This window comes from Ursus americanus, chromosome 12 (assembly GCF_024610735.1).
Source record: "Ursus americanus isolate L20-20 chromosome 12, mUrsAme1.1.p, whole genome shotgun sequence".
Lineage (NCBI taxonomy): Eukaryota > Metazoa > Chordata > Mammalia > Carnivora > Ursidae > Ursus > Ursus americanus.
The window spans coordinates 58,121,650-58,261,875 of NC_142138.1; the positions used below are offsets into that span (position 1 = coordinate 58,121,650).

Consider the following 140,226-nt stretch of genomic DNA (forward strand, 5'->3'; position numbering starts at 1 on the left):
ACTGGGCCTCTGAAGCCATCCTTGGCCAAGAGCACGAACCCTGTCCTTTGCCCCCCAGTGTACTTTCATGACAGTGAATGCTTGGTGACCCATCCTTCCTGGCTGGACATGCATTTCTTAGGGGCGGAGGGTTTAGGTTTAACCCCAGAGTTTAGCCTAAAGCCTGAAACACAGTCATTGCAAAAAGTGTTTCTAGAATGAATGAAATAAAGAGCAGGACAATGAATCAACTCAGATCACCTCCTGTGAAGCTTTTCCTGACACCATCACTGTTCCCTTCAACCCCACCTGGACTCTGAGGGCCCACTGTGCCCTTTTATTTAACTGCTGACTTCCCCACTTCTCCTTTATGCATCCCTCTTCCCCACAACAGCGTGAACTCTTGAGACACGTGAACTGTCTTAATCAATTTTATATCCCTAGCACCTAGTAAACACTCAATAAATGTTTGTGGAGTGAGTGAGTGAGTGAGTGAATGAATGAATGAATGAATGCACGGTCTGTAGGCAGACTATTAGAAAAGGCCTGAATGTTGGTAAGGGCTAGCTGGTGTCTCTGGTCTTCATGTCCAGAAAGGAGATTATCTTTCCAGAGGAGAAAATATGGTCGAGCAGGAAGAGTGTAGGCTTTGGACACAGAACACCTGAGTTCTGATTCCAGCTCGGCCACTTCCTTTGGACAAGTCAGCTTCTCTTTTCTGAGCTTACGGTCTTGCACGGTAGAGTAGATATAATGAGGATTGGAGCTGAGGTTTGCCAGTGCTCCCCTCCAACCCTCCCAGGGTATGGTATGTCCTAGGCCCTCTCTAACAGCCGTGCTGTTACTGCTGTTATTATTATTATCATTATTTACCACTATGGTTATTTAGAGGTGTGGGGGAAGTACGGAGGAAGCTGTTCCAGGTATAGTTTAGGTAGCTTTGGAGGAGAGAGTTTGGGGACAGGATGGAGTGTGGGGAGATCTCTGACAATTGCTATGGTGATAATAACCAGCGGATACAGAACACTGACTCTGGAAGGCATTCCGCACACATCCTTTCGTTAAATCCTCGTAACAACCCTTAACGTTGGTGGTATCGCTCCACTTGTCAAAACGAGGAAGCTGAACCACAAAGCGCTTCTCTGAGGTTCAAGGTCATAGAGGTTAATAGGTTGAGGTTGAGCTGGGTTCAACCCAAATCCGTTTCGAAAGCTTTAGGTTTGAGCTCCTACCCTATGCGGAGTAACCCAGGAGCTCAGAATATTCTGGGAACAAAACCTAGGTTAGAGACCTGCCAAGAACCTAGATACTGAGTTAACTTATGTAGAATTACAAGAACATAGACACCCCTTTTTTTTTCTTCATGAAACCGTGCTTGTCACTCCTGCTGTCATTAATGGTGTCTTAGTATTTACACAACTGAGCATGCCTGCACCAAGTGGACCGCACTGGGGGTGGGGAGGTGGACTTCAGGGAAAAACTTCTTCACCTGCACCTATGCCTTTAGCAGCGGCAAGTTACCAGTGGTTTGGGGACAGCTCCCTTTTAGGAAACTGCCCTGGGCCTGGCTCATCACCTAATGGAACATGTCATTGGTTTGCATTTCCCCAGCACACATGGGATGTTTGCCATAGCATACCATACATTCTCCAAACACGGGGGACCGTGAAGACTCACCCCAGGAATGGCCGTCACAAAGCTGCTTCTGGCTGTAGCCTCTTTAACCCCTTCTCTAGTGCACGAACTCCTCCTGGTGAGACTTCTCTGGGGCATCACAGAGTTTAGAACCGGATTCTGAATTCCCACGTGCTGTTGGCCATCACTGTGTCGGCCTTCCCTCCATCAGCCAGATGGTCTTAAATGGGCTCAGATCCCCCACCATCCCCAGTAAGTTGTACCTCGTAGGCACTCAATAAATACGCCCTGAATGGAGAGGTTAGCTAAGCAAGAGGAGTTGAGCAACACCACCTCTTAGCATTGGTTGTATGTGGCATCGGTATTCAGGAGGGGTTGAGGGGATGCAGAACGGGGTTGACTTGTTTAAAACCTCTTCGTTTGTATATATGTCTCTCCCACAGAGAGTCCTGCTGAAAATAAACATAGCCTGCCCTGTGTGTCTCCACCATGGGAGGGGCATAGGGCACGGGTTAGAACTGTCTTCTCGGGGGGGAGCTTTTCCAGAGGACACTATCTATTTACTCAGCAAATATTTACCAAGCAAGATGGGAGGAGGAAGGGCATTCCAGGGAGAGAGAACAGTTTGAACAAAGCCAAAGAGAGGGGAAAGCAGGGGTAGGCGTGGGGTCTAGTGAGTAGTGAAATTCAGCAAGGAACATTTGAAAGGTAGGAAGGAACAGATCAAGAGCTTTGCATGTTTGGCAGAAGAGTTTGGGTTTATTTCAACACGCAGGAGGGTCAAAGGAAGAGTCTAAGCAAGATGGACGTAATCAAAACTGCTCATTAGGAAAATTAATTTGACAGTAGTGCCTAAAATGGACCGAAATGAAGAATAATCATACAGAGCAGCCAGCAACGACTGGGTACTTACTCTGCACCCAGCACCATGCCAAGTCTTTCATACACATTGTCTCATTCAATAAAAGTAACAGATAATGCACGTAAGACTCCGTGGCTGGCTCCTAGTCTTTTCTAATCTTCACAATGAACCTGTGAGTTGAATATTATTCTTACCTCAATTTTACAGATGAGGCCTGAGGTGCAAAGAGGTTAAGTATATTATGCCCAAGGTCAGAAGTGTTATGTGGCAGGGGCGCCCGGGGGGCACAGTCCATTGAGCATCCGACTCTTGGTTTCAGCTCGGGTCGTGATCTCAGGCTCAGGTCGTGATCTCAGGCTCATGAGATGGACCCCTGCATCAGGCTCTGCGCTCAGCGGGGAGTTTGCTTGAGACTCCCTCTCCCTCTCCCTCTGTTCCTCCCTTTTTGTCCCCTGTGCCACGCCACCCCCCACCCTGTGCTCGCTCACTCTCTCTTAAATAAATATATATATTTTAAAAAATGATAAATATATATATTTATTATAAGTGGCAGAGCCAGGGTTTAAACTCAGATCAGGCTGACCCTAAAGTGAACTCTTAAGGGAGGGAGATGTTAGGAAGTAATTGCAAAATCCTGACCAGGGGTGATGAACTAGAAGAGGGGCAGGAGGGAAGGAAAAGAGAAGAGGGATGCACAACTGAATTGTGGATACATAACAGACATGGCGTAACAAGTGAGTGACTGTTGGAGAGACGGGGTGGTCAGAGATGGCCCAGGGTTTAGAGGATGGGTGGCCAACACAAAGGTGGCACTTTAATGAAAATGAAGAACAGAGGAAGAAAAGTAAGTTAAAGGAACTCAAACGATGTCAAGTTTGATGTGTTGATGGCGTTATCACGTAGAGATATCTTGCAAGCATTTGGAAAACCCACCTTATTCCTTACACCTTGTTCCTTATTTATAATGTCTCATTCTTAAATGTCTCATTCTTTTCTTTTTTTAAATGGTATTTTTTAAAAGATTTTATTTATTTATTCAACAGAGATAGAGACAGCCAGAGAGAGAGGGAACACAGGCAGGGGGAGTGGGAGAGGAAGAAGCAGGCTCCCAGCCGAGGAGCCTGATGTGGGGCTCGATCCCAGAACGCCGGGATCACGCCCTGAGCCGAAGGCTGATGCTTAACGACTGAGCCACCCAGGCGCCCCTTAAATGGTATTTTAAAAAAATTTTTATTGTGATAAAATATACCTCACATAAATTTACCTTTTAACCATTTTAAGAGTCTTATTTTTTAAACTAACAGGAAGTTGACTTCCGGTTTCCGTGCCAGCGTGGAAGGAGCTTGGAGGTCATCAGTCCATCCACCCAACAAGTAAAAAGCTGAACAAACCGAAAAATCAACTCTTCTTAGATCCATCAGAAAACTGAGGTCACGGAGCACAGTGCTGCCCCCCAGAATGGAGAGAGAGACAGGTACATACAAAGAATCGCAACTTCGTGTAGCAGAAACATCCGTGGGAATCAGTCCTGGGGGAGGAGAACTGAACTGCAGCTGACAAGTCTCTGGAGGCTCAGTGTGGACAAGTCTGAGAGTGAAAAACTCCAGGGGGGCCATCATGGGGGATGCCCAAGCTTTTGTAAGTTTTAGCTCTAGAAGCTGTACCAGGTTCTCTCAGAGACTATCAGAGAAAAATCCCCTTGTAGTTGCTTCCAGCACAGGAAGGGAAAAAGTGACCATTTTGAAATATGCCAGAGTGTTCCATTCTTCTTAATGAAGGCCTGCTCCCAAGAGAAACTATTTTACCACAGCCTAACCTATTGGGGTTTTCCCAGAGCTTAATCCTTAACTGGGGGAAGGGAAATACCCTACTCCAGTCCCTGTTCCACCTAAGAGAGAGAGAACGGAGAAGCCTGTGTCAAGTTCACAGCCCAGGAGCACAGCCCGACGAAAAGACCGAGACCTAATCATCAGACTACAGAATGCTTCCCCTCCGCCCACACCTGGCCAGCACACCACTAAAGGCCTGTTTCCCACAGTTCCTTTTACCCAGCACATCATGTCGCGCTTTCAACAACCAAAAACAAAAACAAAACCCCAAAAACAGAAAACAAAAAATCCTGCAAGTCATACTTAATGCAAAAACCACAGTTTGAAGAAGCAGTGCAAGCATCCAAACCAGGTTCAGATATGGCAGGGGTGTCCCATTATCAGCCTGGGAATTTAAAATAACTACAGTTAATACGCTAACAGCTCCAATGGAAAAAATAGACAACATGCAAGAACAGATGGGTAATGTAAACAGAGAGATGGAAAGTCTTAGAAAGAATCAAAAAGAAATGCTAGAAATGAAAACAACAACAACACAGTAACAGAAACAAAGAATGCCTTTGATGGGCTCATTAATAGACAGACTGGAGACAGCTGAGGAAAGAATCTCTGAGCTTGAGGATATGTCAATAGAAATTTCCAAAACTAAAAATCAAAGGGGAAAAAGAGTGAAGAAGTAGAAAAAGGAACAAAATACCCAAGAACTATGGGAAAGCTACAGAAGGGGTAACATTCATATAATGGGACTACCACAAGAAGAAAAAGAGAAAGCACAGAAGAAATATTTGAAGCAATTATGACTGAAAATGTCCCCCCAAGTTAATGTCCGATACCAAAATGCACATCCAGAAAGCTCAGAGAACATCGGGCAGGATAAATGCGAAAAATAAGCAAACAACAACAAAAAAATTACACCTAACCATATCATATTGAAACTGCATAAAGTTAAAGCAAAAATCTTGAAAGAAGCCAGAGGGGAGTGAAAAAACGCCCTACCTGCAGAGGAAGAATGATAAGAATGAATTTGGCTTCTCAGAAACCGTGCAAACAAGAAGAGAACAGAATGAAATATTTAATGTGTTGAGAGAAAAAAACCCACTGACCTAGAATTCTGTGCCCTGTGAAATTATCCTCCAAAAGTTCAGGAGAAATCAAGACTTTCTCAGACAAACAAAAATTGAGAGAACTGATTACCAGTAGGTCCTGACTTGCAAGAAATGTTAGAAGTCCTTCAGAGACAAGGAAAATGATACAGGTCAGAAGCCCAGATTTACATTAAAAAAAAAAAAAAAAGAGGAAGAGTATTAGAGCAGGTGAAAGCAAAACAAAAGCTTTTACTCTTCTTACTCTGAATTAATCCAACAGATCATTGTTTGGAGGGAGGAATCTGGAATATTTTGTTATGATAAGGCACTCGCACTACCCATGAAGCGGTACAGTGTTAGCTGATAATGGACTTGGATTGGTTGTAAATGTATATTGCAAACTCTAGGGCAACCACTATAAAAAGCTTAAAAAGGAAGTATAATTGACAGGCTAGGAAAAGAAAGAAAATGGAACCATATAAAATACTCAATTAAAACTTCCAAAGCCAGAAAGAGTGGAAGACAAAAGTAGGAACAAAGAACAAGGGTAATGAATGGAAAATAGCAACAAATATGGTAGACACGAAAACAGCTATAGCCATGATCACATTAAATGTCAAAAATCTATCATGCCAATTAAAAGACAGAGATCTCAGAGTGTATCAAAATATAAGACCCAATGAAACGTTGTCTACAAGAAACCCATTTTAAATATAATATAGATCATATATAAAAATAATATGATTAAAAGTAAAGGGATAGGGAAATATATACCATGCCAATACTAACCAAAAGAGAGTGAGAGTAGCTTCTTTCACTCAGCGTAACATTACTTTGGCGGTCATCAGAGTTGGTTTATGTATCAATAGTTTATTCCCTTTTAATCCATTGTATAGATGAACCACAGTTGTTGTTTTTTTATTCATCAACTTATTGAAGGACATTTGGATTATTTCAGGTTTTGGCAATTATGAATAGAGGTGCTATAAATATTTCTGTATATGTTTTTGTATAAACATAAATTTTCATTTCTCTAGGGTACCCACGAGCACAACTACTGGGTCATAAGGTCATTTATGTTTCATTTAATAAGAATTTTTTCCAATTGTTTCCCAGTGTGGCTGTACCCTTTTTCATTCCTACCAGAGACGTATAGGAACCATGTTCCAATGTATGACAGCATCCTCGTCAGCACTTGGTGTTGTCAGGAGTTTTATTTTAGCCATTCTAACATGTGTGCTGCTATCTCATTGAGGTTTTATTTTATTTTTCATATTTTATTTATTTATTTGGGAGAGAGGGATGAGCAGGGGGAGGGGCAGAGGGAGAGGGAGAAGCAGACTCCCTGATGAGCAGGGAGACAGCCTGACGAGGAGGAGCTCAGGATTCAGTCCCAGGACCCCGGGATCATGACCTGAGCTGAAGGGAGGCACTTCACAGACTGAGCCACCCAGGCGCCCCTCTTCTGAAAGTTTTTTTTTTTTAAACAGACCTGATCTTTTGTGTTTTGTTTTTGTTTTTGTTTTTTATTTATTTATTCGACAGAGATAGAGACAGCCAGCGAGAGAGGGAACACAAGCAGGGGGAGTGGGAGAGGAGGAAGCAGGCTCCTAGCGGAGAAGCCTGATGTGGGGCTCGATCCCAGAACGCCGGGATCGCGCCCTGGGCCGAAGGCAGACGCTTAACGACTGAGCCACCCAGGCGCCCCATGACTTCTATTTCTTCTTTCGGAAGTCATCAATAGACGTGAATTTTGTCAGGTGCTTTTTAAGCATCGATTGCTGTAATCATGGTTTTTTTTTCCCTTTAAATGGTAAATATGGGAATTACGTTGATTGGCTTTCAAATGATGAACAATCTCTTCACTCCTTGTATAAACCCCATTTGGGCGTGTTATATTATTCCCTTTTTATTATATTGTTGGATTTGATTTTCTAAGAATCTGTTGAGGATTTATACCTATGTTCATGAGAATTATTTGTTTTTAATTTTCTTTTTTTGTGATGTCTTTTTCTGGTTTGGGTGTAATGCTATTCTATTAATGGACCCACCCTTTATGTTAAAAAGGATTGAAGCTAGAAAATGACAAGGATTCTGCAAACATCCCGCAGAACACAATTCCTGGATTCAGAACCAGTGCCATTTGCTGTGCCGTGAATTAGATATAATTTCTTGTACGTTTTGCTCCTGGATTCAAAATACAGATGGTAGTCATGTTGGCTACAGTGATAACTGACTTCTGTAATCTCACTATTTCATTGCCAATCATTAAAACTTGTCTTCCCTGCTGTCACATTTTCAGTGATTGATGTAACGAATGTTTACATTTTCCTACAGCAGCACTGCCAACCTGATCTCTTTTTCCCTTCTGTTTGGCGGTCACATCTGGAACTATACCAAATCGACCAGCCAGGTAAGCCCAGGCCCCTGTGCGATTCACAACTACACGCAGTCCTTGACTGTATGGTTTGACTTACAATCCTTTCAGCTTTACGATGGTGTAAAAGTAACATATTCCATAGAAACTGTGCTCCAGATTTTGAGTTTTGATCTTTTCTAGGGCTATCTAAACACCTTCTGATCTTCTCTTGTGATGATGGGCCCTGGGAGCCTGCCGCAGCTCCTGGTCAGCCACGGGATAAGCAATCCCTCCACTTACCACCATTCTGGACCCATACAGCTATTCTGTCTCTCCCTTTCAGTCCAGTATTCAATAAATTACATGAGATCTTTGGCACTGTGCGATGAAATAGGCTCATGTTAGATGATTTTGCCCACCTCTAGGCTAATGTTAAACTTTCTGAGCACATTTAAGGCAAGCTACGCTACTCAGTGGTTTAGGTATATTAAATGCATTATCAACTTAAAGATATTTTCAACTTATTATGGGTTTATTGAGACGTAACCCCGTCATAAGCGGAAGAAGATCTGAATATTAATTCCCGGAGGGCTTATGGAGTTTCTGCTTCCTTCTCTCCAGAAAGGGACAAATAGTTCAGATAAGCCCGGACCTCTAGGTAGCATGCGTTTGGCTGAATGGATTGCCCATCTGGGGCTCATGTTCACTCAGGTGGAGGCCAGCTGGGTCATCAATGTAAAAGTAGAGAAAGGGAGAGCTTTCCACCAGGCAGCCCCTCTCCGAGTGATGAAAAGAATAGATCAGAAGTCAGCTATTCATTTGTTTAGTTTAATTTAACTTAATCTGTTAAATTTTATTTATTTGAGAGAGAGAGAGAGAGAGAGAGAAAAGCAAGAGCACGAGCTGTGGAGGGGCACTGGGGGGAGGAGGCAAAGGGAAAGGGAGAAGCAGACTCCCCACTGAGCAGGGAGCCCGACACAGAGCTCCATCTCAGGACCCCGAGATCATGACCTGAGCCAAAGACAGATGCTTAACCAACTGAACCACCCAGGCGCCCATGTTTTGTTTAACTTAAAAAAAAAAAAAAAAACCTGGGGCGCCTGGGTGGCACAGCGGTTAAGCGTCCGCCTTCGGCTCAGGGCGTGATCCTGGCGTTCTAGGATCGAGCCCCACATCAGGCTCCTCTGCTGTGAGCCTGCTTCTTCCTCTCCCACTCCCCCTGCTTGTGTTCCCTCTCTCGCTGGCTGTCTCTATCTCTGTCGAATGAATAAATAAAAAATCTTAAAAAAAAAAAAACCACAATTTTAAATGTTTTCCTAAGTATTAGGTTGATAGTCTTAATGTGGAGGGATGTCTATGAAATAGAATGGGAAATTAAATAATAAATACATCAAAATAGTTGAAATTCAGGTAGTGCTTTTTAAATGCCAGGCACAGCTCTAAGCCTTTTACATATGTGAACTCATTTAATTGTGACAAAACCCCCAACAAGGTAGGTATCATTGTAATCTCAATTTTACTAGGTAACTGTTGCAAGAGAAGTTGTAGAATAATATGGATAGCCTTATTTATGCAATAAAAAAATCCCACCTATGAAAATACAAAAAATATTATGTGGAGGTGAGGTCCCCCACTCTAAGCCCGGAGTGTGTGCGTGCCCAGGGAAAGAAGATTTTCACTTTTGTTGCACATACATCTGTTTGCTTAGATTTCTTTTAATGAGTATACATTTCTTTTATCATTTAAAATTTCTTTTTTTATTCAAATTGCTCACCAAAGGTGATTTGCACTTACTGTCAAATTTTTAGAAAATGAAAACACGCACAAATGAGAAAATAGAAATGACCTGTGATCTCACCTTGCAGAGGAAATAAGTGTTTTGGTGTTTATCTTTTCAGTTCTTTTTTCTTTGTATAAGTAAGTGATTTTATATTTATCAGAAAGTTCGTTCACACTTGGGAGATAACAGAAAACGTATATTGGCCTCTGTCCCCCATTCCTGGTTCCTAAAGAGCTCCTAAACCCTTGTAATTTCCCATATGATAAGAACCCCAGGAGCATTTCTCGTTCTAGTGAGGTGACTGTTGGTGGGCTCCTAGGTGGGGGTTGGGCACTGGAAAGAGCAAAGCATGATTTGAAGCTCAGAATTTTCAGGCTCTTCGAGAAGGAGTGGCTGAAAATGGAGTTTATGATCCATCATGCCTACGTGATAAAAAGTCCATCAATTCCCACAAGTACAGGCTCAGAAAGCTTTCAGATTGACGACCACATGGAGGTGGGGGAGAGTGGTCGCTCCATGTCCTTTCCCACATACTGGGCGTCCCTCCCATCTGGGTGTTCATCTGTATCCTTTATCATATCCTTTGTATAAGAACCAGGCAAATATAAGTCAGTGTTTGTGTTTCGCTGAGCTCCGTGAGCAGCTCTGGCAAAGTAATCAAGCCCAAGGAGGGGTCGTTGCAATCTCTGATCTACAGCTGGGTGTAGCATGAGTGACAGCACGAGTGGCAGCCTGAGCGCGCGACTGGCGTCTAAGGTGGGGCTGGGGGGTGGAGGTGTCAGTGTTGTGGGACCAAGCCCTTCACCTGTGACATTGGACACTGTCTCCTGATAGATGGTGTTGGCATGGGGTTGAATTGTGGGGACCCAGCTGGTGTCACAGAGAATTGCTTGTTCTGGGGAAAAACCGCTACACATTTGGAGACCAGAAGTGAGGTGTTCCGTCTAAAAGTAGAGAAGACACACGGGAGAGACACACAGTGGGCGGGAGCTGGGTTACCCCCATTCGTAGGTGGAAAACGGAGCCTTTCCATACACAGCACTGTAACGCTGTTTTTAAAGCTTCCTTTTTCAGCTAGCAATTTTATGATGAGCATCTTTCCGGGTCATTAAGCATTCTTGCATGGTATGGCCTTGACCATAGTTTTGGTGGCCTGCGGCTGTACTTTTCTTTTGCTATTGGAAGTGGGAGAGGGTGATTAATTGAACATTTAAAGTGGTGGAATAACATGATTGAGAAATCAGCTATATGTGGTTTTCTTGGCTGTGGACTCTCCAGGAAAGAATGTGAAGTATTTTCCCCACATCCTCCCAGGAGGGTGGCCAGAGCTTCCAGTCTTGGAGGTCAAAGGGGACTGGAGCTGGTTTTCCAAGGTGGGGGAGCCGGAGCCTTACCTGCGGGGCAGTGACTTCCAGTACCTAAGAAGAAGGTGCGAGATCACGAGTGTCCACGAGTGGCAGACGTTGAAATCCAGCTGGAACACACATCTTCTGACCCCGCCCCCTCCCCCCCCCAGGTGGCAGAACCTGGTAGGGGACATGCGACGGCTCTAAGGAGGAAGCAGTGCTCACAGACAGGAGGGACCAGCGCTCAGCACGTAGTACAAGGAGCAGATGTTACTGTGGCCATTTCCCCTGAAAAAGGACCAGCTGCCCCAGTTTTCCAAGATCAAACCCCTTGTGTGCTTGTTTGGGGATTTTTGTTTTTTGGGTTTGTTTGTTTGTTTAGATCTAATGGGCCAGGGGATTTAAGCTTCTCACGAACTGTGGATGGGGCTTGCAATCAGAGTTAAATAAACCTGGCAAAATAAAAAATACTGGCATTTCTTCCCCAACAAGTGTCCTGGAGCTGTTCGTTTCCTCACTTATGCACGACAATACAAGGAACAGTCGTGTGGCTAAAACTGTATTCATCCTTGATTGTTGGCTGTTTGTTTCAAACATCTCTTGGCCTGGAAAGCAGGGCAAGGTCAGCTGGGCCGGTCAACTCCAGGGACGAAGAGACCAGAACTGGGCAAAGACGGACAAGAGTTCACTACTGGTTCCAGTCATCGCTCTCACTATTGTGCTTTAGAACGCCGAGCAAGTTTCTTTAGCTTTATGGGCCTCCGTTTTCTGGTCTGTAAAGTTCTGTGGACCCATAAGTCCTTGCCTCTTGGAGCCCTCAGCCTGTAGGAAGTCGAGACAGCTTGCCAGTAAATTAAATGACATATTCATGGAAACCGTAAGCAGCTCAGTATCCTCCCATGTGCTCAAACCAGATTGTGGGCCGTGTTCCAGAACATGCTCTGAGTTTTGCACGTCTGTGGTTTTGCTCTTACTGTTCCCCTAGAACGAGTGGCCCTCGCTCCTGCCTGTGGAAATCCCACTAGCCCTTTGAAACTCGACAAAAACGACTCTCCACGAGGTCACCCCCTGAGGAAGCCCTCTTTCTTTCTTCTTCCTCTCGCATCTTATGCCTGAGACTCCAGTCATCAGGGTACATTTTGCAAGCTCCCTGAGGGCAGGGGCTGGGCCCCCACAGGATCCAGCCCAGGAGGCCATGTTATGGTGCAGCCAAATGTTTGTGGAACTAAAATTGGGACTTGGGCCTAGGCTTGGCTCAAGTTTCAGGCTATTTCAGGCCCTGGAATGGGTGGGGCGATGAAGGGAATGCTGGGGCTGTGAGATAAAAGGCCCGAGCGGGAATGTGGCCTGGGCTTCACTGCCTGGAAGGGTCTCTCTGCCTCCCTCCTCTCCCCCGCCACCCAAGAGGGCACGGGTAAACACTGCGTACTAGGGACTCTTCCATCAGACCCCCGTGGGCCCCTTAGGACCTTGCCCCGCCCACCCTTCCCTGGGTCCCTGGGGTGGGGGTGGGGTAGGCCAAGGCCCAAGCAGGTCTGCAGGAAATGGTTGGAGGGGCTGTGGGGAGAGGTTCATGTCCAAGCTCCTGGTCTCCGCTTGGGCCCCACTGTTGCTTTGGGTCTAAAACGTTGTGTTGACCCTTTGTCCGGGCTCTGTTTGGAGTGTGGAAGTGGCATGAGCTCATGCGAGAGGCCGAGGAGCCTTTCCTCACTGCTGCAGAATGGGACAAATGCTGAGGGTGGGGATAAGGGAGTTTAACTCTTTTCCTGGGGACGAGTCCAGGCTTGCCATGGCTAAGGCGGAGACTTCACCCCTCAGATGGCCGCCCAGGCAGAACTCCCGTACATCACAGGGCAGAAGGGAGATTTGCAAGATCAAGACGGACGGGTGTGAGGGGCCGCGCTGGGAATCCAGGTCAGCTACAGGAAGGCCTGGGAGGGTGAAATGGTTAATGGTTTGTTGAAAAACAGGGAGAGTCCCTCCTCCAGGGGCCCAGCTGGCTGCAAAGCCAGGAGCAGAGGCTCCAGGGGTGATGCAATGGGGCCCGCCCTGCACACCAGAGAGGGTGAGGAAGGCGGGCTCCCACCCAGCAGCAGCCTCCGCACCAACAGCTGACCATGTTTCTCCAGCTCCAACAAGCCAACCTTGTGTCAGGGCCTTTGGAGGGGGCAGGATCCCAGCTACCAGAGACTTAGAGAGTTGAAGCTTCTGGCTATCCCACTGCATCCGGCCCCAGTGCCCTTCCGGTCAAGGCAAATCCCACTCTGAGCCCTCAACGGCAGATCCAATCAACCTGGCCTACCTCTTGTCTCTTCCAAATCCAAGACCATTTCCAGCCCTAGGGACAGGTGGCTGGTGGCAGGTGGGGAGCAAAGGCCGGAGAGAGGCGGGGACAGGCAATGAAGTCCTGGATCCCAGCAAACTGGTACCTCCGCCTCACCAGCCCACTCTCCATTGTCTTGGGACAGGATATCTGCCAGGGAGACAGTATTCTAGAAACTTCTAAGACTCAGGATAAAGCCAAGGGTCGGTAAGTCGATGCAAACCCTGAAGATGGATGGCCGTCCTCCTCCCCACCCTGAGGTCTGGCATGATAAATGCAGTTTACTTCTCAGAAGGGCTCTGCAGGGTGCGGCACGTGGAGAGAGGAAGGAGGAGGGCCCCACTCTGAAAAGGTATGGGGGGGACAGATTTTGAGAACAAGTCCTGCTATTGATGCTAAGCCCCACGAGGACAGGAACAGTGTCTGTCTTGTTGACTGCAGGCTCCCTGGCATCCAGCCCATCCCCTGACAAAAAGCCTGTGCTTAGTAAATAACTGACACACAAAGTAGCACAAAGAACCATCAAAACATTCCTTGAACATTGTTTACAGTACTCGATGCTTGCTCAGCCATAACTTTTACCGGCTACAGCTTTGGAAAACGAAAACTGAAGAAAGATACATCAGGCTCTCTGGTCCAACCCAGAAGAAAGCATTTGAGGAAGTCTGGAGGGGCTGCTGGATACACAGTAGCCAGACCCCAGGCCAGGCTGGGCCAGGGAGGTGGCGGGTGGCTCACGGCTGGGACGGTTCCAGCCGCACCTCGCCCCTCGCCCCTCGCAAGGAAGCACAATCGCAGTGTAAACAAGGACTCAGCCCCAGCACTGACGAGCAGCTTGCTGCTGGGAAGCGGTGCACCGAGAGAATGCCAAATTCTCGACAATAACACCTTCCCCTCCAGATTTTTTAGCTGGAGCCACATTTTGGTAACTTACATTTGCACAATACTTGTAACTTATTCAAAGCTCTTTGATATTTATTATTTTATGAGATTGGATCATCACGGGCCCCAGATGGAGAGCTAGCCCCCTTGTTTTGCATGAAGAAACGGAGGCCCAGAAAGGGCCAGAAAGGCCCAGGATTCCAACAGCCAAGTTGGTAGCAGAGTCAACACTTGAGAGGCCGCATCACCGTCTATCCAGAGGCCCGGCTTCTCTCCACGCCACGCAGCCTCCCCGTGAGTCAGCCATCACGAGTTCCAAGCACTGGGCCTCACATCCCCTATGGCTGAAAGGTGCCGTCCCCCCAGTTCCTATTTATAGACGGGACCGTGGGCCCCACTGTTTACATTTTTGCTCCTTCTCTCTGGCAGGACCTGGATGCTGTGACCCAACCTTGTCTATTTTGCTTGAAAGCCTATCCCGCTCTGACTCCTACTCTCACGCACGCTTTATTCAGATGGTACCAAGTTGAAAACCAAGACCCAGCACTGGGAACACGGTGAAGCCGACTTTTATGGCAAGACGATGGAGCGCTTGGGAAACACTGACAAGGACAAGCATGTAAGCAATCTCTGTATGTGGTAATGTGTTTTCGAAATATTGTAATCTGATCAAAGCAGAACACAAAGCGACATGCATCTACTGATCGCAGGTATGTAAATGCCAGCTTCTGCAAATGGCCAAGGACTGGAAGTGAACTCAGAGAGATGTAAAGAGATTTTTATCTTCACAGGTCTTTCTTTCCTATAGTGTTCCAAACAATAATAAATAATAAATATGAAGCAGAGGAGGAGGCAGAGAAGGAGAAGGCCCCCAGGGGACTGTCCATCTTTTCAAAAGTGCTTGAGTTACAAAGCGGGGGGCAGAGACTGGACATGGGGACTGTAGGGGCTGGGCGGGAGGAGGGAGCCAGGCATGCCTGCGGAGCCAGTGCCCCCCCCCTCCCCGAGATGCAGAGGTGCAGCTGGGAGTCTCACCTCTGGGGGTCCCTCAGGGCCAGGAGGGCAGATTGGCAATCTGGAGTCCTGCTTCAGGGACCCCCTTCATGTCAGTGTTCATAGTGCCTCCCAGAGTTGTGCAACAGGGAGGCCCTGGGATAGAAAGAAGATGGGAGAGCCACTGAGCCTTGCTCCCTTGCTTTTGCGGTCATCCAAGATCTCTTGCAATTTTTCTGCACCTTTCATTGAGGAGGGCTAAAGGGAGGCCTGGCCCACAGAAGGCAAACGGCCTCCAGGGGGAGGCCAGCCTTGCTCTGTGGGGTGCCAGCCTGGCTGGGTATGAAAGGCATGAAAGGCACCAACCTAGGCTCCCCTGGCACTGGGGACAGTGCGCTCCACAGACACATCAAACTCAACATGTCTGAAGCTGACTCCTTATCTCAGCAGCCCCTCCACCCAGACTCGCTTCTCCTCCCATGCTCCCCATCCCGGTGGACGTCAGCTCCGCACACCCACGGCTTGCCAGGATCTGCAGGATCGGCTCCACCTTCAGCTCTCACTCTGCTCCATTTTGCACCCTAGGCCCCACCTGCACTGAGATATTTACAGCGCCCGTAATACACCAGGTTATTTCACCGCCCTGCCTTTTCTCATGGTATCCCTTTCCCTACCTTGTCCAGCTGCTTCTATGTCAAGAGTCAGCTCAAGGAGCAGCTGCCTCTACCAAGCCTTTCCTGCTCATCCCCACCCCCCCCACTCCCCCACCTTCTGTCCCCCAGTAGAGATCAGTACCTCTTTTGTCTCTGTAGCCCCAATATCTAGTGCTGTTCCTGGCACATCTTCAGCATTCAATGTATATTTTATGAATTAAAAAAAAATGAATGAATGAATGAATGTGGAAGGTACGTTTTGGGGTAGACAGAAGAGTGAGTTTGATGAACAAGACCAAGCCCAGGCAGGATACCCCAGGGCCAGCACCTTTCTGGTGATGGCATCTCCCAATTCATCTCTACCCTCAGGCTCCCCCTTTCTAGAGCAGGGTCACTTCAGGCCCCGAGGCTCGTTGGCACCTTCCCTCCACCACACACAACAGATGCACCTGTCCTTGGGGCTCTGCTCTTCTCAAATATGGGCCCCTGGTCATTGTTCTCATCTGCGTGTGGATTGTGCTGTTCAGGGGGGAGCAAGTCAGATAGGTGGGTGGGCAGGCCGAGGACAGGCCATTTCTTGCCATTCATGAAGGCAACTCCCTTAGCTGGGCCAAGTGGGACCATCTAGGAGGGAGAGGGGCGGCATGCAACAGTTCTCACCCATATTATGTCATCACATTCTCTGGCTGGATCAGTTCTTTGGGCTCCAGCCCACACATGGTGGGGGCAATAGCAGCCAGCCATGTCCTTGGCAGCAGGCTGATTTCCAGGAAGGCCTGGGCCCTGGCCCGATGTGAACCACATAGATCTGCCGCCTTTTCCAGGGCAGGGAGTACTGCCCCTCCTGCCTTCTAGTCTAAGTACCCAGTTCCCCTAGGTCGGCCTCCCCAACCTCCCCTTGGGCCAGGTGCTCAGGTAAGCAGAATCAGACCTGCCGGTCTCCTTCCTGGTTCAAACTGCAAAGGTACTGCTCCGTCGAGGCCTGGCTCTGTCTTCAGCATTCTCAGCCGCAGCCACGGCCAAGTCTGTGAGCAAGGTGTTAGGGAAAACCTGTTACTTTGATTGAGGAGGAGTCAGAGAGAGGGGATCTTCCAGCTCCAGGATCACAGTGATGGCTAAACGCGTGGCAGAACTTGGGCTCAGAGAGACAAAGCTCTCAGACAATGGGAGTTTTAAAAATCAGATTCAAAGGACAGACACATCTATGTTGTTTTTGTTTTGTTTTTGGGGGTTTTTTGGGTTTTTTTGTTTTGTTTTGTTTTTTGTTTTTTTGTTTTTGTTGTTGTTGCTGTTGTTTTTAATAAGCTATCCTAAGTCACATGTTTTCCTATTCTAGGGATGTGGAGTTTTCACCTCTGTTCCAACTGGCTCTGCCTCTGTTCTCTGAGCAGGCACCTCTGATCCCTGGACTCTGACAGCAGTTTGGGCAAACCCACAGGATACAAGCTACTTTAGGCTGTAGGTCCAAAGACTCCTGGGTGGGCAAGTCTGGCTCCTGGCCCCAGCTGAGAGATAAAGAGGAAGGTATCTGTCTGGCACCCTTGTGGATGAATCTGGTATTCTGGTCCCCCTGCTCTCAGTCCCTCCTGATACAGGAATACTGCTGAGAGGGAAGTTGGGGGCTTGAAAGAGTGGGCAGCTGAGAGAATTCGAACAGTTAAGATGAGGATCTGCAGAAGTATGTGGGCACTTTCACAGCCGGATTCAAACAGACAGGCCCCTGGGGCGGGGTGGTTGGAACATGGGCTTCTCTGACTAAGACTCTAAGGCCCCAGAGACATGTATTTCACACTCTCCCCAGTCTTGAACCCAAACCAGTGGAAAAAATGTCATTTCAAACGACAGCTTCTTTCTTGAAAGAGTTGAGCCTGTCAAAGACCTGGTGGGCTTCTGGGTATAAGGAGGTGGGCTTGGTGGGGCAGGGGGAACTTGAGAAAAGGGCACTGGGAGGACCTGAATTATTCATCGCGGTAGAGAGGAATCTGGCTTCGCAGAGTCAGTCAAGGAGGAGAGAGGGAGGTGGCGGGATGGGAAGGAAGGAACAGATGGAATAACTGGGTGACTGGGCATTAAGGAAGACATATGACATAATGAGCATTGGCTGTTACAAACAATTGATAAATCACCAAACTCTACCTCTGAAACGAATAATACACTAGATATTAATTAATTGAATTAAAATAAAATAAAATAAAAAGGGAGTAACAGGAGGAAGCCACATTAGACAGCAGTGGGCTAGAGGAACTTTGTGAGTTGGTGTGGCCAGTGAGAAACCCCAGGTGACAAGATAGCCAAAATAACTTTTCAGAACATTTCAGAAATGTGATTCTAAATTGTTTGCTGTGTGATGTAATCTCTCCCCTGTGGCCCACAAACCTTCATTAAAAGTTCTGCTACACGTTACAGCATTATTTTTGCAGTTGTTTTGGAATAGGGGTGGGGGTTGAAAGGAGAAGGGGCTGTGTTCCATATTTGAATTGACAGCAGGAACTAAGGAAACAGCCACACTGCCAGAATAGTGAATAAAACTTCAGATGAGGCAGAAAACTAGAGCCAGAGGTAACCATGAAATTCTAAGTCCCCCCCCCCCCCACATCCAGTAATCACAGAAATCCTGGGGAGGGCACTGGACTTTCCACAGGACATGGGCATCCAGCCAGTGTCATTTAAATCTCAAAGGACATGCTACCTCAGCTGACATCAGGGTCCAAATAGGCTTTGCCTCAGCAGCTGGACTAAACCTTGCAAAACATAAAATGCTTTGCACACACCTTTACTATCCAGGGCCTTAGCATAGAGCACATAGTAGGGGCCAGTAAAAGAATGCCCTGGGTGCCACCGGGAGCTAGCAGAGTCTATGCTTGGGAGGGGGAGCAGGAAAACCATTCATCCAGGATAGGACTTCTCTCTCCCACCCCCAAATCCCTTCCTTCTCTCCACTCTCTGCCCATTAGCCCTATCCCAATGGCCAGATAACATTAGCTCTGAGGCCTGAAGGTCTTGTAAACAAGCAAGACCCAGGGGAGACGGTGATGGAGGAGCTCAGAAAAGGTTGTGCGGAAACGAAACTGCTCTGAGTCTGTTCTGCTCACTCTTTTTTTTTTTTTTTTAAAGATTTTATTTATTTGACAGAGATAGAGACAGCCAGTGAGAGAGGGAACACAAGCAGGGGGAGTGGGAGAGGAAGAAGCAGGCTCACAGCAGAAGAGCCTGATGTGGGGCTCGATCCCAGATTGCCGGGATCACGCCCTGAGCCGAAGGCAGACGCTTAACCACTGTGCCACCCAGGCGCCCCTGTTCTGCTCACTCTTAATGGGGTGAGCAGGAGGGGAAGGGGCTGCTGGTCCAACCGGTCTGGGGCAGTGAATGGGTTGTCTGGGTCCCTGCCTATTTCCTGGTCCTGGCTGTAGAATGCGTCGCATAGGGCTCTGGTCTTTGCTTCCAAACAACCCCCTTACACCCTTCTGAGGCCTTGCGGGGAACCCCACAGCCCAAAGAAACCCCTTCTCCCCCCGCCAAGTTCCGAGGCGTCCTCGCGAAACCACGCGCCTCTCATAGGGCTGATGCCGCCACCTGGCGGCGGAAAGTGTCTGGCTCACTCGGGGAACAAGCGAGGCAGGAAGAAGGAGGCGTGGCTTCTGCAGCCCGGTCCGGCGTGATGACGTCATGACAGGCCGCCGTTTCTCCCCGCCTCTTCCCCTTACTCCGCCCCTCTCGGAGCTGCCAGTACTTGACGTGGCGTCACCCTCCTCTACCCTTACTTTGCGTGCGTGCTTGCGTGCGGCGGAGGTGGCGGCGCGGGCCGGTCGGAGCTCGGCGCTGCTGCTCTTGGTGCTCCTGTCGCCGCGGTCGCTGTCCGGCTGGTTTAGACTGCCGAGCGGACGAGACGCTGGCCACAGCACCTTAGCACCGGACGCAGCTCCGCGCGGGCCCGGCGGGAGGGTGGGCGAACGCGTGTCGGAGGGTGCCGCGCGGGCGGGCGGGCGGGCGCCGGTGAGGGAAAGAGGCGGGGGCGGCGGGTCAGCCGCGGGCCGGGCCGGCCGGGGGATGTCGATGCCTGACGCGATGCCGCTGCCCGGGGTCGGGGAGGAGCTGAAGCAGGCCAAGGAGATTGAGGACGCTGAGAAGTACTCCTTCATGGCCACCGTGACCAAGGCGCCCAAGAAGGTGCGGGGGCTCTGGGTGGCGGCGGGGGCCTGGGATGGGGCCTCGCGGAAGGGGCGCGAGCGAGCCCAGGGCCCGGGCTCCAGCTAGTTCGGGACTTCAGGGGCCGGGTTTGAGGTGGTCCGGGACGACGGAGGTGGTGTGAGGGGTGGCGGGTGAGTGACCCCAGGCCTATCCCGAGCTGGAAAGGCCGCCCCTGACCTCACTTTCCTTTGTCCCTCGGCCCTAGTCCTCCGGGATCTTTCTGAAATCCGAAAGGGCCGGGCCTTAAATTTGCGGCTGACTTTTCCTGGATGAAGGGCCTTTCGAAGACGGGAGGGGGGTGCGGGTGAGCCAAGTCAGTCGAGCCTTGTGACCGGTCCCAGGGGATGGCGCTGTACAGAAAATCTCCCCTCAGGTGAGTGGGTAAATCTGGCAGAGCTGCTTTGGGCAAATCTTTGGGAGCGGTGGCTGGTTTCTCCAACAACTGCGTGCTAGCTTGGAGGCAAGAGGGAAAAATACGTGGAACTAGCTCTTTTATGCAGGTGAAAGCAGCGAGGGCAGCGTGAGATTGAAAGGGAAAGTATGATTTTCACCTTCTGTGGTCATCCAGTTGCTTCAACATATGTAAGATATTAAGGCTTGGAGGTTGGTGACAGCAGACACTGTCATGGATACAGGTTGATCCTAGTCATGTGAATAGATCACTTAGGCATCCCTTGAGAAAAGAGCTTGGGTGGGTTGGAGGGGTGGGTGGTAAGGAAGGATTGCTCATTCTTTACCGCACTTAAGGGAGGCAGAACAAGTTTAGTCTATTGTGCTGCGGGTTGAGCTCAAAAGACACCCTTCTAATTCTCTTGTCGTGAAAGATTAAATAGCAACCTTCGGAGATTTTAGTCTAACTAGCTCTCTGACCGGTGGGATTGGGATCCCAAGTGCTTTGTGAGCATTTGCTGCCAACCACGTCTTGACTTTCCACATACCTGGCACCCAGTTAACAGTAGACCGGAGAACCTTTGCAGAGAGGTGACCTTTCTGAAACCAGTGAGAAGCTGGATAAATATTTCCCTCCTGTAAAGACAGTGTTTCAAGGCTGTCTCTGCCTGCAGTGTTTGATAGGATGCAGTGCTTGTGTAAGCTGAATACAAGGTTTGCAGGAATAGTTACAGTCCTTGAGGCCCCTACACCTGAATTAGTTAAGCTGTCATAGTGGGAGGGATGACTTTGTTTTTAAAGGGGATTAATCTGCCACTCCAGAAATCATTTGATTGGGATTGAAAAGACAGGTCGCCATTGTGTGCTGTAGCTCTGTTTTCCTACAAAATTAAGAAACTTACCAATAGAATGCCTTTAAAAGGTAGTAGGAGATCCTTTGATTCTGTGGAGCCTGATTAACCTTATTTTTAGTGCTCTCAGTTCAGTTGACTGCTTTATTGGGGCAGTAACTGTAATCTGCACTATTTGGAGACACAGTCATAGCCTTTCTAAGAATGCTTAAGGGTAATACCTACGATAAGTTAGGAGAAAGCCCTGGTACCCTAATTCCCTGAACTCTTCCTCTCCCCCTTAGCCTATCCTCTTTTGTCTAGTTGCTTCAGGGATTAAGCATCTTTATTCTTACGTGCCTTAATTTTAGTAAGCCTGTATTCTTGCAAGTGCCACTTATTAGTAAGGCAGAGTTTGTATTGTAGATTATAAACTCCCTATAGGCAGGGACTCTTGTTCACCAGTGTATGTATTGTGCCTAGCTCTGTACTTAGCGTCTAGTAGGTACTCAAATATTAATTGCCTACCTGGCTAACTAGTAATTGAGATGTCTGTAGGACCACCTACCAGGAATAAATATTTCTTTTCCTCCTTTCTTCCCAGGAGGAATATTGTTAATGTATTATTGTCAAGCCAAATGCTAATGATTTTAAAGACTCATTCCATTAGCTGAAATGAGCAGTCTCTGCCAGGAATGTGGGAAGACCCTATTATAAGTCTCCATTTGTGGGTAAATGTACCCCCATGTTTCTTATTAATCTTGCTCTTTCTGAGGTTTGTTGTTTAGCATTTACACAGCACTTTGTATTAACGTGATTTATGATGACTAATTACCCTTCCCCTAGTGATGATAAAAGGCATTTATTTAGTTAATGAGTTGACTGAGGACTAGTCAAGGTCACATAGCAAGTTCTAGGTGATCCGTTTTTTCAGAACAACTGAATTGGACATTATGACTTAAGTCACTTTTGTACCTCTGCCATGTGTGGATAATGTGAGAAAGCCTGAGAAAAGAGAAAAAATGTAGCGTGGTGTGTACTGAATGATGTAAGAAAAAGGCCTCTTCAAAAGGTGCCGGCCTTACCCTGTGAGGATTCCAGTGTGGCTCTAGACCAAGTAAGCCTTAGATCATTCCAAGCCCCAAGGCCCCTCAGGAAGTGAGGTGCCAGTCAGGCTGTAGGTTACTCTAGGGTGACCTTGGTGGTTCTTAGATCAGATTCCAGTGTAACTGGTGAAATTTTATTCACTTTGGGAGAAGAGTAGATGTCCATCAATTAAAAGCATAGATTGAGATTCTTCAACTATAATCATGACTTGGTGTTGTATGCCCCAGGGTCTACCACAGTACTGTGAAGTTAATAGGACTTGTTGGTTTGATTCAAGGTTTGATCTGGGTGTCAAGAAGTCAACTAAATGGGTACCACCTGAAGCAAGTGAGGTTCTGTGCCTCAGTTTCCTCATCTGCCAAATAAGTGCTTTTTATTTGGAACAGGTAGAGATAGGTGCATGTTGGGAGCTAAGATGGCAAAAGTGGTTTTAAGCAAGTCTGTTCGTATACTTACACTCCCTCTTTTTAGTGAGCATTTGAGATGGCTTATAACACAAGACACATGCAGTATAGATAGAGTCAAAACTAGGGGCGCCTGGGTGGCTCAGGCGGTTTAGCGTCTGCCTTTGGCTCAAGTCATGATCCCAGGGTCCTGGGATCAAGTCCCGCATTGGGCTCCCTGCTCAGTGGGGAGCCTGCTTTTCCCTCTCCCCTCTGCTCGTGTGCTTGCTCACGCTCGCTCGCTCTCTCTCTCTCTCTCTCAAACATAAATAAATCTTGAAGAAAAGAGAAAAAGTCAAAACTATAGAAGGAAGGAAAAAAATATTAACCATGACGGCTATGACAATTGGTGAGGCTGATCGTCACATGCAGTGCCACAATTTCTAGGAGGCAGAGGATAAAGGGAATCACATTAGCAGATGTGGGAAATAACACATGTACCATTTCCTTGGGAAGACAGCTTTGGCTGACACAAAGTTCTAAAGGAGATTTTCATGGGACAGTATTAACAGCTATAGTATGAGTCACAGGGTAAGGCTTGTTCACAACCGTTACTGTTGGTTTCACATTGTATTGCCAGGAAAATTTGGGTGAGGAAAGGGGTCCCTTAGTTGTTAGGGTAGTGTACATTATGCCACAACTAAAGAGGATCCTTGTTTAATGTTGGCAGTTATCAGTCGACCCAAATAAACCCGCTAGTTCCCCATAATCACTGGGTATTTATCCTTCTTTCTGCTACTTTGTATTGAGGGAGTGAGAGCTGTCCTTGGGCCTTTGGAAATTGACATTGTATCAAGTTGCTTTTTTTTTTTTTTTCTTAAGACTAAACCCAAATCTCCAGCTTGATAAAACTTCTAACTTAGACTTGCTTCTCTGGAAGGCCTATCAGAGCATTTGCTGTTCTCTGCACTTCTGAGCATTTATGGAGGGTACTCTCTGTACTTCTGAATATTTATTGGGGGGTACTCTCCAGAGTGATACATTAGGCATTGAACCCAAGATCTATACAGACAGACTTTTACCACCAGCACAGTAGAGGAAAAGAGAAGACACAAAACAACTACTTTTGCTTGTAAGATATTCTTTATTTGAATAAGGCATATATAGCAGCCTCAGTTTATCAAAAGGGTCCGCTAGGATTTAGGAAGCACACCAGGTAGAGGCCTAGTGAGTACTACTTAGCTGTTAACCTGTTGGGTGGAATGCAGGGTGCTCCTCTTCTCAGTCAGGGCTGTGTTATGGCTAATTCTTGATGCAGTTGTACAGAATTTGCACCGATATTCTTAGACTGAGAAGAGGTCTGATAGGTGGATATTTCCTATCTTCCCAACATCATTACTATGTCTTGATTCTCTTTAGGGCAGCTACTGTTTTAGTGGCAGTCTTCAAACAGAAGTCAGGGGTGTAAGAAGCCCTTGTGTGGATTTCTCCACAGATACCGATTATCTCTTTTTTTTATTTGAGTTGTTAGACTCTAGTGTCAAAGTTCCTTTAGACTTTTATCTTGTAACAGAGAAATCTGTTCATTGTCTAGATCCCTTGCGTCTGTGTGTTTTGATACATAGACTCATGTAGATTTCTAGTTGCCTGTGACTCTTCATAAATTCCCTCTGCCACCTCAAGTAGTTATGATCTGTAAACAGGATCCTTACCACAAATTGTCTTTCTTACCCTTGTCAACGGTGTCAGCATGTGATAAGCAGTTAAAACTTCACGTAGAAGTATGGTCACCTTTTCTCTTACGATTCCATGTTTCCCTGTGACTCATTCAGGTAGCTCTCTTGCTCTCCCACTCTTGCTTGGCTGTTACATAAGATCTCTTTAACTTCCCCTTTTTTGTTCCTAAAACCGAGGAGTACAATGTATGTTAAGCTCTTGATTTTTGGAGTCAGGTTTACCTTCAGTCCCTACCATCCAAAGCCCATGTGGCTTTGGGCTAGTGACTTAACCTGTGGAGCCTCCATTTTCTTGTCTGTAAAATGAGGAAGAATGATGGCACTACAGGACTGTTGAGGAGGTTAGCATTTAGTAAATTTACTAAATTTACTTAGCACTATTGTTCCTTTATAACTAGAGTGACCGTATTTCTCGTTTGCCTGGTTCAGTTCTGGTTTAGACCTGTTACCCACCATGCTGTTCAGTGACTGTAAACTCTGAAAAGTACCCTGGTTTATATGGAATTTTGAAATAGTCTTAAAGAGCCAACAAAAAAAAAGGTGTTTCTATTAGAATGTCTTTTCAACAGGAAAAAAATTTTCCCTGAGGAAAATGTTATTTTATGTAGGGCTTAAACCTATTGAACACTAAAATAGTGGTTTTCTAAGAGGTACGCAGACAACGGGAAAACCTAGAGGTTGTGCTAGAAATGGGGTGTGCTCCACCTGACCCCTCCTCCCGCAACCCCCACGTCGCACAGTGCGCCTGTAGAAGGTGGGCGCCTTTCAGACAGTGGGTTCGCTGAGTCCAGGAGTTTCTTTCCTCAAACTGCAGTCATCTGGGAGGCTTCCCAAACTAGAATCCTTGAATTATGTGAAACAATTCCAAAGACCCTTTTGAGGTGTGACTTTATCTTTTTATATAATCACTTTCAGATCACATCCTGTGTATTCCAACTCCCTCCCTCAGGTACTGTTTCTCTTTGCTCTCAACAGCCTGCTCCGAATTACATTTAACTGAGTTTCTCCTGCAGAAGTGTGTGGCCTTTGCTCTGAAGCAATTGCAGAGCTAGGGTGGGACACCCATGCTTTTGTTGACACTCAGACTGGTTTCATTTTTTTCCTATCTCTGTTCAGTTTCTCTAAAGGCTTAATTCAGTCCGGTGCCTTGATCTCAGACCGAGTATAATGATTGGTGCTACTTAGCAATATACAATGGGGCTTAATCATTTACTACCCAAACAGGCCACAAAGTGAAAAAGTATAATGAACCACTGGTAAAAGGTAGCATTTGGAATCCTATGGTCGAGACGAGAAAAAGACTTTGAAGAAACAAAAATGTAGGACTGGCCCTGCGTCCTTCTGCTTTCTTGCCACAGAAGTCCCACTGCCTCAGCTGACATGTGTCTGTCCTTAACCTGTAGAGCTTAATGGGCTGAAAATGTTCTCCTTTACCAGCCCAAACCAGTTCACTGCTCAAATGGACACCACGTACTCAGTTGTGTGCCCGAGTGAGGCTTAAAACAGGAGGGGCTTGGGACTGCTCACTGTTCCATGCTGTTCATCTTGGACCTGCCTGAGGCTTAGTTCTGTACCATCTGAAGAACTGCCCAGCTAGAACAAGCCCTGTTGTATATTTTTCTCTTCTTCTTGGAGAGTGTGTGTGTACAGTGCCATCCGTGAAATCCCGCTGAGCATGCTGTGTGCTGCAGGTGCCAAGGAAAACGCTAGCGTGCTGATCCGCAGTGGTGCCCAGGCAGCTCTGGGAGCTAGATGGTGAATTGGCGAGTGACCGAGTGCGGGGTTAAAGGCCCGGAGGAGATGAGTGTAAGATGTTTCATTTCTGTCTCCTGAATGAAGCTGCCCATTTCACCGTGTTTTGAATAATGTCAGGAGTATGGAAGTTCCATTTTTAAAAGAAATGTTTCCAGCTCTTATGGTACTTATTAATTAAGGCGAACCTTTGGGGCACAGGTTTCCATGGGCATAATGGGAATTACCTTATTCCTTTTTTTTTTTCCAAAGATTTTATTTATTTATTTGACAAAGAGACAGCCAGCGAGAGAGGGAACACAAGCAGGGGGAGTGGGAGAGGAAGAAGCAGGCTCCCCGCGGAGGAGCCAGACGCCGGGCTCGATCCCAGGACCCTGGGATCATGCCATGAGCCGAAGGCAGACGCTTAAGAACTGAGCCACCCAGGCGCCCCTGAATTACTTTATTCCTTTCCCCCAGGACGGGCTTGACCTCAAGTCAGAGTTTCTGGGCTTTGACTTGTTTTCATTATGATCTTAGGATCCTGAAATCAAAAAAGGGACCTATCAGAAGAGTAAGTAGGACAGTGGTTCTGCTCTGCCCTTTTTGACCACCTCCTTCCTCAAAGGTCTTAAGAAAGATTTATTTGGGCTGTCGGGATGGTTAGCTTTATTTTGGAGCTGTAGAAAACCTTGAATTCAAGAAAACCTTGAATTTTCCAAAGCGCACACCCTCATCTCTGTGTCTAATTTTAGGAGAGAGGTCAATAAGTAGGTAAGTCTGTGTGGAAGGTAGAGAACTGAAATAGGTTTCTCTTTTGCCAGTTTGAGGGATGCTCCTGAGATAGTCACTGGATTAAAAACTCTAGAACAATGGTTCTTAATCTTTTGAGTCACTGATCCCTTTAAGAATCTTATGAAAATTATAGTTCTTTGGGAAAATTCAAGAACACAGAAACTTGCATATATGTTTCAAAGGACTTGCGGTACTTCCTGAAACTCATCCATGGAACCTGGGTTAAAAACCCTGATGTGGAAGGGGAGGTCTCTAAGCCACAGTATTCTTTTCTTTACAGATCCGGACACTGCCGAGATTGTTTCCAGCTTGCAGTTTGTCCTTGAAACAAAGCTGAGGTTGTTGGTGTTCTCCGTCACCCCCCTCTTTGGGATGCTGCTCAGCTTCCCAGGAGACTCATTATCAGTGCCTCGAGGGTTCCACTCAGGAGCTCAGGCATACTGAAACCAGCGTTTCAGCAACTTCTGGGGGTTCTTGTACTGTCCCATGCCCTGTGCCCTTCCTATGAACCGTGGTGCCTCTGAAGCTTCAGAGCTGATTCTCAGGAGTGTTTAGGGAGCGCACGTGCTACACTATCAAAACTAAACAGAATAACTTGTTCCTCTGTATCTCTCAAAAGTAGGTTTGATTTCAGTGTGGTGCTTCTCGAAACCTTTTTCAGGACTGATTTGATGTCTGAATCTTAATTTTCATTTGATTTCTGTAAACCAGGCATTTTGAGGGCAAGGACCATATCTCACACTTATGTATGGTATGCAGCGCTTGGCATATAAGTATTGTCAGTAATTGTTTATTGAGTAAAATATTGTGAGATGATTATCACTAGGAGAAAGTGAGTTGGGCTCACTTGGTTGCTTTGGCTCCCTGTCCCTTTCAGTTGGCAAAAGGTGGTTTTTCTAACTCAGATCCCTCTCGCATGGGTGATTATGGAAATACCAAGAGCTGCAGGTGAGAAATTGATAAGAATTTCCAACAGCTTTTATTAGATCCCTTTCTAATGCCAGAAATAGGAGGTAAGGGAGGAGACTGTTGAGATACAAGGCTTCTTAGCCCAGTAGCCGAGAACCACAGGGCCGTTGGCTAGAAGCTTAGGGATATCCTTACATGTAATGAGAAGGTAATTTGATGTCCCACCAAGTTTTAAACCCTTAGCATTAGGGACACTGCCCTAAATGTTGAAAGTGGTGTCGTGGTTTACACATGCTCTTGATTTAAGGAACAGAGGCTTACTCTTAGGTTGTTTGAGATCTGAGGGCCAGCAGTGAGTTGAACAGTTTCATTTTGGAGTTTGTGTTGGAGTCCTAAAAGTAATAAACCGCAGCACTGCCCCGCAATGCTGGGCAAACTTCTGATTCTTCTCATTTTGCAACCCGAGCTGCCCCTTCTGAACCAAAGGCTGAGTTCCATGTTCAAAAGCTTTATATGCCCTTGTCTTTGAAAAACACCTTCCGTAGAGTTACAGTCTTCTGGGACCTGGGCCAGTGCTTGTCCTAACCAGGAGTCAGGCTCTAGTTGGCATTGAGGAGTTCGTGTGTTTTCTTTCTCTAAGTACGTGATGTAAGCAGGATTCAGGGGGAAGGGAGACTTTCAGAATTTTGTAGTTTTGGAAGTAGAAATAGGCACTTCGTAAAGATGGCAGATGTGTTCGGGTGTTCTGGTAACTAATTCAGTCTCCTGTGGGTGGCCAGGTAGCATCCTACTTCTGATTCAGTACTTGAGTTTTTAGTGCCCAGGTTCAGAGCACCAGACTTCTTAGCACGCAAGACATGAAGATTCCCAATGTTCAGTTCTTATGGAGAGTAGCCCAGCTGGCTTGTCATGCTGGACTAGATGAATTGTGAATGTTAATTATACTGATCAATACAGTGGCCTTGGTAACAGACTTGTAGCTGCTGTAGAATCTGTTTACTTCAGGTTTATAACAGAAAAGAGACCAAGCTGGTTGGGAACATGATGTTCTAAATGTAATAAGCTGTATTGTAAGTCCAGGGAAAACGCATGCTGGAGGCACTGACCCCATTGCACCCTTCCCCAGGATTTCCCAGAGGAAAACATTACTCTGGGGGGTAGTTTCTGTTCTTATTTGCCAGTTGAAAATGAATTGAGGTTGGCAGAGGCACGGCTTTGGTGAGATGGGGTAAAGGATATTTACAAATCATAAAGGTTAGACAGAGAGCACCCATGTTGGGAGGCATCTCATTCCTCTCCCTAGTTTGTAATTAGGAGTGGAGCGTTGATGAGATTAGTTTCAACCCTTGCATTCAGAAGAAGGAACCCCTCCTATCTGAGGAATAGAGGGTTCAGAATTCTGCACATTCTTTTCTGACTCCACAGGGAGGGGATTAGCTGAACACTGGGCATGTTTGGAATGAGAGCACCTTGCCAATTCTTACTGATTTTGGACCAGGCCAGTCTCTTTTCCTGCGACAAGCTCTTTGCCGTGTTCTCCTAAACCCTGTAGATCTGTTTGATGGATTGGCTGTACCTGACAGATGGAGTTGGTATTAAAGAGGCAGATTTTCTACTTTCTTTGGCTTATTTGTTTTATCTCTGAACAAGATGTGTCTAACCCGTTTGTTCCCTCTGTGCCTTCAGTTGCTTTATCAAGAGCCTGGTAAACTCAGTGTGCTTGTGTTTGCGTTTTCGGGTCCTTCTTAGATTGTCTCTGATGAGTACTTCTCATGGAGTGGAAGACATGGAAGGAATCAGGCACCTAGGAAGCTTTTCAAAACATTCATTTCAGGGCCCTGACCTAGATCTGCTTAATCAGAAGGGGGAAGGGTTGAGGGATAAGGGACAAGTGGAGAATAGGATAGTATGTGCTTTTTAAGACAGCATAATCTTGAAAGATCCCGTATTTAGAACCAGTCTTTTAGATTATCTAGCAAGACTGGCCAAAATTGTTATGAAATCTGATACTGGGATGGTAATGTAGCTCCCACCTACCTTGAATGACTTTGGCCATGAGTAAAAATCTTGTGCCCCATGTGAGAGGTCCTGAAAACAGCCTGTGGTTACTCTTCTTTTCCAAAGTATTCAGAGTACGCTGTGACCAGAAATCGTGCAGCTCTGTCAGCTCAGGGTTGAGCACCTGCTACTGTATCTGAGGACCTGTGCTGGGCACTTAGGATTCATCAGTGAACAAGACAAAGATCCATATCCTCTGGAGTTTCCATTCTTGTGAGGTTATTATTCAGGCCACATAAGTCTAGTGTAGTGGTTCTTAACCATTTGGAGTTTGGAGCCCTATCAGAGCTGTGTTCATCTTCCAGAAAAATAAATACACATTTTTATATGAATATATGTGTGTATATATAGATGATAATTTACATTTAAGGGGAGTTGGCAGCCTGAAGCCCATCCATGAACCCAGGCTAAAAACCTAGAATGCTTGCTTGCCTAGAATGGAGAACCTGGTGATTGGGATCAGGCCAGGCCATGAGTTGGGTGTTTGGGACTGTTATCTCCTAGCCACACTGGGTTGTAGTTTCTTCTTCTGTATAGCCAAGGCCATTTGCAAAGAACTTGAGGGTGTCCCTAGAAAAAGCAAATGCAAGGAATTGTTAGGCCTCCACTACACCAATAGCATTTCTTGAGTCTGTGCTGTCTTTGAATGATTTTGACTCTGTTCCCATTCCCACATCTTGACTTCTGGTTGCCTGAGCTTCTTGGACTCAGCAGATTAAAAATCGGGTCAGAAGATGAGAATTCCCTTAACACGAGAATTTATACTATCAATTTCTGGACTAAGAGTGGTAGTAAAATTATAAAGATCATGAGAGGGCATTTTAGCAAAATTCTGGCATCAGAACACAACCTCACAGAAGGAGCTGATTGATGAAGGACTGAGGAAATAGCCAAGGAGTAAAGACTGGAGAGAGATGAGAGGAAACAAAGGAGGGCAGAACTCAGAAAGGCAGTTAACAAGCTGGCAAGCCAGGTAACCTTAAAGCAAAGGGAGTGGATTTGAGACCCAGTCCAAAAAAAAAAAAAAAAAAAAAAAAAATCCTTTTTAGTTCTGAAGGGTCTGTCACTATTCCTTTATTATCAAACAGAACTTAGGATAAAAAGGGGAGGGCAGATAAGGCTTTGCTTTACGTATACCAATATTAGTATGTCTCTGTCCTTGGAAAAGTTGGTGTTTGACTTGAATGAATGGCTAAATCCTGCCTCAGGGTTAGTACCATGTATAACATATACTGCAGAAGTATGAATGAAATTTCGTTTGGGACACTGGGAGAAAGAATTGTGTAGAAATGACACGGCCAGATTTAGAGATTGGAGCACAGTGAGCACACATAGTCCGGTGTTACTTCTACCTTTACCTCCCTGGAATGTGATTTTTAGTATAACCACAGATCAGGACCTTTTGAAGGGTGGTCTTTACAGGGAATTTTTGTTTCTTTCCTGAGATCTAAGGGGAACTTTCCAGACCCACACTGAGGGATTGCTGAAAAAGTGCTGTCTTCAAGGCCTTCTAGGCCAAACCACTATACACTCAGAGCGCATTAAAGAACAGAGCCCACGGTCCTCCCCAAAGGAGCCTGGAGGCTCTAGATGGTTCCGGTTGTAACTGCTCCAGTTTGTCCAGCATATGGAAAAGCTGTTCTGCCATGAAACCTTCCAACCTGCTGTTAGTATATGGACGTCTCTTTGTTTGCTCAGTGATGCATTAAAACCAAAGCTCCCTAATCTAGGGGAATAGAATCACACCAGCAATGATATTTATTTTCTGTTTTTTTAAGAAGCCCTTCGAATGATCAAAGAAATTTTAGACCTCACTTCCTGGGACAGTTTAAGGTTCTATTCAGCGTGTAAGCTATGTAGTTAAAACCTGCTACTCAGTTTTTGAAAAAATTCTCCTAAAAATCATATAGCCAGATTGTTTTCATTAAATGAGTAGTTTAAATAAATACCTACCGTGGATATGAAATCAAAATTCAGTCATCATATTGCTTAAGTCCAGAATACTTCAATAAAATGAATAACCTTGTAAGAACTTTTTTTAAGTCATAGTAAAGTCAGAGAACTTGTTTTGTATTGGAAAAGTCTGACTTTGCAAGATCTTTCAGATACGTTATAAGATGCATGGTGACTTGGAGGAGATACTGTTTGAGGGCCACACCATGGATGGGAAGGGGACCTGGTGGAGTTCTCAGTTTAAGGGCATGTACTCTGTGCTCTCTGTGAGAGAAAAGTGCCCACGTTCCCATTGTGCACGACAGAAATAGCTGCCTTAAAAAGCACATTTAAGATATATTCTCTGTTGCATGTTTTCAAGTATGGTCATTTCTTACGAAAATAGCAGGTTTCCCAGATGATGAAAAAAAAAATCGTTGTTTGGTTTTAACTGTACCAAATTTGAAAACCTCCTTGTGTAAGTAAACACAGGTGGAATTTCTACGTTGCTCTTGATGCCTACAAGACATTCTGGGGTCATTTCTCTCATCCTAGTGGTCGGGATTAGATTGCCCATGCATTCTTCTGCTCCCCATTCCACCCCCAGAAGACAGTGGACATATATGCCAGAACAGAGCTTTTTGCTTCTGCAGTGTTTGGGCTCTTACTCTCTCCTCACCCTTTCCAGCCCGAGGAACCGTACCCCTCAAGGCAATTCATTGGCAACTTTAATAAATTACATTTCTTTGCATCATTGCACTTCTCCCAAAATCAATGTAGATTTTGGAACAGAAAGAATTCTTTTCCCTCCCTAGGGTTCACAAGTGTTCATCTAGAAGCCTAGAAAGCTTCACTGCAATAGTAGACTATTCTGTAACTGACCTCTTGAAAATAAGGGGGAAAGCTGCTGTTTCCCTGGCCTAATCCAAAAGAAGCATAATAGTACTGGGTCTGTAGGGAGTTTTTTCTCCCTTGCTTTTTCTTTTTTTCTTTTTTTTTTTAATCTCAGTATTGTTAGCAAATTTGCCTTCAGCAAGTCACTTAATCCCCACCCCTGTTCTGTTTTTTTTTCATCTGTGAAGAGTACATCCCACACTTAAAAGATTTTAAAATTTTTTGAAAATACAAATCCTCTTTAAGGAAATCATATCTGCGGGGCACTAATGTTGAAGCAGAGTGCTTAAACTAGAACATCGTAGAAATCTAGGCATCCAGGGGACGCCAGGATGGCTCAGTCGGTTAAGTGTCTGCCTTAGGCTCAGGTCATGATCTCAGGGGTCCTGGGATCGAGTCTCAAATTGGGCTCCTTGCTCGGGAGCCAGGGAGGTGGAGCCTGCTTCTCCCTCTGCCTTCCACTTCCCCTGCCTGTGCTTTCTCTCTCTCTTCTTTCTCTCTGACAAATAAATAAAGTAAAAATCATAAAAAAAAAAAAAAAAGAACTCTAGGCATTTAGGATCTTTGTTTTTACGATACCGGTAAGTGTGGATTTTGAATGTATAATCAGCTTTAAGTAAAAGTCCTGATGTAGTGCTTGCAGGTGGTTTCACTTGTTCTTTGTATGCCAAAATTTAAACAAAAATTGTTTGAAAAATATTGATATCAGTGACGTTCTAGCATTGTTATTTATTGATAAAATTTGCTGAGTAACTCTTCCTATACCAAATTCGATTTTGACTTTTAGTTTACAGTACAACCTAAAGCAAGAGATCTTTTATCCTTGTGCATCTGTCCACTTTACTCATTAGAAAATGACGTTCAGAAAGTCATGGGTCGGGAAAACCCCACTTTTACATTCTGGTCTGGGAAAGAGTGAGGGGATTGTACTGTATTCATACTGGAGCAATAAGTAGTTTGTTTTGGGGGGTTTTGTGGGGTTTTTTGTTTTTTGTGGGTTTTGTTTGTTTGTTTGTTTGTTTTTGAGAGAGGGAGAGAGTGTGAGTGAGCATGTGGTGGGGGGGAGAGCAAGAGAATCTTAAGCAGGCTCCACAGCCAGTGCAGAGCCAATGCAGGGCTTGATCTCAAGACCCTGAGATCATGATCTGAGCCAAAATCAGGAGTTGGACACTTAACCGACTGCACTACCCAGATGCCTGGGTAGTTCTTATTTTTAAATAGCCCCAAAGACATTACAGCCAGCCATTCCTTTCAACCAGCTTCTTTCTTACAGGCTATCTAAGGTCATGATTTCATACTGAGACTTTTATCTAAAATTGAACATAGACATCTCAAGTTAGAAAGCCAGGAAGAGATGGCAAATATTACCTCTCTAGAATGAAAAATACAGTTCTGTTTTTGATGTGACCAATGGTCAGATTCTTGTCCTTGTATTATGTGTCTCGTCTCCTAGAAGTTTAATATTTTGTGTTTTGTTAAGAGCTGTGGAAACTAAAGCCACCTGCAGCAGATCTTTAAAGTGATTTTTACCTTGTTTTTTGAAATGGAAACTCTTCTACCTATTTACAGAGTGGATTCTGGAAGAGCCCATTGACCCACTGGCATTTGGATACAATACATGTTACTACATAGTTACTGTTTAGTATTGTCTTTAAAGTCAGATTTTTTTTTTTTAATTTAATGTTGAGTTTTGATGGCTTTTTCCTCCCTTGAGCCTATACTTTATGGGAAGCAGTGGATGGTAACTAAAAAACCAATAGGGTTTCTGTCTTACTAACCTTTGTTGGGTGTTAGCCTAGAGTTTAGAAAGCACACCCAGGTAAATTCAGCTGCCACTTTTTTGGAGCTGCTTGTAGTTCTTCTGCCATAAACTATTTGGCAAGGGTTTGCATGTCTTGCACCTCTGAATGGATATAGCCTTCCCCAAAGCGGCTCTGACTTACAGGTGGGATTCATTCACTCAAGCAGATATGTGTAGAGGGTTGGAATTTGCGAGATGTAATTGTCTTTAAACTTCATTTAAGCTAAACTTCCAGAGCAAGGAAGGAAGAATTGTTTTTATACATCTCCAGTCTTGTTCTTCTTGGCAGGCTAAGAAATTATACAGATGGCATTTACTCAGTCTATGTGGCCACCTTCCAAAATGTCAGAAACTCCCATCTTCCATCTAGACCTGTCCATTGATCGATTGCTTGCTTTCGCTCTTAACTTTTCTTCTCATAAAAATTCTTTTGACAAATACAGATTTACCTATTGATGAGCATTTGACAAATTTTCATGTTAAAGAACACCCCAGCATACCTTGCAGTGAGGTTTAGCAGTTTAATTTCTTGCGAGCTTTATTTAAAGTCACAATTGGCTTTAGGCTAGTGACTTTTTATTACACACATATAAGGTGAACAGTAGTAACCCGGCTCAGTCCTTCCCAGCATTTAAGAATTACTGATTCTTATATTCTGAACCAATACAAAGTGATTCCTAAGTGGAAAAGAAAAAAACAAGGTGCAGAATATTTTAGCATTCTACCTTTTGAGTAAGTAAAGTAAGAGTATAAATATATACTTGCTTTTTTTTCTACCTCCAGAAATGAACATAAACCAGAAACCAATGAAAAGGGTGACGGGGGGTGGGTTAGAAATGGCAGTGAGACTTCTCTGAGTATACCGTTAAAACTTTTGAGACGTGTGTTTCGTATGTCAAAAAATTAAAGAGAAAAAAGGAAAGCTTAAAATTGCCTAATAGAAACAAATGAGTCTAACTACATATCAGATCGATTATATAATCAGCCAGAAAGCCATCCTTGAACTGTACATCCTTTGTGAGAGATTTTCTAAAGACAAAAAGAACTTCAGTGAAATATTGACATTTCACTATGTAGAATATTGTTAGTAATATTACTCTTACAATTTTGAAATTGTTTTAGATGTATTATAGAATAAAACAAGCAAGTGTATCATTGCTGCTAGAGACCAAGGTTGTCAGCATAAGAGGAAAGAAATACAAATGGGGGGGCGCCTGGGTGGCACAGCGGTTAAGTGCCTGCCTTCGGCTCAGGGCGTGATCCCGGCGTTCCGGGATCGAGCCCCACATCAGGCTCCTCCGCTGTGAGCCTGCTTCTTCCTCTCCCACTCCCCCTGCTTGTGTTCCCTCTCTCGCTGGCTGTCTCTATCTCTGTCAAATAAATAAATAAAATCTTTAAAAAAAAAATACAAATAGGAAAATTAAAAGTTTTAAAAAGGTAATGTTAAATTTGAAATGGAAATACCAATATAAACTCATGAGTAAACAAAAAGATTCTCTACCCCCTGAAAGAACTTAATTGGCACTGACACCTCTAATAACAATGAGCTCACTTTATACTTAGATATTATTTTCTAAATAACATTCCCTGCTGAAACGAATCAGGGCTGATTCCAGGTCTGAAGCAGAGAAAGAACAAGGTGAGCCTGGTGTATCTTCTTATGCCAGAAAGGAAGGAAGCGCTTAAACAGAAGAGTCAGCGTGAAGGAGACTCCCACTGGCCCAGTTTGGGACAATTGGAGCATTCAGTGTACTCACTGTATAATTTAGTGTAACAGATTGAATAAATAAAAATATGAATGACAAGTAAAGAAAAAAGTGAAAGAGGGAGAAGAAAAGCTTTTCTTTACAAAAATAATGCCAGCTAATATATGTGGAAAGAATGATAGGGGAAAAAACCATGATTCTGTAAACCCCCCCCCACATTTAATTGGTTCAGGCAAGGATTATGAACAGATGGTAAAGTCACTAGGGAACAGGATATTCACAGGCTGAAAAATATCACCCCACAATTTAACCTTTACGTGCAAAGGAGAAAATACACCTTTCAGAGACTGACAGTCTCCCTTTAACCCAGGGTTCAGCTTGGTGTCACGAATCATGGGACAGCCTGACGTTATGTGCTGCCTGCTGTGATGCAAAGGAAAGTATACGATGTTGTCTATGAAATATTCTTGCCAAAATTTTAATCTCTTTCAAATCAAACCTCAAAACTGAACTTCCAGTTTACAGGAAGGAACTAATCTGAAAAATTCAGAATATGGGAGATTCCGTAAGGCAACTGGCCTGGACTCTTCAGGAAAAAAAATATCACAGGGGGAATAAAATAAAAGCAGGAGAACTGTTCTAGATTACCAGACACTAAAGGAACCTAACAGCCAAATGCATTTGGTGAACCTTGATTCCATCCTGGGTTAGAAGAGTTGGGGAGGCATTTGGGTCTATAACTATGAAAGATGCTTTTTTAAAGTTGCTCAAGTGTGGTTAACATGGTGTGTTATGTTAGTTTCGGGTGTACGGTATAATGATACAATTCTACACATTACTCAGTGCTCATCAAGATAAGTCTTAATCTCCTTTATTTCCCCCATTCCTCCCAAGCACTTCTCTGTCAACCATCAGTTTACTCTCTGAACTCGAGTGTGTTTTTTGTTTGTCTCTTTTTTTGTTTTTTAAATCCCGCATACGAGTGAAATTATATGGTATTTGTCTCTCTGACGGACTTATTTCACTTAGCATGATACCCTCTGGTTGCTGTGGATGGCAAGAGTTCAGTCTTTGTTGTGGCCACGTAATATTCCATTGTGTACATACCACATCTTCATGAAAGGTATTCTCGAGATAATTGGAGAAGTTTGACTACAGCATGAATGAGATAGGGTTATTAATATTCTTAAAAGTATGAGAATGTTATTGTGGTTCTATAAAAGAATATTCTTATTCTCAGAAGATTCATTCTGAAGAATTTATTGGTGAGTTTTCATGTTTGCAAATTTTTTTTTTTTTTTGGCAGGACCACTTGAAAGTTTGCATATGTACATGTGTGTATATATATACAGAGGAAGAAACCTAATGTGGCAAGTGAGAAGATTCAGTGTAGATGGAGGGTATATACGTGTTCATTATACTATTCTTTTAAAGCATTTACTTGTAGAAAATGATAATAAAGTTGGGAGAATGGGACAGTGGGGGTGGAGAGTGAGTTGGAATGGAAACTTGGTGTATCACTGAAGTCATGGGTATGTTCCAGGAATCTAGATTTTTTCAGTCACCTGTACGTGTGTGTGCGTGTGTGTGTGTGTGTGCGTGTATGACTTAGAGTTGATGATAATTGAATGTCAGGAAAAGAAGAATGGCCAGCATATTTTCAGATAATATTGGTAGCAGACTGAGGATGAGGAGAGTATGGACAGGACAGGCAGCTGGGCAGATAGCTAAACAGGCATTGAAATAGAGTTGGGATTGTGTGTCTTGTAAATTATGGTTTTCAAAAGATTAGGAAGCCCCTCCCTGTCCTACTTGTTGCCACTTTTAACCTCTTAATTTTACCTCTAGTTGGCAGTTGGAGGCCCAGATCATTCATTTTCATTAGACCATTTTAGGAGCTTATAGAAAGCCGGTGAGGTACGTTGTCTCATATGGGGAGTGGGGAGTGGGGGAGTAGCTGGTAAGGGTAAAACCACTCTTTGGCAGAGGTTTTCAAGCTTTATGTTCCTTCTTTACCAGTTAAGTGACTTGGCAGTGTGAGCCCTGGTGTTGCCTCACCCCTTCCTCCCACCAACATTGATGAAAGATCAAGTTAAGTCCCATTTGTAAAAGAAGTGTTTCTTCTGGAAGTGGATTCTAGCAGTGTGTGTGTGTGTGTGTGTGTGTGTGTGTGTGCATGGGCGCACGCACACGCACATATTATGTATCCTGTTACCCTTGGGACAGAGAGATGGGTGGAGTGGAGGAGGGGGAGGTGTGCTGTGATTAGTCAGCTTGCCGTCCCACTCCCTCCCCCCTCAGAAGTTCAAGCCCCATCTGGGGAAACTGAGAACTTAAGAAACTTGAGACAGGGAAGGAGGACAGGGAGCAGCCAAAACCTGCTGCGTCTCAGAAGACTGGTTCTGCGCTAGGGCATGGAAGAAGTGACCGATGGAGGCTGTGGATTCGACTCTGTGGCCTGAGATTGAGTCCCTTGAGATAAATTATTTTCTGGTGGTGTACCTGAGAGCAACGTGTTGGGAAGAGGATACCCGTCTTCTTTGGGAAATTTCTTTTACCTAACTGAAGGTCTGAAAGATGGGCACACTTATATAGTTCTTATACCAAAAAATCGATGTTTATTGATAACTATTTCTTTGGATTCATCTGAAATGGAATCAGACTGATCAGGGGTAAGTATCAAGGGAAGGTCTTGCGCCTGTTTAGTTTAGGCTGACAGCCATACCCTCTTCCTTCCCTCAGCAAAGAGCAGGTGAAGGTAGATTCTGCAGAAGAAGGAATCTAGCCAGAAGATGTGTGAAAGAGGGATTAGAAAAGATAGTAGGAGTCCTGGAAGGTGTTATAACACATTGCTTAGTAATTGACCTTGTTACAATTTCTAGCTTCTGATAGTCATCTTTTTGCTAAATATTAGCTAAGAAATATGCTGACCATCATTTCAAAACAGAAAATTCTGCACACGCAGTATGCTAGAGGAGACAGTGGAACAGATTATGTAAATTTGGGAATGCCTCAGAAGATCACTGGTGTACCAGAAGGAGGGATAGCGGCCCTTCACATACTCCTCAGCAATTAAGACAGACCAGTCCCTCTCCTCACTTCTAAGCTATGCTTTCTTAATGGTTTGTTTTCCTAATAATTGCTATTTACCTTTGAGTCTAGTCCTTCACCCTTAGGAGGAAACCTTTCTGAGGAAATTAAAAGCTGCTAGATAGGCATGTGAAATCACAGGTTTTGTAAGATGTCTAGCCTAACCTCTGATTTTTGGAGGCCCAAGCTGAACAATATCCAGATAAGGCTGTTAAGACTGCAACATCTAGGATCTTCCTTAAGAAGCGGTAAAATTCTATGACAGGCATTTGTGTTATCGTTACCCCCTCGGTCAAACCAAATCTACAGATCGTAAGGGCCCGTATTTCCTTTCGTAGATCTTTCCTGGGCTAGCGCTGCGAGCTCAGCTGGTGCCTCCCAAGTGTGTCCATTGAAAGGATGTAATATTCCACGAATATTATCCTGATCACCGTCCCTTGGCTATAGTGTCGATGCAATCCTGATGGCTTTCAGTTCTCTGGGATTCAGGAGCTAGATAGCAAAATTGGGTGGGACCTGGGAAGGAAGTGTGGCTAAGCTATTATTTAACATCTGGGTAGATGGAACGTGTGTTTGTGGAAGTAAACTTTTCAGCTTTTAATGGTAAAAAAATATCAGTTGGGATAAGTTGAACGAGTAGTATACAACAATTTTTCTTCTCTGGAAGCTTATAACTGTTTTGGGTTGTCTGTGATCCCTTTTTCTTGATAAATTATACACAGCAATTCTTTCAGCTCACTTTGTCACCAGACTTAACCACGAGGTGGTGGGTGCACCATATCCCAGATTGTTTCTTTGGAAAACTTCTTTTTATCATTTTCAGTGTCACATGGAAGAGAGTCAGCCATTGTACCCACTGAGCCCTTTGAAGAGGTGCTTTAAAATAGCACATTGAATTGGCCTGATATTTAATTGAGTTTTTAAGGCACAGCAAGTAGACTTCTGTATTTGGATGTGCTATTTGGAGAATGGGTCAATCTGACCTTCTAACCTTTCTCAGATGTAATATTAGTTCAAGAATGAAACACTGGCATGCTTGTTGTGGGTAAGGCTGTTTATGGGGTGGTAAGTATTCAAACACAAAATAGTTCTTTAACATAGGACCTTTTGGTTTTCAGATACTTTTTGAAGTTCCAGCTATCTTCTTTTTCCCTCCCCCTGTTTCCCATTCCACATCATAGTTAGAACTAGCCTTCCTTACAGATACAGCTTTGAAGAAGCACTGAAGTACACCAGTTGAGACTTAATTATGGTGGGAAGAGATGATGACAAGAGGAAGTAATGTAAACAGAACAGTTTTGCAGCCATCTTTGGATTTCATTTTTACATAACTGATCAAATCTGTGTAAATGTGATGAAATCCATCCCAGTTTAGAGGGCTATTACTGAGATCTGGTTTCACTAGAGGGAAAATTTGTGATATTCAAAAACCGCTTTTGACAACAGTGTCCTTGTTTACAATGTGAAGGCGAACAGCACTCCAGGAGGTACTTCAAAAGGAAGACAGAGCTACAGGCTGTAAGGCAGCCATGGAGCAGGCAGGCCTGCTGGAAACTGGCAGAGCAGCAGCTGTGATCTAGGTTCTTTTCAGCGTGCAGTTTGGTGCTGGGAGAGAAGACAAGGTTATCATGCATCTTTGTATAGCCGGACCACCTTATTTGTAAGCAGTGAAAATATCAAAGAGCTGCGAGAATAGACAGCCACCCATCCATGGTATGGCTTGAATTAACAGTCTGCCCACCTCAAATATGGACCCTATTCATTATTTGAGAGACGGGGCACTGCGCTGATCAGTAAGCTGCTTGCAGCACAGTCTAATATTTTTAGATGGGAAAGATGTTGCTAAGCTTTAGGCTACTGATGAGCTGCATTAATACAAGGTAGGATTACGACTATTAAATCAGTTCTGAGGTTGCTGAAGAAACACATTTCTGTCTTGCTACCGCCACCTCTCTCTCTCTCTTTTTTTTTTTTTTATTTAAGAAACTGCGAATGTTACTGCACTTCCCTCCCCCATCCCCGCCACCACCAGGTAGGTGGTGTCTGGGAATATGCCCAGAGCCTTTTGAAAAAAGATGAACAGGGTAGGGAATCATAACAGCCAAGAGAGAAGACTAGCTTCCGACTAGACTGCCCATGCCAGGAACAAGGAGGCTGATGGAGGAAGGGCTGCCTCTGGAGACTGTTAAAAGGCATTGATGGTCTCTTGACTGGATTTTTTCTGCCACCAAAAAAACTGCAATTGGGTTGAAAGTCATTACCTTGGTCCTGGATCAATCTCTTCAGTAAAACTAGCTTTGCTGACTGCAGAAGTCATGTGAACATGCAGTGGGAAATCCTATCTAGAAGGGCAGATGCTGACCTGTGGCCACTTCAAAGAGTGGGTTTGTTGTGTTGTTTTTAGATTGATTTATTGAGAAAGAGAGTGCCCATGGGGGGAGGGGCAGGGGGAGAGAGAAACTTAAGCAGTCTCCATGCTGAGCACGGAGCCAGGGCTCCATCTTACGACCCTGAGATCATGACCCCGAGATCACCCCTGAGCCAAAACCAAGAGTTGGTTGCTTAACCGAATGTGCCACCCGGGTGCCCTTCAAGAATGGGGTTGGTCGGTTGGTTTTTTTGAAAGGCACTGTGCTTTTGGCATTTAAACTGTTTAAGTTTTAGCACCTAAAAACAGCTGTTTAGGACATATAAAGATATTTGTTAATCAAGTTCTGGTGCCATGTACGTTGTGTAGACTGAGTCCCTTTTACTTCTTTTTCTGTGTGGCACATTGAAGCCTGATTCTTAACACTGCCAGCCGATGCTACCCTAGCTGGAGGGTACATGTGACAGAGGAGGGGGGTGTTTTGCAGCTGTAACAAATGGGCAGTTTACTGTTCCCGGCTTCAAAGTGGCTACAACCATGTTGCTAGCATTATGGGGAGAAGATTTTAATCTGTAATAGCTTTTATATTTCCAGAGATATCTGCTAAAGACTTAGTTTAATGGATTCTCCATGGGAACCTTTTCAGATTTAGTCAGATTGTGAGGAGAATCTCAATTCATAGTCTCAAACCGTTCTGTTTTTCAGGAGGCTGAAGTTTATTTCATATCTTAAAGAAAGGGTTTATCAGAGCTTAAATAAAGAGCTCAGGAGGAAGGTTTAAACCATTTAATAGAAGGAAATGTTTTCATACACTTTAGAAGCATCCATTAATTTGACTGTAAATTATATTAACTGTAAGGTATTTGCCACTTACTAAAGCCAATTTTCCAAGTATCCTTCAAACAATTACCTAGTTCTGGTGTATTTCATTTAAAGAACTTTTTAATACAGTTTACCAAGTCATTTATTTTCTCCTTCAAATTAGTCCTAATTAGTTGGATTATACTGTGGAGTGCATATATTTTTTTAAATTTTGCTTTCTTTACTGAACTCCGGTACTTTACTGGATGTAGAAAGTTCTGGGCATACTACATTGGCTTTGTGAAGTATAGGTATGATTGGACTCTGACTTGGCACCACAGTGCCCATCACCATTTCAAGGCAGCTCCGTAATTTTTCAAACAAGACCATTGCTAATTTCAGAATATGAATGTGCTACAAAAGAATATTCTGAAAAAAAAAAAAAAAACAAGCAGAAGCACTATGAGATTGTGCTGTTTTTTGGTAGAGTTGGGAGGAAAGGTAGAGAGTTTAATGTGTCAAGGTTGTAAGAGGAAAGAAAACTTTGTGGAATGTGAGAAGAAAGATTTGTGAAATTTTTTGACAGATGCTAAAAGAAGTTAGGTCTTAAGCTCCCCGCCACACACATACAGAAATTCTAAAGCAATTGGAAAGAGGCAGTAATTGGCATTTGGGGAGGAGTCAGCAAGTAGCCTCCGCCTACACTCATTCTGGTGGGAGAGTTGCTGCCTTAGCAGGAGCTATATCAGAACATTAGGTTTTAGGGAAGGAAACGTATGGCCTTAAAAAATGGAACATTTCATAGAATGCTTGTTGTAAGTTTGCAACTGTTCATCTTCCTCTTACAGCAAATCCAGTTTGCTGATGACATGCAGGAGTTCACCAAATTCCCCACCAAGACAGGCCGGCGGTCTTTGTCTCGCTCCATCTCCCAGTCCTCCACTGACAGCTACAGTTCAGGTAGGTATGAACTTCGTGTCCACTCTGATCTCTCTTCCCAGTTCCAGAGTCTTAAGCTAGTTCTCTACCCACTGCTCTACTTTTCTAGAATCTGAAAGTACCTCCTATCAGGACTTCCCATCTTTCTGCTGAAAGCTGATAATTAGCACTTGGGCAGTGGGAATGTCCCCAGCCAGGCTTGTAGCTGGGGAGGCTTTTGTCATCTGGAGACTTCTCTTCCCCTGGCCGTCTCTGTGTGTGGTCTGTGGCCAATGCCTGCTTGGTAGTACTGGGCCGGTTCCCATTCCCACGTTTCTCCGCCCACATCACAAAGGGAGAAAATCAATTCTATTTTGGCTGACGGAACTGGCCTTGAAAAAGAGGTGTGTGTACTTTGGAAGCATAATTTCCAACTTTGTTGTTTAAGATATACCCCGCCACCTGTCTTTTTCTTTCTTGGCTCCAAGACTGCTTGAATGGTGACGAGAAGAATGAGTATTTTGGCTCCTTTTCTTTGCTAGGTTACCCTTTATGTTGAAGTGTCCTCCCTGTTCACCTCTGGAATAGGAAAGGCTCAGCTATGATAATGTGGCTCCAGCTCTGTTTCTTTCTAGTCTTCCTCTCCTATGTTAACCCTATATAAGTAGGCTTTTTTTTTTTTTTAATTGTGTCCTTCTCAACTTTAGAGGGAATACTGGAGAGTTAATGTGGGAAAGGATGTAGAATTTAGGATTTGAGTACTAGCAGAATAGGCACTGGAAGATCCATAGGGGCATCTGATCTAAACCCCCCCCCCATTGTTCAGCTGAGGAAGCATTTAAGAGTTTAAGAAGCTTGCCCAAGGTCATAGATTGCTGTTAGTTTCAGCAAAGAGATTTGCCATCTCCATAAATGATCTTACCAGAATACTGTTCTTATGGTTATTAACAATAAGGACCAGGCTTGAGGTGAAAGGATTGTAAAAAAAAACAAACAAGTAAATGCATTTTAAAAAAACCTGTTCTCTGCTCTGTGCCACTGATAACCCAGTGTTGATAAGATAGGCAGATAAGAGCAAATGGTGATCTACAGGGTCAAGTACTGAAATAAATGAATATTCAGGGTCACTGTGGCATGTGTGCAAGAAAAGGTTCCAAATACAATGGCTGTCATAAATAAAAGGTGTCTTGGAGTGACAGATACCAAAGAGTGGGAGTGATAAGCAGACCCGATTCCAGCAAAGAGAGAATTAATTGTGAAAAGCTGGGCTATAAGAGGAAGAAGGAAGGAGTGAGTGAAGAAAGCTTTAGCGAAGTTCTCAAAGATCTTGATGTCCATCTATTAACAGGAGCCTATCAGCATTTTTAAAAGCTTAGTGATCGAGTTAAATTGTCGCAGATACCTTTGGGACAGATACCTTCGGGAGTATGTGTGTTAGCTAGCAGTGTGTAGAAGACAGAGACCTGAGGCACTGGCAGAGACAGAGATCAGGAAATACTCGTCGATTCAGAGAGGAAAGAAGTGATTTGAGAGTCAGGGAGTGATGATTATATGTCCCCCACCCTATCTCTCTCTCTGAAAGGACATTTTTAGCCTTTATGTGAAGCTGCTTTTTTTTTTTTTAAGTTGAACATACTGAGTGATCTCAGGGCTGACAGTAGAACCAGAGGCACGCACTCAACTTTTGAGTCGTTTCCTTCCATCTCTATAGTCCTTGAGCACAACCTAGTGTGAAATCCCTTGCAAGAGTCTCTTATCTCAGACTGTGGTCTTCTGAACCGCAGCCCCAGCAACACCTGGGGACTTGTTAGAAATGCTAATTCTTGGGCGGGAACTTCTGGGGTGGGACCTAAGCCATTTGTATTTTAACAAACCTTCCACGTGATTCTGATGGATGCTGTAGATGCTTGAGTTTGAGAACCAGTGTTCTAGGGAAGTGGTTCCTTACATGCCCTAGAGTATTCTTCCAGTTTTGCCATGTCTGGTTCCAATCCACATTGGGGCTAAGTGCCCCTGTTAGCTGGGATCCCTAGAGCTGGTGCAGGAATGGGGTTCGTAGCTTCTTATTACAGGGACTAGTGGCAGAGTATCATCAGGGTGGATAAAGGGGCCATAACAATCCCATGCATCAGTCTACTCTGAAGGAGTAGAGCTGAGAGTGATGTGAAAGGTGGCTCCAATTCCGAGTTTGCTTAACTTAAATGAGAATCCTTTGGGGAGTGCACTTGGTGGAGTTGGGGCCATTGAGGTTTTCCTCTCCTTGTTTCTTTCTCTCCTGTCTCTAGCTGCATCCTACACAGATAGCTCTGATGATGAGGTTTCCCCTCGAGAGAAACAGCAAACCAACTCCAAGGGCAGCAGCAATTTCTGTGTGAAGAACATCAAGCAGGCAGAGTTTGGACGCCGGGAGATTGAGATTGCAGAGCAAGGTAAAGAAAGGGGGTGGGTAGGGGACCAGAAGCAGCCCACTTGCTGGTCATCAGGATCCGCAAACAACTTCACCCTTGAAAGCTAACTTGAAAGTCGCCTTGAAAAATTCAATATTCCGGACTCTTGTATAAGCAGATTTCTCTTTGTGCAGCTTGAGCCTCAGGGTTCTTGTTCTTGTTCTCCTTGCTTCCTGTTCTCAGCACGTAGTAATTACACAGAGTAGTTTCTGTTTTCCTCCCCCATGACACCATATTCGGAGATCTCCTTGTGGAGTCAGCAAGTCCCGGATCACTACATGGTGGTTAGTTCTGCGGGATCCTACCATAGCTGCCAATCTCCGAGACCCACATTTCCCAGAAGCAGCAGATGTGGGAGGGTTTTCAGCTAAGGACGGGGTGACCGAGGGTCTCTTTGGTCTTTGGTCCTTAGCACCCTCTGCTGGAGTGAGAGTGAAAGTGACTGATAGTCCGTTAAATCTTGGTTTCTCCACCCACCCCACTCCTGATAAGGTCTTTTTACTCTTGTTACTTTCACACTGAAGATGTGCTCTCTGCTGGGGGAAGTGCGGAAACCAAACAGACTGGCAGAATGGGGTTAGGCAGCCCAGAAAACGCAGCAAGTGCTCTTCTGCTGAGGGTGAAGTCTTCCTTCCTGGTTTGATGATTATATATAGGAGTCCATTAGCCAATGTCATAACCACTTCCTTCTCCTCCGTGTAAATGATGAGACTCCCCCTCCATTTTGACCCAATGTGAGGATTTACGTCATTCTCCGTTCAGTCCTCTGCACAGAAGGCTGAAATGGTGGAGGAAGAGAGAAATTTCCAAGTAGTTGGATGACAACTCCCCAACTGTCTTTCTGCTGTTGAAGCCGCCAGTCATCATGGAAATTTGCTTAGAGTGTTTCTACCTTGTCTTGCAATATCTCAACCGATCCAGACCACCCCTAGATGTTACTGGGGCAGAAATTCATAATCCTGCTAGCGCAGACCTAGCTCAAATCCTCTGTTCTTTCACAGACATGTCTGCTCTGATTTCACTCAGGAAACGTGCTCAGGGGGAGAAGCCCTTGGCTGGTGCTAAAATAGTGGGCTGTACACACATCACAGCCCAGACAGCGGTGAGTTTGTTGGGAGACAAAAGAGGGACTTCTGATGAGGGGGAAAAAAGAAACTTTTTTTACTTGCTTTTCCTTCCCTATCGATCCAATCTTCAAATGCTAATGACTATTAGGTGGGACCTCCTGTTACACGGTAATGGGGTTTTCTGCTCTGTGTGTATAGATATATAAGGTATGTTCAACAAACCGGACTCAGGGAGATCTAGATCTGCAAAAATATGACTGTTAGGAAAATGTTAAGACTTTCAGGAACACATATTCTGGGTAAAGTTAGATACCAGTAGGCTACCTCGCTGGACCATACCCTCTGTCGACTTCCCAGTGTAGCCTTAGTCCTGCAGAGTTGCTGGGTGTTGTCCTCTTGTGTGCCGCTCCTACCTGGCCCTCCTCTTTCTCACCCTGTCTTCCCATATATCTACGCAGGTGTTGATTGAGACACTCTGTGCCCTGGGGGCTCAGTGCCGCTGGTCTGCTTGCAACATCTACTCCACTCAGAACGAGGTGGCTGCAGCACTGGCTGAGGCTGGTAAGTTCAGCTTTTTTCGCCAACTCTGTCTCAAAATAATTATCTGAATAGAATGTGTACATATCAAAAGTGTCTTTACGGTTACATGTATGTCTAGGGGCTGTAAAACGTGGAGGGTAATGAGAATAGCAACAGGAAGAAAATGGGTAATAAAATGAAGGTCCATATCCCTGATGAAATATCATATGGTCATTAAGAATGACCTTTGAAAAGCATCTTAATTACATGGGGAGATGCTTAATTCTGATAGTAAGTGAACAAGGAGGAATATTAAACTGTATGAGGTATATGAATTCAGCTGGTCTCTTTTCACCAAAGGCTCATCACTTCCGAGGGAACACAAGGGAGCAGTGCCGTCTATATTAGTAGCTCCTTCGATAATTTGGTGTTCAATATTGCACTGAAAATATGTGGACTCCTTGTAAGTTCAATTTAGCTTGTAACAGTTTTTATTGTAAAAACGTTCAGAAGAAAATCACCGCGAAGTTTCCTGAAGGACTTACCATCTCCCTGGGATCCTTAGAGAGCAGCTTTATAATACTTTTGTTCTTCTTGTTCTTTTCCGGTATTTGTTATAGAAAATTTAGGAGTTTCCAAAATAATAATAATAGTCCTACTACACAGGGATAATATTTGACACATTTTTCCTTTTTTTCTATTCGCTTTTTACAGAGATAAATAAATCTCAATATACAATTTATAACCTAAAACATAACATTTTCAGAAGTAGTTTTCCATGTCACTGAAAACTTCTTGAAAGCATCATTTGTAATCATCATATGGCCACGTGATTTTACTTCATCGTTTCACTCGTGTTAAACATTTAGGATGTTTCAAGATTCTTGCTAATACAAATATTGTCCTAGTGAACAACTTTATTTTGATTCCCATTTCATTTCATCTCTTTAGCTTACAGCTCCAAGTGTAAAATTGGCCAAAGAGAATAACATTTTAAGGTTCCAGAATACTTTTAAAATCAAAAATCTCTTAAATTTGTTACTGGTTTCTGAACTACAGGTGCCATTTTGACTTTTTGCCCTGTGGAAGTTGTTTCCTTTCCAGCATAGTTTCTGTAGCCTTTTTCTCTTCACATGGATCTCAGAAATTGGTATCGGTGTAGCAGACTCCCAGAAGGAGGAATCCGCTGATGTGTTCCCATCCCTGCAGGAGTTGCGGTGTTTGCTTGGAAGGGCGAGTCGGAAGATGACTTCTGGTGGTGTATTGACCGCTGTGTGAACATGGATGGTTGGCAAGCTAACATGGTAATGATGTATATTCATCCTATACCTTGACCATAGATTTGTTTCCTTTTTTTCCCTCGAAGCATGGTTCCCTAAATATGTTTTGGATGTATGTTCTGATACACTTACTTTGTTACCAGAGTGTTTAGCTCAATACCTATTCAGAACGGGTCTGAGTACTGAATGGAAAGGTGGGGGAAGGGTAAGACTAAAGTGAACACATGTGGCTCAAACACAGCAGAATGAAATAGAAGTACTGTGGTTCCTCTTTGGAGTCGAATTCTGGTTTCTTTCCTGCCTGCCCCAGCTCTCCTTTTGCATCCCACGGAGCTGTATATTTCAAGACTCTAGACTAAAAATGAGTCTGTGATTAGCCTAATACTCTTCACTATAGCCAAGAACAGACTTAGGAATCCTTTTAACCATTCTACACCAACAAATTTGACTGTGTTTCCACTGTCTAAATCTGCTCTAAGGAGCTCGGAGGAGTGCTCTTCCAAAACATACCGGGCTCTCTTACTAGTACAGAAAGTGGGTTCAAAGTTCCCCCCAGCTCTAGCAGCCTGAATGCCCATAGAAGTCTTCTGGCTGTTCTATAGATCCTGGATGATGGGGGAGACTTAACCCACTGGGTTTATAAGAAGTATCCAAACGTGTTTAAGAAGATCCGAGGCATTGTGGAAGAGAGCGTGACTGGTGTTCACAGGTAACAGATTCTGGAGTAGCTGCCCCTTGTGTCCTTGCCTCAGCAAACTCTCCTGGTCTGCGTTAGGCTCGAGGGCTGTGTTTCTGACTTGTCACTAAATGGGAATACCTTCATTAGATAAAACTTCTCCGTTTTTACTTCTGAAGAATCCAGGAGATCCTAGAAGGAAGTTATCCCAGGTTCTAGTTCACACATTTTTCTTTCCCATTTATTCCACTGTGAGTCTCAACCAGTGTTGGGAGGTGTAGGGAATGAATATATCTGGAAAAACTGTATTCAATATTGTATTATAATTTTGTATTTAATATACAAAAAAAAATCCTGTTGTAAAACTATGCATTATATACACTACAAAAAGTAAAACTGGGCAAACTATTCTTGGCTTGTCGAAAACCCTAAACGATCTCTCTCTGAAAGAATGTTTCTCAGTTGGGGGCACACGGTACGTGCTCACACACGCACACATAGGGAACCGAAGCAGAGTCATTGATAATCTTTGTTTATCAGAGGTAGGCATGTTTGGTTTTTTTAATCGAGAAAATGCTGGGTTAAGGAAATACATCCCCTTTTATGGAAAAGAAGTCAATTTCTTCAATTGAAAGGGTTTTTTTTTCCCTTCCAAGAAAAGGGCGGGGGCCCAGGGGGAGAGAAAATGAAAAGAGGTGAGGAGGGATGACAAGGAAATGCTCTTGTTTACTAATATCCTTGGGCAATAAATACAGCTGGGGAGGGCAGCGTAGAGCTCAGAGAGAATTAGGCAGATTTTTGCCACTGAGTGTGTTTTACCAGCTAACGTTGGTTTTGTTTGTTTTTGTGGCTTCTTCTCCCTTTAGGCTGTATCAGCTCTCCAAAGCTGGGAAGCTCTGTGTTCCGGCCATGAATGTCAATGACTCTGTTACCAAACAGAAGTTTGATAACTTGTACTGCTGCCGAGAGTCCATTTTGGATGGGTAGGTTGAAGTGTACAGACACTCGAACTTCTAGGGGACAGGTTTGGGTTGGGTCGCGTGTTAGTCTGATACCAGTCCGGTCTTGTCCCTTGGTCTTCCCTTGGTTTTCCTCTGGCGTTAAAGGTTCGTTAGAGGGGTTCATGGCATACTGAGCTCAGCCAGCTTCCAGCTGGAGTTCTCATGGGGCCTTGCCTCACGCTTTTGCTTTTGTGCAGAGGGACTGTGTTTGGGCTAATAATGTTTAAGTTGAGCCCTTATCTGTTTTCCACAGCCTGAAGAGGACCACAGATGTGATGTTTGGTGGGAAACAAGTGGTGGTGTGTGGCTATGGTGAGGTAAATAGCTGGGCCTCAGTGTGTCTTTTCACAGACTTACTAGAAATGTTGAGTGAAGGAGATCTGTGCTACCAGCGTGGTCACTGATGCGGGGTTAAAATACGCCTTGAGATAATGTATCTCAGTAGCAAAAGTGCTTTATTCAGATTCATGAATAGAGACATACAAAATCAATTGAGGTTTCAGATCTCACTGTCTTGTGGAATGGCATGTTGGCATTAGCCGCCCCTCCCCCCACCGTGACAACAGTTACCTCTTATGAGACTGACTTCAAGTGAACATGTAGCACTTCAGCCACACAAGTGACCTGGTAGTGGAGTGAAGGGTGGGATCCGAAGTGGTATGTAGTTGATGATCTGTAAACCAGACTAGGTGAAGGAGATTGTGTGGTCATCAGTGACCCGTGGAGGTTCCGGAACTGCTGGGCTGTCCTTGAGTTAGATGCATCTCAAATGAGAGTTAATCAGGTTTTTCTGGAATAAGCTATGAGAGGTTACAGTTGCTCTTCCTTGGTCTTGTTTTCCTGATGGTAACACTTATTTGATCTCCCGATTTCTTTTACTATCCTGAGCCCCAGCCCTTGCTATGAAATATGAATGTCCACTAAATCACCTCCCTGACTGAGGGTCACAGCATAATCTGGATCCGTTTATGCTCTGCTTGGCTTAGAGCATCCCTCCAAGGGCTCAGTAGAGGATTGGTGATTTCGGGGAGATTAATGCCCATCTCCTGAAGAGCCTACCTGCCCCAGTACCCGTGCCTTAATGGGCCTGACACCCCTCCTTCTTTCTTATGCTCTACAGGTGGGAAAGGGCTGCTGTGCCGCTCTCAAGGCCCTGGGAGCAATTGTCTACATCACAGAAATCGACCCCATCTGTGCTCTGCAGGCCTGGTAAGAACAGAGTTGTAATACTATTAGATTCACCCCTGGTACATTGTGTTTCTGAGAGTTTATGATTGATTATATTGACCATTCTTTGCAGAGATCTCTCGAAGAAAAAACTAGGAGGATGGCTCTGTTCCCTCCATTGTAACCCCAGGGCACTCCTAGAGCTTCTTGGCATTTTCCCTTCCTGCATGGAATCTCGGGGAGTCCGAAGAGGCCAGTGTGTAGTTTAGCCCAGCTTGTCACTTGCCCCTGCGAGGTAGCACTGGACCTGACTTCGGAAGGGAATTTAGTGGTTTCATTTTGTGACCAGCTTCTGTCCCACTGCCTCCTTGCTTTGCTCATCGTTTTCCTTCCTTCTTTTCCAGCATGGATGGGTTCAGGGTGGTAAAGCTAAATGAAGTCATCCGGCAAGTTGATGTCGTAATAACTTGCACGGGTAAGTATCAGTGCTTTGGTGTACGTGGAGGAGTGGTAGCTCCGACGCCAAACCTTGCAGGTGGTCTGACTTTCAGATAAAGTAGGTGTGCGTGCCATAAAAAGTCTCAGAACCCGAATAAGCTATCAGAACCTTAACATGTTTTCCAGAACCAAGAGTCTTTTTCCCTGATGGCTGTTTATACTGTTGAGTCTTAAAACCGCATCACTGAGCCTAAAGAGCTGTTACTCAGTGTACTCGCTTCTCCCAAAGGACGCATGCCCTTTCATGCAGCAGACCTCCTCTTTCCCGTGTTCTCACTGGAAGCCAGGCGGTACCTTTGTTCCCCAGCAACTTTCTCCGGCTACTCTCCTTTACCTTTAGGAAATAAGAACGTAGTGACACGGGAGCATTTGGACCGCATGAAAAACAGCTGTATCGTTTGCAACATGGGCCACTCCAACACGGAAATTGATGTGGTAAGGTTTCTCTCGTTGATTGACTGCAAGGCCTTTTTCCCCTCCCTTCCATTATAGCCACAGTCAACTGTGCCGTCTTCTTTCAGACCAGCCTGCGCACTCCGGAGCTGACATGGGAGCGCGTGCGTTCGCAGGTGGACCATGTCATCTGGCCCGATGGCAAGCGCGTCGTCCTCCTGGCAGAGGTACGTGCACCGGGGCGGTGGGGGCGGGGGGTGCTTCTGCCGTGCGGCACAGGCAGTGTCGTTAGATCCACGGCAGACGGGGGAGCCGGGGGCAAGTATTAGGCCCACATTTCCCTGAACACTCGTCTTTGGATAGGGCTAGAGTTCTTAAACTTTCTGGTCCCTAAAATAGAGCCACTCAAAAAAAACATCTACCTTTTACCAAGTAACGTACTGTTTCCTGACCACAGCTGCTTCTTCAGCTTGTCATACTCAGATGGACTTACAGGAAGTAAGATAAACTCTAGAGTTGCGATCTGGAACTGTAATTCTTTGTCTACCAGCTGAGTCCTGTCCTGCATTTGCTTCACTTGTATGACGCTGGAATCAGAAGGAGGGGGGCACAGCTCATCCCAGGCCTCTCTTACCTTTTCAGGGTCGTCTGCTCAATCTGAGCTGCTCCACAGTTCCCACCTTTGTTCTGTCCATCACAGCTACAACACAGGTATGTGGCCAAATGCCTGCTTCTCCTGCCCTGAGATTCGTGGAACTGGGCCTAGGTCAGAGTCCAACGAGAGTGTGCCCTGCTATGTTCTTTTCAACCTGTTTCAGGTCACGGGTGGTCAAGACGGGCTCTCTCAAGTGTAGAAGAGAGTCATCAGTCAGGCAGAGTCAGTGTTTGTGTCCCTCTGAGTTCGCTGTGTTAGTTGAGAATGTAGTGTTCAGCTTAGTTGTATTTAGTCTGTTCTTTTATTAGGAAATAACAAAAACAGCAGCAAATCCTCTTATGATGTGTGGTGGTGTTCACTGCAGGCCAAGTCCTGGGTACTGTCATTATGATAGATCACTACAGTACTTAGCCCAAGACTTGTTAGATCTAGTTTTACTTTTATGTCCTTCTCTAAGAAGTATTTTTGTATTTTCTGGCCCTCTTTTCCCAACCTAGGCTTTGGCACTGATAGAACTCTATAATGCACCCGAGGGACGATACAAACAAGATGTATACCTGCTTCCGAAGAAAATGGGTGAGTGAGAAAGGGTAGGAACCTGTACTGATCCCCAGACTTTTGCGTGGTTTGGTAAAATGGTTATCATTGAAAGTATTGGATTTAGAGTCAGAGTTCTAATGCGCATCCTAGCGTTTCATGGTTTCTGGACGTCAGGACAAATTCTAATCTCCATGAGTCTCAGTATCTTTATCAGTAAAGTGAGAGTAATATTTACATACACTGCAGAGTTGTAGTAAGAATTAGCGCTAAGGAGTAAAAGTGCTTAGCACAGTGATTTAGGATACATGCTCTTATTCTTAGTAGCCGTATGGAGTTCAGTAAACTTCCCACCACCAGTGACTACAGCGTGGGACCGAGATGAGAGAAACAGAAACAAATCTAGGTTTATCATCCATCTTCTGTGTAAATAGGCAGCCTCCTGTTGTTCTGGGGGACAGCTGTGTTGTGTTCGTGTGGCATGATACATCATCTCTGGTTCTTTCCCTTCTTGTAGAGTGGCACCCACCTCCCGTCTACAATTGGTTAGCCCCTGACCCCTTAATTAAAGCTGAAAGACTTCTCACTCTCATCTCCTCCGACAGCTTACCTCAGATTGTTTTATTTTTCTTTAATTCATATTCATAAAAGTAAAGCCCAGGAAGTTTATCTATGGAAGAGTAATAAATTTGCACCAGCTGCCTTAGAAATCCATGATCCTATGATTTGAGGCCTTTATGGATGTTATTCTAAATAAATATTAATGACACAAAGCTCTCTCGAGCTATTGATATCTACTTTGTTCCATAGTTTGACTATAATTCAGTTAAGGAAGTTGCTGCAGGAAGGTAAGAGTCATACATAGCATGTTGACCACTGGCGTAAAGCCAAAAGCTTTGCCAGAGAAGGATGGGGAGGTACAAGTCCACTCCATTTTGTCACCCTGGCAAGTGGCTTTCTAAATGCATTCGGGATGTACAGAGAGAAGTACCCTGCCGGAAAGGCAACTTCGAGGGTCCTTTAAGCAAATACTTCGAGTTATAGAAATGCTTTCAGAGTTATTCCATTCCTTGTCCTCTTTCTCGAAAAGCTTCGGATGAAAATAGGGGGAGGTTATGCCCTGAGAGGCAGATTGAAATGGAGTCTGCCCCCCTGTCACTGTTTTCTTCCTAGATGAGTATGTTGCCAGCTTGCACCTGCCATCATTTGATGCCCACCTGACAGAGCTGACAGATGACCAAGCAAAATATCTGGGACTCAACAAAAATGGGCCATTCAAACCCAATTATTACAGGTAACTTGGGGGAAAACAAGCGAGAAGCTCTTTTACCCAGTATTAAACCAAGCATGCTAGCCAGCTTTCTTAAATAAAGTGGTGTGCCTGATTTTGAAGAGTACAAGAGCTCTGCTCCGGACTAACAAGGTGGGCAGAGAAATTGTGTATCTAGTGGTAGATGTAAAGGAGTAGGGGTTTTCTAGGATTTTGAAACTTGGGCCTCACCCCCAGAGATTCCGATACAGTTGGTCTGGCATGGGGCCCAGGCTTATTTTGTAAAAGCTCCCTAGATTACTGTATAGTCAGGGTTGAAAACCACTGGCTTATATTATCAGGGAGCAGGAAATGAAACCAGAGATGTCATGCCAGAAACCCTGTGGAAGCACAGGGAAGAATGATCCATGGGGAATGGCTGTAGGGATCCCCAGCCAGGGCCAGGGAAGGACCCCGGGGAGTGTCCTCTGTTTCTGATGTTTGTCTTGGAGCTCTCCTGTGAAGACCCAAGTGCTAACCAGCCAGTCTCTTTCATTACAGATACTAATGGACCATCTTACCAAGGACCAGTCCACATGAACCACACAACTCTGAAAGAAATATTTTTTAAGATAACTTTTATTTTCTTCTTATTCCTTTCCTGTTGATTTTTTTTTTTCTATAATTTCATTTTTGTTTTTTTCATCTCATTGTCCAAGTTCTGCAGACCATACAGGAACTTGCTTCATGGCTCTTTAGATGAAACTGAGGTTCATGGTTCCTCACCCTAGTCACTAAAGAAGGATTTTACTCTCCCAGCCCAGAAAGGTGATTCTTTCTTTCACATTTCTGGGGACTTTAGTCTTAATTGGGTACCTTATTAACAGGAAATGCTAAGGTACCTTCTTTGTTGAACAATCTGCGATGTCTAAATTGCCTTAAAAGAGCCCATTTCTTAGCTGCTGGAATCAGTGCTCTTTGACTTTGTCAGAGGAGCAGGGGTGGTGCCCACCAGCGGGGTCGGTTAGGTGTTAGGTGGCGCATGCTCATTGCTCCAGGTGTTCCAAGCCCTGTTTCCTGTGTGAAGGTGGTGTGTCTGGTTCAGAGATGGGTACTGTTAAGATCCACTTGGTCCACTTGGATTTAGTACAGCCCTTCCTCCACTCCCACCAGACCTTATTTTTCAAGTTTTTAACCAGACTGCACTCTGTCTATTAAGTTTAATTTTGTCCCCTAGCATTGATTTCCATTGTACACAAAAAAGAAGAAAAAAAGTAAGAAAAACGTGTAGTGTTAACACGGAGGAACTGCTTGGGTGATTAGTGGTTACCAGTTTCTCTTTTGAACCTTTGGAGCTGAGAGAGCAGAGTTGAGTCTGGAGAAATGCTGGCCTCAAACTCTGATACGTCCTTCTGTTTCTAGCCCATAGTTTCATAGCATCAATGAACTGGGGCCATAATGGCAAATTCTATCAGCTCTGCCCCATACAGCTTGTGCTGAAGGCGAATTTCTTGAGCCATTACTCAGTCTAAAACACTGAGCTCTATCTTTAGGATTTATCCTTTAAGAGCAAATTTCTGGTCAGCTGTGCTTCTGCAACCTAAAATATTTAAAGGGAGGTAGATGTGGATGGGAGGAGAAGGATAAATCGGGCCAGGGTGAAGGAAATGTAGTTCCGTATAACTGGTCAGGGACTTTAGGCCCCACGTGTAACGTTAGTTTTACAGAAGTGGTACCTCTTTTAATTGACACGTGTCACAAAAAGTTTATGAACCAAGATCTTAAAGGGCAGTTTGTGCACAGGGAAGGTAGCCAGTGCGTCCTGGCTCACGCCCGGAAAGAATCTGTAGAGAGGCCCTCCAAGATTGGAGAGGTGTAGTCCCATGCCATGCGCCCTGCTTACCAGCATTTCTGCATGGTCCGATGAGCTTTATGCTCATGAGCTTTAAGTATATAATTATCCAGGATTCTAAATCCTCAACTTGTTCTAGCTGGTGATCCTTCAAAGTTGGGTCAGGCATTAGTGCTAGGTACTAGCAATGTTCATTTCTCTGTTGCCATTGATCAGAGAGACAGACATTAAAAACAGTAATATAAGAAAGGAAAGCTTTCACTCTGCAGCCTTCTAGCAGAGTCTTGCCAAAACATTTTTCCTTTTCCTCTCCTGGTTCTCCCCTACCCAGCCCCTTCCCACTCCTTTTCAGTGTGACCATGCTTTCTTCTCTGTAGATGCTAACAGTTCAAGCCCTTTTCCCCAGGGCATTGAACCAGCCAATCAGAATACCCCATCCTTGAGGGGCGGTAACCTGGCCAACAGTGGTATCCATCGCGTCAGCTCTGCTGGAGGCAGGGGGCCCAGGTCCCACTGCCCTCTGGCCTGCCCCCGGCTCCCAATCTATTACTGTGTCCATAGGAATAATAGGTAAGGGCTCCATCTCTGTCAAGCCATGTAACAAAGGACACTGTGGGAAAATGTCTGGCATCAGAGGGAGCGTGTGGAGAGCAACTCGGGAAGAACAAGTTTATTTTGTATTGAATGATTTTTAATGAATGCAATATTAATCCTTGCAGATGAGCAATAATCATTAAAGTCAATTAAAATGATAAGACCTTATTGGGATTCCGTGTCATTCTTGTCTGAACAGCAGAACGTCGTTAGAACTTGTTTGCTACGGTGGGATGAGTCACAGGTCAGTCAGCAGTCTCTAACAGATTTGCTGAGGACCTAATATGGAGAAGAGCAGGCTGGATGCAGAGTTCTTCAGTAATATCTTAAGTTGTGTTTGCCCGCTCTGTGCCAAAGCACTTGCACTCAAAACTCCTTCAAGAAGCAAATCTGGGGGTGCCTGGGTAGCACAGCGGTTAAGCGTCTGCCTTCGGCTGAGGGCGTGATCCCGGCGTTGTGGGATCGAGCCCCACATCAGGCTCCTCTGCTAGGAGCCTGCTTCTTCCTCTCCCACTCCCCCTGCTTGTGTTCCCTCTCTCGCTGGCTGTCTCTATCTCTGTCAAATAAATCTTAAAAAAAAAAAAAAAAAAAGAATAGCCGTTCTTTAAAAAAAAAAAAAGGAATTGGATATGTACATAGTTTAAAAGTACCTCCCCATAAAATATTAGGTACGATGGGAAAAAAAGAGTAGTTTTAAAGTGGAGAAGCTAACAGACCACCTTAACTGAACAAAATGAAAATAATGGGAGAATTCTAAGTCCTCCACCACTGGGATGCATTGAGAAGGACACAGCATCCCTCAGTAATATTTCTGCCAAAGATGCAAAACCCGAACGTAATCATGAGGAAACATCAGACAAATCCAAGTCGTTTTACAAAATTACTGGCCTGTAGTGAGTCTTCAAAAGAGCCAAGGTCACCCAAGTCAAAGAATGACCAGAGAACTACAGAGACGAATACAACAACTAAATGAACTGAACTGGATCATTTTACTGTAAACATTACCGGGACAACTGGTGAAACCTGAAAGGAGGCCAAGGGCTAGGTGGTGAGAACGTCAGTGTGGATTTCCTGATGTTAATGGCTGAACTGCAGTTCTGAGGAGTGTCCTTGCTTGGAGGAAATAAACACTCAAATATTAGGCGGTCATGTGTCATCAGGTCAATGACTCACCCCTCAGATGGGCTAGGAAAAGATTACTTGTAATGTACTCACTACTATTTTATAAGGTAAAGAATTTTAATGAGAGTTCAAAGACTCCCCCCCCCCCAAAAAAAATCAGACTTTAGTTCCATCAACAGAGAAAAATTTTTAAATCTATTGGCTTCTATTTAGGAACATCTTAGGCCAGATAATAAAGGTTAAGCCTCCTGGGTTAGCAAAGGAAAAGAAATCAACAGAAAAACATTACTTTCCCTGCCTACACAAAACCATATTTCACTGTCAAATCCCAAGCAAAGTAATACACAGACCCGGACGGTTCAGCAGAAAGGCGGATATCCCTGTGTGGGCACAGCATGGTGTAGCCCCTCCAGAGTGCTCCCTGAACAAAGTCCTAGCTGCCGAATAACTTCTGAATGTGGGAAATTCCAGAGAAATTTGTGAAGTTTGAAAGAACATAGAACAAGAATTGACATCAGTACCTACCGGCTAACTGGGTGCAGAACTCTGGGTTAGAGCAGGCGTCAGTCAACGATAGCCTTCCCATGAGCCACATCCGGCCCACTGCCTGTGTTAGTACAGCTCACAAGCTAAAGAATGGTTTTCACATTTTTAAATGTTCTTTTTTTAAAAAATCATGACATATTTTGTGACACATGAAAATGACATGAAATTCAAATTTCAGTGGCCACAAATGAAGTTTTATACACAGCCACACTTATTTATGCAATGTCTGTGACTCCTTTCATGTCACAATGGCAGAGACTTAAGCAGGTGCAACCAAATAGCCCACAGAGCACAAAATATTGACTGGCCTTTATGGAAAAAGTTTGCTGACTGCAGGCATATAAAGGTTGTATTAGGTATAAAGGAAAAGGTGTGTTGAAAGGCAATTTATTTGCATTCTATTAGGTAAGAAGAGGGAGTCTGAGAGCAGAAGCTGAGAGAATGAAAGCATCCAAAAGTAAAGGATACTGAGCAGAGTATTCTGGTCCAGGTAACAAATGCTCAATCCATCTGCATCCCGGCCAGGATTCCCTCTGGTACTAGGAAATCTCAGCAAACTGATAAAGCAACTTAAAAATTACTTGGGGAAGATAATTTGTGATCCCAATCTAGCGTGCATGGTTGAGTAATCAATTTAGACTCAGTAATCAGTTTTAAATTGCAATCATTTCTCTATATATGGTATTGGAAACTATATATACACTATCGGAACTTTTAATAGTATTATTTTGTTTGCATTAGATTTGCCAGATAATTGAAGTACTCCAAAAGGAAATCGAATATGTTAAAGACATAAATGCAATAGGAAATGTTTAAGGGAGCTTAAGTTTATAAATTGGATATTCAAATTTCCCTTAATTAAAAGTAATTAACATTTGCTAGATTTTTAAATATAATAAGATCTAGAAGTCGAACTTTAAAAAGCTTATGTAATGTTTTTGGTACTTCAGTAAATTGAATATTAATTTCTTTGACTGAAGTGATGTCTTCTCTGCCCATACAGCAGCCCTTGAAGACATTTAAAAATGTCCTCTAGAAAGAATTGTTCTGAACTGTGGGCCAGAGAATACAAGTCTCTGATGTGGGGCTTTTCCCCCTGGTACGGCCCTCCTGTGGCATGATTCTCCCCTGCAACCACCAGAGGGCGAGTTTTCTCGCATTGTCTGGTTATCACACATGGTCTCCGGCCAACAAACGATAATAAGACCTAGCTCCACAATCCTTTTTCTGAAACCCCTGTGTTTTGAAGTTGAGAGTATTTCGGATTTTTAGGAAATACACAAATACACACTATATCATGTAATACCTACTGGGGGTGTGGGGCAGCATTCCATAATCAAATGTGTTGGTATTTCTTCAATTAAATTTTAATATTCACAGAATAAGAGATAAACGCTATCAACAACCTCCCATCAGTTTAGGTCAGGTTTTGCTGCCAAATTGATTTGTGCCAAACTGCAGGGAAAAACTTTTTTTTTAAGATTTATTTATTTGTCAGAGAGAGAGAGCATGAACAGGGGTAACAGCAGGCAGAGGGAGAAGCAGGCTCCTCGCTGAGCAGGGAGCCCAATGTGGGGCTCGATCCCAGGACCCTGAGATCATGACCTGAGCCGAAGGCAGACGCATAACCGACTGAGCCACCCAGGCGTCCCAGGGAAAAACTTTTCGATTTTTAGAATTTTTAAAAAATTTTTGGAGTTGTGGATAATGGTCTGTGGCTCTGGTATATTAAGAGTAACACTTAGTGTTTGCTGTAATTGGCTCCATTCTAAACACTTTTCACAAGCAGCATACTTACTCTCCACAATAACCCTACGAGACAGGTACTACTATTCTCCCCATTGTACAGATGGGGAAATCGAGACAGGGAGGTGAAGTAACTTGCCCCAGGGTACACAACTCCCAAGTTGGCAGAGCTGGAATTAACCCAGACAGTCTGTCTCCAGGGTCCGTGCTTAACAAACACGAGGCAATATGGCTTGTAGGAAACAGCGTCATACCAGGTTTCTGGTATGAGTCACATATGGGGCTGGTTAAAAATATAGATTCCCAATCCTGTCCCAGACCCACCGGAACAAACTCAGGGCCAGGAGGAAATTAAATATCTCGACTCATAGTGCAGTTGATAGGTAGATCTAGGATTTGACCTCCAGTCTTTCTGTCTCCCTGTGGCCTTTCTCCTGAGTCACCTTGAAGTTCCCCGAGGGTACTTTGAGGCAGTTTCCCTATGGTTCTTATTTCTTAGCAAAGATCCTTCCAGCAGAAGAAACGGCATGGGCAGGAAGCCCCACTGTGGATGCCATGACCTTCTGGACGCTTCCTGAAGAGCAAGCCCTGACCACCTGGGGAACCCTGCTGCCTCCGGGGGCACAGAACTCTTGCTTCCCAGAACCAGAGCCGAACTGCATCCAAGTCACCCACTCTCGGAGTTCCGTAGATCCCCTGATGACCTGCTGGGCCCTTGTGCTCTGCACTGGGGTGTTCAGTCACAAAAGTTCACACCCATATTCATTACCGACCCCACTAGTTCTGTGCACAAACACCGAACGAAAGGTGCATTCTCTTCACTGCTTCCCTCTGGGCAAATGACGTCTGAAGGGCCACAGAGAGGTGTCTTCCCGTCCGGGGAAACGTCATGAGGAGCTCGAACCGGATAAATACAGCACGCTGCCCTCCTGAAGGTCAACTGAGCATGAGCTCTTCCAGCTTCTTCTCAGGCAAATCCGTCCACAGAGGGGATGGCTGTGTGTGAATTTTCTTCCAAGCAAAGATGGCTTTATCTCAAATCTGATGGTAAGATGGAGGAAGAAGGGAAGTGTCTTTCTCTGTCACAGACAATGGGGAACACCCCACCACCGATGGCTTCTTCCTATCTACACTGTGGGCTTACTCACGTGTGTGCTTTGGTCGTTGGACAGGGTGCTCTGTGTGTCCGTCAACTCTGGTTGCCTTTATTGTGTTAAGTCCTCTGTTTCCTTGCTTATCTTCTGTCTGGTTGTTCTATCCAGTACCGTGAGTGGGGTATTGAAGTCTCCAACTGGTATCGTAGAACTATCCATTTCTCCCTTCAATTCTATCAGGTTTTGCTTCACATATTTTGATGGTCTTCATTAGACGCACGAATGTTTATAATTATTATAGCTTTGTGCCGTATCGAGCCTTTTCTTGCTATACAGTGTCCTCCTTTGGGGGACCTGGATGGCTCAGTCAGTTGGGCATTCGAGTCTTGGTTTCCGCTTGGGTTGTGGTCTCAGGGTCCTACTCTCAGGGTCATGAAATCGAGCCCCGCCTTGCGCTCCCCACTCAGCACAGAGTCTGTTTGAGATTCTCTCTCCTTCTCCCTCCGACCCTCTCCCAGCTCATGTGCACTCTCTCTCTAATAAATAAATAGATAAAATCTTTTTTAAAAATACATAATGTCCTTCTTTGCCTCTTCTAAACTTTTTTGATTTAAAATTGATTCTGTCCGGGACGCCTGGGTGGTGTAGTCAGTTAAGTGACCGACTCTTGGTTTCAGCTCAGGTTGTGATCTCAGGGTCATGATCTCAGGGTGGTGCGACAGAGCCCTGCGTCAGGCTCCGCGGTCAGCATGGAGTCTGCTTAAGATTCTCCCTTCCTCTCCCTCTGCCCCTACCTGAATGCTCCCGCTTGCGTGCACTCTCTCAAATAAATGAATCTTTTAAAATAAATAAATGAATAAATAAAATCAGTTGTCTAATATTAATATGGCCACCCCTGCTCTCTTCCAGTGACTATTTTCAATGAACATCTTTTTCCATCCTCTCCTTTCAACTTGATAGTGCCTTTGGATCTCAAGTGAGCCTCTTACAGCCCGCATATAGTTAGGTCGTGTGTTTGTCCATTCTGCCAATCTCTGTCTTTTGATTGGGGAGTTTAATCTATTTACACTTTATCACTCATAAAAAGGGACTTACTTCTGTCATTGAGCTATTTGTATTCTATATGCCCTGTAGCTTTTTTGTCCCTCATTTCCTGCTTTACTGTCTTCTTTCCTGTTTAGTTGATTTTTTGTAGTGAATTGTTTAAATTCCTTTTTCTCATTTCCTTTTGTGTATATTATACATCTATTTTCTTTGTGGTTACCATGGGATTACACTTAAGCTTCTAAATTTATAATGCTCTCATTTGAATTTATACCTTCAGCAGCATACAAAAACTCTGCTCCTTTACAGCTCTGTCCTTACCCCTCTTGGTTGCTGATGTTACAAAATATCATCTTTATACATTGTGTGCCCAAAAACAAGCGAATAATCCTTTTAAATTCACTATGCTTCTAATTATGTAGAAAACAAAGTGTGGAGTCACAAACCAAAGATACAGTAATACTAGTTTTCACACTAACAATTTTTTTCTTTAAATGTATCAATCTTGTGTAGAAAACAAGAGGTACAGTTACAAGCCATTGGGGGATGGGTAGTTGCTAGTTGCTAGCAGCTGAAATTGATCAAGGCTAAGGTAATTTACTCTCCAGGTCTTCCCCTGAGGTTGCAAAGCCTTCAGCAAACTTCAGAGTTCCAAAACAGTTACATCAGATAGATTCTGCCAGTGCAACTGTCTTCTAGGTGGGGGGGGGGGGGGGAGAGATTTCCTGGTGCTTCCTACTCCGTTATCTTCCTAGAATCCTCTCCTTGCAACTCCTAACACTTACATGTCATTTGAGTCTGTCCCATCATCTCCCCCCTCCCCAGGCCAAGCTGTCAGAGAAGACCACAGCCCCAGGCAACAGCTTGACTATAACTTCGTGAGAGACCTTAACAAAGACACTCTGCTTGTCCAAACTTCAGTCAGCCTCCGCTGAGCCCTTGTCTTGATGAGGCCTTGACCTTCACCCCCTGTCCTTGTCAGTCCTACATAGCCCAAATGTAACAAGCATTCTGCTAAGTCAGGTTAGCAAGAATATCTGATCATGTTCCTTATTCTCTACCCTTGATATCTATCTGATCACCCTGGCCCGCCTTCAGCAGGTATCCTGTTACGTCAGTTTTGCAAGCATCGCCCTACCCTAGGTCTCTCCTCTTGGTAATATCTTGTTTTCACCCACTAACCCCCCTCATTCCACTTGTTGGCTACAAGTCCCCAGCTGTTTTTGCTGGATTTGGAGTTGAGCCCAACCTTTCTCACCTAGTGATAGCCCAGACACCTATTGCAGGAGTCCTGACTGCAGTCTTCCTGACCACGTTAACAAGTGCCAGAAAAATCCGTGCTTTAACATCCTTGAGTTAGAGGCACTCTGCCAAGCCATCCCCAGATTGTTGACCCGTAGGAACGATGAGATAACTATTTGTTGTTTTGATCCTTAAACGAGAGGGTCACTTACGCACGGTGTGTCCTGGAGAGCGTGGTGCACTGCTCACTCTCCCTTCGGGACTGGAGCTCTCATACTTCCATTTCCATTTCCCAGAGTGTTGGCCGCTTAGCAGGCGCAGTTTCCGGAAGTCCTTCTCCAGGAACTGCCTTTGGTAAAGAAAGTTACCTTGCCTAAAAGATACACCCCTTCCCCGGGCCGTCTGCCAGCCGAGGATTTGTCCATGCAGGAGTATAAACGCCTGGCTCCTTGGCCTCCAGTGTGGGACCCCTCAGCTCTACAGGGCCCCGAAGGGTCCACCGAGATCTCTGCTGCAGCCGTGTCACAGTTCAACTTCTCCCTCCCCTGGTCCTGGTGCTCTCACCTCCATAAGGAGGTTACTACCAGGGCGGGTCTCCAACACACGTCCTAAATGCGAATCTCTGCCTCAGAGCCCAGAGGTTTCTGGGAAACCTGGCCTCAGACACTATGTGACCTTGAGCAAATACTTTCCCTCTCTATGCCTTGGTTTCTTCATCTGCAAAATGGGAGAAACACCAGTGTCCATCCCAGTGTCGATTAAATGAGTTTAGGTCCTTGGCATGGTGCCTGCCATACGGTAAGCACAAATACGTAGTTGCTGTTGTTATTATTACTGTTAACTATAAAAAGAACATTCCAAGTTCCCTGCCCCCCTCACCTCAACAAACCAGGTAGTGCCAAGGTCTTGAGGCAGCCACAAACTTGGCATGCTAGAGAGATAGAGCGGGGGGCCATGAGGCCAAAGGAGGACAGCGGCAGGAGACGAGGTCGGAGAAGCAGGCAGGGCCCTGCTGGGCCCACGTGGACCTTGGATGTTAGGGGACAGAGTTAGGATTTAAATCTAAGGGAGGTGGGAAGCCATGGCAGATTAAGAGCAAATCAGTTACACGAGTGCCTTTAGGGTTCTGAAAGCCCATCCTGGGGGCACCCAGGTGGCTCAGCTGGTTAAGCATTTGCCTTTGGCTCAGGTTATGATCTCGGGGTCCTGGGATCAAGCCCCATGTCAGGCTCCCTGCTCAGCGGGGTGTCTGCTTCTCACCCTCCCTTTGCCTCCCCCACTCATGTTCTCTCTCTCTCTCTATCAAATAAATTTTAAAAATATTTTAAAAATAGTAATAAAAGCCCAGCCTGGCTTGTGGGGAGAGTCAGGCAAACAGCAGGGAGGAAAGTGAGGGAAACTACAGTAGAGATGTTCACGAAATGGGAGCGTGGGGACAGGTTTTGGTCGGAGACCCACTGGTGGATACATGTAAGGGGTAAAGACGTGTCCTGGGTTTTGGCTTGAGAAAGGTGGGTGGTTGGGAACATCATCTGTTCAGGATGGAAGGAAAAACAAGAGAAGGGGAAAGGGAAGGAGCATTCAGAGTTCTGTCTTTAACATGCGAAGTTTGAAGTGCCTGTTAGACTTCCAAGTAAGGTGTCAGATCAGCCATCGGACGTATGTGTGGGTCCTCTTTTGACTAAGCCATACAGCCTGTAAGAAGGCTAGCAAGTTATAAATTAATATGACAGAGTTAAGCTGCTCGATTCCTTTGGAAGACAGGATTAATGTTATTTGCCATATTAACTAACTAACTAACTAACTGCCACATGATCATAGCCAATAACGGAGAAAACACCACATAGCACTACAACTAGAGGTTAAGACCTGGCCCATAGCTGCTCCATAAGTCATGACTTTAATATTGAGCATTTCAGTGACTAGTAATAACCTGACCAGGACTAAGATGGAAAGTGCCAGAAATAAGCTTGCTTTGGCTCCCAGCATGCAGTTACGTATGGATGGATGTGAAGCGTCTTGCCCAGTAGGTAACAGCCTTGAGGCTCACAATACGTGCCAGCTTCCTACTACAGAGCCCACCCGGAACCACCATGTTCTTTTTTTTTTTTTTAAGATTTTATTTATTTATTTGACAGAGAGAGACACAGCGAGAGAGGGAACACACGCAGGGGGAGTGGGAGAGGGAGAAGAAGGCTCCCTGCTGAGCAGGGAGTCCCATGCAGGGCTCGATCCCAGGACCCTGGGATCATGACCTGAGCCAAAGGCAGACGCTCAATGACTGAACCACCCAGGCGTCCCAACCACCACCATGTTCTTGGTGCGGCCCCTGCGATGCTATAATGACTCAAATATGCAATTTCACTTCTTCCAGTCTCTTGAACCATGACTACTTGTGGTAAAAAAGGGCCTTCTCACCTTACGCTTCACTTCTTGGCAATAATAATGTCTTTCTTTTTCTTTTAAAGATTTTATTTACTTATTTGAGAGAGAGAGAGAGAGACAGAGACAGAGTGACCATGGGCAGGGGAGGGGGAGCAGAGGGAGAGGGAGAAGCAGACTCCCCACTGAGCAGGGAGCCCAATGTGGAGCTCTATCCCAGGGCCCTGAGATCATGACGTGAGCCGAAGTCAGACGCTTAACCAAATGAGCCACCCAGGAGCCCCAAAATTCTTTTTAAAAAAAACACTTTATAGGGGCGCCTGGGTGGCACAGTGGTTAAGCGTCTGCCTTCGGCTCAGGGCGTGATCCCGGCGTTATGGGATCGAGCCCCATATCAGGCTCCTCCACTATGAGCCTGCTTCTTCCTCTCCCACTCCCCCTGCTTGTGTTCCCTCTCTCGCTGGCTGTCTCTATCTCTGTCGAATAAATAAATAAAATCTTTTAAAAAAAAACACTTTAGAGTTTTCAAAATGATTTCATATAAATGAGCTCATTTGATCCATAGTCTCACAGAACAGATGGGATTATCATCGTTTTACAGATGAGGAAAACAGGAAGTCACAACCATTCTCCTAAGTGTCACTAAAAATTCTTAATATTAAACACAAATGTTCGTGGCTTCTGTATATTCAATTTTATCAATGTCCCCATTTTTAGTCATTTTCTTATTGACTACTTCTCAAATTATATTGGTCCCAACTTCACACAACTGAAAATACCACCGGCTGGAACATCTTCATACATATATCTTCATCTCAAGCCTTGTTTCCTCAGGATCTATTATTACTAGAAGTGGAATTACTGGACTAAAACCTTAAACCTTCCCTATTCCTAATGGAGCTGAAACAGTATAGGATGTCTAAAGGTCTATTTTCCCCCCCAGGTGATAGAGCTTGTGGTAGGTCAGTCTTAGAACTTGGTCAAACTGGTCACTGAAACTAGATAGCAGTTACGTGTTGGGTTTTGTGGGACCGACCCGCTGGTTTTATCCAAGGAGGCTTGCCGCATTAGTCCTTTTCCTGCAAATTCCTTAGTTTTTCCTATCACCTTGGCCCAGCCCAGTTTGGATGAAATGCTAATTTACAAAGTATATTACTAGAAATGAGGAGAAACAGGCGAAGGACAGGAAGATCAGTAGGAGTAAGTAGCAACACGGTGGCTTTACATTTATTCATTAGTTTACAACAAAGACTTTTAAGGTACCTACTAGTTGGGTGGTGGAAATTTTGCAAAACTTGCATCACGGGGACTTTCTGAGAATTGAGCTGGAGTAGCCAAAGGTGGAGCTCCGGAGAGACAAAGATGGAGAAAATGCCTTTCAGGGCCTCACAGTATAGTAACAGGTAATTATCAGACATTACCTCTAAGAAGTTTGATGGGCATCTCAAATTGGACATGCCAAAAACAGAAATCTTGATCTTCGTAAACCTGTCTTTCTCTCAGACGTCCCTATTTTAGTAAGTAATACAACCACTCATGAGATGCTCCAGCCAGAAATCTAGGACTCATCCTTTACTCCACTCTATCCTGCTGATAGGATTCCAGCCTTTCACTAAATCCTGTTGAATCTACCCACACAATATAGAAATATCATAACTCCATCCTGGCGCAAGCACCATCATTTTCATCTATCAAGTCTCCTAACTTGCCTACCGTCATCCATTCTGAGCTCTCTAATCCCTTCTCCAAAAAGCACCCAGATTGGTGTTGTAAACATCAGACCATCCACTCCCTGGCTAACACCCTCTGATGGTTTTCCATTTCACTTGGAATAAAATTCAAAAATTTTTTCATGCTCTGCATTTATGTGGCAGCTGCATTATCCGGCCCTCACCTCCCCCTATTCTTCCCCTGGCTCACTCACCTGCCACGCCAACCTCAGATCTCTCTGCTTCAGTTGCTCCATGACTCTTTGCATGATTCTCATTCCTTCAGAACTCATTTAAAATCATACTCTCAGGCTTGCCTCCCCTGGACATCCGACCTAACATAGCCATGCGTCCCATCACCACTGCCACTTCCTAACCCCTTACACTTCCTTTTGTTCTTCGCAACACTTATTTCTCTAATACTGTATTTGCGTGCTCATCGTTCATCATGTCCCTCTCCCTCTCTGTACTATGTTAGGTACCATTAGCACCGAAACTTGTTATGCTCCCCATTCTATCGCATTGCCTGGAAGCACAGAGACATTTATTGTTTGTTGAATGAATGATGAATGCATGCTTGTCACAACTCTAATTGTTTTATTGATTTATTCATTTGTTTAGCACATCTCCCCCACGTGAGTGTAAACTCCGTGAAGACTGCTATCGTGCCCATTTTGTTCACTGTCATATCCCCTAAGCTTTGAACAGAGCTGTAACAGTGACAAGGGCAAAGCTACTGAAAGCAAGATGGGGGCAACTAAACTGACCTAAGGAGCTATGGGAGTACTCACAGGTAAAACTGCACCTGAACAAGTACTGAAAAGGGGTGAAAACCAAAAGCGCAGAGAAAGGTTAAGAGTCCCGGCGCAGGGAATCTCGCGAGGTGTTGGGTAGCCAAGATGGCTTCCAGCACTTGCCGCCACACCTAATATGGCGACCAGGGACCGTTCCTGGGGGAAATCACGCGAGAGTTACATCACGGGTACAGTCCGTGAATTGAGCCGGGGGTGTGGAGCAGCCAAGATGGAGCCGGCAGCCGGCGGTCCTGGCCCGCTGATCATGAACAACAAACAGCCCCAGCCACCACCACCTCCGCCACCGGCAACCGCGCAGCCTCCGCCCGGAGCCCCGCGAGCCGGCGGGGGCCTCCTGCCCGGGGGCAAAGCCCGGGAGTTCAACCGCAACCAGCGCAAAGACTCGGAGGTCAGGAGCTTCGGGGGGCGAGTATAGCACTGGGCGGTTGGCGGCGGGGGACCCGGGCCCGGGGCCGCTTTCGGGTTCCAGCTGTGCTTCCCGGAGGGTTGGACAGGGACCGGTGGGAGAGTTGTCATTTTACAGCGAAAGGAGCAGGGAGCAAGGCTGGCATCCCCGGGGCCGGGGGGTGTGAAGCCGGGGTCGCATCCCCGAGCTCCGCCGTTCGCCAGAATCTCCCTGGGCCGGCAACTCCTCGTTTGCTTCTCTGGAGCCGGGGCTGAGGGTGCGGCCTTCAGGCCCCAGACCCTGGGAAGCCACCCCTCGCCCCAGTTCGGGGGTGAGGAGTCAGTGGTCTGCGCGCGCTCCAGGGGGCGGGCAGCTGCACCCGGACCCCTAATCATCTCTGTCCGCTGGTCCTGTGGGCTCCGCAGCGTGCAGTGGGCGTCGTGTGTGGGCCGGGAAGGGAGCTGGAAGCCGGACGGAGCTAATTATCACTAATAGTACTACGCGCCCGGAGATTTTGAGAGTAGGAGGGGGTAACATTCCCTATTCAGTCTGACCTTAGCTATTTACAGGTCCAGGCCGTAGTTTGACAGTGCCTAGTGCGCCTGATGCCGAACTGTTAACGATCACAAATACACATTGTAAACAGGCATTAGGGCTCAGCATTCCCTTTCTTGCTAGTGGGCTGTTCCTCCGGTTCCGGAGACACCATAGTCTGAAGCTGACTAGTCACCTCACCCCGAGTTAAAGAATTCCTCCCACTCCCTCCCAATGTAGATTTCATGAATGAAGACACACACGTCGCAGCATTTTAGGGCTTCTTAATCAGTACGTTCCCAGAGTATTTACTGTGAGGTCTCCTTCACCAGAGATAACTCAGAGGCTGATCAGCAGTGAGGCGCTTATTAACGAGAGGGAATTCCTCCTTGTCCAGGTCATACCAAAGGCTGATGATAAGTGAGATCAGTTCTGCTCCAGCTTTTGTATTTTGTTGGCAAGTGCAAACCTCTGGTAAAACGTGTCAACATTTGGCAAGTCCAAAACAGAGGTACTCTAAGCTCGAGGTGAATTATTTGAAAAAGCAATGAAGCTGACTTTTTAGGAGCCTTTGCCTGGTGGGGTGATGGAGGATTATGAAAGTGGTGGGGGTGACCCCGCCTTCATCAGGAGAGGAGTTACAGTTTAAAAACAGTTTAGGGGCGCCTGGGTGGCTCAGTCATTGAGCGTCTGCCTTCGGCTCAGGGCGTGATCCCGGCGTTATGGGATCGAGCCCCACATCAGGCTCCTCCGCTATGAGCCTGCTTCTTCCTCTCCCACTCCCCCTGCTTGTGCTCCCTCTCTCGCTGGCTGTCTCTCTCTCAAATAAATAAAATCTTTAAAAAAAAAAAAATTATAAAAACAGTTTAAAAATTTCCTAGGTGGCTTTGAAAGATCAAAGAAATACCCTTTGATGCCTTTAAATTTCTCCTTCTACCCTTTCATTTCCATATAGACTCAACACATGGAAAGCCAGCCAGTGAACACATTTAAGCTGAGAGAGCTGTTTCAGTTTATTTTCTTAGAGATGCCGGTGCTGCGCTCGGCATTTTGGGGGCATAGCTGGACTCAGTAGTCTGGGAACTTGACCAATGCCTGGAGGACAGGGAGGCCGTCACTTGATGAGAGCCCGCTGTGCACTACGTAATTTTGATTAGTCCTTAAAAACCTTCAAGATAGATTTTTGTCATCCCCGTTCCATAAATGAAGGAACTGGAGCTCAGTAACTTGTGGAAGTGTACACTCTGTTGCCTCTGACAGAGTAGAGTTCTTCATGTTTTTCAGTGTCTGTGGGTTTGTTTTGTCATTTTGTGGGTGGTCTTTGTCTTCCCAAGTGGCTTGTGATTAAGCCTGAGGCCTTACCTACTTTGTCACCTCTTCTCTCTTCCCAGCACAAGGCTTTCAAGATGGTGTGTTCTCGGCGGTCACCTATTGCCAGCAATGAAAAGATTCTCTTTGTCACATTCTCCCCTGTGTGTGGGAGGGAAACCATTCTGTTAGGCTGCAGCCTTCTCTGTCTGTCAGTTCTCACTGAAATTTGAGAGAAGGGCAGGAAAGCTCAGAGTGTCAATACTCATTTTGTCCTGAGCGGTTGGCCTGCTACTAGCCAGAAAGAAGCAAGGCTTCCGGAATCTTAGCACCATGTGGAAGGGGTCATTCACTGCAGAGAATACATAGAAGCTCTGTGTTCATTTATCTAACAAGAATTTGTGTGAGTATAAACTCTTCATTCATTCAGGCTAGGTAGCGTGCTGGGCCTTGTGAAGTACTGGTGAGCAGAGTGGACAGAGTTCTCCCTCTCGGGGAACTTGCAGTGTCGTGGAGAGGCAGACGCTAAACAGTCACCTGCTGGTATATAACTAGAAGTTGTGCTCTTAAGGAAAAGTGGAAGGTGCTCTGCAAGGGCTGAAGAGGGAGACCTGAGCTAGCCCCAGAGACAGAATGTGATAAAACCCCAGCAAAGTGGAGGCGGTGGTGTCTTGTAACACAGCGGCATCTCTGGACACATATGTATTTCCTCCTTTTGGAAAACACTCACAGCGGTCTTTTTGCATTACTGTCTCCTTTTTTCCACAGGGCTATTCCGAGTCGCCAGATCTCGAGTTTGAGTATGCTGACACAGACAAGTGGGCTGCAGAGCTCTCGGGTAAAGCACGGACCTTCTTATTATTTGGGGGTGTTTTATTTTTTTCCTGAGTTGGTCTTTGATAAAATTAACATAGAATGTCATTTTGGAGTTTGTTTTTTCCTCTGGTTAGCTAGTGACAATATATATACATATGTATCATTTGTATAAACATATATATATGTATATATAATATATAGAAACATGTTAATTATGGGATTCAAGCTCTGTGTATCTCATGACTTTGGCTTTTCCTTTACTTTGGCGAAGCACCTCTGCTGTGTGGTCAGCTCAGTTGGCTGTGGGCCAATCGCAGACGGTGATGCTCCTTGGCCGTGCACTGTCCGCCTGACAGTGGTCTCTCCTAGAGCAGTAGGTCATGCATGAGGCATGCCCAAGTGTGCCTGCCTCTGTGCACATCTGTGGCTGCCACCGCTACTCACATGTAACGTGAGGCTAGCCTGAGCTGCTTCTCAGGCCTCTGTAGTACAGGTCCCAGGTAGAGGTCACGGCCACTCGAGAGACACATGTTCGTGGTGGCCGTCCGCCTCGCATGGCGTCGTGGGATTGATGTGCACCGGACTGGAAATGCCTGGGGTGATGTGTAACTGGCATTCTGATTATCTGCTGCAAGGGGAGTCAGCACTCTGCATTGTGCACGTCAAAGCACTAAGACTCCCTTAGTAACTGGGTAGTCCAGGAGTCACTGTGACTCAGGGACAGAGTGGGGTCTAGAGGCAAATGCCTTATATTCTCTGTTCCGTATGAGACCTGCTATGGAACGTGGACATGGAGCTAATGAGACTTTGTTCTTGACAGAACTTTACAGCTACACAGAAGGGCCAGAATTCCTGATGAATCGCAAATGCTTTGAGGAGGACTTCCGGATCCATGGTGAGATGATTCCCCGCACTTCTTGATTCCTTTGACCCTGCATTTTGAGAGCTGCAGGGTTTCTCTTAGTCATCTAAGTGACTTGAGTCATCCTGGACTGGCCCAAGAAACCTGCTGGACCATGACGGTTCCAGGCCCCATGTGACCTTTAGGGTGGGCTTGCTGGTGCTCTGGTGGTGGCTTTTCAGAGTGTGAGTACTGGGAGGGAAAAGCTTTATGTGATTGAACTCGCATCAAAAATAGCAGTGTTTCAGTCTAGAAATCCGTAGAGCAGCAGCGTGACCTTCCACCTTACCTACAGAGTAACTTCTCTTTCTAAGTTTTCTGGTCTTGGGGTAGTCTTTGAATTTGGTGAGTTAACATCGTGTTCATTCCATTGTGAGGATTTTCTGGGCTCAAGTATCACTGGTCTCTTGCCCCGCAGTAACAGACAAGAAATGGACCGAGCTGGATACCAACCAGCACCGTACCCATGCCATGAGGCTCCTGGATGGCTTGGAAGTCACTGCCAGGGAGAAAAGACTCAAGGTGGCTCGAGCAATCCTCTACGTTGCCCAAGGTACTGAGCGGGCCCTGGGACCTCTGACGCTGACCAGTGACGTCCAGTCGGACACTGGGAGGGACTCAGTGAGCCGTGCGCTGGGTTTGCAGGCACCTTCGGAGAGTGCAGCTCGGAGGCAGAGGTGCAGTCCTGGATGCGCTACAACATCTTTCTGCTCCTGGAGGTGGGCACGTTCAATGCTTTGGTGGAGCTTCTGAACATGGAGATAGAGTGAGTTCTTCTGAGGCGCTGGAGCCGGGGAGGGGAGGCAGGGGGGAGGGGACAGAGCTGGCAGAACTGAGTGGTTTCGAGCAGGGTGAACGGGCCAAGTGGGGCTGACGGTGTGGTCCCAGGCTCTGTGCTGACCAGTGAGGTTGAACTGTGGCCGCAGGCGAAGCACTTAGAGCATTTTATCCCGCCCCTTGGGCGGCCCTTGTCAGGGCCACGCCTCGTCTTCCTTCCTGGAGGAAGGCCTGACTCCCAGATCTCTCCTGCAGCAACAGTGCGGCCTGCAGCAGCGCGGTGAGGAAGCCGGCCATCTCCCTGGCCGACAGCACAGACCTGAGGTGAGGCAGGCCGACCTGGGCTCCCCGAGAGTGAGATCAGAGCCGGGCGCGGGAGGGCGTCTTCGGGGCCGTCGCTATGTGTGCGCTCCTTCTGTGCATGCCGATCTCCGTGTGTCCCGAGTCCGCCCTGCAGGGGGCTCTCCCTCAGTGGGACTCTGGGCTGAGACCCTGCAGGAAATCTAGGGCGAAGCCACGTAAGAGAGCCACAGTAACATGCGGCTCCTGCCCACACTGCTGCTGACAGCTTGGTGGGGTGGCGCTTTGTGTTTGGTGAGACACACGACCGGCTCCTTGGGCTCCACCCCCTGGTGCACAGCTTGACCCCTGTCTCCTTCATGATGTTCTGTGGCCGCACGGGAAGTAACAGCAGCTGCTGAACAATGAGGTCACCCTCCCATTTTTGTGAGGCTTAGCGTCTGTCTCTGTGTGTTTGGGAGTTTTGAGACTGGGTGTTCGTGGCGTTCTCCCCGTGGTTGGGTCCCTGGGCACTGCCCGCGGGCTCCCGATTTCCACCCCGTCACGGTCGCACTTGCTTGTTCTCGCCGTCACCCTGCGCTGCTTCATCTGACCTGGCACCTACTTCTGCAGCTCAGCCCACCTCTGAGCTCGTCTTGCTCCAGGAGGCTTAGGGCCAGAAGTGCTCTGGGCCATTCTTGTTCATGTTACCCCGTTCAGCAGCCGTTGGGGAAGCACCTGCCTTGATAAGCACTTAGCTTGATGCTGGAATGCAAAGCAGAGTAAGAGCTGCTCATACCCTTGACAACAGAGGACAAGAAAGGGCACGCCAAGGGCGCTCTGTGGGACTGCCGGTTTTCTCTGCGTCCCAGCCCTCTGCCACCAGCTAGCCTTCGTGCCCTTTCCTCACGTTAGCTGGACCGTGGAGAAGCCAGGACGCTCCCTTGCTTCCCTGTTCTGCACCATTACGGGCCGGCTCTCGTTCCCAGGGTCCTGCTTAACATCATGTCCCTGATCGTGGAGACTGTTCACCAGGAGTGTGAGGGCGATAAGGCTGAGTGGAGGACCATGCGGCAGACCTTCAGGGCTGAGCTGGGTAGGGCCCTGGAGATCCTGGGGTGTTGAGGCCCTGCCTGGAAGCTGAGGCTGCTGGCCTTTGGGAGGGTCCTGTTCCTGCTGGTGGTCCTGATCCCTTTGTGTTGCCTCTAGGTTCCCCCCTGTACAACAATGAACCATTTGCCATCATGCTGTTTGGGATGGTGACTAAATTTTGCAGCGGCCACGCCCCTCACTTCCCCATGAAGAAAGTTCTCTTGCTGCTCTGGAAGACAGTGTTGGTGAGCACCTCCTTGAAGGGGAGCTGCTAGGGGCCAGGGCAGGAGGGAGACTTTTCACTGTATACCCTTTTAAACGTTGAGTTATGTGAAAAACTATATATAAATAATATATAACTTAACGATAAACTTCGGTTTAAAACAAAACAAAACAGCACCTTTGCCTCACTCTAGCCCAAGAGGACTTGGCCCTGGGGTCAGAATGGGCTGTGGCTGCCTGACTCCTGCAAGCTGCTTCTCTAGGCGTAAAACTCCCTTCTCCCCAGACGGGCTGCTTCTGAACCTGGAGTGTGTGAAGCGGTAGGAGGCAGAAGTAGAGCTGGGGTGAGGGGCCCCTCAGTCAGAGGTCACTTGAAGGAAGCAAGTGCCGTCTTCCTCAGGGGGTGGTGTAGAGCCTGCTTCTGGCTGGGGAAGGAATGCCAGCACCCTTGGCTTGGGGGCCGTTGTCAGCAACCAAGCCCAGCGCCCTTCCCACCTGGAGCAGTGACTGAAGCCGAGAGTGGAGCTGCAGGTGGGACCCCCCCACCCCCCGCGCGCCTCCCTGGGGCTCACCTCCTCCTTCCAGAGCAGGCCAACTCTGCGGAGCCAGGCTCAGGGAGTTTAGAGTGGTGTGCACGTTTTATTTTGGTCAGCCGTCCTCTTGGTTCCTCACGAAGCCTCCCTAAAGCCAGAGACGAAAGAGACGAAAGCTGAATGCCACTGGGGTTTTGGCTTCTCAGGGCATGTTGATAGGAAGCTTTTCTTTTTCTTTTTCTTCTTCTTTTTCTTTTTCTTTTTCTTTTTCTTTTTTGAGTATCTAACAGCATATCCCCAGTCTGAAAGACTGGCATGTACAGCCTTTGAAGCATGAGTCTCACAGACTGTTCTAGGAACCTGAAGGGGTGGGCTCTCCCGTCTGCCTTCTTGACGGGAAGAGTGTATCATGCGTACAGAGCTTAGGCGTTTCCACTAGCTTGGTCAGCCTGCATGTCTCCTTCCTTTGGTCTGTTTTCTCTGCTCCCACGTTGGTGTCACTGGATCCTCGTGTGAGTGGGTTTAGTCCCTTATTCGGGGATTGGTGTGGGTCGCGGTGTCAGGGCTCAGGGACCCACTCGTGGAGGTGTTGAGCGCGGCGCACCCCTTGTCCACGATGCAGTGCACACTGGGCGGCTTCGAGGAGCTGCAGGGCATGAAGGCCGAGAAGCGCACCATCCTGGGCCTCCCCCCGCTGCCTGAGGACAGCATCAAGGTGGTCCGCAACATGAGGGCTGCCTCTCCGCCAGCGTCGGCCTCGGACCTGATTGAGCAGCAGCAGAAGCGGGGCCGTCGGGAGCACAAGGTGAGGGCGACGGATGTCCCCGCTGAGTCCCGAGGGTCTCAAGGTGCTCAGCACGTGGCAGCATGATCCCTGGGTGAGCGGGGCTGTTGGAAATCATTGCTGAGCAGCTAGTCCAAATGAAGGCCTCTGGGCCAGGGACACTGTGTCTCTAGCCCGGGGTCCAGTTTATGTGGGTACCTACAGCATGGCACTTTCGAGGCACTGGGGCAAGAAAGGCTCTGTCGTTTAGGCCCAGCCTTGACTTCCTCTCAGGTTTTTCCCCTGCCCTCGGGTCCGCCTACCACCTTTCTGTGTTACAGCCTCTCTAGCCTCCTTGCCCTTAATGGTTGCTTGGTTGGCACTTGTCTGATTTCCCGTCCCTCTGTTTTCAGGCGCTGATAAAACAGGACAACTTGGATGCCTTCAACGAGCGGGATCCCTACAAGGCTGATGACTCTCGAGAAGAGGAAGAGGAGAATGATGACGACAACAGTCTGGAGGGGGAGACCTTCCCCCTTGAGCGGGATGAAGTGATGCCTCCCCCATTACAGCACCCTCAGACCGACAGGCTCACCTGCCCGAAGGGGCTTCCGTGGGCTCCCAAGGTCAGGTGAGGCTCAGACGTCTGGCACACTCCTGGCTCCTAAAACCGGAGGTGTTCCGTCCCCGGGCCTGGCACCTGGCCTGAGTCACCACAGGAGCTCCTCTTCAGGGCCAGGCTGACTTCGGCTCTGGGATGAAGCTCTCTTAGAGTACCCTGTGTTGGCCCAGAGGTCTCAGGGCGCTGGCCTTGCTCAGAGAGACCCGTGGATGGCTCTTGAGTCAGTTATATGAGTTAGCTCTTGGTCAGCCATACTAATGAGGGGACTAGGGAAGAATGAAAACCAGGACATTCAACCGAACCCATCTCCACTCACCCTGGGGTTGTATGTGGTTTTTAAGAGAGAATTAAAGATGAAGGAAGAGTTTTTAGAATTGTAATTATGGTGTTTGATACATGTGTGCATGAATCAATGGGTGGGAAGCTACCTGGGTATGTAGAAAGGATACCTGTTTGAAAAGGCACCAACTAGGGGCGCCTGGGGGGCTCAGTTGGTGAAGCATCTGCCTGCGGCTCAGGTCATGATCCCAGAGTCCTGGGATCGAGCCCAGCATCGGGCTCCCTGCTCAGTGGGGAGTCTGCTTTTCTCGGTGTCTGTCACCTAGCTTGTGCTCGCTCGCTCTCTCTCTTTCAAATGGATAAATAAAATCTTTAAAAAGAGAGAGAGAGAGAGAGGAGGCACCAACTTAAGAAATAGGCGGACATATGAAAGGGTACAGAAGTCAGTTTTTAGATCTGAAACCCCAGTTTTCAGTGATCTGTGGTGGCCATACAAAACTAGTCATCAGAAAACGCAGGATGTGCTGATTGTTTAAGCCAGGGACTCGGGACGCATATGAAAATATCCGTAGTTGGTAGCTCTGGTTGTTGTAATAACTTTAAATATTTGAGAAATTCTTTTGACAAACAAACTTGTTAGCTGAATAAAGTGTGCTTTTCGGTTTGACGTAGCACCTTAATTGGACAGGTAAACTAGTTACACATGGTGTATTTTCAGGTTATTGATCCAACAACATTATAAAGGACATTAAAGCAGTCTGAAGAGTTCAGTTCATTAGTTCGTTCTGTCTTTTTTTTTTTCCCCCTAAAAAAAACAATGGTGGGAGACCCTTTCTTCTGGCTTCACAATTTCTGGGCATTCTATGTTTTATTGACCATGACACTTTGAAATAACATTTAATAAAAAACTCGTTCTTTCTCTTTGGCAGAGAGAAAGACATTGAGATGTTCCTCGAGTCCAGCCGCAGCAAGTTTATAGGTTACACTCTAGGCAGGTGAGTGTGATCTGGCTTCCTTTTGAAGAAGGGTGACGGGAGTTCATTCTCCTGGCCTTTGTTTGGGGATCGAGGTGAATCGATGTCTAGGCTTAACACAGGGCTTTCTTTATTCTCCAGTGACACGAACACAGTGGTGGGGCTGCCCAGGCCAATCCACGAAAGCATCAAGACTCTGAAACAGGTAGGTGGCTTCGGGTGAGCTTTTGACCTACTTTGGTCCCAGGTGAGTAAAGTGAGAGCAGCCGTTGGGAATAACCTTTTAAGACTGTTGTCTGCCTGAAGGAACCTGGGGCGGAGGCCTGGGTAGACCACGGTGATACCCTTTATTACAGCTCTTTGTCAGTTCTACTTAGTCTAGCTGCGTTTTTGTTGGGGACTTCACTGGGAATTTGTTAAAGATAGTACTTGATAGTTGGAGTTTTCAGGGGCCTGAAAAATAGCCCTCCCTTTTCCTAGTCCAAGTTCTAAGGCGGTTGAGATGGAGGCGTAGGCAGATGGAGATCGAAACATCAGCTTTATTGCTGATAGAGCAACTGGACAGTGAGGCGTAAGAACACGGCAACGAGGTACACCCTAATGCTTCACTTCCAGAATGAGGCAGACTCGCCTACCCAGGGCCAGGCAGTGCTGCATCCCTGCTAAGTCTGGTTGAGGAGCAGAAGGGAACATAGGCTTTCTTTTTTTCCGAAGAGAAAAGAGAAGAGGGTTGGGCTCAGGAAGTCCTGTTCCTCCCCCCGATACTTGGCAGTCAGGGAAGGGAGGAGTGAGTGTGTGGAAAGGGGCAGGGGAGAGCAGGGAGGAGGTGTCTTCCCTGACAACGTGTCAGGAGTCGAACTGTTGATATGTTTTTGAAATGTATTTTTGAGGTTTATAGTGTAAGTGGGCTAAGTGGGCCCTGGGCTGCTAGGATTTTCTGAATCCTTGATGCCCCCTCTACTGGTTTTTCCTGTCTCTCTAGTTATCTGAAAGCCCCTTCTTTCCTTCGTTTTCTCCTAATCTGCTAAGTGCTTTTTAGACTGGGTTTAAGAAATACGTGCCCACTTAGAAAAATCTTTCAGGATTCGAGTTTGGGATCTTTGTGGTGACTTAGCCCTCTTTGAGAAGATTGTGTTTGAAGAAAATCGAGTGGGGTCTTTGCCAGGGTAGGGGGGCTTTGGCCAGAGCATGAGAGGCGTTTCTCTGCTCTCCCTGCAGCACAAGTACACGTCGATTGCAGAGGTCCAGGCACAGATGGAGGAGGAGTACCTTCGCTCGCCTCTCTCCGGGGTGAGTCTGACACCTTCTCGAGCCGCCAGACCCCCGGCCGTTCCCAGGCACTGCCCTGGGCCCAGACCGCAGAGTTGCCCCAGGCCCTGCCCTCCAGGCTCCCAGTCTCACTCTGCCTGCAGGGGTGGCGTGTGTCTAGTGTGAGGGTCATACTCCCGGCTCCACCACTCATTGGGTGGCCACCTAGGCAAGTGCCTGCATCCCGCCATGCTTTAGTTTCCTCGCCTGTAGGATGGGAAGAAGAACAGGACCTTCTTCCCAGGGTTGTAGTAAGGACTGAGTCGTCACAGGTAAAAGGCCTCACGCGTTGTAGTATTCAAGGTTTGCTGTCGTTTCCAACGTCATGTACATCGCTACTCACAGAGGCTCCTCTGGCCACCTAGCGAGCTGGCTCAGACCAGTCCGGACTGGGGTTTTTTATTTGTACCTGTTGTGTCCAAAGGGAGAAGAGGAAGTGGAGCAAGTACCTGCAGAAACCCTCTACCAAGGCTTGCTGCCCAGCCTGCCTCAGTACATGGTGAGTGCGCCTGCTTTTGGGGGGTCGCCGCCGCCTCGGGCGTGCTCTGGGTCTGGGACCCCCTTGGTGGCCCTCCCCACCACACTGGCCTTGAAAGCAGGCCCTGCCAGTGGCCTCCAGCCCCTCCTGCCGCCCACCTGAGTTCCTCCGGGAGGACCGCCTCTCAGGGCTTGGGTCTCCTTCCGCCCAGATTGCGCTGCTCAAGATCCTGCTGGCTGCAGCCCCCACCTCAAAGGCCAAAACGGACTCAATCAACATCCTAGCAGATGTCCTGCCTGAGGAGATGCCGTGAGTAGTGCGCCCGTGAACGGAGCAGGTCAGGGGCCGCAGGGGAGAGGGGAAAGGGAAGTGTTTTGCTCTCGGTCCTGGTCTTGCCAGGTTGTTTCTCCCTTTGGCTCAGTTTCTCTGTAGGTTAAGTGTAGGGTATTCCTGGCTCAGAAGAAAGACACTGTATCGAATTAAATATGTAGTTTTACTGGTTGGGAAAGTGGCTTCGTGTGGATTCATCAGCCTGGATTCGGATGTAGACTGTGCTGCTGAGTGAACTGGGGAGAAGCCATTTCCCTTTCTGTAAAATGAAGCAGGCTGTGTTCGATGTTTCCTGAAACCGTCCCTCGAAAGCTGTGTGATCAGGACATCCAGGACGTGTAGCTTTGGCTTCTGGACACTCTACCAGCCAGCCGCTGAACCTGAGCTGGGGGTGGATTCTTTCCTGTCCACTGGTGATTTGGCATGGAGAATATTTGTGGATATCTCAGGGCGATAGTGAAATCCTTAGGGGTTCTTTTTCCCTGGGGTACTGACTTCATCACTTCGATATGAGAGTACACACCGAGATCATTTTCTGCCTTGAGAATGACCTGGGCCTTGATCTGACCTCCCACCGGCCTGCCAGTGCCACCCAGCTCTGAGCCCAGCTCCCTAGGGGCTGGGACCCTTGAGTCTGGCAGTGACAGCCAGGTGTGGGAGGAGGCGGGGATTGGCTAACACTAAAGGGAGTGTCCCAGAACACTAGGCCATCTTGATGATCTTGGAAGAAGGGTTCCCCAGTCACATACTAGCTCTCCCCTTACAGAGATTTACAGTGAGGAGCCCTGAATTAAGAAACCAGTTCGACTCAATGCTTCTTCAATTTATCTGACTCCAAAGCCCCTTTTTCGCCATAGTATGAAACATCTCAATGTACTGGTATTCCACAGAATACACTTTGAGAGACCCAAGTTCCTCCCTAGTTCCTCCTACCCAAGTTGGTAGCAAAAGCTTAGGAAGAACTTGAAAAGGAGAAGTTCATTTTGTGAGGAAATCAGGGAAACAGGCTAAGAATGTGGTTGGGGCCTCACAAGAAATAAACTGTGCTGAGCTGGGTGGCCTGCGAGGCGGGTGGGAGGAGGCCTGGGCTGGATCTCTGGATGTCCGTGGGGGTGGAGGTGGGGGTGCCCAGGGAAGGCTCCGGACTCCCGTCTCTCCGGCGAGCACCTAGAAAGGCCGTGCCGTGCGCGCTGGTGGCTCACCGGGGAATTGTGTTTCCAGCACCACGGTGTTGCAGAGCATGAAGCTGGGGGTGGATGTGAACCGCCACAAAGAGGTCATTGTTAAGGCCATTTCTGCTGTCCTGCTGTTGCTGCTCAAGCATTTTAAGTTGAACCACGTCTACCAGGTACCTGTTCACTGGGCCAGGGCCTCAGACAGTGCTGCTTCTCCAGCCCCGGAGACCTGAGGCCTTGACCTTCCAAACCCCCTTGAGCTCTGCATGAATGTTTTAAGACACAGTCCTCCAACCAAGGCCTGTTCTCATTGGGGGGAAGCGGGTGAGGTCGTAAAGGGCAGGTTTAACTTTTTTCTGTTGGTTTCAGTTTGAATACATGGCCCAGCACCTGGTGTTTGCCAACTGCATCCCTTTGATCCTAAAGTTCTTCAATCAAAACATCATGTCCTACATCACCGCCAAGAACAGGTGATAAGGATGAGGGGGCAGGAAGGGGTGGGTATGGCCCGATGGCAGGGCTCCCGGCGGGCCTCTCCTCCTGAGCCCGTTCAGCCCCTACAAGCCAGCGCTCTGCCAGGCCTCAGGACACAAAGATGAAGGAGACACGGTCCCTGCTGTGGAGCATGCCAGTGTGTCCAGTCTGAGTCTAGCTACTCTAGTGACAGGTGACTCGGCCTGTGCCTGGGTGGGAGGGTTCTCATCCTGGGCTCTAGCACTGTCCTCACTGTTCGGTGCCTTTTTGAGGAGACTGGCCGGGCCTCCTGCTCTCTGAGGGGCTCTGCCATGTGCACTGTTAAGCCCCATCTGCTCTTACCCCTGCCCCCCTCGCCTGGGGCCAACTGTATTTGATGGAGCACCGAGGGTGAGCTCCCGGCCGGACACTGTCTCCACTAGTGGCTTGAGGTACATTAATTGCCTTGAGAAATCTTCCCTCCGGCCCCAGGCTCATTGCTGTGGGGAAAGCAGTGTTTCTGGACTTTACAAGATGGCCGGCTGGTCTCTGGCCACGGAGGGACCTTATGAGTTCTCTGGTAGCGGGGATTTCATCCTCCTGTCGCTGGGGGAGCAAGGGGGGTGCAGACAAGGCAGAGTCCTGCTTCCACTCCCCAACACGTGAGGGAGGAAGGCCGGGAGCCAGCTGCCAGCCTTTGCTCAGGGTGGGCACCCTCCTTCTCTTGCTCCCGGCAGCATTTCTGTCCTGGATTACCCCCACTGCGTGGTGCATGAGCTGCCGGAGCTGACCGCCGAGAGTCTGGTGAGTGGCTCTGTGCTTCCCCAGCCGTTCCTTTGGCGTGAGGGCTGGTGGTGGAGGGCCTGCCTCCCCCGACACGGGGATAGAGGTGTTCACTGTTGAGTGCTGGCTTTTAAAGCACTGAAAAGGCATAGAAAGGCCAGAGGAGGGAGCTTGGAGTAGTGCGTCAGGAGCGTGGTCTTCAGGGGCTGCTGACCCAGAGTTCACCTGGTCGAGTGGCTTCCCTCTCCCACACTGGATCTCTGTGGGGCACAGCTCTGAGGGAGCCTGGGTGCGGGTGCCCCAGGTGTGGGGGCTAAGGGCACAGTCCCCAAAATCATGCTGTACATTTCCTGCAGAAAAATTCTAGGGAGCTCCCCTACCCTTGCCAAGCTCTAGGCCGAGGAGAGGCCCGGCAGCTCTGAGAGAGGCGTGAGGGCCGGGTCACTGCTGAGCACCCTGCAGCTGTGAGGGTTATAACTGTGCCCGGGTTCTTCCTGCAGGAGGCAGGTGACAATAACCAGTTCTGCTGGAGGAACCTCTTTTCTTGTATCAATTTGCTTCGGATCTTAAACAAGCTGACAAAATGGAAGCATTCGAGGACCATGGTGAGCTGGCGCAGTCAGCGGGCACACACTTGGAAGTCACGGCAGAGGGCCACACCCCGTGCTGTCCCCTCCCAGGGCGTCCCCGGGGCGGGCTTGCTGCTGCCCCTACACCCTTCTCACCAGACTCGCCTGTAGCCACAACCTTGGATTTAATGGCTTGTTCCTGGTTCCTTGTTGAGTTGCACTGAAAGCTGCAAGAGGCTCAGTCCTGCCCTGAAGCCTGTAGACACTTAGAGGAGGGATTTTTCTGTGTGCTCTTTATCTCCAGTGGTAACACAGCCAGGATTCTGGGAGTCTCCCTTAACCCTGAGTCTGAGGATGCCTTTGGGGTGGGGAGGTCTGTGAATCCTTGGACATCTTACATAACGTGCCCGTAGGAATGCTCGCGGTGGGCAAGTTCACGGCTTCCCTCCGATTTCACGATGACCCGCGGTTTTAGCGGTGGGAGCCCCTGTCCCGGAAACCCCTGTCGGGGAGACGGAGATGGTCGGTGCCCCTGCCTGTAGCCCCAGAGGGGGTGGGCAGCACGGTGGTCGCGCGGGCGCCCATCGCTGCCTCAGCACGGTCCCCTCGCGGCCCCCCCAGATGCTGGTGGTGTTCAAGTCGGCCCCCATCCTGAAGCGGGCCCTGAAGGTGAAGCAGGCCATGCTGCAGCTGTACGTGCTGAAGCTGCTGAAGGTGCAGACCAAGTACCTGGGGCGCCAGTGGCGCAAGAGCAACATGAAGACCATGTCGGCCATCTACCAGAAGGTGCGCCATCGGCTCAACGACGACTGGGCGTACGGCAACGGTAAGGCTCTGGCGCGAAGCCGACGGGGCGCCTTTCCCTCCGAGGAGCCCGCAGAGTCCAGTTCCTGCTTCTGTCGCATCCGGGTAGGAGCTCCAGGAGGGACTTCGAGGAACTGCCTGGGGTTGGCGCATGTTGTCACCCCCTATTCTTCTGTCCCCTGAAGGAGTTCTTTTTCCAGAAACTGTCACAAGACACTTACTTGCCCGTCTTTTCTCTCCCCACTACCACTGCCTCAGTTCTGACCACTGAAGTTCTCACAGCCCTGATGGCTTCCTTGCCCCCCTTTTCTTCCCCTCTATCAGTGCCTCAAACTGAGCCCCAGTGATCTTTTTAAAAAGCAGATCTTGTGGTGCTGAGTCCCTGAGTAAAATCCTTCATTAGCTTCTGATTTCCCTGAGAATTTGAGCCAAACTCTTAAGCAAGGCGTGTGAGGCTGGCCCCGAGTGCCTTCCCCTCCTGTGTAATCTGATCCAGCTTCCCTTCAGCTCAGCCTCCCTCACACACAGGGGTCTTGGCCCATTAGCTCTGTGTCCCCCACGTTTCTGGCTCCTGGCAGCACGCCTCCCTCGTACCTGTCACTGTTCAGTATCTGCATGTGTTCTTCCCCGCCGGGCGGCTGCCTCGGCCTCCAAGCGGGGCGGGCTCTTCCTGGGCTTTCCTGAGTGCTCTGCCGGGCCGTTCCGGGTCCTAGCCCACAGCCCCACGGCCAGGTGACCACATCAGCACCCCAGTGCCCTGTGAATTGTGTGGGGCCAGAGTGACCCCCTGTCGCTGGTCAGGGAACTGAGAGAATGATCAAATGAGGGGATCTGCACCTTCCTGCCATCCATCCCAGAGAACCAGGGAGAATGTGACTTTCAGAGAAGCATGTTGGGCCTGTGGCTCTGCCTCGCTGGGTCCCTCCAAACTGCAGTGTGGCCTCTTTCTCTGTCGATCTGGCCTCTCTCTTTTTACCTGATTTTCCTTTGTATCGAAGTAAAAAAGTCCTGTCAGTCTTCCTGAGGGTGGGGCTCGGAGGTCTCCTGCCTGCTCTGAGCTGACAGCATTTCAAGCCAGGGTCAGCCTGGCCCGGCGCTTCAGTGAACCAGAGGGAGCTGCCACGAGGGCTCGGCCCGTAAACATGTCTTCCTGCTTTGTCCCAGATCTTGATGCCCGGCCTTGGGACTTCCAGGCAGAGGAATGTGCCCTCCGTGCCAATATCGAGCGCTTCAACGCCCGGCGGTACGACCGGGCCCACAGCAACCCGGACTTCCTGCCTGTGGACAACTGCCTGCAGAGTGTCCTGGGCCAGCGGGTGGACCTCCCTGAGGACTTCCAGATGAACTATGACCTCTGGTTAGAAAGGGAGGTCTTCTCCAAGCCCATTTCGTGGGAGGAGCTGCTGCAGTGAGGCTCCTGGGCAGGGGACTGACAAGGAAAGAGGGGGTGACCTGGAGGTGCCCCAGGGGCTGTCCTCTCCGTGGCTGCAGTGCTCCCACCTCCCTCCAGGTGGCAGCACAGCCCCACTGTGCCCTCCCTAGGCTGCGCTGGGCTGGGGGCGGGGGCAGATTTGGCCCCTTGCTGATTCCCCGAGTCCTGCTCTGAGCGCAGTCCGCTCTGTGCTTGGGATCCTCTCTTCCTCCACTTCTCCCCACCCTCTTCTCTTGGACATGGTTGGTTGCAGCTCATTTCTCTTTCGGCCTGAGGCTGGGAAAAGCTGGGGTGGGCTGGGAAGCCACTGCATCTGAATTGCAGGGGTCACGCTGACTCTTCCCGAGACACACAAATCCTTGGTGTGTCAGCCTGCCAAGGAGGAGGGCTTAGGATGAGGGCCGGGGCCAGAGAGTCGGAATCTTGGTTTTGCTTTGAGGGGTTTCTGATGTCATTCTGGCCTCCTGCTAAGTTTTGTCCGGAAGCAGTTGCAGAGGCTCCATCAGCTGCCTCAGTGCTTTGATTTTGGACAGGGGTAGGGTAGGAGGAGAAGCTTCCCTTAGCCAGAGGTGCCATTTTTCCTATTGGTTTGCGAGGGTCTGTAAATACCTATATATAAATCTCTGTATTCTCTTGTGTCATGGTGGGGTTTTTAACGTGTTTGTGTATTCTGTTTACATTAAAAGGAAGCAAAACCAATCCCCATTGCCGTGTCTGCAGGAAATAAGGCCCCTGAATATCTCTCAGGTCTGGAAAGTGGCTTTTCCTGCCAGCATTGCTGGATCACCCACCTGTTCCCTGCCAGGCTGCCTGCCTTTCCCACCTGAGGGAGAGAAGCGGGGAGTTGGCACTTATCCAGAGTGTTTTTCCCCCACATCAATCTGGGCTTGCTTCAGCCGTGCTCCAGGGCCCCGGGTTGCTGGGGTGACAAGTTGTCCTGTGTCCCTGGGTTTGATGTAATTGCAGTAGAAGCCCCGGCATCTCTGGATCACACTCCCTCCACCAAACCGGTTTCAGTGCTAGGGAGGGAGGGGCCGGGTCCGAGAGGGGTTGGCTGCTCTGGGCCCTCGCAAGGGTAGATGGTTGGGACTGAGGAAAGCTCTGTGCCCAGAGCCTGGGGAAGCAGTCAGCTTCACAGTGGGAAGGAGTGTGTTGGGGGGCCCGGGAGCCCACGTTGCTGGGGAAGAGGCAAGGAGACTGTCTCTGGTAGGTTTCAGTTTGAGGCCTCCGGGAGCCTGCACCTGGCCTTCAGATCCCTGGACACCTCTGCTTCCACCTAGTTCCATCTTGAGGCTGTGTTTCTGATGCTGGTGATATGACAGGACTCTTTTCAGAATTACATGAAGGTCCCTTATCTTGCCTGTAGGCCATATGTATGGGGTCTTAAGGCTCTGAGGGGTCTTGACTTAAAAAGGAAATGTACTCTGGGGAAAATCTCCCTTCTGTTGGTTCAATGCCTGCCTGGCCTGGGTCTTAGCTGGGCTTCCAGGATAAGCCTGCATGTTTCGGAGCAGCAGGGGCGAAGCCAGCACTCTGCTTCGTAAGTCCCACAGCCTCTGAGGCGGGAAGTCCGTGTGACTGAGTTTTTGCCCCCCGGTAACTTGCAGCAGACAAGGGAATCTGACATGACTTGCGTGTGTGTGATGGATGTTCTACTGGTCCTTGCCAGGACCAATAGGAAGTATGTATCTTGAGCTTTCAGTTTGGGTAAGATAGATTTTCACGTTCATCGTCCACCAGGTAGCCTGGCTCACTGAACTAGCTTGTCTGAGGTTTTTGCTTCCTTCCCCTTTTTTTGATTTCCCCAATCTCTTCTGAAGTTTCCCTTAACTGGAGGTGCCATTTTTTCCTCTTGGTTTGCAAAAGTCTGTAAATACCTATATATCTAATTTATGTATAAGTTTGTGCAAAAAAAAGAACGCAGAATATCAAAGCTGCAGCTCCGTGAAGCCTGAGTGGGCAGGGACGCCCTGCATCTGTGGGCCCACAGGCTGGCCCAGGAGAGGAAGAGGCTCATCCCGGCCACACAGTAGGCCAGTGGGAGACTGGCCATTGAGATCCAGGCTTTTGGACAAAAATGTCTTTTGGAGCAAGTGGCCACCCCATCTCTGTGGTTTTCTTTCTCATCTGGGTCCTGAGATGGGCAGGGCACGTGAAGGCCCTTTGTAAATGGTTGAGTTATACACAGTGTTGATTATTGCTAACCAGGGCTCCTTCCAGCCACCGAGGGATGGGTTACCTGCTGGCCGTATCACCTGAGGGGACTGGCCCTTGTTAATCGAAAGCGTAACCACTTACTGGGTGCCACGTAGGTAGGTACCAGGCCCGGTACCGATGCTTCTCGGAAGCTCATTTTCCACACAGGAGCCCCAAACGTTCCGTGCTGACCACGTGCCAGCCACTGCTCCGAGTGCTTTGTGTAGACTATCTTCTTGCTTATCATCACCCTGAAGGTACCAGCATTACCGTGCTTACTTTGCACGTGAGAAACTGGCACAGAAAGGGTAAAGAACTTGCCCAAGGTCACAAAATAATGAGAGCCAGAGCCTGGATACAAACCGAGGTCTCTGCAAAGTATGTAGGTCAATGCCCCCCCCCCCACCCACCCTTTCTCTAATGAATCATTTGCTCTTTTATTCCCTTTAGTCAGTATTTAGTATTTGCTCAAGCATGGTCCTTGGCAAGAAGATTCTTGGCAAATGTCCGCTAGGCCTTGACCTGGCTTCTGATGTGCACCAAATGTGCCCTCGTCATGATGGTTAGGGGGCTGTCGCTGCCACCTTCCTTGTCAGCCTGAGCCTGGGTGTTTTTCTACCCTGGGTCCCGGAGGACTCGTGTGTGGCTGCCACACCATTCCTGTTAGGCTCCTCTCCCGGGAGGCTGGCTTCCTGTCTGTGCTCTCATGAACGGACTGCTCAGGGAAGCAGTAGCCGTGCCATTCGTTTGTCACTTGGCACGGTCAGCCTCCGGCTGCAGCCTCTCACATTTACTCACTGAAGGACCTTGAGCTCATCAGGCTCGACGCCTCAGTTGGCTTATCTGTAAAAATCAGGTTAATAACAGCAAAGTGGTTCCGAGGGCTGAATAAGATAATGGATAACGGCCCTACGTACCTGGCCGAGGAGGGACAGCACAGCTTGTAAGTGACAGCTATTTGTAGTCCTGCTAAGGGCCCTTCCAACTCTAGCCTGCTCGGAATTTGCTTCCACTTCCTGAATCCCCTGGAAAAGAGACAGACCCCCCCCCCCCCGACAAGGGCCAGAACAAGGGCTTAGGCCTCCTCCTAGGCCCTCTGCTCTATATACAGAAGGCTTTCAAAAGTCGGCCATTCACCGAGCCACCCTGCTCTCCTACCTTGAAGGCCTCTTCTCTGGGCCAGGCCTCATTCCAGGTGCCCTGGGCGTCCAGGTGAACAGAACACCACACCCTCGCTTTCCTTGACAAGCTGTCAAATCGACAGACGGGACCACAACAGCAAGCGAGAGCAGTAACCTGCTGGGCACCGAGACAGACATCCACGGGGCCGCCCGGGCTCCACCAGCCCCAGCCAGTGCCCTGGAGAAGAGACTGGGTGGGGGAGCCTGCCACAGGTGAGGGGCAAGGGTGGGGTCTCCGGCATCGGGACCGAGGGCTCTGAGAGCATTGCCCCTGGGGAAGATGGCTGGGATGAGCCCAGGGCAGAGGCTGGGGCAGCAGTGAGGTGGGCGCCCCCTCTGCCTGATACAGAGAGTGCCCGGCTCCCGGTGAGGCCGGGCTCTGTTCCTGTCTGGGGCTGCGGAAGGTCTGCACTTCAGGGCCGAAATTCGGGTTGATGTGTAAATGCTTGGGGGGAGGTGGGGGGGAAGATTGAATGCCTCTAATGAGAAGCATTTCCTCGCGCTGGACTGAGACCGGAAACCTGGACTGAAGGGCCCGCTAGCGAGGGCTCTCCGCTCTGGGCCTGGGGTCTGTGCCCTTGCCAGCACCAAGATTTAGGGTTTCTTTGGGTGGGCCATCCTGGGGCAGAGAGGGGCCTTAGCAAAGGGACATTGGGCCTAGCAACTCTTTTAAATTTGGGATTTCAGGTGGGACCATTTCCCCGTTCCTTTTCCAGAAGGGGTAAGCATAGCCCCCAGTCTGACGTGGGGCCTAGGCTGAGAGCTGAGGTCACCTCGAGTGAGGCTGGGGGCAGGGGCATCTGAAGCTGTGTCTTAGGGGTGAGACGCCTCGGGTGTGGAGGAGGAGGGGAGGACGGGAGGATGGCTAATGGGAAGCAGGTGGAAGGGCTGCCTATGTCCCAGCCAGGGGACAGGCCGACTGGGATGGCCCAGGCAGTTGGAGAAGCCATCAGCTCACAGATAATCCCAGGGAACAGGCTCCGGGATGCCCATTCATATTCATTATGTGTGAAGTGGGCGGTTGTAAAGTTAGCTTTCTCTTCATTTAGCTGTCACTGGGCAGAAAAATATGAGCTGTGGGCAGATGCCCCTGGATGGGAGCCAGTAGCTGGTCTCTGGCCTCCCCGTGCCCTCCCCCTCCAGGGCCTCCCTCCCGCACTGTTCGCTCCCAGCCTCCGCCTGCCTCCTCCACTCTTGCTGCGTGGATCTCTGCCTTGGCTTTACTGCCATCTCTTCTCTCGTCTCTCTTTCCCCACTTCTGTTCCTTCACTTTCACACATCCTTTCCTGTCCGTGCACCCCCTTCCCCGGAAGCTGCGTGAGAGAGGGAACTGCGTTTTCTTTCTTGACCATTGTTCTATCTCTGGCACCCAGCACAAGGCAGCAATAAATACTTGTAGAAGAAACTCTTCTTTCTCTTCTTTCTGCATCTCTCCGACTTGGTGACCCAGAACTCCAGAATCTTGGGGGCCACTCCTTGGGTGAAGAAACTTCTAGTGCAGTGGTCTTAGCCCTGAATTAGAAATTTGGGTTCGAGCCCGTCATTACTGACCAGCTGTGGGAAGGGGGTTGTGTTCCTCTGAGATGCTGGGGCTGCCTCTCCCTACTACTCAGACTTTCCCCTTCCCGTTGGATACGGGGCTGCCCCGTGGACTCAGAGCCAGCGTCAGTACAGAGAAGAGAGAAATCCCCAGCAGCCAGGCCCTCGAATGAAAGGAAGGGCAAGAAGGTACTGGTTTCTTCTGGAGCTGGAGCCTCATCACACTGACTGTCTTAGAGGAAAATCTGATCTGATGTGGGACTCGCTCCCTCTTTGGGCGTCTGTGTGCTGCTCTGTGCCTAGAGGAGGAGGCGGCTGGCCTACCAGCCAAGGCTGAGCTCCTCTGAGCAATGTGGTTGTGTTTACTGGGAGGGTGGGAGGGCCAGGCCTGCTTTCTTCCTGCCTTCCAGGCTTCAGAGATAAGGCAGAAAGTGGGGATGAAGAGTAGAATGGCTTAATACTCAAACCACAAGAAAGAGTCCTGGCTTTCGTCTCTGCCCCACAGCTCAGACATGCTCCTGGGGTGTCTGGGAGAAGGGGGCTGCCCCACCCCCACAGTTTGGCCCAGGAGAGCTCAGAGCCCTCAGTGGGCTCCCCCATCTTTCATTCCGCCCCCCATTCCACTGCCAGTTCAGCCACAAGTTTATCTCTGCCTTCCCACTCCTCACCCCCAGCCCTCCATTTTCCCTTCCACAGGGGCCCAGCAGCCCTAGAGCTCGGTTCTTGTTCCTGCCACCCCCACCAGCGGATCCTGGGCAGGTGACAGGGCCAGGCATGGCATCTGTCAGCCTTGGGGGCCCTCCTGCAGGCCTACCTTCCCCTAGCCCCCAGGATCCCTGCTGGCCCCTCAGGAGGGCCTGGCCCAGCCTGAACCCTGGGCACAGACCAGCTAACCAAGTGCCAAACCCTGAGGATACACAATCAACCTGGTCTAAAAAATCCTGCCATCTTTATTATTATGCTGGGCAGCACACTTTTTTTTTTCTTTTTTACAAAAGTGGGGTTGAGATGTCAGGGGCTTAGAATCTGTGGAAATCTGTTTTATTCTTACCAACATCTAACGAGTAAATCAAGGGAGCCTACAGTTCCCGTGGCATAGCTCTGGCCTGATCCCATAGAAGAGAAGCCAAATATTTGGTGTTTCTGGTGGACTTCCTGCTCCCCTGGAGGGGAAGAGGACTCCATGGCATGTTGGGGGTAGGGGCACAGGGCAGGAGTAAGGGGTAGCTGGAGCAGGGGCTCCCGGCACCTTTTCCACGGACACCTTCCGGCCCTTGTGAGCTCCAGACGCTGAGCGCTCGCCCCCTGGTGGTGGGACGGGGAAGTGAGGCCGGCCCTAGGTGCTCTTGCAAGACCGGTTTCCCCTAAGTCACAAAGAGCTTCTCCCGGTTCAACCTGTGTCGTCTTCTTATTTTCCTGGGCTCCCTGAATGACGAACCAATTCAGCCATTTCAGCTGGAGGGATGACAGTTAAACTTGGACAAACTCTGAAGGAAGCAGGGCAGTGTCTTCCTCCCTCCAGCCCAGAGTGGGATGAAGGGACCCAGTGTGTAGTAGGAAGAGTCCTACCTGCTTTGCAGCCCCCTTTGTCCTGGGCAGCCCCACCTTATTTTAAGAGAAAAAAGCTCTAGCTTGTTCCCTGCGGGAGGCTGAGGAGCCCAGCTGCTCCGTCTGGGCCTCCCGGAACCATCTGGGGCTTGGAGGCAGAGGTCTGTCCTCTCTGGCATCCAGGCTGGGGTGGGGTGGGAGCAGCTGGGAGCAGAAAGGGGGGGCGGGCAGCTTAGTCTGAGTATCCACGCAACCGATCACGTGGTCCAGTTCAGTAGGCTGGGTGGCTCCTTGGACTTCACCCTGAGCGAGATGAGGCTTGGAGACTTATAGTCGCCATCTGGGCTAGGCTCAAAGCTGTGGCCCCCCAGGGCAGGGGAGAAGCCATGGATGGAGTAGATGCCAGGGTGAGCTCCGGGGGAGGCTGGCACCCCCATGAAGCCAGCCACGTTCCCATGAGAGTGGGAGTATGGAGACATGCACGGGGAGGGCATGCCCTCTGGAGACACGAGGCAGGGGCCCGGGGGACTCCCAGACCCTGGACTGGGCCACAGGGAGTTCTGCAGCTGAAAAGAGAGACAGAAAAGAAAGCCCATGAGTCAGTTGCCCAGGGGCTGCCTCCCTTATCTGGGGGTTCTGTCTTTGCCCTTAGGGCTCCAGAAACTTACCAGGAAACCTCCACCTGGCCCAGGTCTAGAATCTGCTCCCTCCTACCCCCAACACTTGAAATGGCATCTCAGGACACCCCTGCCACTGCCCCTCCAAATGAGGTTTTCTTCAGTGCCAGCTGTTCGGCATGCCTCGTTCATGAGATGGGGAGGAGCCCCACTTTGCAAGGAAGTGATTTACCCATGGTCCCACAAAGCCCTAATGCTGCTTCAGGTCTCCCTGGGGCCAGCGCCACCGCATGGGATGTGGCCAGGCCCTGACTCAGGGCCGGGTGGGGTCTCACCTGCGGGTGGCTGTCTGTTCGGGGCAGCACAGAGATGTCATAGGCCGATGTGAAGGGGTTCCGCCCCTCCTGGATCTTCCCATATCGCTCGCGCTTCCGCCACTTTGCTCTTCGGTTCTGGAACCAGACCTGGGGACCGAGGGGAGAGGCTGAGGGCATGACAAGCGGCCCTGAGGGATAGAGCCCGCTGGGGAGAGAGTCGGTGGTGGTCTCCTCCTGCGGGGAGCCAGGGGGGTCTTGAGCTGCAGTGGCCTGTAAATCCCTACTGTTCTCAGGGCCAGGGGAACCTGGAATGGGGCCTGGGAAAGGCCCAAGTTCAGAAGGGCCTTCTTGGTCCCTGGGGCCACCCCTCACCCCCAGTCACCAGGCTGAGTCACTCTCTTGGTTCCCCAGCCCGCTTGTGCCACTAAGGGTGTCGTGGGCTCTGTGGCCTCGGAGGCTCTGGGCACTGCCTGGGCGCACCAGGGCACAGGCCTCTAGCCCCCTGCCTCATCTCCATTCCCAGGCTACCCACCTCCCAGTCTCAGCCCAGAGGCCAGCTCCTTAAAAAGGCCCCTGGGCACTGAGCCCTGCCCTCCTCCGCAGCCTTGTCCCCAGCCAGGCAGTGTCACTTAGTTCTTCCCACCTACCTCTCAGGACAGCTTGCCTTTGAAACCATCCACTACCTTGCCACTCCCTGCCTTTGCTCAGGCTTCCCCTGCGTGGGCTGCCCGCCTCACCGCGGCACACACGCACCCATCTCCGCCGGCCTGGGTGACGTGCGGACGTCTCTCTCTCACTCCCACCCCCTATCACCACTGTCCGTTTTGCAGTCTGTGTCTCCCACTCATTTGTGAGCTCCTGGCAGGTGAGGGCGGCCTACCCGTGTGCTGGGCGCATTTGTGTGTGTATCTGCGACGAATCTGTCCTCGGCCCATGCCCTGTGGCTGTCGCATTCGTGGTGCCAGTGCATGCGTTCTGTATTTCTATCATTTCACGAACATTGCTGTGCCAGGCTCGTGGGCTAGATGTTGGCAATATCCAAACCAAACCGGACCAAACCATCCCCTGGCTTTCCAGGGATCTAGGTGGGAGCCTCAACAGAAGAAGTTGTGTGTGTGTGTGTGTGTGTGTGTGTGTGTGTGAGTGTGTGAAAGGAGCCCCACCTCAGCCCCTCACACACGCCCTCCACGGAGGCCGTTCCTACCCCCGCAGGCAGGTGAGGCCACGACAGTTAAGGAGCCTGGCAGACCCCCAGCCCCCTAAGCCCCAGAGGCAGAGATCCCAGAGCAAGCCTGGGGCAAGGTCAGGGACGGACCATGGGCCTTCCCTTCTCTGTCCTCCCTCCCCCGCAGGCAGGTGAAGGAGTCTGGAGCTTCACCGAGCACTCTCCCCATCATCCCTGTTGTCTCTACGGCCCCCACTGGAGACTTCCGCCTGCACTCTGGCCTGTGCACCGTTCTGTGGGGTGGTTTACGGCTCTCCATGGGGCAGGGCCTACAAGTGGCTGTCACATTCCTGTCAGAAAAAAGAGCCCTACTCTAGGGTCTCAGTCATCGGTCTGGGGGCCTTGTGGCCACCCTTGCGCCCCGTCAGGGTTGAAAAGGCCTGGGAGAGGAGTGGGGGGATGCGCTCCACCTCTCCCATATAGTTCCATGGCTACGGCTATTCAGACCGCACCCCAGAGGCTCGCTGAGGGTCTGGAGACTCGATGTTCCGGACTTCCATGGCTCATGGACTCTGGGACTGTTGTGAATGCTCGGTCTCTCACCCTGCTGGCCCCAGGCCCTGGGAGGACAGTTCTAGAAGTGTGTTTGGGGTGCCTCCTGGGAGGAAAATGAAAGCAGGAGGACCCAGAAGAAAAGGGGAAACAGCCCGAGCCCCTCTGGTCCTACACCGAATCCAGCTTTGGGGCCTCATCTGCTGGGAGGCAGCTGGCCTCTTCGTGGACTGGCCTACCAGTCCCCATATCCAGCCAGAGGGGGGCCCCGTACAGGGTATGCTGTATATGAGCTCTATCCTATTAGGTCTCCTCTGTGGTGGGAAAGAGAATCTCCTCTGTCTAGAGGTCACTCCTCACCTCTCCTGAGAAGCCCAAACCCCACCCCTCTCCCAGTGCCTCCTGCTTGGCCTCAAGGAGTCTGTTGTCCCTCATGCCAGTTCAAAGTCAAAGCAAGGCAACAACCATCATCTTCCTCTTGGGCCAGGCTTTTACTGAAGCCTCCTTCCCCATCCCCACCTTCCGCTTGCCACCTTCAAGTTCTTTCTCACTTCCAACATGCCTTGGACATGGACTTCCCTTCTCCTTTTCCCCTGTTCCCAGCATCCCTCCACCCCTTCAGCCCCAATCCCTACTGGAAGCTGGCCACAGCCCTACCCAGGGAGCCCCGGGGCCTGATCTCTGCTGGGGAGAGTTGGGTGGGTGGGGAAGGGCCCCTGGCTGGGCTCTCCCGGCCGGGGTCTTGGAGCTGGCGGGCCTGACAGTCACTGGCTCCGGATGGCTTTGAGCATCGCTGAGCCTCAGACCCCCCAGTGGGGACCCTCCTGCTCTCGGCAGCTACCTCGGGAGCAGCCCGATGTGTTCAGCATTTCACTGCTTCCGAAAGACTGTCACATCTGGGATCCTCAAAGACCATCCAAGAAGGAAAAGTGAGACTGAGAGATCCAATGTCATGCCCTAAGTCACCTGGTCAGCTAGAAAGTGCCAGAGCTAGGACTCCCAGACAGGTCTTTGGACTCCAAGAGGCCACCACCCCCATGAAGCACTCGAGCTGCAAGCCCGTTGCCGTGGCAGAGCTGGGCATGGAGGGGGAGCCAAGGGGAGCCAGGCACCTGGGAAAGGCGGCTCTGCGTGGCACTGGCGCCCACCTCTCCCGGCCCTTCCGTGGCTGCGGCCCATGGTCGGGGTGGCAGAGGCAGCCAGAGAGGCCCACGTCTGGGGTACCCTCACCTGTACCCGGGCCTCGGTTAGGTCCGTTCGCAGAGCCAGCTGCTCCCGGGCATACACGTCAGGGTAGTGGGTTTTCTGGAAGACTTTCTCCAGCTCTTCCAGCTGGAATGTGCTGAAGGTCGTGCGGTTACGGCGCTTCTTGCTCTTGTTCTTGGCCAACTCCATGGAGTCAGGGAGTCCCGGGGACAGAGGGACACGCAGGCTGGCCAGACAAGGGCCTGGGGAGCCTTGCAAGTTAGAGGGTCCGTCTCTGGGGCCCCCTCGGCAGTCCAAGGGCAGCTGGGGGAAACTGGCAGCTTTGGAGGCCTTCTCCTCGGCTGCAATGGAAAACACAAAAAGGAGGATGGAAACTGAACCAGGGGGTTTTGTGGGTGGATGGGGGGGAGGGGGAAGAACGTTTGACGCTTCAGTCCCCGCCTCCCCCTTCCTTTCTCTTCCCTTGTCCCAGCAGCCACCCTCCATGGGAGCCTGGCATTGGGAGGCCTGTTTGCTGAGCCTCCAGCTGGGGAGGGGGCCCTGGGGAACCATGTGCTCTGTGGTCTGGGCGGATCTGCTGGGGCCAGAGGAGGGTTCATTTCGGGGAAGCGCTTTGTGGTGGTGCGTCCCACAGGGTGTGGAGGTGCCAGGATTGGCGCCATGGCAGGGCCTAGCGCAGAGGCGGGAGGAGGGGGTGAGCATGGGGCGGTTGACATCTCCCCGCCCGGGGCAGGAAGTGCCTCCTTGGCCCTGAAGGCAGGAGCCGTGGTTCCCAGGTCCTCATGCCCCTGCCTCTGGGCCCAGGTCCAGGCAGGGGGCAGGCAGGGGGCAGGCAGGGGGCAGACAGGGACACTCGGGTCCCCTTTGGCTGGTCTGGCTGTGCCTCATTCTCTGGACCCCAAAGTTCAGGGCAACGTCAAATCCCCCAGCCCTGGGGCATGAAGGGCAAGATGAGGCAAAGAAGCTTCCAAAAAAGACCATCTCATTCATTCGAAAATGGTGATGTTTATGGGCGGCGCAGTCGTTAAGCGGCTGCCTTCGGCTCAGGGCATGATTCCAGAGTCCTGGGATCGAGCCCCACATCAGGCTCCTCTGCTATGAGCCTGCTTCTTCCTCTCCCACTCCCCCTGCTTGTGTTCCCTCTCTCGCTGGCTGTCTCTATCTCTGTCAAATAAATAAATAAAATCTTAAAAAAAAGAAAAGAAAAGAAAATGGTGATGTTTGGGCCAAGACTTGAGCTCCAGCATTAGAGAGCAGGAGGTAGGCTCTCTGCAGAGGAGAGTCAGGGCCTGGGGGACCAGTGTCAGTAACAGGACTCAGCTCCCAAGCCCATCATTCTGGCCGTGGACTGCCCCCTCGCTCCTGGGCAGTTTCCGATGGCTCCCCCATTGCCCAAGATTAGCAAGCAGGGAGGGGGAACCTGACTGCAGCTGGGCACCGTTCCCAGCAGCCCCACTCTGACACGCTAACCCTCACTCGGGAGGCTTGGTGGAGCCCTGCCACCACCCGGTCATGGTGAAAAATAGGTCACCCCGATCGCTCCGCCCTCTCCTCTGGTGAGGCCCCCAGTGGCACTGCCATGAAATCTCTGGAGTCCTCTGGGACAGCGGGAGCGCCGCCGCAAAGACGCCCCACTGACTCACACAGCCCTGCCCTGGCCCATCCCCAGCAGGGGCCCTGGCCCTAGGAGGCCCAGCAGGCTGGCACCAAGAGACAGTTTCCTCCTTGGGACTTGGTGTTAGGATCACAGCTGTCGTCAGGGAAGGATGGGGCCAGAGAGATGGGATTCTCAGGTTCTGTCTCTGAGGAGTCCCTGTCTGCATCATGGAGGACAAGTTGGGCAAGGTTCCCCTCAGCAGGAAGGTGGTCAGGGACCTCCCAGGACCACCCAGGCTGTGCAGTAAGCTCCACATTGTCCTGGAGCCCTGGCGGAGTCAGGGGGCCTGCCCTCGGGCACCAGGCTCATAGCTTGGAGCGCAGCATCGAGGGGAAAGTGCGCCAGCCACTAACCTCCATGCTTGGCCAACAAGTTTGGGTTCTAAGGGTAGTTCCATGGGCAGCAGCTTAGGAAGAAGGACTCATGGAAGCTGAGCCAAATAACTAAACATGGTCGGGGGAGTGGGAGCCTGGAAGGGGACACCCCGCCTCTAGCAGGTTTGAGAGCAGGGTCTTGGAGTCCTGGGTTCAGAGGGAGGTCCTGCTGGACTCGAGGCAAAAAAGGGTGTGGGTGGCTCAGGGATGGGGTGAGGGGAGCAGTGACGTTACTGTAGAGGTCTCCCCAAAGTTCCGAGGCTTTGCTCTTCTGGCTCTTGGGCCCTCAATGTCTGTCTGAACAGGATCTGCCCAGAGGAAGTGACTAGCTCTGGGCTCTGAGCTACGAGTTAGAGATAAAAGTGCAGATAAAAGTGCGGCAGGACTTTTCAGAATAGCCCCCTAGAAAAGCTGGCCTCCGCAGGCCTCCCATGCCTGCCCATTCTATAGCCCTCCCAGGGGACCAGAGTACTTCTCCCCTCCTCATGGCCCTGAGACCTCCCTCTACCTGGAGGAGAAGCAGGCACCCCCTCTTTGGGGGGGGGCGCAGCTCATAGAACGGCTCCTGAAGAGTAAGGAGCGGTGCAGAAAAGAGGGAGGTGCGATCAGCAAAGGGCAGCAGTCAAGGAAAGGAAGGGAAGGCAGCCCCAAGTTTGAACCTGAGCTTGCAGAGAGCAGAGTGGCCCGTGTGTCCCCGAGCACTTTGAAGGTGAATGCGGGCTGTGTATAGGAGTCACAGCACCTGGCGGGGACACCGGGCGGTTAAGGGGGAGTGTTCATGGTAGAGCCTGGGATGCTGGGGCTCAGCACCAGGGGCTCCACAGCCCACACAACTGCAGCAACCACAGCACAAGTCTGTCGGGCCTGAAAGACAGGAGCCAGGGCAAAAACCTCTGAGGCCACCACGGAGCTCCGTCCCTGACTGGCTCCCACGCCCCGCTGCTCCCCCTCACCCTGGGGGCCGCCAGAGCCCCCCCCACCCCCGCTAGCGGCTCGGGCGCCCCCCACTGCCCTCTCGGCTAGTGTCCACGGAGGCCGCGGGACCCACCACCCGCCTTTCGGCCTCGGCGGGAGTCTTGCTCCGAGCCGTTTCCCACGCGATCCGCAGAGCTGCAGAGGCCTGGGCTCTCGGCGCTCCGGCTGGTAACCTGAAGCCGTCGTGGGCATAAACGCCGCGCGCGGGGCCCCAGCGGGGCCTGGGTGCTCTCCCTACAGTTACCAGCTTTGGCCTAGACGCCTCAGCGGGGGGGGGGGGGGGACCCCTGACTTGGAATCCTTCACGAGGTCTGCGGCGAGCGCGGCCTTCGGTGTTCCGCTCCGGGCCTGAGAGGCGGCGGGCGCGTTCCCAGGTCAGAGAGCCAAGCCCGGGAACGGACTGGGCGGCCACCGGCGGAGCGGAGCGGCAAGGCACGGCCGGCACTCCTCCGGCTCTCTGAGCAGCCGCGCGCCCGGGGCTCAAAGTGAGGCTGGCACAGCCAGGACGCGGCCCGGGTCTAGGGCAGGGCTGGGCGCTCTCGGCCAAGGGCGCCGCGAAGAGCGGGAGAAAAGCGCCAGGCTCTCCAGCGCGGGACTGCCCAGCCTCGGCAAGATCGCGCCGCGATGGGCCGCAGCTGCGCGCTCACTGGTCTGAACTGGAAACGCTCGGAGCCCGTCAATTTAGAAGCCGGGGAATAAGGCGGGTTCCCCCCTTGCCGCCACTTCCCACCTCGTCGTAGACTGCGTGGCCCCAGCCCCCCGGAGCCGTTCCTCCCCAGCAGCCCCGCTTCGCCGCAGGATCGCCAGCGGCCCGGGCCCGCCGAGTTCCGGCCCGGGTACCCGGGAGGCGAGCGGCAGCCGGGGTCCCAGGCTCCGTCGCACACGCTGCTCCTGTTTTTCGTTTTGCCCGTCCTCCGCTCAACTTGAATCGTTAATTTCCCTCTCCCACTTGATCTCATTTTGCTGCTTTCTGCTCTTTTAGGATGTCCCTTCTTTTCCTTTCATTTTTTTCTGCTTCTACTCTCTTCGTCCTTACCCTCCTTCTCCATTTACCCGCTTCGTTCGATCTTCCGATCCGCGCTTGCTTTTTTCTTTTCTTCCGTTCGCTCTCCGTTTATTTCTTGACGTTCGGCCCGGCTTGCCGACTTCCGTCTACCTCTCCTTCTCGCTTCTCTCCTGCGTTGTTTTGTTCAATTTCCTTTTCCTTATTTTTGGTGGTTGTTAACGCTCTTTGGTTTTACTTATACGCATTTCGCTGCTGACACCGTCGCCGTCGCCGTGTCCCTCCACGTCCCGCCGCTCGTTCTGCCCCACCGCTGTCCGCAATTTGCCAGTCCTGGCGTCCCCGAGGTGCGTGCGGGATCCCGCGCGCCCAGCAGGACGCGGGCCCGCGGGGTGGGTCCTGCGCAACGCGGCGCGCCGAGCCAGGCCGGGTACCTGTCCCCGGCGGTGCTCATGGCGCTGCGCGGCCGCCGCCGTCTGGCTGGGATCAGAGGAGCCAGGCCAACTGCTTCTCATTAAGTCCCAACTGTGGTTTTTATCAGGAGAGCCTCTTTCAAAGGGCACAGACACGAAGCTCCGAGGACTCGCTCATTTCCTCCGCTGACCCCCACACACCTCCCCGCCCTTCCCTACACATTCCCACCGCCCCGGCTGCGCGAAGGCCTGAGCTGCCTGGCCACTCCGTGGAGGCCGGCGGGGCGCCAGCGGAGTGGAGGCGGGTTGGGGCCGATCTCAGAGGATCCAGCTCAGGGCCTAAGGTGCGGGATGTGGCAGCGCTCGTGTGGCGGGCGCCCAGAATCCTACAGGTCAGCCGGTGCAGTGGGTGGTGGCAGGGCTGCGGGCCGTGGGACAGGCCCCGGCGCTCAGGCTCGTTCTCCGGAGATGGCGCGGTCCAACTGGCCTTGGCGCATGGGGCACCGGCCCAGGAGCCCGAGGCGCCCAGGGGATAGGCCCGACCGGGCTGCTCTCGACGGCTCCAGCCGTGACGATCCAGTTCGAGGAAGCCAAGACTGCGAGAAGGGCGGCCATCACCGTGCATAACGACGGGGAGGCCAGGTTAGTCTGAGAAATAAGAACACAGTTATTCCGTATTGAGAACCGCCCCGGCACTGCGGGACTGGCCGCGGCCGCGCCGCCGAATGCCTACCGCGCCGCCAGCGCCTTCCCCACGGAGGCTGGGCCTGGGGAGGAGAAGCCGGCGGAGGCCAGGCCGCCGCCCTCGGCTGAGTCCTGCTTGGCCACTCTAGGTCGGGGCCCAAGCTCAGGGCCCCGAACGGGCGCCACACACAAAAGCCGCGCTTCTCTCCCCGCATCGGGACCAAGGGCTCAGTGTGGTGCCCCGGCCCTTGGCCCGGTCTGGCCTTCTGGGTCAGTGGCAGTTCCAGGCCAACTCCGGCCAAGCATGATTTCTCCTTCCCGCCTCCGATCGCCTTCGGGCCTCACTGGGCCCGGGGCCGTCGCCGCTCCACCCGCGCGCGACCTCCAGCCTCCCATTCCCGCCACGGAAGACACGGGGGGCTCTGCCTCCCGCGGGGCGCGGGCTTTGCCCGGCCTGGACCAGCGTCGGCGGGGCTTCTGCGGGAGCCATGGCGAGGGGCTAGAGGGTCAAAAAGTTGAAAGCTGGGCGAGCGGGCGAGGGAAGCAGGGAGGCCCGGACCGGCCGGGGAAGAGAAGGAGAGCGGGTCGGGGCTGCGCGCTACGCCCGCGCCGCGCGTTACCTTCCGCGGGGCCCTCGTAGAAGTGGCTGCCGTTGAGCGCCGGGCCGGGCCCGAGGTCCTGCAGGTACTTGGCGGGCGGCTTGGCCGGCTCTGGGAGGTAGGGCTCCAGGGGCCCGCAGGCCGGAAAACGGGTCAGGCGGGGGCCGCGGGGCGGCGCGGGGTGCAGGTGAGGGGCGCCGGCAGGGGTCCCCTGGGGGCCGGGCGGCTCTTCCCCCGCGGCCGCGTAGGGGCCGGGCCCGGGCCCCACGCCGAAAGGCGCGCAGCGCTCGGGGTCCATGCCGGCTCCCGGCGCACAGGCCGCCGGGGCTCCGGGGCTCGCGCTGCCCGTGCGGCCTGTGAGCGCCCGCCAAGGGGGAGGGACCTGGGCGCGGGGGCGCGGAGCCCCCGGGAGCGGCGCGCGCCGCGGGGGGCGGGGGACAGGGGAGGGGGCCGCGCCTCTGACTTAATGCTGGAACCATCCACGTCACGTGCGGCCCCGCGCGGGTTAACCCCTCGGAGCCCGGGAGCCCCCTGATTCACCCCAGCCCGCGTATCAGAGGCAGTTCGGGCAGAGGGAGGAGGCCACCTTCTCTCGACGGTAGTGTCCCTTTTGTCTGCCCATCTTGGTGAGTCCCTTGCTCAGAGCAGCACCCTTGGTCCTGACATCCAGCCAGGAGGTTCTCGTCCCTAGAGGCGTGAGACACGCCCAGCAAACACTCTTAGGCCTCCTCTCCCGACCTAAGCCTGGGGTAAGGGCGGGGTAGGGCGGGGTGGGGCGGGGGGGGGGAGGTGGTGGCGGTGCTGGGCTGGGACTTTACCTCACTCTTTGCTGGGAGCTGGAAAAACGTTGCCTCCGGCAAAAACACCTCTCTTGGGGATGCCCCTCACTGGGGCAGGAGCCCTTGGGAGAGGTGTGTGGAAACCGCTCTAATCGGGAATGGGGGCTGGGAAGTTTAGGCCTGGGCACTATCATTAATTAGCCGTGGGACCTTGAACTGTCACTAGTGTCTTCTCTGACTCTGGAGTCTGGACCGAGTCCATCCCTGGAGCCTTTCTGTGTATTCCCGATGGGTCTGAGGAGCAGAGGCAGGACCAGGAGGTGCAGGGAGACTTGCAGGGGCAGCCCGAGACTGAACAGGGTCCGGTCTTTGGAGCAGGTGGAGGGGTACGTACAGGGTTTTGGGTCTGAACACCAGGCGTGGAGTGAATGATCTGGAAGTGCACGGGGATCTACAGGAGAGAGGCCGGCTGCAGCCCAGACCTCAGGGCTCTGCTGCCCCAGGCCTGCCATTTTGCAGGGAGGTGAGGCTAGGGTGGCATTTCCTAGGAGCTGGGTCTCCCCAGCCAAAAGGAAGCATAGGACTAGGGAAGTAGCTTGGAATTTCTGAGAAGAGAAACAACCCCCACCCTAAGATCTGGGGAGAAACTCCTGAGGGCCCTGGGACCCTGCTCCCTTCTGTGGATTGAGGAGTCCCCAAGTCTGGGGTCCACTGCTTTTTTATTTTCAGTGCCTCCAGAGACTAGTGAGAGGGATGGGGAGTCAAACATCATTTGTATTTCATTTGAATTCTCAATTTTTAAAGGAATCCAAGAGGCCTGGTGTGAACACCTCCCTCTTCCGCTGGGGGCTTAGAGGGGGTTTCTTGGCTGTCCTCAGCCAGAGTTGGGCTGTAAATCAAGGCCAAACAGGAACCAGAAGCCTTGCATCTCACAAGTAGTCATTAAGCCATTATTAAACATACCGTAACTTCTCTGAAGCCTTATTGGTTTAAACACCACATTGGAGGCATTATGGCCATTAGGGCCCCTAATCACAGACTGCGGACTGGGCTAGTGAGGTGGGAGCACCTGGGGCTGGTATTTCCAGCCAAGAGGGAGGCTCAGTTCAGAATTAAGCTTCCTCTCTGGCCTCATCAGAGGGATCCATTCTCTAGGATCCAGTGGATCGCAGCTCTGGGCAATTTGCATCAATCCCTTTTGCTCATTAGTAAGATTTTCTGATAGTTATTGGGCTCGGGCTGTGGACATTGCTGATTCATTAGGAGGAGGTCAGTGTCAACTCAGGACACCACTTCTGTTCCACAAAGGAATCGAGCAGCTTGGGACTCAGGGAAAACATCACCAACAGTTTAAACAAGGCAGCCGGGCTTAAATGCCGAGTGTTTTGCCTCAGGTGATAAACCTTTCTCAGCCTCAGTTTCCTCATCATAAAAATGGGCCATGCACACAGAGGAAGGATGCTGGAGAAGCACTTATGTTTTTTTTTATAGTAATTTTTTATTATATTATGTTAGTCACCATACAGTACATCTCTAGTTTATGATGTAATGTTCCATGTTTCATTACTTGCGTATAACACCCAGTGCTCCATGTAATACGTGCCCTCCTTACTACCCATCACCAGCCTACAGCACTTACGTTTTGAGGGATGTGATGCACTGTGTTAGTTAATGAGATTATTATTACCATTATGATACCAGAGACGGCAATTGGTGGCAGGTTCCTGACCCCGGGGCTGAATGGGCTAGAGGCTGGGGCTGACCAGAGAGACCTGGGGACCCACAGCCCTGCCCAAGCCCATAAACTCCTCCTGCCATTCCCCACTGTCTGACCAGAACCAATTTCCATGCTGCCAATTGAATGGAGGCTGAAGAAAACCCCAGCTTACATTCAGATCGGATGGTAGATAGAGTTGCCCTCTGGGTGGCTTTTTTCCCAGGATCATGCGAGACAGGGTAGGCTTTCCTGTTCCCCTTTTAAACCACTAGTGCAAACTCGTTATCTGTATGAGATCTGGGGAGAGTTTGATGGGGCAGAGGCGCATAGAAAACAAAAGAGTGGAACTCTTAGAGTTGTCCGGGTTTGCTTTTAGGAGGGCGGAGAGATCCTGGAGTAACACAGGGGCCCTCATTTTACAGATAAAAACAACACCTAATACGTCTTACAGCGCGCCAGGCGCTATCTAATGTATCCTATAGACATCCTCCCAATTCCACGAAGTATGCACAATTATTATCCCCATTTTCCAGAGAAGAGACTGAGGCCGCAGAAGGCCGCAGAAGGGAACCGTTTGTCCAGGGTGGACACAGACTCTTCATGGCAGAACTAGAATTTATGCCCAGATTCATGGTCGCCCGCCTGACACTGAGTGCCTCTTGGTCCTTCTTCTTCGGCTAACACGACAAAGCTGAAATCATCCAATGCACACCCTGGTGTTCCCAGAGGAAGGTTGGGACCTTTCCCTGAAAAGGAAGTTGAGGCCTGAGTGGACTAGGGACAGAGGTGGTCCAAGGTGGACCCACGCTGCTGCTTTCCTGATCGTGGGGTGGCAGTTTATTGAGACACGCCACACTGCACGCTGGGGTGGCTGGGACACTGGGTGCAGAGTGGTTTCTGCTAAGCTGAGACCAAACGAAACAGCGGCGAACACCTGAGAGGTTTTACGACCCACTGACGCCGCCCGATGTGGGACAGAGTCTCCGTTTGATGACTGCGTGCATTGCAATAGCGTTTGTCACCGCTGCATTAGCCGTGGAGTGAGAGCAACTGACGCAATGATCCAGATCATTCTAGGTCCTATCATGAAAAACCTTAAAAAAAAACAACAACTTTCCACCTGCTGAGAAAAACTACTTTTAAAATAAAAACGGTACTTCGTGGCTGTGTCCAGGCAACTGTTTTGCACCAGCCAATGGCTTCGTTCACTAGGAGGACCTAGTGTGTGACAGGCACAGTGTGCCCGCATGGAGATGCTAGCCGTGCCTCCTTGCCTTTGTGGAGCAGACACTTTGCCGGACTGGAAAGCTCTCCTCCACCACGACCAAATCAGCGTCGGGAATCTGGACTCGAGAGCAGAGTTCCTGGCTTCTAGCCTCACCTGTGAGGTCGGTTCTAGAATCAGGGAAGCAGCCCCAACTCCCGCTTTTTCATTTTCGACTTCCTTCAGCCTGCACCACAGGCTGGCCAAGGCTCCTCCCTTTGCCCCCAGGGGATATCCCAAAGGGGTCGGAACAACGGGAAAGATGTCACCTCAGATCTGACATGTACAAAACTTCCGTCCAGACAGGAAAGACTCAGTTGCTTTTTTTTTTTCCTTTTTTTTTCTTGCTCGAAGGGAAGACAGTTGGTATTGCCCTTGTCCTGTTTAGATTCTGAAATCCTAAATTGATCCCCATGAAAATTCTGGGTTTGAGAGCCCAAGGAGATTGTTTCTCATTAGTGACATTCTTCCCGGAAGGTCAGGCTCAGGAATGGTAAATAAACCCTCAGACCCGGTGCTTCCTCCTCACCCATGATATTTAAAAGAAAGAGAGAAGGGGGCGGGGAGCTTTGTGCTGTGGAGACCCAGAATCCTGGGCTGCCAATCCAGGCTGCCGTGGGGCTTTGGGGTGACATTTCTGGGATGTTAGGGAGCCATTTTTTCTCTTCTGTTAACTTGATCTGTTTCCTTGGGGCAGCCACTTAACCTGTCCCGTACCTCAGTTTCTCCCCTGGAAAACGAGAGGAATGATTTTGTAGTTCTGCTGTGCTGGAATGAACGAAACAGTGTTTGAACAGATGTTCCTTGAGCCTGACTCTACCCTGAACCTGTATTTCTCTGCTTACACTCTCTGCCCACCTCCCTGGGGTCGGGTTGGGGTGGAGCAGGGAACAGGGGCTGTGTCTGGGATGTGTCCCGAGTGCCTGGTCTGGCCTGATGGTTGCCTGACCGCCTTTGTGTGAAGGTCAACAGGTTCTGTGGCAAATGCCAGCTCAGACCAGGAGAAGTCGTTTCGTGGGAAAGTTTCTGATGAACTCATTCTTGGTGTAAAGCGGGAGGAGGCAGGTTTGGACTTCTTGGCAATTCTGATACTCTGATCAGTTGATACGGTGCCTCCGTTTATCCGTCAAGCATGTATTGAGTGTCTGCCATGTGCCAGACTGTGGGGCTGCATGGTGAGGATGGAGCCGGAGGCCAAAAGCCTTACTCCCAGGGCGTTTCCAGGCTGGCAGGGGAGACACAGCAATGGGCACTTCGTCACAGGCTGGGTCGTGCTGGCAGGAAGCACAGGGGCCACGGCCGCCAGGAGATGGGCACCTGTCCCAGCCTTGGATGGGGGCAGCTTCTAGGTAGAAAGTTGAGCGGGCTTAATCCAGGAGGGGGGTCTGGAGGGGGGCAGGGAGAGAGGGCATCCGGAGAGAACAGCCCAGAGGTGGGAAAGAGGAAGCCACGTTTGGGGAACACGGATTTGTTGCATCACTGGGGCCAGAGAGGGAAGAGCCTGGGCTGAAGTGGGAGGGAGAGAGACAAAGGCAGAGGCGGCCGCCCGGATCAAGAGAAACTCCAAGGGGCCAGGCAGGATGGTTCCACAGGCATCCATGCATGCACCATGCACGGCCGAGCCCAGCTTCAAGTACCAGATCTGCAAGTGGGAGATGAGAGGGAGCAAGCCCCGGGGCCCAGAATTCCCCCGACGTTAGGGGCGCACACGGCCCTTACCTAGCAGGCAGGTAGTAAGAAAGCCTGCAGAAAAGAGGCAGAGAAGCAGCAGGACATGCTCGTCTATCTGCTGGGACGTCCAAGGTTGGAGAGTTGGTGGAGGTCAGAGGATCTGGGAGCAGCCGGCCGAGCGTGGCGGTCCGTGAGGCCAGACCGTAGCAGAGCTTTGGCTCTTACCGGGAATGCTGGCCGGGGCACCTCTTGAACTCATTTCAGCAGGAAATCCATTGGTTCCAGAGTGTAGATTCCAGATTTGTTGTTTTTACGGGGCTAACAAGTATGTAATTAGCACATCTGGGGCCCTTCAAAGGAAATGCAAACATACACCATTGAACACCCTTAGAGATGTGAGTGGGACCCACCCCAGAGTTCTGGAAGGAGCTCAGGACCATGTCACAGAGACATCCACTCCAGTCTAGGGTCTGCTCCTGCGCTGGAGGAAGAGAGAGAGAAAGAGAGAGTGAAGACCGGGTCTTAACTTTATGAGGGACTGGGAGAAAAGCAAGTGACAAGGGTCAAAGGGCCTCTGCCTGGCCTCCTCTGGAGTCAGCCCAGGAGGCGAGGTTCAGTAGGCCGGGTAATAATAATGTCCGTCCACCACTCACAGAGCACCTTCAGTGTGCCAGGGAAACACCATCGCATCTCGTCTTCGTGCTGTTATATAGCTGGCATTGGTATTCCCTTTTTAACAAATGAAGAAGCGGAGATTGGTCTGTGTGTCATGTAATACCGCAGAGCAAAGCACCCCAAAACTTGGTGGGCTTAGAACAACAGGACTCAGTGACTACAGGTCAGGGATTCGGGAGCAGCTTGGCTGCTTGGGTGTCTCATGACCCCAAGTCACATATTGGCTGGGCTGCAGGATAGATTTTCAAGATGGCTCGCTCCCATCTTGGCAGGTTGGTGTTGGCTGTTGATGGGAGGCCCCAATTCCTCCCTGTGGGGGGCCTCTCCACCTGGCTGCTTGGGTGGCCTCACAGCCTGGCAGCTGGCTTCCCCCCCCCAGCGAACGATCCGAGAGACCCAGGTGAAAGGTACTGTGTCGTTTATGACCCAGCCTTGGAACACACGCACGCTTTGGCCATATTGGATTGACCACACAGTTCTAATTGGTTCTGACTGAGCGTCGGAGAGGATCCCGCCAGTGGGGGCCATTGCGGAGACTGGCAACCACAGACTGGCTCAGAAACCTGCCCGGATCTCACTGCTGCAGAGCGCGGCTGGGATTCACGCTCGAGGTGCTTGACTCCGTGGGGAGGCTCGAAGGCCGCATGTTGGCTCAGCAAGACTGGCTACATTGATGAGGGAAGAAGAGACCCTGAGGGGTGGGATGAGGAGGCTGGCAGGCAAGTGGCAGAGCCCAGTGGGCAGTGAGGGCCACACTCCCTGCCTATCCTGAGGAAGATGGGGAGATATGGAAAGGGGAACAAGGTGTGCCCTGGTCTTTTCTGTACCCTGAGTGGTCAGCAGCCACAGCACGCAGACTCCTAGGGGCTCCCTCAGTACAGCGAGCTGATCTCAGGGCTCCTCTGGGGCTCTTCGTTTGTGTGGGTGAAGGAGGGACGCACGCTCACCTCTTCTGAGCAGGGTACTAGAATATCCTATTTGCATTGCTGTCGGCTTAGCAAGGGGAACCCAGGCCTTAGACGTTGAATTGAGTGATGTGGGGTGGGGGGTAGTGTTGAGAGCCCACTATGAGTTAGGTCTGAACCAGGCAGTCTACTTTTTAAAATCGCATGTAACCCACCCAGGACGTAGATGCTATTATTTCTACTTCCCAATTGATAATACAGAACGCAGAGAATGAAGTCAGTTGTCCAAAGTGTCATACACTTCCTAAATGTTGGAACCAGGAGGGGCCCTCAGGCAGGTGGCCTAATCAGCTTGCGCCCTCTCGTCTCCAGCGCGCTGGGCTGCCTTGAGTCTTCTCAGACAGATGAGGGCTGTGCTTTCCCTCCGGCCGTTCCGTGGATCTGAGCACTGGGTGGGGCAGAGAGCATGCTGGGCAGCGTCGGGGGGGGGGGGTTTAAAAATGCACCCCCACTCCAAATTCTGGGTGGATCCTTTTTTACTAGATTTTTTTTCTCCTGGGGAGACGAGATTTGGACCCATGAACAATTACCCAGGAATAGGAAGGTGTTTGCCAAGTGTGAGACGGGCTGCCCTCGCAGAGAGACAGACACAGCAGGAAGGGACGAAGTACTCCAGGGCACTTCCAGGTGGAGAAGGGAACAGCTGTGTGCTCCGAGCCTATCAACACCCATCGCTGGACTCCCAGCTGCGTGGCCCCAGGGACCAAAGCAAAGGGCCCTTCCCCTGTGCAGAGAGTCCTTGGCGATTTCTGAGCTGCAGCTGGAAAAGATGGGAAGGATCTGGAAAGATGGAGAGGAGGGGAGTTGCTGAGCCCAGGGCGCTTGGCAGCTTCCAGCAGAGGGTTGGTTGTAGGAAGGCGTAGCAGGTGTGACAGAGCCAGGCTGGGCAGGACTGGAGTGGAAAATGGAGCCTTCTTTCTTTTAGCTCATGGGAGTCACTGGGGAGTAGTGAGACGGCCTTGGAAGCGGCCTGGCCCTTAATAACTGTTTGGTTAAGGGTTAGTATTGTTACGGTTGTTACGTGGCAGGAGCCGTGCTTTGGCAAGCGCATTTCGGCAGCCTGAGCAGCATATTAATAGAAATGATGGCATCTAACGTTTATTGAGCAGTTACTATGGGCCGGGCTCTTTACGTGCACTGTCTTATCGAATTCTCACCTCCTTACGAGCCAAGTACCACTATCTGTGTTTTACAGCTGAGAAAACTAGGGCACCGAGAAGTCAGTCACTTGCCCAAGGTAGCGGGGGCCCGTAGGACAAGGGGACACAGCGTGTAAGAGAGTGGTCCTGGCATGAGGGCACTAACGCCTGAGCTGGGGTGTGGCTGAGGGGATGAAGGGGGACAGCTGGAGGGAAGAGGTATTTAGTGGGAAGGAGTGACCGACTTCTTGCCATGTGGGCTGCAGGCTGTGGCGGATGGATGCCCAGCAGTCTGCAGCATGGCTGCTGCTGAGACAGGGCACAGGGGTTTGTCTTCAGGGGACATTTGGAACCCCCTGAGCAGACATCCATCCGGAAAGGGGTCCTTCATTCCCCACACGTTGTCGACTGCAAAGTCAAGGCTACTCTCTGGACTTCGGGGACAGAGGACAGAAGGGTCCCTGTGGACTTGCCTGGCTCTGGAATCCTGTGAGCACACTAGGCGTACAGGTGCTGAGCGAGAATGGGTCTGGACACTGGCTGTCCTGGGCCTCACAGAGTGTGGCCCTGGTGGGGAGGCTTCTGCTGGGGTTAGAGAGGTAGAGAGCCCAGTCCCGGGGTGGGCATGATTCCTGAGGAATGAGCCAGATGCTTCGGGTGCTGGGTAGAGGACAGTGGAGAAAACTAGGCCTGTAGCTGTTTTGAGTCGATCCGTGAGGAACATGAAACACTTGGTCCCTTTAGATGGGAGCCGAGAGGCCAAGCCCTCGGCTGCAGGGAAAGTGGCTCTCTCCATAGAGGTCCCGAACTTTGGGATTGCGATGACAGTGATGATTTTAGAAGCAGCTCCTGCCCTTGGCGGGGGGGGGGGGGTGCTGTGCCAGGCCAGGGTCCGGGTGGGGGGCATCAGGGGTGGCTCGTCTGCCGTGGGAGTGTAAGGCTCTGTTGGTGGAGTGTGAACATGGTGTGTGCACGTGTGGGGTATGTGTGGCTGGGTCTCCCTATTTGGGAGAGGCCTCGAAGCCCTGCATCTGCTTTGGGGGCCCCTTGCCGCCAAAACAGGCAAGCCCTGCATTTGGCGGGGTCCATACAGGGGAGGGTGTGTGTAACCACACACAGACCCCGGGATGTCTGGGGAAAAGCAGCTCTGTAGGCACATTCACACCAGATCCATTGGACAAAGAGACCGGATATTTTGCTGTTTGATAAACTTCGTAAAACAGTGGAGCTGAGTGATTTTGCTGCTGCCTGAATGGGAAGTATTCTAAGAACCCATGCCAAGAAGATAAATAAGGCCGTGGCTCCAGGAGAGGAGCTGAAACAAATGTGCAGCGAGAGGTACATCAAAGTAAAACTAGTTCTCCTGACGACTGGGGGTTCCGCGTGTGGCCAAGTGTGTGCGTGTGCGTGTGTGTGTGTTGGGTCGAGTGTCTGGCAGACACCAGGCTATATCGAGGGGCCCGGAGATGTACCCTGGGCTCCTGCCAGCCCCTCGGAAGGCAGCCCTCTACACAACAGGCCTGCTTGGGATTTAGTTAGGATTAGGCCCAGCCCTGCCTGGTACAAAGGGAAACCAGTGTTAGCCACTGTGGGGAGATGGAGGCCCCGCAGGCAGCCAGCTGGGGCTAATTCAGACTGGAATACGGGCACCGAGGGGTCAGGAATCCCTCAGGGGGCAGGGCAATCAGCCCATGTTGGCCAGTTGAAAGATTTATTCTATACTGATGACAAGGGGTACAAGCATGAATATAGAAACATCAAGCCTCTCGTATTTGGTTCCAGACCCTTCAGGGGGTGAGGGGGAAGGAAGGAGGGGGGTGGAGATAGAACAGAATGCTAGATCGGGGATGGGTGACCCCTAAACCTTACCTAGTCCAAAGGTGCTCAAAGGATGGTCCTCAGCCTGGCAGCAGCAGCAGCAGGGAACTTGCTAGAAAGGCAAATGATTGGCCCTACCCCAGACCTACCAAGCCAGAAAGTCTTGGGGGTGCAGCCCAGCAAACTTTGGCTCCACATTTTTTCCCGGTGATACTGATGGCTCGAACACCGCTGATCTAGGCTGTCATCTTCATTTAGGAACGAGGCAAGGGAGGCCTAGAGAAGGGAACCTTTGCCAAGAGCATATAGCTAATTAAGACCCAGCCACTTCCCCCCTCACCCATATGTTCTCAGCTATTTATTTTGCAAATAACATGGGGGGGTGTTTAATAAATTTTTTCTTAGAGGCAATTGTTATGTTTATATATTTTCCATTTGTTAATAAGCTATTTAGATCAGCAGTGTGACCATGGAGTTATTTGCTATAAAGTTCAGGCTATAGGAAGTGGACTCTCCAGTGGGGCCCCAAGCCCAGGCAGCCCGGCCACGTTTCCCCAGCTGCCCCCCCAAGTCACCAGCGCCTTCCTCCCCTGTCTGTCCCCAGATGCTCTTTCTGTAACTACACCACCCCATAGGCTCGCTCCCTGCTGATGTTTTGGTCAATAATCCCTCCCTCCGTCTGCCCTGCCAAGTGCGGGTGGACATGGTAGGATTAGTTTCGCCCACTGGCCTCCACTGGCTGCCCGAGAAGACCCGCTTCCCCTTCCGGCAGCGGCTCCTGCAGCGGGCCCAGCATGTTTCCAATATCGCCTCAGTGTTTTCCCCAACGGAGTAACGCTTTAATGGGGCAGATTTGTTCTCTGTACGGGAAACATGTGGGCTCCTGTCAGACGCCGGGAGAGTGAGTTGCCCTCCGTCACAACCATCTGGTCACCCCTTGGGGCTCCCATCCCTGAGCTCAGGAGAAGGGCAGTTTTCTGGAGCCGGTGGTGCGAGGCGTGAGGGGGTCTCCGGGACTTCTGGGTGAGTAACTCCTTCTTACAGGAGCAGAACTGTGACCGCGTGTTCACGTCAGCCCCAAGGCCTGGAAAGTTCATGCAAAACTTCTGTCGTGGTCTGAATTCAAACGGTCAAGGAACCGCCGTGTCCAGGGTCAACTGGACCTTAGGGTAGAACTGTAGGTGGAATTAGAGTGGAGGAGAAACGCGCCCCCTTCCTCCTCCAAAGGCCTAGGTGGGGGTGGTTGATGAGAGGGTGGGGGGAGGAGGCCCCCTTCCATCAGAGAGAGCCTTCCCTGGCCCCAAACCTTACTAAACTAAGGCCCTGACCTCCTGGGAACTTGATTTTCTTTGCCTGAGTGCAGGATTCTTTCCTGAGCCCTGGAGTTTTTGAAGCTGGCATTCCTCAGCTTCAGAGAGCAGTGATACCCTGGGATGGTTTGCTTGATTCCCCAACATCCTCCTCGGCTTCTTCTGCCCCACGAGGGGTCCATAACCTGCAGTTAAGTAATTAAAGTTAATTGAAGTTTATTTCGTTTTGAGCATTTCACAAAGCCCTAGAGATAATTGGAGTTTCCCTGGAGTGTTGCAAAACTGGATTTGGAAATCTCAGATCAAGAGAACCGTTGGGCAATGGATGATGGAGACAAAGGAGAAAAGGAGAGAGGAAGAAGTGAGGGAGAGGAAGGAAAGACAGCTTTCTGTTTCCACTGCGTCTCCCCACTGTGCTGGAAGGCTCTGGAGGGTTTAACAGTGATTTGACCCCAAGACGGTTGATTCCCTTCCGAAATACCCAAGTACGGTGAACAGAGCCAGAGCCCAAGGAGCAATGGGAAAGAGACAAAGAGAGCACCTCCCTGGGTTCCCCCACCCAGTTAAGGACAGTATCAGCCCAGGAAGAGACACACTGTGTTCCTGAACCTCCTTTTCCCCTGCTCCACAAAAACCCTGAAGGATTTTAGGGAAGCCCCTCTTTCGGAATGTGAAGTCTGCTGATTTGAGTTGGGCCCCTGGAAACTTGCCTCCTGCCCCGGAAGATTTATTTTATTAAGTGGTCCACACCTGAAAGTAATTCAGTCTCTCCGCATGGGTTTGGGGGCGGCGGAGGGAGGACCGAGGCGCGGCGGCGGCGGCGCCCAGTCCATCCACAGCTCCTCGCCCTGAGCCCCCCGGAGCCTGGTCTGCCCGCCACTCCTGCACCGCGCACCGGCCTCCCGCGCCGGCCTTGCGAGCGCCGCGTGGCGCGCGAGCGGGGAAGGGGTGGGTGTACCGCAGGCGAGCCGGAGTTGCGTGTGGGTGTGGGTCCGGGTCCGGGCTGCGCTCAGCCTCGCCCCCCCGCACCCTCGTGCCTCCGGACCTGCCGATCCCGGTGCCCGCGTCCCGCCCGCGGAGTTGGTTTGCCGCGGGCCCAGGAATCCCCTTCCAAAATGGGAATAAAAGAGAGATTGAAATAGATAAAAGCATTCAAAGTTTAATGTCAACATCAAATCTCTATAAAACCAGATCAAAGGCAACAGGCGCTTGGTTTCTTCCCCAATCGCCCGGAGGCCCTGGGGCTCGGGGAGCCCCGAAGATGGAGCCCCAGGCCGCCCGGCGCGTTCTTCTCTCCAGCCGGGGCCTCGTACTTTAGCACGGCGGCCCGGGGCCCCAGCCGGGCCGGGGCGCACGCGGGCGGAACGGACGCGGTGCCCGTGACCTTGAGGCCTGGTAAACTGACAGCGGCCCGCAGGTTGTGCGTGGCGCGGCCACACTGGCCGGGAGCCGAGCGGGAGGCGGCGGGCCGAGGGAACGCGCTAGCGGAGAGCGCGGCTCCCGGGGTCCGCGACGGACGGATGCCCCGAGGGGCGCGCGGCCGGACAGGCGGCCGGGTGCCGGCTGCTCCGAACCCGCCGCTGCGGCTCGCGCGTCCGCAGGCCGCCGCCGCCCCCCGGGCCCCCGACGGCCGCGTCGCGTCGGATGTCCGCGCCCTGCCCAGCGGGCTCCCGCGCCTTCCCGGAGCTCCCGAGGCGTCGGCCGTGCCTCTGCTTTCGCTTTCTCCCGCCCTTTCGCAGTTCCATTTTTTCGAGAAACAGACGTGTGCGTTTCCCTTTCCGTGCCCGAAATGATTCTTCTAAGGTGAATGACTCAAAACGGAGCTGTCTTCTCGTGGTCCCTGGGAGACTCTGCAGGAGTGGAACTCCCCGGTGTTTCCAGCGAGACGCGCGCTTGGGCTCCTGTCCGATCATAAACGTGCCATCTAACAGAGCCTTCCAAGGTTAGGGCCGCAAGAAATGTGAAGATAAACCCTCACGTCTCGAGGATAAATATGGAGAACTGTATTAGTAGCAAAATTACAGTCTCTTTCTCTCATCCCACATAAAAAAGAATTGTAAATTAAGGAAGTGCTCTGCGTGTATCAGTTTTATGTGCTGTAGCATTCCACCCCGCCAGACATAAATTTCCATGTCTGCAGAGCCAGCTTATAGGTAAAACCACATGTCTGTTCGGTATGCCTGTATGTTCCGGCGCAGTTCTATGACAGTGGCCAACGGTTCATGGTGCCAGACGTTAGGAGAAGGGTCGCTGCATGGGCAGGCGTGGAGGGCCACTGTGTGTTTGGAGACTTGGGGGGAATACCCAGGACTCAGGCTGGTAAAGAGACTGGTCAAAGAGGATTTCCCCTCATACATAGTAGTCTGAAATTACAGGAAATCCATACGCAGAAAAAGGGGCCGAAAAATTAAAGAGAGGCCAAGGAAATGAGCTTGTTGCTGTGAAAGGAAGGGAGGGAGGAAGGACGGGAGAGAGAGAGAAGGAAAAAAGAAAAAGAAAGAAGACAAAATATGAAGAGACGGCTACAGTGCTGAAAGACACAAAAAGGATGGAAATGTCACAAAAAGACGGATGACAAGAGGGAATCGAACGGTAGAGAGAAGAAGAGAGAGAGAGAGAGAGAACACTCGTAGAAAAAGAAACGTGGAAAGAGAGATGGAGAAGAGGGACAGACGGAAAGAGAAAGAAGCACAAAAAGTTGTGGAAGAAGAGAGACATCAGGAGGGACGGAGACAAAGAGCCAAAGAGCCCAGACTGGGGGTGGGGTGGGTGGGGAGGAGGAGATAGAAGCCCTGGAAGCTGGGAGCCTTCCCAGCGCTAGGCGCCTCCCCAGGGCCTCGCTTCTCAGATTTCCCCAACGCAAGGGAAATCCAGGGAAGCCTTTGTGGGCGCCGTTTGTTTGCTCCAGACCCGGATCTGATGATGCTGTTGATTTGGTTTTTAAACAGTGGGTTTGCAGCCTTCTGGGCTGGGGCAGGGGTCTGCTAGCCATGCTCAACCCTGCAGATTGGATTGAATTTCGGCCACTTTGATGGTCCTGTGATTGTCTCCCAGTTTTCCAATTTCCAATCCCCTCCACCCGGCTGGGGGTTGAAGAGGGACTTTAAAGATGCCTTTGATAACGGCTCACGGTTACATATTTCCATAACAATTTTCTTTACCAGACCATTATGTCTGATGCAGCCCCAGATGTTCTGTGGGAGAGAAAGGGAACCAGTCCCCTGTGTCCCAGCCTGCCAGGCCCTGGAGACTGACGTGGGGAGGGCAACTCTGCTGCGGGACCCAGGGCGCCTCTGTCCCCCTACCCCCACTCTTCCTCGGCCACACTCTCTGAATCCTTCAGAGAGGGCTGGGGACCCATCTTCTGTACACGGCTTTGGCCCTAAATGTCTCTTTTCCACCCAAAGTCCCCTATTCCCGGTCCCTTCCACGCGCTCTCGACACTTGGTCGAGTGGATAAACCACTCCATGCTCATGTCTTAGTAGGGCAAATTGATTCCAGGTGCCCCTTCTGGAGAATTTTAACAGGCCTTTCTGGAGACACAGTGCCCTGAGGAGCACGAAGAGACTTGCCTTCCTCCTCAAACAAATTTATTGACTATTTCTTTGTGAAGGCACTGGGATGGATGCAAAAGGCAATCAAACATGTCTGGCCCTCACGGACTGCATTGCTGGGGAAATGAGATGCGCCGGCCCATAACTTGAGCTGAAGGCTGAGTGCATGTGAAGAATGTGGGAAAGAGGTGTGACGAAGTGGCTTTGGCGTTCAGAGGCGGCAGAAGGACTGGCTAGCGACATCTGGGAAAGCTTCATGGAGGAGGTGGCGCCTCTTCTGGGTTCCGGGGAACATGGGAGGCTAGACTGTGTGGTAATGGGGAACGGTAGGCACTTGTGATGGGCAGATGGGCGAGACTTTGGGAGGCAGGGGCATTTTTTGGTGCTCTTTCCCCAGACCAGACCCGGCTAGTTGTTGGAGCAAATGCCTCTCATTCGATTCATTTCACCCAACATGTGCTGAAGTGGGGCACCAGACGGGGCGTGTGCTGGGCACTGCGGCACGGAGATGGAGGAGACGGGTTCCTGACCTCCTGGGCACCGTTGTAGAGATCACGTTCTACAGAATTCCAGGGGACTGCTGAGGGCTGCACAGCAGAGACGGGGGAAGCCAAGCAGTTAGAGGCCAGCCCCCACCCCAACTGCCGCCAGAGCAGTTCCACTTCTCCACTGCAGTTCCGTGTAAAATTTCCTTTGGGATAAAACGGGGGCTGTGCCGCTTTAAAAGAAAGAAAATCCCTGGTTCATAGGGGCTTGTGCACGATGGAAAAATAGCTAAGTAAACCATTCAGTGAAAGCATGAGAGTGCGTCAGGAATCAAAGATGATGATTAAGCCAGAATCTGATCCTGGACACCTGAGTTTTGATGAAAAAAATGCCAAGTCCCTTCTGTACGTTCCTTGTCTGTCCACGGCCTATGGAGAGAGCGCACACCAGGTCCCAGACTGCTGTTTTCTCTGGCCTTGTCTTCCCACATCCTGCTCTTTTCTCCCACTCCCCAGCTGGGTGGGAGTGGCTGGGTTCCAGCTGTTCCCGGAACACCCAGGGGCCCTATCCTAATGATACCTCAAGACCGTCTCAAAGATGGGGGTGTCCAGGGGGCTGAGCTCAGCCGCTGTCGGGATCTTCCCACCTCCCTCTGGCCTGTTAGATCCCGTGAGTTGCAATACAACAGACTGCCACCAGGGGGCAGGAAAGAAACGTGGGGTCCTGCTCTCTGAGGGCCAAACTTGATTTCGGCCAGAGTCCCTCTCTAAGCACTGCCCTGTTGGGAAGACTAAGATGAATGCACACAGCCCCTGCCTGCAAGAGGCTTACAGTCTCATGGTGACTGGTGCTACAAATCCCTGCTCCTTAAGTGGGCAGCTGAGTCTGCTGGAGTTGTAGCTGGAACCCCTAACCTCTTCTACCACTGCCCCCCCCCCGCAGTCCTTGATGTGCCCCGGATGCCTGGCCTCCCCCAGGGTCCCCACTGGCTTCTCTGGCTGCAAGAACCAAGGCCAAAGGAGGCTAGGCTTGGCTCTGCCTCCCCGTGATGCCCCCAGACACACATGGGGCACACTGACTGTTGGGGGCTCCCTGCAGGTGGGGCCTCTGATGGAAGAGGATGGTAGAGCCCAAGTAGAAGGCCTCTCAGCTGGGGGGAAAGCCAGCTCTGATCCTCCCACATTTCATCTCAGGGACCACCCTCCCCCAGCCTAGGCTGGGTCTGCCCTCAGGCCTGCTGTGTTTCCCCCTCCCACTCTCCAGCTGTCCAGCTGGGAAGGAAGGGGGGGGAGGGGAGGGGGGGGCCTTGTTCTGGGTTGCAGGGAATGCCCCCATAGGCTAGGTGTGTCCCATGTGCCTATGTGGGTGTGCTGGTGGGGTGGTGTGGGTGACGGGCTGGGGGTTTGGTGGGGTAGACGGAAAAGATATTTCCCAGAAACGTGCCCGTCCTGGTGGGCCGGCTGGCCACATGGTGGGGTGGGGAATGGGCACTCTGCCTGGGCTCTGAGAGGTGCGTCCTGAAAGTTCCGGATGGCAGGGGGCGTGTCTGTCCTTTCCTGGCAGCAGGCCTGACCTGGAGGAGGCACTCCCTAGTACTGGGTGAGTAAAGGTGGTGCTGGGGAGTAAGACGGCATTCAAACAAGGTGGTGGGGGGAGCCTGGGACGGTGTGCAGTGTGGGGCACTCTGCCAGTCCCCTAGCCAGGGCTGCTCCAGGGGTGACCAACCCTCTGGTGTCCAATGTGGACAGGAGGGCAATGTCTGGCAGGAGGGCAGACCTGGAGGGTTGGTCACCCTAGCAGCTCCTCCCCTCGGCGAAGGGCCTTGCGGTTGGTTCCTCCCTGGTCCTCCCTCCATCCTCCCTTTCTCTCTCTCCCCCACCCAGCGGAGTCTCCTCTCAGGCCTCCTGGGCCGGGCCCTGCCCCTGCCATGGCCCCCAGCCTGACCTCCAGGGCGGCCCGCTTCCCTTTCACTCGGCTGTTCCTGATAAAGAGACTGGAAACAGGTTTGCCCTTTCACCTTTGCATATCTTTCCCCCCTGAGCCTTTGGGTCCCCACATCCTGGGTCACGTCCGTCCGAGAGTCCCTGGGCCGCCCCCCGGGGGCTGTGGGCCACCAGCCCTAGGCTCTAGGTGGGAGCAGGCCTTTGGGACCAGGGGGCTGCCTGGGCCACAGTCCATGGGAGACGGGCCTCTCCCTGTCCAGCCGAAGACGGTTCCAGGCGCCTGCTCCCCGAATGCAGGATGGCTGAATGGACCGATTACTCCCCTGTGCTGTGACTGACATTCGGGATGGAATTGGCCGGATGTTTCTCCTTCACAGGAGACACAGCCTCAGGCAAGACAGCTGTGCCTCCCAGCTGGAGGAGCTGAGAACCCTGGACCCACGCTTCCTACGCGCTTCCTACGTAGGGGATAATATCGCTGGACCCAAAGGGCTCCGCGGAAGGGGCGTGGCGGCTTCTGCAGGGTCCCAAGAGGTCAGCAGGATTGGCTTCTGAGTATCTTCTATCCACGTTCTGAGCTTATTCTCTGCCTGGGTCTGTGGACCCCACACGGTCGCTGTCCTCTGACTCGGCAGGCAGCTGTGCGTGGCCCACCCGACGCGCAGAGACCCCTGAGGTCTGGCCCGGGCCAGGCTCTGCTGAAGGCCCGGTCATGCCCAGACCCACTTCTGTATTTCGCCCCGTTTAGGGACGTTATTGTCCAGAACCTCTGTCTCCATGAGTCAGAAGTGCGGCCGGGGCAGCGCCTACCTAAAAGGCACGTCCTAAGCTTTGCTGATTCATTTTTTAGAAAATTTTTAAAAGATTTTGTTTATTTATTTGAGAGAGAGAGAGAGAGCATGAGCAAGGGGGAGGGGCAGAGCGAGGCAGAGGGACACGCAGACTCCCCGCTGAGCAGGGAGCCCAACCCAGGGCTTGATCCCAGGACCCTGAGATCATGACCTGAGCAGAAGGCAGATGCTTAACTGACAGAGCCACCCAGGCACCCCAGCTTTGCTGATTCAAAGGGCATTTCATGAATTTGCAGAACTTGGGGGCTATCATGGGGAACAACATCAATTTTACGGCCTTGAGATGGTGAGAATTGTATATTCAGAGACTTTTCCCCTTTGGTGAAACCCAGTGGTGGCAAATTCCAAGCACAACACGGAAGACGGGCTATGAAAGGAGCCGAGAACATTCCTGCCCTTGATCCTGGCCTGGCTTGGGGGTTAGAACCTCTGTGCCTCTTATTCTCAGTCCTGCATCTTTTTGAGCTGTTTTTTTCCCCAGACTTCAGTCACGGAAGTAGCACGTTCATGATTTGGGCCGTATTTGTACTATTAACAGTTTTCTTTCCAGTAACTCACGACACGCGTATGCATGGGTATGCATTTGCACACGCGTGGGTATCTTTGAAAAGGAAATGTTACATCCTTATCATAAATGGGACACTAGCAGCCCTTGTCATAAACAGGAAGTGGTCATGAAGATAAATAACGAAAGCGGAGCGGCGTGATTCCATTATAGCCGGAGTTGCCGGTAGAAGGCTCTGAATCCAAAGGTTTGCTTTCTTTCCTATGACAGGAATGTTAGCAAGGGTTAGAGGGCGTTAGAGCCCCATTGGCCACATTGTGAGTGACCAGATGCCCCTGCTGTTTCAAGGACACACTGTAATCAGAAACGAAAGGGAATTGGAGAGGACTGATTTTCTCGCTCTTTCTTCTGGGCACCTTCGAAAATTATTGCAGGTGCCGCCCAGGAGCACCGAGTACGCCTGCCCCGGAGGAATTGTTCCTCGGCCGGGGGCCTGAAGCATCTCTCTCCGCTCATTTGGACCATATCTTCCCAGGAGCTCTGCCGCAGACACCTGCTTCGTAGAGCCATGTCCTTCGGGCCACAGGGAGAGGACCGACGGAGTTGCTGGAGATCAGGAGTGCTGGTCTCGTCTCCTCTGACGTTGCCCGGAATATTCCAACTTCAATAAGACAACCCTAGGAAGACCGTTTCCACTTTCCTTAGCAGAGCTACAGGGAATTTTCCATAATGAGTCTGAGAAAGCCCCAAGCATGAGAACAAGTAGGGCATTTGAGCTACGCTTCCTGCTGATAACAATTCCTGAATGATATTTTCAGCTCTGCCTACTCCCCTGAGGCCTAGACTCGTATGTCTAGCCGTCCAGTTGTCCTGTCCACGTGCAGGCCTCACAGGCGTCTCAGACTTAACGTGGCCAAGCAGAGCAGAACTCTTGATTGCCACCCCCACCCCCAACCCAGCCACGGACCTGCTTCTGTCCCAGGTGCCCCATCTCAGCTGCGGGCACTGCTGACCTCCAGTTGCTCAGGCCGAAATTTCCGTTTGGCCCCTTTCTGTTCCTCACATCCCAGATCCAGTCCATCCAGTGTTCTGTTGGCTCCACCTTCCAAACCCGTCCAGAACCCAGTGACTCCCCTCCCTTCCGCCGCTGTCCTGGGCCACGCCCCACCATCTCCGGCCTGGACAGTGCCTCGTAGCTCTTCTCCATTCTCCACACACCAAAGCCAAGAGTGGGGCTTTGAAGACGTAAATCTTGATTATATCACCTCTCAGTTCAAATACCTTCAGTGGCTTCTCAGGGTATGCAGAACAAAACCCAAACTCCTTCCATGACTTGGGCCCTGTGCCTTTCCTTCCTCACCTCACAGCCTCTGCCCTGGGCTCATCGTGCTCCAGCCATGATGACTTCTTTCTGTGGCCCCGACACGCTTGCCCTCCCACCGCAGGGCCTTTGCCCCTGCGGTCCCCTCTGCCAGGGGCGCTCTCTCCCTGATCCGCACACGGCTCCCGCTTGTCTTTCACTTCCTTCCGGTCTCCACAGAAATGACATCCATCCCCTTGGAGAGGTCTCCTGACCACCCTGAGAGAGCGCCTCCCCCCACCCGTGCTTTATTTATTATTTTTTAAGTCATCTCTACGCCCAACGTGGGCCTCGAACTCACGACCCCGGGATCAAGAGTCAGACGCTCTCCCGACTGAGCCAGCCAGGCGCCCCCACCCCGCTTTATTTTTCCGCACAGTGCCTACCACTGTTGACATTGCTTGTCTGAGACAGTCTTTGTTTCTCTTTCCCTTTGGAAGGACAATGTCACCCGATCCGGAATTCTAGATTGGGGTATATATTTTTTTTCAACACTTTAAGCATTTCATTCCACTTTGATCCTGCTTGCGTGGTGTCTAAAGAAACTCCGAGGTAATTCTTATCCATCTTTACAGGTGAAACATTTTTCTTCCTTCGGGCTTCTTTCAAGATTTGTCCTTTGTGTTGATTTTTCTGCAGTTTGAACATGGTCCGTCTACATGTAGGTCTGTCGGTGTTTCTCCCGATTGGTGTTCTCTGCTGACATTGTATTGTATATATTTTTTGCTCATTTAGTTGACTGACGGTCTCCCACAGGCGAACGTAAATCCATGAGCGCAGAGAGTCTCATTCACTGCTTTAGTCCCCCTGTCTGGAGCCGGCTCCGAAGCCAGCAGCGTTCGGTAAATATCAGGTGAATAACGAATGAATAACCACATATAAAGCCTCTAATAAGCTTGCAGAAGAAAGCAAGATCAGCTAATGTGATTCATCCCGTAAAACGTCACGTCGTGTTTTCTTTTCTTAATTTGAAGTTGTTTCATCTCTTTTATGTTTCAGTGTCGCGTGGGCAGCTGTACTTTCTGGAAGAGCCTCGAACACCGCTGACTGTGCCCTTGCTACATGGCAGGCGGGCTTGCCGTGCGTGGACTCCGGAACACCCCACGGGAGCTCTTGGAGCGAGATATCATTATCCCCATTTCCGAGATGAGGATGCGGAGGAACAGGGAGGTGAGACACCGTTCAAAGCCGCACAGATACCCAGCGGGAGAGCTGGAACTTGAGTTAGTGAAGCGTGGCCCCTAAGCGCATGAGCTTCCGCGAGCTCAGTGTCCGATTTGTGCCTTGTTTACTTGGCTTTTTCCATTTACGTGTAACTTAGGCGAGCAAGCGCCCTCCTCCCCGATGCACGGCTCCGTAGGTTTCTCTGTGCACGCTTTCTCTGGGACGGCCGCCCAGACCCGGGGCTCGCACCTGACGAGTGCCTCCCGAGCCTCCCGGTGCCCCTTTCAGTCACTTGCCCCCAGAGCTGCCCCTCGCCGGATCTTTATCACTAAATGATATTGGGAAGGACGGTCTTTTATTCTATCCGCTCCACTTTTTTCAAAACAAGTGGTAAAATCCCTTTCTTTTGTGATTAAACGAAAAGTAAGAACTTTAAATGATAATTTGACGGTCTGTTAATATCGAATTTGGCTACCAGTAAGTTAGAGGGTCCCCTCCCCCCCAGTCCTACCCCGTTCTGAAGGAGTCTCCTAGACCTAGGAAGAAGTGGGCCTTTTTGGGCCTTTTGCAGGGTTGTCACGGAGTCACGGTGAGTCACAGGTGTGCAACAGATGAGGACGGGTCATCTGCATGAATATGAGGTTCCCGGAGAGTGGCCTGCATTGTCGGGGGGAGGTGAGACCGAGGGCCCAGGCTGCCAGCAGGGGATCATCAATGGTTCATTGACTCCTGGGGGTCCCTGGCTGGGCTCCCACAGCCCTTACCCTGTACTCACAGTGGCTGCTCACCACCCTCCCCCCCGCAGTCCCATCTCCATCCCCACCCCTACCGGGTCTCCCGGCCCCTCCTGCCTCCCCCCCCCCCCCCCCAGAGGGCCTGCCGCTGGGGCTTGCACTGGGCCTGCTTCTCTTTTGGGCCTTCCTCATCCTCCTGCCTGGGGCTGCCGCTAGGGGAGGCAGTGCCTGGATCAAAGCTCTGGGCCATGGCACAGCCCAGGACGGAGGGCTTTCATCCACGAGGGGGGAATGGTGGACAGGGCAGCAGAGGGGAGAGAAGTCCACAGAGATTTTTTTGCAAGTGCGGATCGAGCCCAGGCTCCTCTAAGTATTGCCCTTGAGCGCACAGAGCGCTGTGTGTCCCTGGCTCATTCCATCCCCAATGTCCCCAGCACGGAAGCACACACTTTCTAGTGGAGAACCTCCAGGGGCAGAAAGAGCTGGAGGATCTCACTTCCTCCTGCCACTTACCCCCAGCCGTCCCCAGGTTCTGTCCAAGTTTTTGAAATACTTAGGAGCACCTGGGAGCCAAGGCACATTTTTATTTTAATAAATACAGCGGAGAAGAGAAAGGTAGCAGGGGAGGGAGAGAGGGAGAGAGAAAGGGACGGCACAGGGACAATGCAGAGCAGGCTGTCTAGCCCCCAGTGGGACAGAGGGGATAGGGGACAGCCTGTGGGGAGGAGGATTCGATTCCTCCCCAGGTTAAAGCTGGTAGGGATCCCTTGAGGCAGCAGGCGTGTGGCCCGGTGAGGGTGGGACAGCTGTGGCTTTCCTCCTGGAGGCATGCTAAAGCACCAGTTTGTACCGCCTTAGGGGTGGGGAGATGGAAGGGGTCCTGTGACCCTGGACAGTGCTGCCCTTCCCCTCCATTTTCACCCGCGCAGCCAGGCTGGCTGCAAGCTGCAAGGCTCCCCAGCCTCCTGGGGAGAGCCTAAGAGGAGCAGGACCAGGAGGGAGATGCGGGGCCCAGCTCTGTGTGGCTATGATCCCTCAGAGCCACAGCGGTGCCCCCCCTGCTCCCGCCCCGTCTGGTGCCTGCTCAGAACTCACCGACTGCATGATCAGGGCCCCCCACTCCCTGGGCCCATCCCCAGGCCCTTCCCCGAGTGTCAGCAGCAATTTCCTGGCAGGCCTGGTGACAGTAGCCTGAGCCAGCCCAGGGGAAACCCAATGCCATGGTGTCAGCAACGGGTGTCCCCTGGTGTCTGGGGAATGGGGCTGAGACTGTGCAGAGCTGAGCTGCCCGAGGGGGTAGGAGAGCCGCCTGCACCCGCCCCCCACAGCTGCCCTGTCCTTTCCACACTTGGTGGAGGCCGTGGTGCCCTCTCCCCCTGCGCCCCAGGACCCTGGCAAAGATGCCTCTTTCCTGCATCACAACCAGGCCAAAGCTGGAAAACATCACCCACATCCCGGAGACAGGGCCTGCTCCTGCCAGGCCAAGTCCGTCCTCCCCCAGGGGCGTGAGGGCCCCGCTTCAGGGAGAAGCGGCATGGCCCCGGCCCTTTCCCTCCCCATTCTAACCGAGCTCCGGCACTCACACAGACATCTTCGTCTGGGCCCTTTCCGTGATGCCCAAAGCCCACGCCCTCTGCCTCTGGTTTTACCTTGCTCCTGGCTCTGCACAGAGCGCCCCCCCTTCTCCATGAGCCAGAATGCGCCCCCGGGGGCGGAATGGGTTTCCTCTGGCCTCTGGATTCTCTTCAGCTCAGTAGCGGTATTTTCTAGAAACTGGTCCTTGAGGGCAGAGATTGGTTCTATTTTATTTAGTCCAACTGCCTCTTCACAGGCTTGACTACAGTAGGCCCGCACGAACGCGTAAGTGCTAAATGGAAACGACACGGCTCTACTTTGGGCACCGTCTTCCTGGATAACACCTGTGCCCCCCACACTTGGCAGGGGCTCAGCGGCACTGAGCGGATCGGATGGACTTGACCTACAGAGGGTGGCAGGATTCATGGTGGAGGGGAGGCTCCGAGACTGGTCCCAGCCTGCAGGGCCTGGGAGATGCTTCCAGAGGCTTGGGACAGTGGGCAGGGGACCATCCGTTTGGTTTGGGCCTGAGTCCTGGCTGCTGTCAGTGATACTCTTTTCTCGTGGCTGGCAGACCCTCTGTTGCTGATCCTAGAAAATCTCTCACGTGGGTCAGCTGAACAGGTCCATCCCTTCGTCTTCCCTCTTAAGTCTTCTGCCTGGGACAAGGCTGCGAGCTCTGTGATTGAGACGGGCCTCGTCTGTGTGTCCGGAGCTCTTCCCTGAGCTGCGGAATGTTGCCACTGAAATCCTCAGATGGTCTTGCCTCCATCTCTGCAGATGGTCCTGCCTCCATCTCAGCAGATGAGGAAACTGAGGCAGAAATGCAGGAATTTGCTCAGGCCTGCACAGCCACCCCAAACCTCCCATCCGTGTCCCTGCTGACCTGGACCGTGAGAAGTCCTGTGATCTGCATTTATTAAGCACTTGTAGCATGCAGGGCTCCGGACTGTGTCTCAGACTAGGTAAGAAAGTCTCCAAATAAATAATAGGGGTGCCTGGGAGACGCAGTCGGTGAAGCACCTGACTCTTGGTTTTGGCTCAGGTCATCATCTCAGGGTTGTGAGATCGAACCCCACGTCGGGCTCTGCATTGGGCGTGGAGCCTGCTTGAAGTTAGTTTCTCTCTGCCCTCCCCCCATCCACGCCACATGCGCACACCAGCACTCTCTCTCTCTCAAATAAATAAATAAATCTGTAAAAAAAAAAAAAAGCCACCCAAATAAATATTATACGTTTGTTCCCAAACTTGGGGATTTTTATGGAACCATTAAAAGTTGCTTTTAACTGAAAGGAGGAAAAGGTTTGACAATTTTTATTTTGCCAAGAATAGCCTTTCTCGAAGTCCTGCTTTTATGTTTTGTAACAAGAAAGAAAGAACATTTTAAATCAGAAAAAGGATGATATCATTTCAAATTTAGAAGCTCGCTAAGTGTTACCATATAAAGAATTCACTATTGGTTTTTCCCCCTTCACCTCCAACTGGTAGCAGCACCATCACGGACCAGACCCCTTCTGTGGACCTGGATGAGAAGACCCAGATCTGTCCCAGGGAGCCCAAGGTCTGGTCTCAGGGCTGGCCCAGACTCCTGCCGTCCCCTCCCAGGCGCCTCCAGGCAAGGGTGGCCCGAAGCACTGGAGTCCGATTGGAGTGTAGGCAGAGCCCATCCAGCCCTTCTCCTGGTGTCTGGTGGCTGGGGAGCAGGAGGGTTCTGGGAAGGACCTCTGGGAGCTCTGCCCTCAACTGTCTGACGTCATTGTTTCCATCTGGATGCTTCGACCTGGGAACTAGTCAAGGCTGTTCAACCCACAGAGGATGGAGCACTGGCTAGATATCCTGAGCCTTAGGTAACTGTACCAGCTTCTTCTCTCATTGGCTGTGCGACCTTGGACCAGTCGCTGAACCTCTCTGAGCCCCTCTCTTTGGCTCACAGAGCGAATGTGAGTGTAGCCACTCATAGAGCAAGTGTACGATTGTATGACCACAGGGGCTTCTCCTTAGATGCCCCAGGACCCCAGAGCACCCAGGTTCCTCACTCCCACCTCAGAGTCCTTCCTCCACACCTTGCAGCCTCCAGCTCTTCCTCAAATCTGCCATCTGCCCAGGGATCAGGCCTTTGTTCCCTCAGTCTGGCCCTGACGCCTCCCATTTTCCACTGGATTCCACATGTTTGACTTAATGTTAGCACCTGTGTCCCGCAAGCTCTGGGCATGAGGCTCGAGTCCAGACACCATCGCTTGGGCTCTGTGGCAGCCCCTGGCAGGGGTCCTTCCTGCGATGGGTGGTGGAGATCATCGTTGACCCTCTCTCACCTCCTTCCCATCATCCCTCATTCCAGAGACCCCGAGGAAGCCCCTCCTCTGGAAAAAATTACTCCCTGCTGCTCTTCTCCACAGGGGCTCCCCAGGCCTCCCACCTCCCCTCCCCTCCCGCCTCATTCCAACACTCTGGGGGGGGGGGTGGAAACCAGCTTCCTCCCTTAGCCCCAGCCCTCGGCCCCCAGGTCCTCTCCTCTCAGCGCTTATCTGCCCCAGGATCTGACCCGCGGATGCACTCCTTGCTCTGCGAGCTCCTGACCCCGGGATGGCATCACCGGCATCACCGCCCCGGCCTGCCTGCCCCGGGGCCAGCTCCGGCCTGCTCTCCTTCCCTTTAACACCCCCCCCCCCCCCCCCCCGTCTTGAAGCTGATTAAAACAAACACAGCTCGTATTTTTGTTCTTAATCCAATTCTGCACCGGGCGAGGGCCGGGGAGGGAGGATAGGATGACACACTCTTCCCTATGCCAGGGGGCAGAGCCGGACCAGGGACCGCGGGGCCATGGGTCCAAGCGGGGTGCCGTGGGACAGTAGTGGAGCGAGATTTAGCTGTGGCTCCCAGGGCGGGGTCAGGAGGAAGGGCGAGTTCTTCAGGGTCTTCCCGGGGCGGGGGGTGTGGGGGGGGAAGGCAAGAGGCCCTTCTGGGAATAGCCAGCTGGGGGGGGGCTGTGTGTGCAGGGGCTCCGAATAGAGGCCTTTATTCTCTCTAGTCTGGAAACAAGACAGGATCTGCTTGTCTCTGCTGACCCCTTCCTCTGACATCCCTCCTCAACTCTTGGCCTTGGAGTTCCTGAGGACATATGGACCCAGACACACGCTGTGGACACTTTCTCCTCTCGTAGGCAGGACCCATAGGCCTCTGCAAACTCTGTTACTGTCTGAATCAGGGGCCATGGCTCCACCTCCCTGAATTTCCTAATGACGGGACCACCTGTTGTAGCAGAGCTTGGGGGAAGGTGGGGGGCCACCTGCCATAGAGCCTGGGGAAGTGGGGGAGCCCAGTGACAGTGCAGGCAGAGGCTGGAGGCAAGTGCCTGGGGTTGGCTCTTGCTCTGCCACTTACTAGTGGTTGTGTGACCAGGGCAAGTTATTTAATCTCTCTGCACCTCGGTTTCATCATCTGTAAAATGGGGGCCGTAGTACACCTGCCTCATGGGATTGCTGTGAAGCCGTGTGTGCTCAGAACCACAAACACTGGGACGGTTGGGCATCTGCCTTCGGCTCAGGGCATGAGCCCGGGGTCCTGGGACCGAGCCCCGCATCGGGCTCCCTGCTCAGCGGGGAGCCCGCTTCTCCCTCTGCCTGCTGCTCCCCTTGCTTGTGCTCTCTCTCTGACAAATAAATAAATAACATCATTGAAAAGAAAAGAAGGGAACAACAAGCACTAGGAACAGTATCTGGCACTGTCCTGTATGCTGCACTAAATATACTGTCCAGCCTGCAATGTGCTAGGTTATGGGTCATAATACATATTATACTGTCCAGTGCTACTGTGGGAGGTCTTGATTACCGCTGCTGTGACTGAGGGCAGCTGGAGGTCACCCTGGGTCTGTCATCTAATAGGTCTAAGCAAATCAGGCTGAGCCTCGGGTCTGCACCTGTAAAATGGGAGCGAGCTCAGCCTCAGAGAAAGGTCCTAAGGTCCAGTGTAGTGATCAACCTGGAAGAGCCGGACACGTATATTCATTGGATCTTAAAATCACGTGAGTTCATCGTCGCATGAGACCTTAAGAGACAATCTTATCTAGGAGAGAAGGGCAGAGATAGCTAGATCAAATAGGGAGAAAAGGCAAAAGGGAGGAAGACACGGTAAAAACCAAATGGAATGGTTCTGAGAACAGGAGTGAGTCTAAGGAATATGAAAGGGGAAGAATGAGGCGGGGAGAGCAAAAGCTGTCCCTCCCCAAATGTAGCAGACAAAGATAGAAGAGGGGCAGGAAGGGAGGAGGGGCTGCGTCAAAGGGGGGGAAGGGGCCGGGAGAGGGGACAGCTGGCAAAGCCCAGTGTGAGGCTTCCCTGTCTGCCTTGGGAGCCTGTAGGGCTAGGATGACTCCCTGCCTGAGGTCTCCAGGCGGGAGAAGGTAGGAGAAGGCAGAGATCCTTCCCTGCCACCCCGCCACCGGGCTTCCGTCAGCTCCCAGGCTGGGAGCTGCACTCCACCCCGCCGGGCATTTAGAGCCAGGACACCTCTGGACCTGCTAGGATCAGAGACCCAGCTGGGGAAAGCCTCTCCTGGGCTCTTCCTGAGTCTACTGGCCCGGGGAAGTCCTAGCTCTGCATCGGAGAGATGCGTAATGATTCTGTCCCCCAAATCCTCGGAAGTCTCTAGCTTCACGGTCTTGCAGGGCTAAACAATATCTTAGAGATCCGTCGTCGGATCCCTAGCCTACAACAGCTCCCCTGCCTGGCCACCTCCAGAATGGGCTGAGAATCTGTGGGGACAGGGCCCTCATTACCCTTCCGGGCTGTTTGCTGGGCCCCTTCCAGGACTGAGTTACGGTTACTGTAGCCACAAACCGGTCAGGTGATCAATAACAACTTGGGGAGTCCTCTTTTTGTGCCCTGTCTGAAGGACAAAGGGGTGAATCCAAGGGGGGATCCCAGCAGACTGCCTGACCCACAGAGGCCAGCCTGGCACCTCCCGGGTGCGGGAGTGTCCCATCCTCCTTCCTGGCCCTACGGTCCCTTACCTGGGCTGTGACAGTTCCCCACACCACAGCTAGAAACTGAGATGGCTCAGTAGGTCAGCAGGAAGGGGCCTGGAAATGGCCCATAAATGTCTCGGGCTCCCCGTAAACACCGTAAACACCGGAGCGGGGGCTTTGAAAGCCCAAAGCACTTTTATGTGCTAGTTAAAGGGCCTTCCTGTTGTGTCGCCAGGATTTACAGGGAGGTGGGTGGGGGAACGGGGTGAGGTGAGGCCAAGTGCAGCCTCCACCCTCTGACACTCCCCAGGCTTCGGGCTTTTCAGAGCTCCGATTCTTTGGGTCCCAGAGGAGAATGGAGGAAGGGGAGGGCTTAGCAATGTCTTGGCTGTCACACTCCATTTACCAAGCGGGGACTGTGAGGCTCCTCTTTGGTTCTTTTCGAGCCTGAACCAGCCCCCTGGGCCACGGGTTGACCAAGGCAGTGACATATTCCAGGCCGGCAGTGTCCACAGCCAGGGGGGATGGAGGCCCTGGAGATGGAGGCAGAGCTCTCAAGAAGCAGAGGCCAGGCTACCTATGCAGTATTTAAGGGCTAGAATGATCCAAACGGCCTCATTTAGAAGAGATGGTTCCACGGCCAGTCTTGCCCAATGCAATGGCCATGAATTTAAACTTAAAAAAAAAAACACAAAAAACCCCTGAAAAGCTCCGCTAAATCAGTGTGTTATTCCAGCCCATTGTCCCTCTTGCAATGACAGGCTGCACGAGTCTACTTTTCTCTCTGGGAGAGCTGAGAAGGCGCTTCCTTGATCCATGTGGGGGAGGAAGGAGCCCGTCCTGGCTCTTCTCCAGCCTCCTGTGCACATCCCCGCAGGGCCTGTAGGCATCATTGAAAGACCTGATGGGTTCTCTCTCTCTAGGCTCTGAGCTCAGTGCCTGTTGAATAAAGCTGAAGAGCCAAGTTCACTGGCTACCCCCGCAGCCAGGCAACATGCTGGGGGTCCTACTTCGTCCTCCGTGTGTGCGAGACACCAGTGTCCCTCCCCACTTTACTCTTGGAGAGAAAGTGCCTGAGCTGTTCTTCTCCATCAGACCCGCAGGAGGAATAGCGTCTTCGTTCTTTCTTTCCATCCTCCCGGCCTCCCAGTTGGGTAATATCAACGCCAATTTGCCTACGAGGAAAAGTCAGGCCGGTGGTTCTGTTTGGTGGCTGGGGGAAGGTCCAGCTGGGTACTGCCTTTTAGTCCATGTGAGCGAAGGTCTCTTCCTCCACGCTCCTCGTGCCAGGGTGCCAGTGTGCTGATCTGCCCCCTTGCTGATGACCATGGCCCCTCGGTCTCTGCCTCTCAGGTCGGACTTGTTTCTGTCTGTCCAACAGCCCCGTGGCCTGGGCTGCTCACTCCCGTTTTCCTCTGCTGGACGGCTGCCTCCGCGGCCACTCAGAGCACACCCGGCTTCCTAGGTGTGGGCCCTGGGGCTCTGGACCCAGGTGAGAGGATTCCTGGATTGACCCAACCACGACCCCTGTCCCCGCCTGCTGGCCTGAAGTGCCCATCATGGCCTCAGGCCTCTGGCATTCTTCCCTGATGCTACAACTCCCCTCTGCTCCTCTGTGACCCTATTGAGTTTCCCCAGGTCTGGCCAACCAAACACTGCCATATGGGGGAGAGTTACATTTCCTGTATATGTGTCAAAATATCTGAGCGGATGTGAAATAGATCAGACATGTATAAAAATAAACTTATATGGGGTGACTGACTACTCCCCTCCAGGGGGAACCAGCGATTCACTCCTCATCTGGGGCCCAGAAACTTGGCTGGGGCCTTGGGGAGCGCTCCCCACACGCAGCTCCCCAGGCTGCCCTGCCTCACTTCCTTGGGCTCGGTGCCAGCTCCTCTCCGGGAAGGGCGTTCTCCCCAGGGGACCCCGGGTATGGGAACCCGTGGGAAAGAAGACTGAAGTTAGCAAGTTACCTCTCTGGACCCCAGTTTCTTGATGGGGGTGGCAGGGCTTGCTTTTTTCAGGTCCCTGTTCCCACCGACAGTCTGGGATTCTCCAACCTGGGGGTGCCCAGGAAAGGCCCCCGGCAGGACCAACGGTCACTTCTGCTGGTCAAGACAGGATTCCATCTCAGTTGGCCATCTCCCAGTGCATTCACGTGAGGCCTGGTGGACAAGAGGGAGGGGCACCTTCTGTCCAGGCACCCCCCCCACCCGAATTCCCAGTGAAGGCTTGTCAAGGTCATCTGCTTGTCAAAGTCATGTTGCCCATCCCCCTGCTTCTGGCTAACTCTGCGTCTGACTTGACTCAGTTCAACAGGGCTCGTTTTCTTTACTGCTCAAAGTTTGCAGAAAGCAGCCTCTGAGCCTCGTTGCAGAAACTTCTCCCTAAATGTGATCCACAATCCTTCCCCACCCAAGCACCCCTTTCACCCTTCTCCCCAGCCGTGTCCCCGAGGGAGGTAGGCCGTGGGGGAAGGAGGGGAGGTAGGGAGTGCACTGCGGTTTTGGACAGCTTGGGGATTCCCTCACCGACCTCTTGGTGACCCCTGAAGCAGCTTGGGGAGAAAAGCCACAGGATTCCCACCAGACCCCATTCTTGGGCTACTGGTTCCTGGCCTGGTCCTGACTTCTGCCTTCACGCACCCGGCCAAGGGAGTCGAGGGTCCCAGGGCTGAAGACCCAACACCCAGCACCCAAGCTGAGTCAGAACCCATAGATACGTCCCTCTTTTCCATTTCCCCAAAGCCGTCCAGGCTCGAGGCACCCTCCTCCAATCTGGGCTCAGAGCTGGCAGCAGGGAGCCCACTGTCACCTCACGTGCCCTGCTTCCTGCCCCCAGGGCTGTCACCATAGACACAGAACTTCTGATGGTTGGGCAGCTGCCGTCCTGCCAGGAAACTGGCGTCCACAGCCGGAGCAGTGCTCGGCCTCCACCCAGCGTGGCCGTCCCTTGACCTGGCCGCCTGCCCACTCACTGCCCCTTGGGCCTCTTATGAACTCCTAGCATCCAGGTCAATTACAAATGCCAGAGATGGTCTCAAGGCTGCAGCTTCTGGACCTGAGGGGCAGGACTGGGAAGGCACAGGTGTGGTAAGGGCATCCCTTGGGCCAGTATTTTGGAGAGACCAAGGGAGGGGTGCAGGCTGACAGCTGGCGCATGACTCCCTGGACAGCTCGAGTTCTCTCCAGGACCAGGAGCCCACAGACCACTCTTGTCAGCCCCTGCCACCCTTGGATCTGGTCCCCCCACTGCTGGGTACTCCCTGCCTGACCATGAGCCATGCCCCTTCCCATTCAACTCTGAATCAGGTCTCCGTGGGTGGGAGTGGGAGTTGACTTGTCCAGGAGTCCCAGGAACATCTGGAAGGCGGTGGGCTTAATGGTCAAAGGCAGTCAGGCCAGTGGGATATTCCTACAGGTCAGGAGGCACCACGGGACAGAAGCTCTTGGGTCCATGCTGGTGCCCCGGGGAGGACCAACCTCTGGGATTTTAGGCTCTCGGTCCAGCAGTTTGTTGCTTGGATTTTAACACCAGAACGACTCAGTTGAAGGAGTCCTTGGGAGGGGAAGGCAGCCTCTGATTGGGCCTGAGTTTTACTATGGGTTGATACATCCCATGCTCCCAGGAACATTCAATCAGCTACTGGCTGGAATAGAATTTTCTCCCTCTTGCTTTCGGCTCCAGCCTTTTCCACTGACTGGCTGCTTATGGTTGGGGCCACCGGCTGGACAGCAGGCTGTCAACCACTATAGAAATCAACCATCTGTGCGGCCCAGTGCCCCACCTGCCACGGGTGCTCCTTAGGGTTAATGAAGCCAGATTCGAATCCAAGTTCACTAGCCGCCTTGTTCAGTTATGATTCCGTCCCCCTTCCCCTGACAGAGGCCTGCCTCCTGGGTAGCTTGGTTCCCCCAAGTCCAGCCTCACCTGGTCTGTTCCCAGCTTTCTTCCCTCTTTGCCCTCTGGACCTCCACTTCCGTTCCGGTGTTCTTTGCGGGCAAAGGTCATGCAGCAGACTACGTGCCATCCCCCTTGGCAAGACCCTGCCTTTAGTTCAACTGAGAGAAGGGCTGAATGGGCAAGAATCTCGTCCAAATATGGCCTCAGCACCCTTAGGCCAACAGCCAGCTTGAAAGGAGGGCACAAGCTGCGCTCTTGAAGGGCTAGCCTTGGCACCTCTCCAGGAGCAACAAGGAGCCCCTTGGGGTCCGAGGATCAGTGTGGCTGCATCTTTAGCACGGTCACAGGCTTCGGCATCCAGAGCCAGCCGCGGACTCGCAAGACAGCGAGACCAGGAGGCACGCAGGGCGGGGCTTTCCGGGCACCTCCTCTGTCCCCGCTTTTAATGCATCATGTTTGATCTGGGCTGCATGGCGGCGGATTCCCGCCACTCTGATTGATGACACAGATCTTCAAAGGAACAGTCACCCCTGGAGGGAAGGGAGCATTCATCAAAGCTGTTCGGGGTGTGGTGGGGGGGTGGTACCCACGAATGCCAGGCCCTCCAGGACCCATCTGGGCCTCAGACGGGTCCCTGTAGCTGCCACCATTCCGCCTGACCCGGGAACCCCTTGCTTCTCCACTTAATCCAGCCTAGATGTGCGAATAAATCTTTTTTTCTTATTGTTGCAACCAAGACAAGATTATAGATTTTTTTTTTTTTTTCGGAAGCACTCCATAAGGGGAAATAGTACTCAGGGGCGGGGGGACACGTGATGAGTTACAGGGCACCCACCTGATGACTTGGAATCCACCCCATGATGCTCTCTGCCTGGCCTGGCACATCAGCACTAACCCTAACCAACACCCCCCCCCCCCGCCCCCTGCAACCACCAGGACCCTTCAGCTGTCTGCACTTCCTGGCCCCAGTGAGGAAGGCAGTCTCCTCCCTGACTGATCCCTCCCCAGCCCTCTGACGCTCTCTGAGCAAAGTTGTCCCCCTGGAGGACTTTCTGCAGCTGGCCTGGGGGAAGGCTTTTCAGAGGTAGCCCCTCTGTCCTGCCCTGAAGGACACTGATGGCCGGCAAAGTTGGGCTCTGCCTAAGCTCTCTTCCCAGAGCTTTTCCCTTTCTCTAGGACTGACAAGAACGGCTTCTCCTCCTTGCACCTGCCCCTCGGTGCCCCACCTACCAGGTCCGAGCCTAGTCTGAGTACTCTCGTTCCTGAGAAGTTTGCAGAGCTCATTCCCCACAGTCTAGCACATGGAACATGGCTGGCACAGTCTTAGTGTGACGTGTAAGGCTGGGTACCGGCGTGAATAACCAGCTCTGGGCCCCATGGATCAGAGCACCCCCCTGGCTCCCAGTGCTCGCGGGTGGTCCCTTGTCTGAGGAGTCAATGGCGGAAGCCCAGTCTGGGAGGGTACACAGCACATTACACTGGAGTCCAAAGTACACGTTGTATGTTTAAGCGAACGTCACAGCGCCACGGCTACAGGCTGATGCCAACTGATTTTTTATCAGCTGCAATCATGCAGCCCAGGGTGCAGATAGCCAGGGGGACGCCCCGTGTGGATGGATCATGGGGGAGGCCCCCCTAGCTGAGAGGATGGGCCACTAGCCACACCGTGGGGAGTGTCTCCTCCAGGGCTCACAGAGAAGGTGCTGAGGGAGGTGGGGGCTCAAGCAGAGCGTTGCCTGGGGTCCTGGCAGAGCTCAGAGACGGTGTGGGACAGGCGCTCCTTCACTGATCTAAGCTTAGGTGGGAGAGTGTGTGTGTGTTGGTGTGTGTGTATAAGAGTGAGCGGTGGCTGTGGGCTGCTCCTTTGGGGCTCCTGTGTGCCCTGCAGGGACTTAGCGTGTGTCGTGTTTAACTTAGAGACGTTTCAGCCCCTGGAAAGAACCCCTCTGTGAAGGTGACTGGCCCCTGCCGGTTTTGTCCGTGCCCCGGGTCACCCCTGCGCCTCCTGCCTGCCCCCGCACTCCAGCTACACCGAGCCCCATGCTCCTCCCCATGGACTTGCGTGCAGGGCCCTCAGCCAGGATGCCCTTCTTGCCTTCGTCGCTGGGGCTGCTCCGGCTCCTCCTTCAGCCCCCAGAGTGCCTCTCTGAGAGCAAAGCCTCTCTGACCGGGCTGGTTGGGGTCCAGAGTTCCTCCCCTCCATGGTAAAGTCTGTGCACAGTGCCGAAACGGTGGGTTTGTGTATGTCCCACATTGGGGCCTGTCTTACTATCTTCTCCTCCTGCCTCAGGGTGGGCCCTGATGTCTGTGCCTGGAGCGTGCCCTGTGGGCTGGGCAGGGGACGACTGGCAGTGTGAGGGAGAACAGGCTCTGGCCCCTGTTGGAATACTGCATGCCTAGGCCCCAAGGGGTCAGAGGCCCCAGGCCCCCTTGTGGGGTGGCTGCTGGAGCCGGCGTGGGAGGTCACTAGTGACATCTAGTGGTCACAGAGGGCCACACCCCACGGGGTTTTCCAGGTGGGAGGCTGTCCCAGAAGGGGCGGGGTTAGGCTTCCTAGCCATCGGCTGCCCTGTCTGACTTCTTCAGGGCTCCAGGACAGCGGCGCAGGGCAGAACATTGTTTGGTGCAAGGCCCAAGGCCCCCAGAGAGGCTGGGCGGCCCACAGTCAGTGAGGGCAGGGCTGGGATGGTTCTGGTGGCCCCGTGCTATCTGCTGCCTTCTTTCCACTCCAGCTCCCTTGGTCCTGCCCCGCCTGGCCCACACGCCTCAGCCTCAGCTCTCTAAGACCTGGCAGGAGGACCTTGGAGTCCCCCCTGGAGCAGCTGCAGACCCACTTCGTGCAGCTTCCGAGACAGCCAGTGCCAGTCAGTGAATGGGCCTCATTTCGCTCCCAAGCACCCACTATGTGCGGGACCCCACAGAGGGCAGCCGGGGGTAGGGGCCGCCTACAGAGCTGCCCTTTCTGTCCTGGGCTAGGCCTGACTGAGCACAGAGCAGCCTGAGACACCCCTCCTGGAAGGGGCAAGTGTCCCCGGTGACAGGTCCAGGAGGTGGCACGGGCCGAGTGGGGTCCCCAGCGGCACCGCGGTGGGGCCTGCGGGCAGCCGTTGCCACGGGGCTGTCTGGGGACCTGCCCATGTCCACCGTTGCCCTGTCTGGTAGTCAGCACTCTCTCTTCCAGGGTCTCAGAGAGCAGCCTGCAGAGTGTGGCCGCGTGCTGGCACCCAGGAGCCCCGGCTGCACGGTGGGGTGGCGCGGGGCTGGAGGGGGGGGTCCAGAACCACGACTCCAGGCTCTCAGCGCCTCTGTCAGCAAACAGCTGCCCAGGCTTTGCGCTCTGCCAGAGTTTGCCGTGGACCATCTGCAGGCTGTAAGGACAGAGAAGAGGGACGCTGCTCTCAGATGGGAGCCGCATTTATTGCATTCTCTCTGCGTTCACAGGTCCTTCCTGCTTCTCCTTCTCTGCTAGTTGCTCTCCCAGTACAAGTGTGCCTTCTTCCTGCTGCCCCTGCACTGCTCCTGGGCCCTGCACCTCCTCTCCTTCCCTTCCTTGCTTCTCCCTGTACCCCGCCCCCTCTGCCTGTCCTGTGCTCCGCCCCCTTTCTGTCCCTCCACCTGTCTTTTTTTTTTTTTTAAAGATTTTTTATTTATTTATTTGACAGAGATAGAGACAGCCAGCGAGAGAGGGAACACAAGCAGGGGGAGTGGGAGAGGAAGAAGCAGGCTCATAGCGGAGGAGCCTGATGTGGGACTCGATCCCAGAACACCGGGATCACGCCCTTAGCCGAAGGCAGGCGCTTAACCGCTGTGCCACCCAGGCGCCCCCCTCCACCTGTCTTTTCTGGCTTTGTCTCCGTGACTGTTTCTCCTGCAGCTTCTCTGTGCTCTCTCTTCCCTGTGTCTCCTGGTTTCTCCCCTGGAAGGCCAGCGTGACGCCGTTAGAGTGTAATAACTTGATAACTGGAGGGAGGTAGACAGAGGCCATATCTACCTTTTCGATGAGCTCCTTGTGCAGCCCCAGGGAGTGGCTGTGCTCTCCCCACAGCCCAGAGCCCCCCAGCTGTTGGGAGCTTCTTGGGCCTTCTTCCCCTTGGCCGGCCATGCCTGGCCCGCCTACCCTGGGGCGCGTGGGGAATCATGCTTTGAGCATGTTTCTGGGTGTGATGGGGTCTTCCCTGACAACCGGGGGTGACAGAGCTCACGTTTACCTTGGTTAGTTTATATAAATGTGCCCTGAATGCCTTCATGGATCAGGCACTGGGCTGGGGCCTGGAAGCGTGACCTGCGAGGGCAGCTGAGCGGGGATGAGACCCCCACGAGACAGAGCAGGCAAATGAAATTCAAGGAGCAGTCTTGCTTCAGGCCGGCCCCAGGCTGGCAGCTGGGCACACGGCGTTTAGCTTAGGGAGTTCACGGCCTCAGCAGACCAACGTCCAGTCAGTCTGGTCAGGAGTATTGGCAAGGCCTCCAGGTACCTCGGCATTCACAGACCTGTCCCCAGGCCCCCGCCCCCGACACACACATTGCAATTGTTTCGTGGTGACACAATTGCACTTGTAGTTGTCGGCAGGTGGGGGCCGAGCCCACCGCCGTGCGGCGTTCTCTCAGCACGTGTTCATTCCTTCCCCTGAAGTCACACAACCCAGTCATTCCCGCTAACCTTTCCCCCAATTACGGCAATCATTGTCTGCGCGCTCTGCTTACACAATTACATTTTCTCATGCTAATTGCATAATGAAGACAAACAATTGCATGGGAAAAATTACGAACTTTCCAGATTCCAAATACGATTTGAGGACCCAGCAAGGTGTCCCTATCGTCCCCCTTGGGGAAGGCAATGGGAGCTCCAGGCACAGGGCCAGGGGTCAGGTGGCGATCATCTTTCTCAGTTTCCTAGGACACCCCTCATTCTGCCGCTTCTGTCCCCTTGGCCCGTTGGGAACATGGGACTCTTTAGACCAGGGAGCCTGATTTGAAAAGCATGATCAGCCATTGGGGTCTCAAAACTCCCATCACAGGGGCACCAAGTAGCCCTGGAGAGACGGAGCCTGAGATGAGGCTCTCACATTCTTCTAGAAGCCAGGCCCTTCCCTAGTCCTGTCCTGGGCAGGACCCCACTGGGTAGATGGTCTGAGGGGGAGAGGCTAGAGGTGGGTGGCTTGTTCTTACCTCCCTCCATGCTCAGAACTCTGGCTCCTGCCACTTTCCTCAGAAGACCCAGAGCTGGGAGATTGCAGGCCATCTCGCCTTCCTTTGTAGCCTGCAGAAGACAACTCAAACTTGGCCCCCTCCAGGAAGCCTTCTTGGATTCCCTCTGCTCTGGGCATCTCACATGGTATGTACTGTATACTGTCCATCCCATGGTTTATCCACTACAGGGCCCTCCCTTCCAGAGGCTGGCAGCTTCCAGTTGGCCACGGAGAAGCCTCATCCATGTGCTAGTCTCTCTGAGCAGACGCCCTGGCATCGTGGAGTCCACGGGGACCCCACACACTATATGCACATTTGCAAATTCTATCTTATTTCAAATGCAACAAGGGAGTTGACTATTTAAAGAATACGATAGACGATCCTTTGGTAAAGATTAGAATCACTTTCTGATTTATTTTTGTGTAATTTTGGATTTTCATCTCTCTAGAGGAAGAGGGAGGGGCAAGGGAGAGGTTGCCGGCTGGTTTTTATCTTTCCGCAGCCTGTCATACCGAATCCTGCACCCTCCTGCCTAGCTCAGCGGGTTTAAATTTTATTTTCATTCAACAGATGTGTATTTGAAGCCTTCTCTGTACCATGCTCTGTGCTAGTGGTGGGGGTTTCAAAGACTGGTAAGACTCACTCCCTCCGACAGTCGGTGAGGGAGACACAGACACATGCTAGGTACATGCTCAAGGGGATTAATAGACATGCAGAGGGAGGTGGGATTGCCTCTGCCCAAGACTGGGGAAAGCAGAGGAGGCTTCACGGAGGAGGTGGCTTTTAACCAGCCTCAAAGACTTACATGGGACAAG

At 50.8% G+C, this 140,226-nt stretch overlaps 3 protein-coding genes and 1 long non-coding RNA gene across 4 annotated transcripts; 3 read left to right on the forward strand and 1 right to left on the reverse strand.

Annotated features, from left to right (window-relative positions):
* The first annotated feature begins 14,194 nt into the window (after window positions 1-14,194).
* On the forward strand, window positions 14,195-18,081 carry LOC148109200 (uncharacterized). Its single transcript, XR_015726214.1, has 3 exons — window positions 14,195-14,374; window positions 14,510-14,699; window positions 17,063-18,081. It is a non-coding gene; the product is annotated as an uncharacterized LOC148109200 (long non-coding RNA).
* Window positions 18,082-19,509: 1,428 nt separating this feature from the next.
* On the forward strand, window positions 19,510-54,901 carry AHCYL1 (adenosylhomocysteinase like 1). Its single transcript, XM_087866157.1, is given in 16 exon segments — window positions 19,510-19,893; window positions 43,294-43,405; window positions 45,649-45,792; window positions 46,812-46,912; window positions 47,336-47,438; window positions 48,606-48,700; window positions 49,279-49,385; window positions 50,219-50,335; window positions 50,607-50,670; window positions 51,474-51,562; window positions 51,925-51,995; window positions 52,359-52,496; window positions 52,499-52,638; window positions 53,054-53,122; window positions 53,564-53,642; window positions 54,777-54,901. Coding segments are annotated over 16 exon segments (1,674 nt in total). The 5' UTR covers window positions 19,510-19,773.
* Window positions 54,902-69,184: 14,283 nt separating this feature from the next.
* Window positions 69,185-86,514, forward strand: STRIP1 (striatin interacting protein 1). Its single transcript, XM_045801554.2, has 21 exons — window positions 69,185-69,386; window positions 71,994-72,063; window positions 72,862-72,936; window positions 73,361-73,495; window positions 73,588-73,708; window positions 73,975-74,043; window positions 74,988-75,094; window positions 75,208-75,335; window positions 76,468-76,650; window positions 77,022-77,239; window positions 78,439-78,504; window positions 78,625-78,688; window positions 79,702-79,773; window positions 80,216-80,290; window positions 80,481-80,578; window positions 81,821-81,947; window positions 82,144-82,244; window positions 82,965-83,031; window positions 83,511-83,615; window positions 84,201-84,405; window positions 85,548-86,514. The coding sequence occupies exons 1-21, from the start codon at window positions 69,207-69,209 to the stop codon at window positions 85,793-85,795; spliced, it is 2,514 nt and encodes an 837-aa protein (XP_045657510.1). The 5' UTR covers window positions 69,185-69,206; the 3' UTR covers window positions 85,796-86,514.
* Window positions 86,515-91,700: 5,186 nt separating this feature from the next.
* ALX3 (ALX homeobox 3) lies at window positions 91,701-102,139 on the reverse strand. Its single transcript, XM_045801349.2, has 4 exons — window positions 101,863-102,139; window positions 96,161-96,477; window positions 93,232-93,360; window positions 91,701-92,845 (listed from the first exon to the last, which is right to left on the reverse strand). Exons 1-4 carry the CDS (start codon window positions 102,137-102,139, stop codon window positions 92,537-92,539), a joined length of 1,032 nt encoding a protein of 343 aa, XP_045657305.2. The 3' UTR covers window positions 91,701-92,536.
* Window positions 102,140-140,226: the final 38,087 nt, after the last annotated feature.

Bases quoted from the DNA above. Each gene is read 5' to 3' on its own strand.
- STRIP1 (XM_045801554.2), top strand. From the start codon at position 69,207: ATGGAGCCGGCAGCCGGCGGTCCTGGCCCGCTGATCATGAACAACAAA. The intron at 72,064-72,861 runs GTAAAGCACGGA...TGTTCTTGACAG, and splicing joins GTGGGCTGCAGAGCTCTCGG to AACTTTACAGCTACACAGAA. The intron at 83,616-84,200 runs GTGAGCTGGCGC...CGGCCCCCCCAG, and splicing joins GGAAGCATTCGAGGACCATG to ATGCTGGTGGTGTTCAAGTC.
- ALX3 (XM_045801349.2), bottom strand. From the start codon at position 102,139: ATGGACCCCGAGCGCTGCGCGCCTTTCGGCGTGGGGCCCGGGCCCGGC. The intron at 96,478-101,862 runs GTAACGCGCGGC...TTTCCATTGCAG, and splicing joins CTACGAGGGCCCCGCGGAAG to CCGAGGAGAAGGCCTCCAAA. The intron at 92,846-93,231 runs GTGAGACCCCAC...CTCTCTTTTCAG, and splicing joins GAACAGACAGCCACCCGCAG to CTGCAGAACTCCCTGTGGCC.